General features: G+C 38.5%; 1 protein-coding gene across 2 annotated transcripts; it reads right to left on the reverse strand.

Moving 5' to 3' along the window:
• Window positions 1-340: 340 nt before the first annotated feature.
• On the reverse strand, window positions 341-76801 carry tnfrsf11a (tumor necrosis factor receptor superfamily, member 11a, NFKB activator). Of its 2 annotated transcripts, XM_028803936.2 has the most exons (10): window positions 76426-76801; window positions 25409-25490; window positions 22204-22329; window positions 14172-14306; window positions 13331-13421; window positions 10978-11054; window positions 9684-9791; window positions 7147-7196; window positions 5391-6078; window positions 341-1258 (listed from the first exon to the last, which is right to left on the reverse strand). In XM_028803936.2, the coding sequence occupies exons 1-10, from the start codon at window positions 76504-76506 to the stop codon at window positions 948-950; spliced, it is 1749 nt and encodes a 582-aa protein (XP_028659769.1). In that variant the 5' UTR covers window positions 76507-76801; the 3' UTR covers window positions 341-947. The 2 variants fall into 2 exon arrangements, with proteins under 2 accessions (XP_028659769.1, XP_051784992.1); XM_051929032.1 differs by lacking the exon at window positions 25409-25490.
• Window positions 76802-144179: the final 67378 nt, after the last annotated feature.

Consider the following 144179-nt stretch of genomic DNA (forward strand, 5'->3'; position numbering starts at 1 on the left):
CTTAGAATCTCATCCTTCTTGTTTAAGCATTGCCATATACAGTTATACAAAATGTGGCAGCCTCAGTACTCAGCACACAGGATTTTGGGGTTCATTACATCATATTTTGGCATTTTTAAGGTTTGACTCTATTTTTTAACTACAGATTTTGTCTGAGAATTTGATTTTGATAAGTGTATATTCTTTATCTCAATTCTTTATTTTACTCTTTTCTTGCGCACAACTACAGCATGGAACTCCTAGATAACTTTTTGTTTATCTTAAACCTCTACTCCTGTAACAAATCTTATGATGCCATAAAAGCATCACGTTGTGTCTCTAAGTAATTTGAAAAATCCAATTAATTAATAGAACACATTTTATTTTAAATTCACATAACATTTTTTAAATCCCAAGTTCAGTAACTTAATAGGCAAGGAAGTGTCTGGATAACTTAAAAGATGCTGCCATATCTGAAAGTTCGATTAATTATATAAATTTACAAAAAGTACATTAGCATACCCATACTTTAAGTTACTGTACTTCCCATCAGAGATGAACGTTTAGCTTTTAATTTGGTTACATTGTCCTTCAAGACCATACAAAAATAACTCATCATGGAGCATTCCACTTATGACTATTATTCCACATTGGCATTTCCAGTTTGATACTACAAAAATAAGAGACAATTGCAGAGTCAGATAATTCTGTCAACTTAAATGCTCAGCATCTAATTGACTTCTTTAGTCCTTCCAATTTGTTGCAATGATGTTCACCAAGCCTCACAAAAAGAGGCTGGATTCGTCTAACTATTGGTTACATCAGTGCTTTTCTAAATAAATATTATTGTAGATATCCATTTTTACAATAAGCTTCCTCTCTTCTTGTTGACACAGATGAATGATTTTGCTCAAGAAGCTGAAAGCAAAGCCTTCTCAGTCACATCTGTTCCAGACAGAGGACAGTATTTACACACAACTCTGTAGCATCCACTCCTTGCTTTCTTCCTGAATAGGGAGCCTATCATTTCTATGCAAGCTTTCCTCCTGTAAAGGATAGGAAATATTTTCTTCTGACATGTGATTGTATGCTTGTTTAGCTTCTCCTTGAAAGCTACTGTCAGTACTTTCTTCTTGTACAGGAGAACCAACATCCTCTTCTGTCCTTTCACTGCCATTCTGTGACATTTGACTGACATACACAAAAATCACTTCTCCACTAAAGTTCATCACCTTCCCATTTGAAATAAATGTGGTGTTATTGTTCCCCATCACATTACCTGTAAAAGAAAGAGAATTCTTTAAAAAAAGGTAACAGTAAATGGTGCTCATTCAGGTACAAAAATATTTAGAATCCAGTGAGGAATGACAGTATAATTTCACTTTTCACTTTCACTTTAAAAACCACTTGGTTTGGCCAACAGACTCTAGATGTGGATAGCTAGAGGTCTGGTTTTCCTACTTCACTGCAAATTATCTTACACAGATTTAAAACCATTAACTGACAGTAGCACACAGTGGACTTCCTTTAATAAGAAAGTATTTCATTTAAGGAGAAAAACTGTTTCCCCTTGTTGTAATTGCAAAATGGAAACTAATGTTGCAATGGAAGAGCAGATATGGTGAAGATGGTTGAAAAGGTGAGAGAGAGTACTCATAATGCTTCATAAGTTCATTTTAATTCTGTTAATTTATTCTAATATAATACAGTGTTTTGGTTCATATCGCCTGGACCATGATTTTGAATCCAGGCCCAACCACTGTCTGTTTGAGAGTTCTAGCCCAACTCAAAGATGATGATATCAGGATGATTAGTAGCAACAAAATAATTCAGTTTGAGTTTCTCTGTGTTGGCGAGTCTGTCCTGTGATGGAGTGACATGGACATCAGTTGATGGGTCCTGTGCTTTTCAAGCCGTATTGAGATCAGCTATGATTTACTGAGAACTTGCCATCAGCAGAGAGTGGTCTTGTTAAATGAGAGGGCTGGAGTTACACATATAAAATAACATTTTGTTTGATCAAATTAAGGTCTTAAGGGCTCGAGTCTATCCCAACAGCAGTAGGTACAAGGCTGAAAACAGCTCCGGACAGGTGATAAACAGATTAAAAAAATTGTCTTCACTGCTGTGAGAGATGGAATTTCAGTAACACTAGTTAAATTGACAGAGGGTTGGTTTAACTGGAGAAATTAAACTAAAGGAAGATAAGACAAATTGCCGTTTCTGGAGGGCCCATGGCATAGACTGGTGGTTTTCAAGTCAAGTCCTAAAGAGTTTTTACTACAACCAATTTCAAAATTATAATTCATTATTCTTATTTTTAATGAATGTCATTCTTTAGGGAATTGTTCTTTTTAGGTGCATTCACATAGAATATAGCAAGCACCAACTTGTCGTTGTCTGTCTATCTCTCTGCATAAACCAACTTGGCTCCCATGGCATACTTATTGTTCAAAGAAATCTATCAGAAAAGTTCAAGTTTCATTAAGATATCTCAAATATCATATGCTGTACAAGTTTTTCAAATTCGCCAATGAGATACCCAAGCAGAGATAATAAAAAAAATGTGATGATTGTGAAATTGGTTAGAATAAAAACCTGCAGCTATAAATTTAAACACTACTGGTGTAGATAGTCAAAGTCTGAGTTACTTATTAAGCGCAGCAGTTTGTGTACTTAATGGTTTTGGGCACAGTTGGCTGCTTTATTATTTTTTTTACAATTTCTTACTTTGAACAGTCAGCTCTAGAGGCTACCAGTCCCTATGTGGATGCCATTTTTTTTGTTTTGACTAGCAATTATGTGTTATAAAGGTGATCCCTGTTTAGATTGATCTCCTGTTGCTGCAATAATTTAAAACAGTCTTCTTAAAGATGGTTGTATTTATGTAAATCAAATACTGTGTAACAATTTTTTTTTACATTTTTCCTTGTGGGTGGCGATAAAAGAAAATGTACAAAGTGGAATAAATTTCATTCAAAATTTCTAATCCATGCACCACCTGTATTATAATGTATTCTGTTCTAAATGGCAACAAATTGCTTACTTAACATTTTAAACAAGGCGATGAATGTGTGTTACCTTTGAAAATGAAAAATATGACTTTAAATAGAAAAAAACCCACTCAACAAACACAAGTAACTTGAAAGTCAAAACATTTGTTAGTTTGGAAGAGTGTGGGCAGCAGTCTGGTAAATATGGCTGAGAGGTGGAAATGCTTCAGAGATGACACAAGCAAAGAATGCAGTTTCAAACAGTCCCTAAATTCCCCTTGAAGGCTGTCTACAGGACACACAAGGAGAAAAACTGCAGAAACGAGGAGAGCAAGCCAGCTCTTTGCATCTGTTCAATAATAAATAAGTAGCTATGTCTCCATCTCCAGACTCGCACACAGTGCTGTACATAAGGTGTTGCTAACAGTAAATCAGTTCACATCAGCTCAGAAGTTCTTAGTTTGCTGTCTGATCCAGCAACATCCAACCAGTCTCTGAGACTGAAAAACGGAAATTAAGGTCAATTCCCTAATCTTCACAACAGACGGAACAACCCTACTTGAGGAATTGCTCCCAGCACTCCAGATTGGACATAGCACAGTCCAGGAGGACAGGTCCTTTCAAGGTGCTAAATACCCTCTCATTATAGGATATATTGAGTAAAAACATTTATGAAGGGTTTTATCTAATGGTTTACCAAGTGCCTCTTTGTGGTTATAATATATATCTTTTATCTCATAGTAATTCTCATGAAATAAGCACATATCGTTCACACAGTTTTTATAAAAGGCATAGTTTTGTTTGATTGATAGATTGCATATAGCCTCTGCTAGATAACACATAAATGAAGTGAAGAAAAGTCACGAAGTAGAAAAATTTGGGGAAGGAAAGGGATGCTAATAGAGAGTATGGAAGTATGAAAATCAGACACCCCAGTCCAAAAACTAAACATTGAAGGATGTACATGTACATAGTGTATTGGGAGAGCAAAAGTAACAATTTGGTCAAGTGACAATGATTAGGATTCCTTGAAACCAATGGGATATTTTTAAGATAAAATTCTATTACATTAAAGGAGTGGAGGAAAAATCTCTGAGCCACACTGACTTACTTGATAGTAGGTGATATGATGCCTTACAAAGCATTGCATATAGATAGATAGATAGATAGATAGATAGATAGATAGATAGATAGATAGATAGATAGATAGATAGATAGATAGATAGATAGATAGATAGATAGATAGATAGATAGATAGATAGATAGATAGATAGATAGATAGATAGATAGATAGATAGATAGATAGATAGATAGATAAGAATGACTAACTAAGAAAGTAAACTTAAAGAAAATTTTTGACTTAGCTATCTATGATAATAGCATACATAGTTCCAATGCGGCATTTTAAAGCTCATATTTCCATTGAAATAAAGAGGTTCCAGTAACATTTCTTTATACACGTCTGCTGATGTTGCTTCCATTAGATCCCAAGCATATAATCTAATTTATTCATTTTCCAAGTGTCAGTCCACCTTATCCTGAAACATAAGCTCAGATTTCAAATCATCAGTTAAGATGGTGGAAACTGAAAAGACATGAGGAACACGAGGGTCCAGAGGCTTTATGTATTGGGGCCTTTTGGCTTTTCCGGCCGTGTCTTCTGTCTGCCTATTTATTTTCTTGCACTTTGAGCATTTCTTGGATTACACCTTGAAATATGAAAACACAGCACCACAGCAAGGACAATGTAAATGATAACACTTGGTGTAGAAACAGGGATAAGGAGTTTGTCAGGTAAGCTGATTTATGTATTTTATTAACTAACATGACATAAGGTGTTATAATGCATTCTTGTTTATCATGGAATAGAGAGTGGCAAGATAGAAATACAAGTAAGAATTTCACTATACCCTATGTGACTAATACTACTACTCTGCTACTACAGCATGAATGTCTTTGAGAAGAAAGCATCTTGGACACAGAATATGGTTAAACTCAATATAAAAAGTGATACGAGTTTAAATTGAATTCAGTGTACCTAGAGCTGCAAGGCAACAGTGCTAACTAATCACCGTCATCTATACACCCGCCAATTACTATACAATAAAAAGTATGCTGCGAAGTGTTTGTCATCACTTTTAACATGAATCAAGTAACAAAACACTTAAAATATATGACTTGATCTCCGGTTGGAAGAAACAAGAAGGGGGGGGAGAGGGGGTGGGGGGGGGGGGGGCTTTACCACCACAACTAATGGAATCTCGCAGGCCCTGCCAAAAACTAAAATAAGCATTACCACAATGGATTATGCACACCTTGTATATACAGTATTTGTTTTTAGTATATGTAACTGAGTAGGTCCACACTACAGGGAAATAAAATCTGTAGCTGTACTGAAAATGTTATTTGTCCACTCACCAGATACTGATGAAGAATCTCCTGCAGCTTGGGTGCTGTCTTCGTTTTCCTTGTCCTGTTTACTATTTTCTTCTAAATTAACTCCTGTACAAAAGGAATCAAATGAATCATTTGTAGTGTCCATGCTGCAGCTGCAATTCAGATTGTGTCTTATATCAGAGGCTGCATTGCCTATCCGAGTCTGAAAGGTAGCATGGTCTTTAGCAGGCAGCGTGGAGTCCATGGCACATGACTGGCAGGAGTCAGTGGCCTGGCCAGAGCTGCATTTATCTCCACAGTTCACGCTGCTACTTATATTTCCACAGCAAACGCTGCAATAGCAAACCTCTTGTAAGGATCGGAATTCATTGTTAGCATTGTCTGTCCCACAGGAGCAATTCTGATGTGTATACAGCTGATTGAGCTCATTTTCTCCAAGTTCTAATGGCCCTTTTAAAGAAGACACACAGCTGCAGTCTCCAACTTCTTCTGGCTCAGATGTCCTACTGTTGGGTTCCCTTTCATTCTCAGTCACATTAGACTGGCCGGACACAGGAGGTTGGCTGACATTTCTGTGCTGTGGTGATCCATTTAAGCAATTGTTAACAATAACTGTTTCATTCTTCTCACAGGTTTGAACCAAAAGTGGAGTTTCCTGGCTGGAATCTAAAGAGTGGCTAACAAAAACTTCTTCAATAGATGTCGGGACCTTAAAACGTATAAAAAGAGTCAAGTCAAAAACATTTCTGAGTTCAGTAGTATAGTCAATCAATATTTTACTCCATAAACTTTGAAACTGGACATGCTTACTTCATGAGAACACATAAAAGGATGCATTATGGCTTTATCTAGAAACTGTTTTAAATTGAGTTAAGTTGAAAAGCTAATATTTCACTATAGTCTGCAAAGAATAATTCTTCAAATAAATGTGATACCAGAGCTTACTAGAATTCTAAACACTAATGTCAAAGAAATGTAAGACAGAAGAATGCCCAAGGGTGCCAAACTAAGTACAATAAATAATTGGTTGAAAAATATATACTGCATTGTTCAAAAATCACCTCTACAGGATCACTTATAAACAAAACTTAAACACCACAAAGATCACAATTATACATTATACAATTATCTGTCCTCTCTTTTTTCCTCCCTGTGCTAAAGATATTGTGACGTCCCGCCGAATAAACACACTCAGGAGCCGCTTGTCCAGGGAAGTCTTCCAAATGCCGACTGGCTTTTTATTCAAGATGCCGCGACATAAGCGGTGCCCTACCGCCGACTGTTGTCTGGGTCACGGGGACACCTCCAAAATAACAAAGATAATTCACCTTCGTCCTATCTACCTCTTTAACTGTTTGCTCCTTTCACCACTTGATGCTGTCTTACTTTTTCTCTCCAGCCACAACTACCACTTCCAGCCACCAACGCCCTTTTCTTCACGCACCGTTAATTAACCCGGATCCCTGTCACTCAACTCTCTCCCTCTAGGGAGATGCCCCAAGCCCTTACAAAAAGTGTTCCCCCAAGACTTTACCCCAACACTGCTTCCACTCCCTACAGTCCATGCAATGGCAAGACACGTCACAATATTGAATATTTTCAAACAATAGTCTAAAAGGCTGTTTTGAGATCCTGATGTTTTTTAACTACCTTCTACCTAGATAAAGGGGAAAATGAGTAGGTGAGCAGCAAACTGAATTAGCTTTGCAGCATTTACCTGAAACAAGCATGCATTTTCAAAATGAACAATAGTATAAATGAATACGTTCTTACTTACTGGAGTTTCTGTAGTGTTCTGCACACTTGAAACATACAATCGAAGGTCTTCTAAAAAAAGAATAAAGCAAGAGGGAATTTGTCACCTTTCATGACCACATATACTTTTAAGAATGGTTCTTGTCTAAGATCAGTATAACCTAAAATAGACATGACCAGAAAAATAGAGTTAAAACATGAGTGGATTGAAGGATGGGTGGGCTTTGAGGCAAAGGCTCCAAAAATGCCATTTCAGCTTTCATTTCTTTCACAATACTTTTAACATTACATTTATGTCATGCCATACAGACACAAAAATGGATTCCATTCAAGCCTTTTAATTTCTCGATTTCCCAGAAAACAACAATTTTCAATGTTATAGAATGTTATAGCAGCAAAATTTTAATCAAGTGTGCTGATGCTTAACCTGCAAGAACTATTTCGGCCCTGGGAAATTGTAAGGTGTGATTACGCAGTTGGCAAGGTGGGTTTTAGCATTGAATTGCCTTTTGTGGGAAGCCAATTGAATACTTAAGCTGTTTAATATCTATTTGTTCAAGGAAGATTTAAGAATGAGTATATATCAATACCTACTCATTCATCTGATACTGTTGTAATAAGTGAAACAGCATTTTGCAACACAATGACATCTCAGAACTGTTAGCTTTATATTGCCTTCTTGATAATGATTAAACCGCAGGTGACATATTCTATTTTAATGCATCGTGATTCATCTTCATAATGACATTGTCCAGCTGAATATTTCTGTGCTGTTAAAGACTTAACAGTACTCCACGATTACTTAACTTGTTTTTTTGGTCTTTACTTCTAATTATCCACTCTGTACCTTTATTTATTGGTTTATTAAAAGGCATGATTTTAGGTTAAAGTTCACCTTTTTACTGAAGTGTTGAGCAGATCTGTCAAATTTGTGACTTAGAGGATCATAAGGACTTTCTTTGTTGAGTACTATACATTATCACAGTATTCTGAATAACGGAGTAAGTTTCATTTTAATATCTTTACTGCAAAAAAATGCATCTATTACTCATTTACTTGTATGTAACAAGACCTCAACCAAAACTTCTGTTGGTCTTCATAACACTTATAAAACATCAGTAGTTCGGTTATTCACCACTGTGAAGTGTGGCATATTGACATGACAGTAAAATGAGTTGTTAATATAAAGGATTTACACGTAATGCTAAATATGTAATATCAAGAGAAATGTGTCTCAGTTAAGCCACCTCAGACCACTCCAAAGTGAAGTTTTGTTCATTGGCCACATTGCACAGACAAACGAACACTTCACTGATGCTTTGGAGTTTGCATGTTCTCCTTGTGTCAGCGTGGGTTTCCTCACGGTGCTCCGGTTTCCTCCCACAGTTCAAAAACATGCAGGATAGGTGGATTGGCAGTAATACTAAATTGGCCCTACCTAGTGTGTGGCTGTGGTTGTGTGTGTGTGTTCGCCCTGTGATGGACTGCCACCATGTCCAGGATTCATTCCTCCCATATTCCCTATGTTAGCAGGAATAGGCTCCAGCACTCCACATGACCCTGTTCAGGAGGTAGCAGGCTAGAAAATGACTGACTGATGCCTTGTAAATGTTGTGAACACCCAAAGAAGCCTTTGTTAAAGTCTTGTTACATATTAGTAAATGAGTATCTGATGCATTTTTTTGCAGTACCTAAACTACCTTTAATTTAATTCAGAAATTTAATTTAATTCATTATTACTATATAACTTGTTTGCTATTGTTAAATTGTGCTTTAACAAAAAAAAAAAAAAAACACATTATATCCCCTCAGGGGCTCCGTACGAGTGTGCAGACAGATACCTGTAAACATAAAGCATGTACCTGAACCCTTTGAGTCAGATAACCCTCCCACAACCCAAATATTAACCATAGTGTAACGGGGCATGCGATAGGCATTTCGTGACTAACATTGTGGGCATTACCTGACGTACGTCACAGATATTTCAGGCTGCAGTTCGACCCACCTGCAACCATCCCACACTCCTTTAATAAATAAAAGTCTGCTTTTTATATCACCACACTACAAGAGACAGAAGTGACGTCAAACTGAAGCGCAGTAGCTTTGGTAAAGGTGCAATTAGGTAGCCCCAAAGCGCACTTTTGTAATTTTTTTATGTAACTTTATCTCGTACGTGCGTAAAAGTATCTTGTACGAATGTGAAAACATTTCGTACATATGTAAAAGCATCATGTACATACGTGGGTATCCCGTACATATGCATGAGATATTTTAACGTACATACGAGATAAGGGCTATCCCGTACTAATGCAAAGTGAAATGTGGTTACCCTTTCCGGTATAAACATATTTTTAAATTGTACTTTATCACATATAGAATTGTGTAACCACTTCTTTCTTTCTTTCTTTCTTTCTTTCTTTCTTTCTTTCTTTCTTTCTTTCTTTCTTTCTTTCTTTCTTTCTTTCAGCACAAAGTTTTCAGTTCTGGGTTACTACGAATATGGAATATGTCTTCTTTCTTGTTTTATTTACAAGGTCAACTTCAGTGTGATTGACTTACCATAAAGTTTTTTGAACCTTTCTTTGTAGCATACCAGCAATACAATAAGGAGCACCGCAATCAACAAAGTCAATGTGCTTAACACAGAACCCCATAATATCCAGTTCCCTAAATGAGAAAAAACATTATTAATACAGTAAAAGCACTGGCAAGAGAAATTTAGTAAAAGGAAATTTATTACATTTAAATTACAGAGATTAATCCTTTGATTTCCACTGCCAGGCACATAAGTAACTGTGCTTAACATTTTTAATATGAATTCTGCAGTCCCAACAACACTTTAATTCATAACTCTACATGGGAATCCCATAGAGACTGGTCACAAACTGAATGCTTTTGTATTCTTTTGTTTTACTAACAGCGCACACATTGACTGAAATAAGACTTCATTAAAATAATGAGTCTAAATTACTCCAGTGTGAGTGAATAAGGGTGTGAATGTGTGCCCTGCAACGGACTGGCACTGCATCCAGGGAAGGATTTTGCCCTACACTCAGAGTGTCACAAATAGTCTCAAGGTCCAGACAGTCCTAACATGGATAAAATGCATTGGATAATGCAAAGGTGGATTAATGGATGGATAGACAAGTGTAGACCGTGAACAGTTTACTCTGATATTATGATATGTTTCCTTTACAGGGTGACTGTTCAAGGAAATTGCTTCACTACATGCCTGCCAAATCTGCCATTTACATACTACTTTCCAGAAAGTCCTGCATGTAAATTCTGTGGTTATTGGCTCACTGCAGGATTCAACGTTATTAAAAGAGAAGAGAAAACAACATTCAGAAAATGTTTTTGTTCACAATGGATCTGTTAGTTCTATTTAGGACAGCTTTGCATATATAAAAATGTTCAGTGCACATTAAAAGATCAACTCTAAATACCGAACTACTATATAATTTGTTGCACACCACATTTTTCAATTGCAATATTAATAAAAAATTTAATTAATGAGTATACAATTTAATGATTTTAATCATGATTTTCTCAAGGCAATAGTCTTATTTGCAGAGACGTACAATACTGTGTAATAAAATAAGTACAGTTAGTATATAGCTGCGGTAGGCTGGCGCCCTGCCCAGGTTTTGTTTCCTGCTTTGTGCCCTGTGTTGGCTGGGATTGGCTCCAGCAGACCCCAGTGACCCTGTAGTTAGGATATAGCGGGTTGGATAATGGATTGATGGACAGTTAGTATATAGTGAACAAGGAATACAATTTTTTGTTTTTTTTTTCCAGTTAATTTTCTAGCATGCACTACACTGTGTAATATAATATTAAAAATGTACTGTACTGGATTCGTCATGATCACACGCCACATCATTGGTTGCATTTCCAGGCTGCTTTGTAACCATTCCAAGTTTCTTGCAGCTAAAAATTTAAACAAAAGAGAGGGAGAGAGATTAACCACTTTTTGGCTGTTTACTTCACTAGGGGCAGACTGTAACTCTTTAGACTAGCATTTACCACAAAGGAATCTGGTTGTTCAGAATAGATTGTTTCCATGGGAAGTGGCTTAGCAATTAGTCACCATTCCACATGGTAGCTACAATTATGTAAATTCTGAAATCACTTACTGACCAATGAGAGCTAAGCACACAAGTGTATAGCAACTGCACTATTTCTGAGGCAAATATGAAAACAATGTCATAGTTCCCTTAAGTTTTTTTTTTTTTTTACACAAGTACTTTAATTTGGGATGTCACCCACATTTTTCCAATCTAGCTTGGAATCAACTCACTTTACTAAGATAGGTTGTCCAATATGATGGTGGATGTACAATTTAATTTAAAAATAAAAACACAAAAAAGGTAATTTGACACATATAGCTAAAACAGCACAAGTAAAAAAAAGGTTTACCTTAAAATACAGCCTGACAATTGCTTTTAGATAACTCTGCACCTTCCTTACCATTTTTTTTTATATTTGTTGTTTTTATAAGTGTATACTGAACTTATTCTGCCTGTTTCACAATATGTACAGCCTACACTTGTAGTGGTAGTACAAAAGACACGAAACTCCATAACTGTGGGAGGAGCACACTTGGCAGAGATGAAATTTCCATTACTTGTGCTGTTGAGCACTTTTTACTGCTGTTGTCTGCTCCCTATTTTCAAACTAGGCATAGAACTTATTAGAGCTTTAACACTACATGTCTTTTCCATCAATGTGACTCCTTGTCAGTGCAACTATCCTATACATTTTATTTATACAATTAACGAACTAAAAATGTTTCAAATAAAGGAAAATTGGTAAAGTACACTATGCAATAACACTCATACATTAATAATTACAGTAAAGACAATAATCACAAACATTATGCTCCTCATATTTATTACCATTTATTAAGGAATCATTTAAGAGCAACCTCTCCCAGGCCAAGCATGTGACTTCCAGCTGCATGGAGTGAACAGACACGTGTGATTAAGCAAATTCTCATGTACTTCCATCCATTTCTCCTCATTAAGCTCAATAACCCAAAAACATTCTCCTATCAAGCATACAAAGTAACAGTATGTGTCAGACTCTTTTCAAAAGTTTTAGCTTCAAGCTCCACACCCAGTTACGGTACGTTATCTAACCAAACCAGGCCTCCTCAAGTTCAGTCCTGGAGGGCCGTAGTGGTTGCAGGTTTTTGGTTCCATCACAATTTTTTAATGTAAAGCCAATCCTTGCTGCTAACAGAAATTGTTATTTAATTCTGTGGTTTTCATTTAGACACATCAGATCATTATTATGTTTGAAGATGGACAATATAATTTTGGAGCAGATTCCTAATTATTTTCAAATGTTTTATTTAAACAAATGCTTTTTGATTAAAACACACACACTTGTAAATAGTTTTAGTAGATGGTGAACTGTTGATCTTTTCATTAGTAAACAGGCAGCTGGTTATTAAAATAAGAAGCAATTAAAAGAAGAGTATGTGGCTGTTTAAGTACTAAAATTAAGGGTTCAGAATCTTAACAAGTGAGCCAACCAAAATGAAGCCCAAAAATTCAATAGCAAAATTGGAATTGGAATTGGAGCAAAAACCTATGGCCACTGCAACCCTCCAGGAATGAAAAACAGCTGTAAAATCGTGGCCTTTTTGTGTTAGTGGTAAAAACTAAGACACTTTACACAAGTATTTTCACTTGATTTATTTAAGTCATCATTAGGAATTTATTACAGCTACGAAGTGCTCTACAAATATTGTCAGGGTTGTGGGGTTTAAAGCTGGGTAGTGTAGAAATAAAGCATCATGTGGATTAGGATAAAACTAGTAAAATGCAACATAAGGATGTCTTAATTAGAAGCACTAATTTGCTTCTAATTGAGAAGTTGTGTTGGAAGTAGGAAGTGCTTCCAGCAGGGTTGTGGGGCAGTGAGAAAAAAAGCATCAGGAGGACTGATTTCCTGGAGGACTCCATTTGAGTAATAGTGAGTTAGGCTGTGTCTCCACATACGTAATAGCACCTCACAAAATGCTTTATTTTGTAAGCGATTCATCTTTCAATACCATCTATCAGAATACAAAATTATTTATTCAAATAAAGCTTTTAAAAGATATTTTAAATTTAAATTCTTCATGTTCTGTTTCAGAGCATCTTTGCTAAAATGACTAACGAAGTAAAATGTCCAGTGTATTTCCAGAGGATACTTACTCAGTCCAAGGCATACAAGGGTCTGTTGCTGAAGAAACGTTGGAAAAAAAGCCTTGTGGACACTTTTTACAAAGGGAGGTTGAATTTTGCACTGGAAAAAAATAACAAAGGAGAACACATGATGGCCAGGCTTGGAAAAATGTCCGAAACAATGAGCAATTGGATCATGCATAAAGTATGGGTTAAAATTAATTTATTTTATGCCTCTCAAACTAAATATATTTTATTAACACACGTTTTTCTGTTATGGGTCTATTTTTGGGTATGTGCATTCAAAGGGGTACCCAGCCAAGGATAGGGTTGCATAAGTTATAGTTCAATTTTACATTCTTTTATTAATTTCTAAACATTCTTTATCCAGTTTGGTGTTTTTTTTCTGGGCTATCCTAGGAGCACCACATCATTTGAACTGAGGTCACACTCAGACATGCACCCAGAGTCTCTCATTCCATGAAAATTTAGTGTAGTTAAGTAACCTGAAACGCATGCATTTAGAATGAAAGACAAAGCAACATAAATTTGAGAAAAACATACAAACTCCACAAAGACAGCAGCCATCCCAGGATTTGATTCTGGCCTCTCAGAGCTGTGAGGCAGCAGCATTAACCACTGAGTGCACCTTATCATGAGCACCCCGATTATGCATTTCATCATATTTTTGAATCATTTCATATGTGACTGATTTTAATTTTCAGTATAAAGTGATTCTGTATGATGAGTAAGCTGTGTCTTTATCTTTAGGGTAAGGTAAACATTAATTAGTGGTAAACAAAAATGAAATTCATACACAGTACTTTTTGCCTACAAGTAAAACATGTTGCATCCAAGGCTTTACATTTACCTCCATATCCAGGGGGGCACACTTTCACCTTCTCACAGAACTCGCAGTAGACACGTAAACACTGAAAGCCAGGCATGCACACGCATTTCAAGGCTGCTGTATTTGTTTCTGGCTCCGATGCCTGATATCCTTTCTCTGAAACATTGGAAAAAAAAAAGATGAGTCTTTGTACTTTTAAAAACAGAACACTTTTAGGCAGATCTTTTTCTTAAGTTTCATTGGTTTCTGTGTAGCTGGAGGTTATCCTTACCATTCCAGCTGGGGCCATTAGCTGGAGATTTGTGTTACCTGATAATCCTTTTATGTTAAGTTGTCCTCCTATCATATGGGGCAGGCATGACCAGCACCTGGGGAGCCCCTTGGATTTCAATGTGCACCTACCTATTGTTAACGCTTTTTTCTATCAGCCGACGCCTTTGGGTAACGTATGGTAGAAAAACTTCAAGACTCACAAGAATTTTGGTAGAAAACCCACTTTAAATAAAAGTTAAAGTGTCACACTGATTCACTTTTGCGATTCTGTAACAGCAAAGCATCATCAAAATAAGCCTACACATAGTCTCAGTACAAAGATGGCGGCATACTTTAGTTAAAGTTATAATTCTAGTAACAATTACACCCCTGGTTTCTTGTTGAATTTATACTATGTCATGTTTGTGATAATGTCATGGCCTTTATGACAGTGGTCCTCCGTTTTTGACCTGGTGGGACACAGAAAATGTATATTTTTGTTCCAAAAATTTCTTAATTACAACCCAATTATTGCTTCTAATTAAGACATTTTTATGCTATGTTTTATCAATTTTATCCCAACCCACATAATTTTCTGTTTCCACACTACCCAACTTTAAACCACACAGCCTTGACAGTATTCGTGTAAAACATCTTATTTTTTACCACTAATAGAAAAAGGCAACCAAATTACCATTGTATTTATCTGCCCTCGTGTTCTTTCCTGGAGGACCGTAACTCAATTTCTTAATTAGAATCTAGTTACTGCTGCTGAAGCAATTAACTCAAGCTCAAATATTCCCATTTTACTTACCTGTTAAAATTTTGAACGCTTAATTGTTTCTTTAGTCTTAAACAACTGCTCTCCCTGCTTTTAATTACTTCTTGTTTTCTTAACCAGCCGACAATTAACAATGAGATGCAAAAGGCAAAAGGAACCTGCAGGTCACCACATAACTTGGTCCCATTTACACTTTAATAGAATGTCTGCAAAGAAATAGAGGAGTAATACAGTGAAGGACTAAGAATTATTACTCTGCTTTGGGCCACACATCACTTGAATGATATGCTTGAAAGAAAAAAAATCTACAATATAAGAATGAGCAGATGAAAGCTATACACCTAAATAACAAATTCTGTTATCAGTTAGGATTGGCTTCTAATTAAGAGAATAGGTTGAAACAAAAACCTGCTGCCATTGTGGCCCGACAGGTATGCATTTGAGGATGGGTTTCTTTACAGGGACTGATTTAAAGAACAGAGGATAATATGAGGGATGTATAGTTCCAGAGTCCCAGAAGCCAAAGATTAAGACTCAAAAGCCTAAAAGTTCCACACTCTGTTCTTCCCCTTCCTTTCTGCAGATCTTAAAGAACCTTGGGTTTCAAACAGATGCTCTCAGAACGTATAATAATACCAACAGCTGAATATTAACAGAACAGTTTTAATGGGAACAGATTCTTTACCCCAGTGAAGCTAATCAATCATTTCTATCTAATTTCTCTAAAATAACTCCAAGTCCCCAAAGTCCAACTACAGTATCTATGTATCTAGTTGGTAACTTAGAACACTAGAACGCTCTAGATGAGAACAGGCCATTCAGCCCAACAAAGCTCGCCAGTCCTAGCCACTTATTCCATATATTTATATAATGCTCTGTGTGAAGAACAACTTTCAAACATTTGTGTGAAATCTACCCTTCACAAGTTTGCATCTGTGTCCCTGTGATACTGTAATGTAGGGCTTAGTTCTCAAACCAGCCACAATATGTGTAGAGTTGGCATGTTCCTTCCATGTCATGTTTATACTGCTCTGGGAATTCAGGTCTTAGCTCATATCTCAGTGAGCCTGTCTGAGTGCACAGTGTGTTCTTTTATTATACCTCCAACATAAATTGTTTTGCTTTTCTGGAAATAAAAGGGGTTATCTGGCTGGTACACCAATTCTTTCCAAATTATATTTGTCTGTAACCAACTCAATAGAGAAAATCAGGATGGAAATTTAAAGTATGTGAATCAGACAGACTGTGGTTGTAACAAATGAACTGAAATGTACTTTGAATTTGATTTTGCATAACATAAATAAAATAAGGGTGGTATAGTGGATAGATAGAACTGTATTTGTCCCCAGAGGGAAATGTGGCTTTTAACAGAAGCTCATTAAATAAAAACATAAATAGATAGCTAAACAGATACTATTTATCACACACAAACTCCCATTATGGTCTGAATACACACCAGAATGACTAAAAAGAAAGAAAACCTCTGACTTGGCTGTTTCAGTCACAGTGAGGCTTTATACCTCATGGATTTGAATCCTAGAAATTGTCTGGGTGGTGTTTGCATGTTCTCTCAGTGCCTGTTTTGGGATTTTGTCCCAGTACTCTTTTTTCCTTGCACACATAATAGTTTAATCACTGGTTGCAAATCTGGCCTCTGTGTAGCTGACTGTGCCCTGTGATGGACTTGTGCAGTCCTGCAGTTTCCTGCTTTGTGCCCAGTGCTGCCAGGATAAGCACTGGACCCCTGCTATTCTGAACTAAACATTTTGAAAATGTTATGTTATGAAGAAAATAATGTAAATCAAAATGTTAGCACAGCTAGTAAGCTTTTCTCCATTAGTTCACAGACATCAATTTTGTGCTCAGTGTTGTCAGAGTAGACAGGCAAAGACAAAGTTAAATAACAGGAGACATCCACATGCATTAGCTGGGTAACCAGAAATCAGCTAGTCTAGAATGATGTTTTAAATCAAGAAACACACCCAAGCAAGTAAGCAAGTGAGTCATAGAAATAAACAGAAGAAAATGCAGTAGCTATTCACTCAATAACAACTTCTGCACCCATAACATCACTAGTGCTCTCTCGCATGTTTCACTGCACACCTCTTTCATGACAGGCCACTATGACCAGTTCTTTAATATATCTCATGAAATGTCAAAGCCAACATACACCCTTTTTCTTAAAGATGGTATACAAATGCAACACCTTTATGAAATGGCTAATGTCAATTTTAAAATTATAAAGAGACAACCACAGGAACACAAGAAAGCTAATCAGTAAAGAAGTTCATGTGTTTACAGGAATTAGTCACTGGCTGAACGCTCAGACAAAATGAAACCCAGATGCTACAGGGAACACCTTCTTGATCTGTTGCATTATTCTATACCAAAGTAATGCACACTCAAACTAGATGCCGCTGAAATGCTGATTTGGGCATAGAGCCTTACTGTAGTGGAAAACCACTTTAGTGGCTGGAAGCTTACCAAAGCCACAATAGGCTTCCTTCACATTGTAAAAGAAAGGCAGAAGCTGACTGGGGGTGAAGGGGGAGAGATAATTAAAAAAAAAAACAAGAAACTGTAAAAAAATTATGAGTTGCATGATGGCAAATGCTTTGCAAAGACTGGTTGGCATGGGGACATGGTGATGAGTGACTCTCCCTATCAACCCAAGACTCTCAGGACAGTCACTTTCAGCATGGAGCTGCACGTTCACCCTGTGTCCTCACTGGTATTGCAATAAATTTCCAAATCTCAAAGATGAACGTGTTAGATTGATTGCCAGCTCTAACCTATGGTTGTGTGAGAGAGTGTGCTCAGCAATGGATGGGTGTTCCATCAGGATTACATTGTTGGAATAAACTCCTTTTCCCTGTGACCCTATAATGAGATACACAAGTTAACTGTTTTAATAATAATACAGGCCTGCCTGTTTTATTTACCTTTACTATCCAGCTTGCAAATTGTTCAGTAGCTGTATCTCTTCATGTTAAATAAATGTCTAACAAGCCCCTCTCTGTGTAGAGTTTCCATGTTCTCACTAAGCTCACTTACGCTTCATAAGATAAGTTATGAGATATGTTTGGTCTATGTGTCATAAGAGTATGCTTCGAGTGCCTGAAGTGGACTGCTATCACCTACATTGTTGGTTTCTTTTAGTGATTACTAGTCTGGTTTCTCATGATCCTACAGTACAGAAATAGGGTACTAAACTGGGTGGATTTATGAATGGATTAATGGTTTGCCACCCAAAGAATTATCTGACTTAGTTGTTAAATTCATTTTGCATCATTCAATGTGAGCCATATTTTCAAAATAAATTACATTTTGATATGTGTCACTTTATTGTAGTATGCTGCTTGCTGCACAAACTACACAAAACTCTTTTTGTTATCATTTTTAGCAGAATGTATTATATTAAATAACATTCAGCTGCACTGACAATACATTCACTTTTTGAGAGACAATTGTAATTGTTTCATGAGCTGAGTGAATGTAAAACGCCAAAAGTGACTCTACTCCATTGAGCCCTTGAGCAAGGCCCTTAACCTGCAATTGCTCCGTCCTGGGTATGACGTTAATCTGCATCCAGCCCTGCAAGTAGGCCCTCCAACCTGCAGGGGAAAACCTGGGGGTTGGTGGCAGAGTTGGCATTCCAAGCCACCATAAGAAAAAAGCCTCACACTGTTCCATTTCATCTGAACTAGTGTGGTGCTGAGGTGTCACCCGTTGCATGGCTACACTCGGGTCCTAATCTGGATGGGTTGTATCAGCACATGCTCCTAACCACTCTCTCTCTCTCTGAGTGAATGTGCCAGTCTGCACAAGAAAAGGAGCCTGGAAGCAGGATGCCAGTGGGCAAACAATCCAGCTATTGGTGGGGAGTGAGGGACCTGAGAGCAGAGGTGATTGAGCAGGCAGCATGGATGGTCCCTTGGACATTTAAGGACACTACTGCAAAAGGATTATAGTGCCAAAACAATGAGAGAATAGTTCTGTTAACTAGCCAGACTGGACTGAAGTTACTAAATGAGACTGACCATATCAGCTTGGAGAGTGTTTCAGAATGGGGAAGACCTTTGAGAAACATAGAGGAAGTTCCATTATAGCCCCCAGATTACTAGAGGGCAGCAGAAATGCATTGGAAGAGAGCGGTGGAGCTATGGTTTATTTAGTGAATGTAGGACTATTATTTGAGTTTTTCAGCCTTAGATGTTGATATTCCCTTATTCTGTAAATATAATGAACAAAGAAATTTAGTGTGGTGTGTGAAGGGTGAACATTGAGGTGCCATACGCTGTTTTTACATAGATAGTTAGATAGTCATAGTGTAAAACAGTAAAAGCAAAGTAAAACTATGACATAACTGCACAATCCAGAAGTGTGCACAAAACACACCCAGTGTGTGTAGAGTTCCTATGCCAATGTGCATTATAACTGGCTAGGATAAAGATGAGCACTATGGGAGGGACCATTATACAGTCTGACTGCTGTGACCAAAAAAAAAAAGCTGCCCCTGTAGCACTTCTTAGCTCCCAGCTCATTATTTCATTAAGTGCTTAAGGAACTCCTCAAAACATATCGTGAACAGGTGGGGGGCAGCATTATTCATAATGACCTCTAATTTTGCCATCATCTCTTTCCTGACAATCACATAGATGAATGTAGAATCAGTCATGACCATTCCAGGTGGTTTGTAGTGTGGTGGGTGCGGCACCACGCTATCTTTGCATGCTCTGAACCTTAAACTTCATTACCTTCCTGATTGGTTTATTCAGGTGTAGAGGAATATGCTAGCCACTATGGACTGGTACAAGGTCCCCAGCAGTCTGTTGGACATATTAAAGGCCTTCTCAGATATAGGTGCCAGCTATGGGTCTATTTTTGTACAGCGGTTTGGTGTTGTCTGTCCAGTCTATAGTTCAGATGTCACCTCAGTTATTTATAGGTTTGTACTGCCACCAACTCCCCATTGTGGTTACTCATCTCAGTTGCTACCTTGCATTTCAGAAGCCCCCCGGTAGCTTCTTTGTCTTGGTATTGATTGGTTGTTGCAATTGTACCCCATGACAAAGTCTTCCATTACCTTTAAATACTCCTACTCATTTCCTTTATCAATGTAACCTAATGTGGAGCTACACAATTGCACTTAAAACAGGTTACATGGAGGAAGGGGAGCTCTTGCTGACCTCCTTCTCTGACACACACTCTTGGGTCCTCAAAGGATGTCACCTGTCATTTAGATTGTCAGTGATCCAGGACATTTACTTCATTTGCAGTAAGATTTTTAGTGTTAAAGGCACTAGACAAATCAAAGAACTTTATCATGACCATGTCCAAGTGGGAGTAGGCCCTGCGGAGCATGCAGATCAGGTCATCATACTACTGTAAGTCTGACAGAATATGGGGGCAAGGGTGGGAAATGAGGTGGTCTGTAAACAGAGGCCTCAGTTGTTTCAGAATCAGCCTTCCATGGTGCTGCTGAGTAGCAACATGTTGTGTGCTGGTTCGAAATGCCACTAAAAGCACTTCACGTCTCACAATTAACTTGAATTTGGCAGGTGACGTGAAAACTAATAGTCTAAAGTTTTCCAGAATTCTGGAGTGCCCATTTTCAGATAGCTGAGTTAATGATATAAAAAAAGAAATGTAAATGACTTCTCTGGCCGTACAGTCTGCTCCTATTCTTTTTTTTTCTTCAAAGTCTAGTTCCTTTCTCTTTGTAGTGAAGTACTCAAATGACTTTTGGGAAGACTAAGGCTTCTTGTAACACTTTAACTGAGCACACCACATGTTGAATGATTAATTTGCTCCTATTAATACACGTGGTATACAGTCACAAGCCGTCTCTCCTGACAGCTAAATAGGTCAACTGATTAATTTGTTAAAGAATTAGGAAAAAGCAGAAGTGCTACATATAGTGACTCCTACTTTAAATGCTTCATATTTTCAGTTTTTCCAATTAGTGTTCACAATCACTGTTTTTTTTTTTGAAAAGTGATCAAATAAAGCCAGCAGGTTATTGTTGAAGATATCTTTTTGTGGATTTAGCACTTTACTGAAAACCTTTGTAGAGCACAGTAAAATTGTTGTAAGACTGATAGTATAAAATCCACCTTCACTGGGTACACTCACAAAGACATTGATATGATTTATTAGTAGGTGCCCAGCAAGTGCCAAATGAGTTGGAAGATATATAATATTTTGTGTATTTTGGTTAACAACACCTTAGAGGAAAGGCTTTTGAAAATTTGAGAATAAAACCAAAAAAATGCATATCTTATTTCCAAAGAAAAGGGTTCAAATTATGGTGTTGTTGTTGCATTGAGCACAAAGTATCATCTAGTTCAATATCAACAATCAGTCATTGTAATCCAACTAAAATTCTTACCTCTCATTTTTAGCCAGCAATTTTCAAGTTCAGTCCTGGTGATCCCATGGCCACAAGTTTTTAATTCCAAATAGTTGTTTAGTTATCTGGCTTGCCAATATTTTCTAAGAAATCTTTTATATTCACCAATTTCTGCAGAGTTTAAAGGCAGGCAATTCCTTCAGTCTCACATTTACTTCTCTGCCTTTAATAAATGCTTCTTACAAATGAGCAGAGAAGTGAATGTGGCATTGAAGTAACTACTTAACTTTAGTATTCAGTATTTCCAACATTTGGATACAATTATTGGAGCAAACAAAAAAGGGCAATTTTAAAGGAAAATGGCAAAGGAAATGTAAACAGAATAGCAAAGACTGCTCACTAATTAATGCGACTAATAAAAAGTAAGAATGATTAACTAATTATGAATAAAAACTCAAAGCCAGTGTGGGCAACAGGACTGAAATAAGGAAGCAATATTTTATACCATACATGTCACGTCCTTAATACTCTTACACGGTGAGCAATCTCTATATGAATGTCATCTGCTTTCCTTTGATGAGTACAATTAATGAATAGTGAAGCAATTGACATTAATGTTCATTTTCCTGGCACTGACTGCTTTACATTGCAGGTATTTAGACACCAACCTTTATCACAGAATATCTGTGGTATGCAGGCTCCTTCTGTGTTCCAGTCATCCTGGTACTCATGTAATCCACATGGTAGGCACTTTGTTTCAGAGGTTTCTGTGCACCAGCTTGTCATATACTCTCCTGCAGTGACAAATAACAGTAATTTTAAAGGTGAACAGTATCCACCATCTCCACAAATTAATAGTTCAGCAGCAATAAAATGCTAAACCTAAAATGAGTTTGTTTAAATAAATGACTTCCAAATTGTTAACTTGCTATGTTCATGTTTATGTTATCTGCTAATATTTAGAACAGAAAGAGGAAAGTTTCTTCAAAAAATTAACTTCAGATTCAACTAGACTTAAATTTCATTTTTTCAGTCTGTTCTGATTTTGGTAGAGGAGACTCAGATATTCCTAAAAACCTGCTTTGTACATGGTTGTGCACAAAGTACTCAGTAATTCCCATGATCTTAAAATTTATCTGTGCCTTAATACCTTGATTAAATTTTGTTGGACTAATTTTTTCTAAATTTATTTTTTTACCACTGGTAACCTGTTTGGGTGTTTTGCCTTTAGAATAGCAGCAGAAGAAAGAGCAATACATAAGTTTGCGTGTGAATCAGACAGACATTGTTTACAACAGAAAAGAGCCCTTTCACAATCTTGGGTCAGTCAAATTCCCCTGTCTTGTGCAGCCTGTCGCCATCCTATTTACCCAGAAAAACTGAAAAAATCAATAACTAAAGCATGTTCTAATGAACACCCCTTCCTTTTCTAAACGTAGAGATTGTAAATGGGTCCATGGTTGGGTGCTAGATGGCAAGAATAAATAGGCATTACAGAAAAAAGCATAAGTGCATGAGGTTCTGTTTATAAAGGAAAAAAAATAGGTTCTGCCACTGACATTTGTCATTGTGTTAAGGCAAGACAGATGACACAGCTAAGGTGACAACCCTTATTAAGGAGGAAAGTGTCTATTATTTCTAGGGAGATGGAGATAGAAAAAGAGCAAGGGGGTCTTTTATAGTACGTTAAGAGTTGGAACAAATGGTTATGTACTCTGTCTTGTAAGTCATAATGTACATATTATATGGGTAGCACATGGTCCTTTAAGTGGGAGCTGGGACATTGAGCTGCAGGAACATCTTTGAGCCTTGGAAAGAACTCAGCTGGTAGAATGCATTAGAAGACAGGACCTGGATAGTAACAGATGGAGGCAGAAGGGTTGTTTTCCATGTATTTATTTGTATTGTTTTATTTACTGTGTTAATCCATCCCTCTGAATTTGTATCTTTTTTGGGGGTATTTTGACATCTTTTGAATTAATTTGGGTTTGGTGTCAACTCTGGAACATCACTTTCAGAAGGTGAATAAAAATTCAAAGGCATTGTGAAGTTTAAAGGACATGAATACATATACTGTGTAATTGAGTGCATAGTACTGATCATATATGTTGAGAATGCATAAACTATGTGATTTTTTTCTGGGCACTCTCATTTCGAATATTAACAATTGGTGACTCCAAATTGGCACAAAAAGTGTTTATGGAGTATGAATGAGCATGGCAATAGACTGGACTTGGCTCCTGGCTTGCCCTCACTGGATAAGATGTGAAATAAAGAGTTTACAAAGAAATCAGATGAATGGATAAGTGTTTATCAGTAATAAAGAGTTGCAAATCTTGAGGTTGAGGAGCTTAAAAAGTTATCATGCTTGAAAGAGGAACATTATTGTTCAAAAGAAAAAGTCCAGATTAACGCAAGACAAGAAAGAAGTGGAAGTCCAACTGCATTTGTGTCGGTTAGGTACATAGGTTTTTCTTTTTTCTTTCTGTTTCTCTAGCCTTTTGTTAGCACTGTGACACATATATCGGCTTTCCTTTCTATGGTGCTTTTCTATAAAAGGAAAGCTGTCTTTCATACAGTATCTGTGTGACATCTATGGCAAGTGCTGCTGAATCCTGACTTATTCATCTTTTGTGTGGAGTTGGCATATTCCCCACATGCCTCTGAGTTACTTGCACATCCCAAAGGTGAATGAGCTTGGTTGATTACAGTCTCTAAACTGGACCAGTGTGAGTGATGGTGGGTGTATGATTCAGTTAACCTTGCCATAATCTGTCATCTCTTCCAATTCATCGTCTTCAGTGTTACACCCAGTATAGATGCTACAAATATACTCACAAGATCCCTGTGACTCTATAATCAAATAAGCAAGTTCCATTGAAGACATGGGCCTAAAAGTAGTCCTGAGGCTACTGAAAGATACTACATAATTTTAAATACATAAGAATGTCTCACACTGCTCTCCTTAGATTAGGCTAATTAGTATGTTGTCATATAGAAAAGATTAAAGCAAATCAGATTCTGTTCCTCTCTTTGGCATTTTTTATCCAATCTTAAGGTGCCTAGGAGAAAACAACTCCCATTAGAAAAAGATGGCTTTGAAATCAGCAGTCTGCTCTGCTATTATAAAGTGGAGACTGGCAAGACAGATAAGAATTTAGAAATGTGACGGAGATTAGGAAAAGTAAGAGGAAAAATGGACCCAGCCTATGAATATGTCTCCTTGGACAACATGGATGGAAGAGATTATTCACTCATAGGGCTTGTTATTGAAACCCACTAAGCAAGATGGACATGTTGGAATTTTTCTGCAAATTATCCAAATATGGTCAGTTCAAAAGAATATTAGTTTTTCCTGCAGCCATCAATCCTGCATAGCCATTTACAGTAGCAAACAATGTGAATTAGTACAATTTCTAGATTTCCATAACAGATATTTTTAGATAATTATACAACGATAAATAAGCCATAGAGTATTTGTATTAACAGTACACAGTATTCACAAATTGCAGACAATGGTTTGAATTTAGGTTTCAAATATTGTAAACGTGTTGTAGCTATGTGGAGTTAGTCACATGGTTTGTAATGCACATGGAGACTCATATGGTCTTGGTCTATGATCCATATACAAATATGGAGGTAAGCTTCTTAGAACTTAAGAAGGTTGAACACTTTAACACAATATGGTTAAAATGAAACACTCAAAAGTCTTTTGCATTTGTGTGCCATGCATGTTATTAACACAGAAATAGGTTAAAAATGGGCTTCACATAGCATCCTTTGCCACCATGCTAAAACATAAGGAATATACCAAAATTTTTTAAAGAATGCTGATATTGCAAATACTATAAAAAGAAGGAAAAGCAACATTACCTTTTTTGCATTTGCTACAGCATTTTCCATATTTTTCATACTGTGTGTGATCACATTTCTGGGTTTGTTGTAAAGGGATTGCCTGCATAGTAAAACAAAAATAGTATTGGTGTCACTTGCGATTGTGTTAATTTTTCAGAGATTATAGCAACATGTTTACAGCAAAGAAATGCCATATTTACAGCAGTGATGTACTTTCCTGTCTATGCACCCTGCATCTGTATTATGTATATTGGACATTGGGGTGTATTTGCATTATCTGATGAGTAAGAATCACCAACATAAACAGTATTATGAACTTATTCACTCTCAATTCATTATATTCATGACATTCTGGGAGCACAAAACATATCTCTCTTATCCATGTACATATGCTGTTCTATCAAAAATCACATTTGCTTTAAAACTCATTGTACATTTTTGTATATAAAATAATGAGCAATTAGCATGCCTTGTAAGTTTCAGCTTTTGCAGCAATAATTTTCTTAGTTCTTTTAAACAGAAATAAATTTAACATAAATAAATCATTATTTATAAGGAAAAGTCAAGACTTTGACACTTTAGAGATCTCATTTAATAATAATGACCCCTAATCTGATATTGTGGTAACTGCACATACTCTTAAAGTGGTAACATTTAATATCCTATTGTAAAAGCTTTCACTGATTGTTGTGTTATGATGTTAATGTGTTTAAGTAATTAATATTGAGCAGCAAAGTTTGCTTTCACCACTGCCATGATAGTCACCGATTTCCAGATATCCTCAATTGAACAAGTGGAAGGCTGGATGTCTACTGAGTGGGACATGTGTGTGGGAGAACTGCATTGCTGTATTGCTGCAGTCTTTGCACAGCATGTATTGTGTATAGTAGGAGACTTCATTACTTCTTGGTCAAGCCACAATCTTATACAGAGATAAATGAAAGAGTTGTGTTTGGCGTATACTATACACAAACTACAGCATGCAAGTAACATTTACTTTAGACATTTCAACTACTGCACATGATGTACACAAGGCTTAAGGAAGTATCATATTAACAATAACAGGAAAAATGATTATATATAACCATTAGTAAACAATAACAAAAAGTCATCCACTGACTATTTAAGATCCTGAGATATCATTTGCAATGTATACTTAGCAGTCAGGAGTGATTTCAGCTCATTGTTTCTGGTTTTTAACTTAATGTAAGTCATTCTTGTATTTTAAATTCTCACACTTCTTCCATCTTTTTAAAAAGCCCACAGATCACCACTAATTATTTGTGGTAGGCATCTTCAGTGTATATGTAAAATTCTATAATTTTTACAAAAAAAAATGTGACCAATCAACTAAACCAATTGAGCAAGAGAGGACCAAGAGGCAGCTGAACGTTTCAAACATGATACTGGTAGTGAGATTTTCATGACATAGTGTAACTTTTCCATTTGTACATCACTTCTCCCTCTTACTGTATGTGAGGCAATTTCAGATTTCTATCTTTAGGATGACCAGTAATTTATATGAATAGCAGTTCAGGATAAAATCTCACATTCTCTTTTAGCAATGCAGACAATCTGATGACTCAGTGGTGCAAGGAAAACATGCTCACCCTTAAAGTCAGCAAAACCAAGGAAAAAGTCATAGATTAAAGGAAGAAGAAGGCAGACCTCACTACCATCTTCACCAGAGGTGATGTTGTTGAAAGAGTGAGTATCTTTACATTTTTTGGAGTGACAAACTCAGGTGGGCAGAACACATTTCAACTCTTGTCAAAAAGGCTCATTGGCCCCTTTACCTCTTCAGACATCTGAAGACACCTTGTATTTTTCAATCTGTTCTTAATAACTTCTATAGGTGCACAGTAGAGTCCATCCTCACTGGCTGCATCACATCCTGGTATTTCACCTGCTCTGCTCATAAATGTAAAGCACTACAGATGGTGGTGAAAGTGACACAGCATATTACCAGCACTGTGTTGCCTTCCATTCAGTTCATACACAATATTTGTTGCCATAGAAAGGCACCCACTTTAATTAAACTCCTCAAGAATCCCGCACAGATGTTTTTCTCACTCATCTCTTGTTGCGAACACGACATGGCCAGGGCCATTGGCACTCACAGCAGTAGATTCAGTGACTGTTTCTACCTACAAGTTGTAATCATTAGAAAACTGAAATAATATGTGTGTATATCTCTATTATATAAAAAAATCTTGGGTCGAGATGTGACCTTCTCGGAGACACTTTAATGTCCCGCGAGACAAGGCAGTGAGACAAAAGGACAGCTGCTGTACAGGCTTTTAAATGTTCGAAGCACTGTGCAGCATGCAGATCACGCAGCACGGTGGCAGCAGCAGCAAGACAGCAGCAGATCGTGCACAGAAAAGGTAAAAAAAAAACTGTATTTGTTTCCCATTGTATCTCCGTCTAAGAGAGGGCATTTCCTTAGCATGCGTTCAGCTCCCCTCTTCACAATGCGAGAAGCAGAGGGGAGGGGGGATGAGGGGTCGGGGATGGAATTGAGCGACGCAGAGGGCAAACCCCCTAGTTTATTAAATATATAAATAAATTAAAAAGTAAATATTAATATATTTATTAATATATATTAAAATATACATATATATATATATATATATATATATCTATATGTATGTTACTTGCTATGTATACGTTTCATTTATTTTTTATTGTATTGTTGTCACCAGTTCTGAGGAGACATTGTATGTAAGAATTTCATTGTACTATGTACATTTGACAATACACTTGACTTGACAGTCATTGAAAATGTCAAATGTGCCCATGCATGTGCATGTTTGGTTGTAGGGATCTCTACTGCACCATACGAACAAAAGAAATCTGACAAATGAGAGGAGGGCATTCAGTGCATTAAGCTTGTTTGTTTAGCAGGCAACACTTTAGTTCAAATACTGCAGAAATTCATTAATTACTTATAAAATGGTATGTAACTAAGTTTCTTTTTGGTCTTAATAATGCTTACAAAGCATCAGTGGTTATTCATCTTTATGCAGTGTTGCATATTAAGAGCTTGTTGTATTCTGGAAGAATTACTTTTAAATACGAAGGATTCACAAATCTTATAATAAAGTATGCAATATCAAGAGAAATATGTCTCACTTAAGCCATCTCTGGCCATTCCAAAATCAAAGTTATTTTAGTAGACCACATTGCACAAAAATGAATAACCACTTTATTGATACTGTGTGTTAAGTGCTGGTATCCAGAAGGTTGCCGGCTCGAATCCCCGTCACTGCCAAAAAAGAGATCCTACTCTGTTGGGCCCTTGAGCAAAACCCTTAACCTGTAATTGCTCCAGGGGTGCTGTACAATGGCTGACCCTGTGCTCTGACCCCAAGGGGTATGCGAAAACTAACAAATTCCTAATACAAGAAATTGTATAAGGCGAAATAAAGAACAAAAAAAAAAACCTTTACTACTTAACAGTATATAAGTAATAAGTAGGGCGGCACGGTGGCGCAGTGGGTAGCGCTGCTGCCTCGCAGTTGGGAGATCTGGGGACCTGGGTTCGCTTCCCGGGTCCTCCCTGCGTGGAGTTTGCATGTTCTCCCCGTGTCTGCGTGGGTTTCCTCCGGGTACTCCGGTTTCCTCCCACATTCCAAAGACATGCTGGTTAGGTGGATTGGCGATTCTAAATTGGCCCTAGTGTGTGCTTGGTGTGTGGGTGTGTTTGTGTGTGTCCTGCGGTGGGTTGGCACCCTGCCCAGGATTGGTTCCTGCCTTGTGCCCTGTGTTGGCTGGGATTGGCTCCAGCAGACCCCCGTGACCCTGTGTTTGGATTCAGCGGGTTGGACAATGGATGGATGGATGGAAGTAATAAGTACATTTTTCAGATACCTTAACTAAAGTGTTTCCTTCAGATAATAATAATTCATTACATTTATATAGCGCTTTTCTCAGTACTCAAAGCGCTATCCACACAGGGAGGAACCAGGAAGCGAACCCACAATCTTCCACAGTCTCCTTACTGCAAAGCAGCAGCACTACCACTGCACCACCTAGCTAAGGTGTCCCAACATCTCATCCAGATTCTTCCTAAAGGTTGCCAAGGTATCTTCCTCAACTATATGACTCAATGGTCCGTTCCAGATTTCTACAACTCTATGCATATCCCAATTCCCACCACTGTTTGTGGTGTGTGTGAATACTAAGCACTTGGTAGTGAGGTTTGTATTTTCAGTGCCATAGAATAGAAAGGGAAAACCATTTGAGGAAATGTAATCTGAAAACTGATCAGAACAATTTTTAGTACTGTATTTGGCAGGGTAGCATAAATAGAGGGTTGGTATAAAAAAGTGGAAAAATGTTAAAACCGCTAAGAAAGTAAAGGATGGTCTATTTCTGTGTCTAATTAAAAACAATACAAAACCAATATTGGCTCTGTACTTTATGGACTGGGCCCTAAAAATATGCCCTGGCACACCAAGCTAACTTCTTACCATAAATTATTACTCTGACAGAAATGACAAGTCCAGCGATGACAGTCTAATCACATAAGCATATTTGTGACTCATTTTTTCCCATCCATACAAACAAATGATCATCTCAGTTTCAATGCCCAGTACAATTTAAACCATCTGATGGAAAGCTTTGCACAAATTCTTTGCCTTTCTTTGGCTGAAGAGGAGATGGGAAGTCATTTCCAAACCTTCCGGGAACTTCATTTTTACTTCATAATTGCTAAACACCCTCCTCACTGCTGTTATTCTTATTTTTTTTTCATAATGTAGTTTTTATAAAAACCCTGGACTCCTAATCTCTGTTAAGTATTCACTTGTCATGCTTTCTGTGCTCTTTTAGGAGTCTTGTTTAATTATTAGTATTGAATGTTACTTCCTGTTTCTTCTTGGAAATAGGATTTTGTAATAGCACTCCACAACTATGCTAAATCATTGATCAGCCAACTGATATGATGCAGCAATGGAGATAGGCATGTAGAGAATAACATATGTGAGAGACCAGAAGCAATGAAATTAAAAAAGAAGTCTACAGTACAGTACTCAAAATTGTATACTCATAAAAATATTAAAGTGCATAAAGATTCACACCATCCAGGCAGCAAGGAGATTTATTATAAAGTAAAATGGGCTGTTTGAAGACACAGCCTCATATAGAACTCTATATGCAATACATCTTTACGATTCTGTTAGCCAGATTGGTATGCATAGGGTGAGCGTCATTTCCCATGAAGGCCATTAATTTTTTAATTGTCTTTCTCTAAGCTGCTGGCTATATCGTATTCATACTAACTCCCAGAATTGAGTCTGACTTCTTTATTCGTCTACTGAGTTTGCTGAACTCACTTGTGCTAAAGCTGTTTCTTCGGTAGACTTCCACAAAGTTACACCAACTGAAGCAAACAAGTAGAACATTTGTAACAGGGATCCACTCCAGCATGGTGCCTATTTACTCATCAGGAACTTGTAGGTCTTCATGCAGAGTGGCCTTGGAACTCATAAAGTCCACCAATATCTCCTTTGTCTTGTCAATGTTGAGCTTAAGCTAGTTTTATTTGCACCACCCAACAAAGATCTCCACCAAGGTTGTGTCCTCATCCCCCTGCCTTCACCTGACACACCTCATTATTGTTGTATCATCAGAGAATTTCTGCAGGGGAATACATAAATGAATGAATGAATAGATCCATAAATAAAACAGAACATTTATGGATGGGTGCATATCTATTTCCCAAGAAAGAGGTGTCAGCCTAATACTATTCAAAATAATGATTTACATGCTTTTAACTTTAGCTTGTATTCTGATTTTAACATTGCCATTATGTGTACTGTTAAACTTTGTTTAAAGGAAGTTTGTACACTCTCTGGTGCCTCCTGAATTTGTATTCACTCAACACCAAAATTTTAGTAGTCAGGCCTTTGAACAATTCAGACTCTAAAATCTTCCTTTTCCATTCCTTCTTCTGCTCTTGCTTAAAATCCTTTGCATAGTTTCTCACTTACTCTGACCCCCTGGTTGCAAACCAGTGTCTATGCTTTATTTATATATATTTTATATTATATTGTTATTATATATTATATTATATATTATTATATATACTTATATATTATATACTTATATATACTATATATTCTGTGAATTTCCCCTTGGGATTAATAAAGTATCTATCTATCTATCTATCTATCTATCTATCTATCTATCTATCTATCTATCTATCTATCTATCTATCTATCTATCTATCTATCTATCTATCTATCTATCTATCTATCTATCTATCTATATGCAATGCTTTGTAAGGCATCATATCACCTACTATCAAGTAAGTCAGTGTGGCTCAGAGATTTTTCCTCCACTCCTTTAATGTAATGGAATTTTGTCTTAAAAATATCCCATTGGTTTCAAGGAATCCTAATCATTGTCACTTGACCAAATTGTTACTTTTGCTCCCCCAATACACTATGTACATGTACATCCTTCAATGTTTAGTTTTTGGACTGGGGTGTCTGATTTTCATACTTCCATACTCTCTATTAGCATCCCTTTCCTTCCCCAAATTTTTCTACTTCGTGACTTTTCTTCACTTCATTTATGTGTTATCTAGCAGAGGCTATATGCAATAGGGGCAATTTCTGAAAAAACTGCTCATGCTTGATATCTCCTGACTTTTTCTATTTCTGTCTAGAAATCTTCCTTTTTTAATCTGTTTCTTTTAGAGTTTTCAGTGGCAAGGATCAAAAGGGCATCTAGCCCTTTCATTGATTAATGGATGCACATGGCACAGGTGGTTTGAGCACAGATGCACCCAAGTCCTGGCCACAATCCTAATTTTTAGCTTTTCTTCTCCATAATTGGCGGAGTGGTGGCTCTGAGGCTAGGGATTTGCACTGGTAATCGGAAGGTTGCCGGTTCGAATCATGTAAACGCCAAAAGTGACTCTACTCCATTGGGCCCTTGAGCAAGGCCCTTAACCTGCAATTGCTCCGTCCTGGGTATGATGTTAATCTGCATCCAGCCCTGTAAATAGGCCCTCCAACCTGCAGGGAAAAACCTGGGTGTTGGTGGCAGAATTGGCACTCCAGGCACTATAAAAAACCTCACACTGGTTCCATTCCATCTGAACGTGTGGTGCTGAGGTGTCACCCGCAGGGATCCTCAGTTGGTTGTCATGTGGTGGGTGCAGCAATGCGCTGTATCAGCGTGCACTCCTTACCTCTCTCTCTTCTCCATGATGGGGTCAATGCTGTGCTATTCCATCACTTGTTGGTCCCTTCTTCTTTGGTTGTCACTGTTAATTGTATTTTAGCAGGTTTGGGCTACTTGGGTTAAATTTAAGTAGATACTGATCAGGATAATGCTTAATTAATAAATTCAGTAGCTATGTTAGCCCAGCAGATGTTTAAGAGGATTGTAAATAGTGAATGAATTTGATTTTATAGAACTCTTTATTTTTACCAGAAGCAGCATTTTGGAGCATTAGCTGTCCTCTTTGTATAGTTTAGCAAGACAGTACTACCCATGACAATATACTGTTAATTTTCTTCTGAATCTCTTTATTATGCAGTCCAAAATCTTTCTGTATGCTGAATTAGCCTGCGTGTGCTAATGTATCCTGAGAAGGACTGACATCCCACTGAATCCATAACACCTGAAGCTCCCCTTTGCCCTGCAATAGGAAAAGCAGGCTGACATTATTAAGCCAGGCATTGAACAACAAAAGTTAAAGGGCACAGGATCTCTTCAACATTCTACATAAAGAGCTTATAAGCATTATTCAGCATCCACACACCATGTCTGTCAGATGATGATCAATAGATCAAGGATAATATTTTTTTTTCAAATAAACAATTTGCTAAGCAGATAAGCCACAGCTCCCAACATTCCAGCAGTGGAAACAGCAAGTTCAGAGAAAGTAAGAATTAATGAACAGAATAACCTATGCCACACATTCTAGAGGAGAGTGTTTACTCAATGTAAGATTTATAACCACCAGTAATGACGTGCATTAACATCTGCTATGGATAATGTGATAATAATGTGACTTCATCTAAAGTGGAGAAGAACCACAACTCATAAGGGTAACATCCTGTATGTTGATTCAAGCAACAAAGTGCAGTCACAACATGTAATTTTATTTTATTTATGTGTTCACTCATTCATTCTTTGGGAATGCAGCTGTCCATGTGAAACCTTGTGTTGTTATGCTGTTTTGCACAAGGTAGGCTTCTGCCAAAATAATATCCAAAAGCAGATTTTAAAGTTCAATGAGAAAGTCTGTATTATGGCATCCTTTGCAGAAAAACTATAGGCAGCAGAAGAGCTGAATGCACTTATGCCAGGCGCAGGCTTTTGAAGATATGTAATGAGGCCAGAGAATTCACCATCAAAAGCCTTAGGACACAGTCTATGGGAATTCTCCTTTTGTATGATATTCAGTTTTGTGTCTCCAGTTGGAGGGCTGAAGAAAGCCAGGGGTCAAGGGTTTGCAATGCCTTGGGCACAAATGGCACATGCAATCTGTTATTTAATAGTTTTGAATAAATGTAGCTGTGCTAAAAGAGTAACTGGCAAATCATGCTCTGTTTTAAAGCCTTTCCTCTGAGATTATGGTTATATGTCTAAAAATAATTGTGAACTTTTGTGCAACCAATGAAGTTATTCATTTTTTCTTCTGAGTTACATTATGTATAGCCACTGTGCTTTCTTTTATGTGTAACTGGTTGCATCAGAATATCAGTGCAGTTAAATTATATGATCCACAATGTCATGCTTATTTGTTTACGTGGCAGCTCTGATGGGAAATAATAACCCAAAAAGAGAGAAGCATAGTGTATTTTTAAAAATGAATAGAAAACCAGAGACAGATTATGACTGACCATCACGGAAATCCTTAACTGGCTTGAAAGAGTATTACTTTAAGTTATATTTTTAGATGGGGTTACAGCGCCAAGTCATAGTCTGCAAAGACAGGCAATCTGAGGTTAAGAGAAGAAACCGTGCATATTGAAAACATTTAGGTGTTTATAGCTGTACATTTATTATAATTTGTGTGTAGGTTTGGCTTTTCTTTTGCTCAAAATGCTCACAAGATCAGAATACAGTACAACAGCGAATTTATGTTTTTACAGCGAGAGCAGAGGCAGGTTAAAAGAATTGCTCATGGTCATAACATAACATAGAGCCAGAAATTTAACTTGGACCTTTGTGATTTAAAGCCTAGCGCCTTGGCCTTTACATCTACCCTGCAAAATGAAATGTTAACATGACAAGTGTATGAATAATACAGGAAAATGATCACATTAGAAACTTCTTAATGGAAGAAAAAGCCTATAATTTATTGAAGCTGAATTCAATCTAGCAATCACATTCAGTGAATGTGTAGCATTTCCCCAAATGTTTAGTCCTGTTCTTCTACTAGCCATCACCATGTAATAAAGACAACTAAGGTTGCTGGAACAATTTTGAAGGTAATATAACATGAAATTCTCAACTGAGCTTAATCCAATTAAGGATCATGAAGGCTGCCAGTCCATCAAATGGGCCACTCACATTCACAGATACACTGGCCAATTTGGAATCAGCAGCCTAATGTGCACGTCTTTGCGGATACATACCCAGAGAAACATACCAAAAAGATATGGGAAGAATACATGGACTCCACAGAGACAACAGCCAGGACTGAGATGTAAGCCTAGGAAGCTTGATCCATGGACTGGCAGCACTATTCTACAAGGTTTAAATATTATATATTTAGTTGACAATATGTGTGTATGGTATTTGAAAATTGTAAAGGGCAGATGTGTCTGAAAAATAATTGCACTTATTTATTTAGGATATAGCGGGTTGGACAATGACTGACTGACTTATTTACTTAAATGTAGTATTTCTCTATAGTAGCAAAGCCCTGGTGCAGTTTCTGCGTTATATTTTGGGCTGATGGACAGTCTCCTCATGCCCCTAAGCTGAAATATGCAACTTCAGCAAAATAATGAAGGGCTGGATGAACTAAGTGTTCCTTGTACCTGTATATCCTGTAAAAGGTAGTTTTTATTTAAATCTCTCTATTATAAAAAAAAACTTGGGATGAGATTTTTTGGTGACGAGATGTGATCTTTTGAAGAGAGACAGATTTGAAGAGAGACAGAGAGACACTTCAGAGAGACACTTTCACATCCCGTGACACCATCAAGTCACATCATGTCATCCTTTGGAAGCAAGTCCCGTGAGACAATGACCTTTGCAAGTCACGCCCTACTTACAAACACTTTCAAAATTTGAAAGTATCAAAAAAATGATAGTAAAGATCGCATTAGCGCTAACAAATGGAAATTATTACTCGGTGAAATAATGAAACAGCAAAAGATTGAATATGTGGACACAGGTGATATGTCAGAAGTATGTAGATATTGTAAGGCTTTAAAGTTTAAGTCAGAGACTTGTAGATTGTCTAATTCATGTTGACATCAGGGAAAAGTAGTGCTGCTTCACAATGAAAAGGCATATCTGCAAGAAATAAAAGATTTGTTGTTTGGTGAAAGTGAAATCCACAAACACTACAGGCAAAATATACGAGTCAAGAATAATCTTTTCGCGTTCGCATCATTCAAATCACAAAATGTAGATTTACACAATAATGGACTATATGCTATGAGAATCTGTGGTCCCACAACAATTAAAGCTATGACTTAACTTCGAAGAAACCACAATTCAGTCAGGTGTATATTTATGATCACGGAGAAGCGATGCAATATAGAATCGAAAGAGTTAATCGATCCGGCATGATAGAAATTATACAGCCAATAATGGATACAAATCCATACATCCAAAAGTATTGCACTTTACATGAAATTTATCTGCAAAACACGGACAAAGAAATGTTGTTGGATTTCTCTATGAATCGGAAAGATCACAGTCGCATTTATAATAAACTAACATGTGACAAATTGTCAGCGATAATAATTTCCAAACACGGAGATATCAAAGACAGACTAGATATTCATGTATATCCAAAAGCAAAGCCACGATTCGTCATTTCTGTCAAATAAATCACCACATTCCGAAACTTTACTCTTTCCATGCTTTTCCCAGATGGTGAAACAGGATGGTCATAAAATATGAAACAAACGCATTCAGAAAAACGAATATCACCCACACAATATTTCGGGACAAAATTAGGGATACATTCCCATGTATTTAACCCACTTCAGTCATCTCAACGTCTATCGCAACATTACATTATTAATGTACATCTAAAAGTTGAAGCTAAATATATCTTCTTTATTAAATCGAATCAAGCGAAACCTAGAATGGCGCATATGCAGGGTTTCATTGATCACGTTCAAAATTCAAATATCAATAGTTCAGTGATGGGCTATGCAATGGGAAAAGATTTGTTGTATTGAAAATTGGTAGAACAATTCTAACATGTAAAATTTTAACAGGCGACAAGAAAGGTGATGCAATACATATTCCGCGAATAACATTAGACACAAAAGGAGATTTTGATATGACATTTGTATTAAAACGTTTACAGCTTCCCATGAGAATAGCTTTTGCAATGACAAATAACAAATCACAAGGACAAACATTCGAAAAAGTCGGTTTATTTATAAGTCAAGTCAAGTCATGTTGGGGAGCATGCACTAGTACAGTGCATTGCTGCACCCACTACATGGCGAAACAACTTGGGATCCCGGTTTGCAACCCCACAGGCAGACACGCGGTCCAGTCCCGCACTCCGGAAATAACCCTCTATTGCCGCAGCCAGGTGTTACGTGGGCGACTCCTTGGCCTGCTCCAGCCACTCGGTTCCCCAACAATGAGGATCTTACGAGCTGGATCACACTCGGGGAAACGCGCCACATGGCCTTAGTGCCGCAACTGACACTCCCTCACAATGCAGGTAATGTGCCTCATTCGGGACTCCATGAGCAACAGCTCATTCGACACAAAGTCAAACCAACGGTACCCAAGGATTTTCTGGAGAGACACAGTACCAAAGGAGTCCAGTCTTCATCTCAGGTCACTGGATAGCATCCATGTCTCGCAACCATATAGCAAGACAGGAAGCACCAGGACTCTAAAGACTTGGACCTTCGTCCTTTTGCATAGATATTGGGAGCGCCACACACCCCATTCCAGTGACCTCATGACCCCCCATGCTCTCCCAATCCGTCTACTGACTTCACAGGAAGAGTCACCAGAGACATGAATGTCACTGGCAAGGTAAGTACACTGCTGATGGCTGTGGCCAAGAGGTCATTAAAGGCCTGGATCTTGGTTTTTATCCAGGACACTCGCAAGCCCAGACACTCAGACTCTTCACTCAGTCTCTCGAACGCCCCAATCAGAGCCTCCATTGACTCCGCGAAGATCACGGCATTGTCAGCAAAGTCAAGATCTGTGAATGTTTCTTCACCAACAGATGCCCCACAACCGCTGGACCCCACGACCTTGCCCAACACCCAGTCCATACAAGCATTGAACAGAGTAGGAACAAGAACAAACCCCTGACGAACCCCAGAATCAACTGAGAAAAACGCAGAGGTCCTGCCACCACTCTACACAGCACTCACAGTACCAGTGTACAGGCCAGCCATGATATCCAGAAACCTCGAGGATATCTCGCGAACCCTCAGGATGTTCCACAGGGCAGCTCGATCAACTGAGTCGAACGCTTTGCGAAAATCGACAAAGGCTGCAAAGAAACTCTGCCGATATTCGCGTTTGCGCTCCATGAGAACCCTCAGTGCCAGGATGAAGTCGATGGTAGACTTCTTAGGCATAAAACCAGACTGTTTCGGTCGCTGGTAAGTGAGCAAGTGATCACGGATCCTATTGAGGACGACCCTAGCAAGGACCTAACCCAGCACCGAGAGCACTGTTATCCTCCTGTAGTTGCTGCAATACAGGCGATCACCCTTCCCTTTCCAGATAGGGATGACAAGTCTCGTTTTCCAGTCAGTTGGGATGATGCCAGTCTCCCAAATGGAAGCAAAGATTGCTTGCAATGCCAAGAGGACAGCCTTACCACCAGCCTGGAGAAGTTCACCCCGGATACCACAGATCCCTGCAGCCTTTCCACCCCTCAGCTGGTTCACCACCTGTGCAATCTAGGTGAGATTGGGTGGTTCACAGCTAATTGAAGGATCAGCCTCAAGAACCGTGGACCCAGAGATATCCAACGTCCTAGCCAGAGGACCAGCTTTGAACAACTGCTCAAAGTAGCCATCCCAGCTGGTCACAACTGCAGTGTCATCCGTAAAGACCGTTCCATCAGCTGCCCTGACTGCGACTCTCTGAGGAACAGATTCAGATGTGCGTAATGCTTCGATTCCTCTGTAAGCAGGACGTGGGTCACTATGTAATGACCGACCCCTTACCCAGCCGGCAGCTACACTACCAAGACCTGTGGCCTGGATGAATTACTGAGGCTAACCTACATATACCAAGCCGTACCTCTAACAAATAATATTTTCCCCTCAATCGACGGTTTAAATATAAGCACACAAAGGCAGGTATGTCAAATAAGTGAATAAATATATTAAATGGAACACAATAACAAAACACATTCCTCACGTAGAAAAAATATATATATGTATATCCCTCCACCAAAGTAGCAATGTGAAAACACCATATATACCATAACAAACCCTCCCTTGCCCCTGTAACATATAACAAACACAAAACACAAATAACAACAATGGATGAATACAGAAATGACAATGACAATGATCGTGAAATTGAGTCCAGGTATATTACTGTCCTGAATATGACTGATCAACAAAGAATGGATGTGTTTGAATCTCCCGGAAAATGGAACAATCTCACCGTGTTTCCTTGGCGTGTGGTCTCTGGTAATGATTGCAGCTGAAGTGAATCCGGCTAAATGAAAAACAAACTGGATACAAAGCACGATGAGAAAAATAGTAGGAAATGGTGGTTCGTTGTCATTAAATGAAATCTCTGTCTTTCTCCTTCCTCCTCTCTCTTCTTTCCTTCCTGATCGTTTAAATAGTAAAGAGCCGGATGTAACTGATTGTTAACCGGTGCTTTCCATCCTGGGGCTGTGGTCTCTCTTCCTCATCCGTCCCCTCTGTATTTATGGGGACAACATTCATTGATGCACACATTATGAACAGCAAACAGGACGATGGAAACAAGACGCACTCAGCACATACATTGAAAACACTATTACTATGTAGCCCCGCTACACCTAGACCACAGATGGTGTGTCACTTGCTCAGAGATTCCTCTAACAAATGCCTCTTTATCTGCCCTCAGAGCCCTCACAGCCGTCCTTCTCAGTTCCCAGTACAGACCAGAGTTGCCATTGAGCCGTGCACTGCGACTCCTCTCGATGATATCCAGAGATGAAACACCTCCTTCTGGGAACACAGGTAACACCAACACAACCCTCAGCAACCTTCAGCGTCTTGTCACGGAAGGTCTCCCAAATCACATTAGGATTGGCAGTCGTACCCAAATCTGAAAGTTCCTCACACAAACTGCGTGCAAACTCACTAGAAACATCCTGGTATTGGAATCTGGCCAAGTCCAGGCTCATTTTCCTAGTAGGTGGTAACCTACTGGACCTAAGCTGGATCCTAAGAGTAGCAACAACAAGTCTGTGGTCAGAGTTCACAACCTGGGCACTTCTGTAGACCCTGCAGTTTTGCAAGAGCCTCCAGCGTCTGCCCACAAGGATATGATCGATCTCCTTCACTACACCACCAGTATTGGAGTACCAAGTCCAACGATGCGGTTCAGGGCGCTGGAACCAGGATCCAGCGATTCGCAGCCCATGAACTTTTGCAAAGTCAAGGAACATGGAGCCACATTCACCATGGTCACCAGACCCATGGGGTCCGAGACAATCCTCATAGCCAGTCCTGTCAGTGCCATCATGAAGGGGATGGGGGAAAGCCCTCGGGAGCCCCATCCACAGAAGAGATGAAACCGTTGCAGAGCCAACAGGGTCGAGTCTGTTGGGGATCGGAACTGGTGTGGTGCTGAGGCGTCGCCTGCTGCACGGTAGCACTCGGGTTCCAATTTGAGGCGGCCCATACGGGAGGGCGCATGGAACGTCTTGTCTCTCCGGCAAGATGATCATCTTCCTCTGCTGTCGGAGGAGCTGCGTAAACTCCACATTTCAGTGGCAGCACTCTCTGAGGTGCGCAAACCAGGGACTGGCCAGGTTTCTGTAGGTGGATACACCTTTGATTGGACTGGTCAGTCTGATGGCTGTCATACTCGGGGAGTAGCTGTTGCTGTAGTGGATTGGCTTCTTCCGATGGTGACCGATGTCACTCCTTTCAACGAGCGTATTATGAGACTCAGATTGCGGCACTCTTTGGGTGCCTTGTCTGTTGTGCTCACGAGGTGACATTCCTCTTTATTTATAAGAGAGAAAGAAAATGATATTCACTCACGGGCAGTTATATGTTGTGTTATCACGATGCAGGAATCAAAATTCAATGTGATCTTGAAGAAAAGTTAATTCCAAATATTGCTTTTACTAAAGTTTTAAAGTAAAAGTGAACATAATGCATATGTAACAATTCCAATGAAAAAAACAATGTCTTTAAATTATATTTCCGGTTAAACAATCCCAGGGGTTGGTAAGCGAAGTGAGCAGGGGGCAGAGCCCCCTAGTATTAAGAAAAAATGCACAACTTTTCATACATTTGTATAAAACTGTGTAGTAAAGTGGATTGAAACTCAGTATCTGATATTATAACATGCACCTTATTTGATATCAGAGGTTTTGAGCTTCTTCCATTGAGTACTTTTTATGACAAGCACACTACTTTGAATTACACGTGATTGCAATTGTAACTGTATTATCTTTCCTTTACTCTTTGAATAACTAGATATTTTTGCTTCAAAAATAACAGAAAAATATTTGCTATATCATACACAGAAATTTTAAAGATATTAAAAATGTACAAAACAAACTACAAAGTTGCTTTTTTGTCAAAAATGTAACCTTTAAATACCTAGTACTGAAAATAGTTCAGTATAAGACATTGACTTTTAATGCACTATTGCATTCAGTTTCTTAATTTGTGAAGTAATGATAGATTGACTTCTTGTGTAAGTATTAGGCATTAGCTGGCACTAAAAGTAACCAAGAAGTTATGCCAGGGTTGTTTCCTGCCTCGCATCCAATGCTGGTAGGATGAACACCAGCTTCCCATGACCCTGAACTGAATAATAGAATATCTAAGGATGGAACATTTTATGAATTTCATTCCTAGGTGAGTTTATTATCTCTCAGATATACGAAATGCTACAAGTGTGTATGAATGAATTGTTTAATTGACCATGGGGGATGTCAAATTGATGAAAAAACAAACAAGTAAAGATAGATCAATGTAATGAAGGTAATAAACAGATTAGTGCATACTGAAGACAATAAGAATACGTGATTTGAAATTTGTTAAATCAAGTCTATTTCAGTTTAGAGGTTTATATAGGAAGAATATCAGCATTCACACAATACCCACTGTGCAGCATTGTGTGTGGCATAGTGTCTCATATTCCCTTAAACTATTATGAGTACAACAGCAACATCAGCAACATACTAACCATAAACACAATGGTATTTCCCCAGCACATTCTTACAGTATGCCATTCTGAATATTATTGAAAGCAGTCACTGCAAGCTGAAAACACATAGGTTTCTCTTAATCAATTTCTTTGTTAATTGCATCCTTGTCTCTGGCAAGTCAGATATGATATTTAAAGGGTTAAGAAACAACAATGCGACGATACTTAAGTGCAACCCACCAAAGGAGACAAGAAGTATATTATAAGTGAGTGTGAGTGTAGCGTACTACAGGCATGTTGATTCTTACTCTTCACATACTCATTCCAATGCCCAGGATGATGGTGAATGTGGCATTGTCAGATAGAAACTCAAGAGATGTATCCTCTCTTGTGGCAGATCATCAGGATGAAACATCAATTTAGGCTGATTTAACAAAACTTGTTAGTTTAGATTGAATAAAAATCAAAAATGTTATTCTTGATAGGATTAAATATGGCTAATAAAGACTCCTTACATTTGCAGCATAACAATGAAAATTACAGTAGAGATTTGTTGAAAAAATAGAATGGCATTAGAAATTAATTATATTGGATTTACGATAGGAAGAACAAAATTTGCTCAGTGAACATGACATACATTCGCTTGACTTGAACTACGTGCAGTGGTGCCAGTGTTTCAATTTGTGAATTTCATATTTTAAACATTGGACATAATGCTTAACATATTGGAATTTTATGCAAATACATGCTTCAATACAATGAAAATGGGAAACTGTTTATTTTTGCGAACACTGTACAGCAAGTCAACAATAGAGCTGAGGGGATTCTAAAAGCTACAAGACAGCAGAGGCATTGTGCCGATTGAACCAAACGTGTCATATCACCAGTTTATATCATGCAGATTGTAGAAACATTGTGGCAAAAAGACATGTTTCTTATTACAGAAACCTGAACTGTGCAAATCCAGATTATTTAATCACCCTTCAGAGCTGTCATAAGTGGCAAAAACATCTAATATATCCAAAAAATGTTGTGCTTCTAAGCATTAAATAATCTGCTTAAAATTACTGGTTTATGGGAATTACTACAAAAATATTTAGCAGCACACATGTATTAGAAAATAATAAACACTATCAATAATTCAACGATCAGTGAAAGCTTTCATTAAAGCTAATAAAAGGCCAGATTCTCTGCTTTCTCACACACCTAACCCCCTATATGCTATAACATATTGGTAAACTGTCATTGAAGGGATGCTATAACTATAGTACGAAATAAATACAGGAGGGCATGGTGGTGCAGTGGCGTCTAACATTGCTGATGGGTTCAGACCTGGACCTGGTCACTGTCTATGTGTAAACTGCATGCTTTTCCCCATGCCTTGTCCACAAATTCAGGTTTTTGTTATATGGCAATTCGAAATTGATCCATTATAAGTAAGTGGGACATGTGAATGATGAACTAGGTGTATATCTAGGGCTCAATTGCTACTTTGCATCAACTTCATCCAAGAAAGACTCTGGCTCACCATGACCACAATGGGTTCGTTAAATGTGGATGGACTTCTGAGATAATTCTCTTAATAAAAGGTATTACATAAAGACAAAGCTAAACATCTTAACAATGCTAATGAATATCATGGATTTCAACATATCTCAGTGATGATACCCGTATGTACATTTATTAGATCACACTTCTGTGAACTCTTGATAGAATCTTCTTTGTGCAACTATATTTATCCTGATTCTTTAGGGCTCAGAACAATTTGATGACTATAAAAACATCACTACCAAATGTTTCAAAGATTTCAAAAGTGGTAGTTGGATTTGTGGGAAAGAAAACATCTAACGGCAACAAGACAAAATGTAAGTAAAGAAGAGCTCTAAATTAGGGATCACATCTGTTTTGAAATCACGAAATTTGCCATCTTCTTTGATTTTAATGTTTTTAATGTAATCACACATGAGAAAGAGAGCTAGGCCAACATAGTGAAACTTTAATAGTAAAAAAGATAAGTAAGTAAATAAATAGAATAAAAAGGGGAAGAGAATCCGCTTCTTCCATTTAAATGCTTATTCTAAAATGTTATAATAATAATAATAATAATAATACATTTTATTTATATATTGCCTTTCCCATGCTCAAGATTAGATCCTGTCAGGTTTAGAAAAAGTTTTGCACAGATCCTCTAATTTTAAAATATTTCTAAAATATTCTTTTTTGGTCTACTTCATGTATGTACACAAGTAATTTGGTTGATATATTTTCATTCTTTTGAAAGTAAATAAATAATAAAATTTATATTAACAATTTATACATTTGATGATTGGAATTGTTTCTTCCGAGAAGCTACACCACTCTAATTCAGCCAGAGATGATGTGGGTCTTTTCATAGTGAATAAAACACTTGAAAAAGATAGGTGGTTGAGAGAATGGATGGACATGTATGTTTGACTACATAATTTAAGTACACGATGGAGACATTTTTTTACACTGTTAAAAATACTCAGACATACATATGGTACTGAAAAAAATCCCATGTGCATTGGCCACTGGTTTTGATGTTCTAGAATTTGACCAACCTTGACAGTTCATCCAGATGACAACATGTACAATAAAAATGAAAACACAGCAAAAGCCCCGCACACACCGCTTACAGTAAATGCAGGAAATGGTTGCATTATTCAGTTTTCATTTGTAATCTGCTACAAAATAAACCACAGATTTGCAGCAGGTAAATGCAAAATTTCCTGCTTTTTGCTGACTGAGAGAAAACAAAACTTGCTTAGTAATAAATGGTCAATGGTGCAGGTCTGCATTTGTCCAATATGGCATTGTCATTGATGTGTAAATTAAAACCCTACAATTAAAGCTGCTTTTATTAAAAGAATCACAGTAGAATGAAGAGACATTGCAATGAATGCTTTCATGGTTACAGAAGAACTACTTAACCTTCAAGAACAGCCATGGGCCCCCACGGGTTCTTTTTACATTGATGATTTTTTCTTTTTTGCTATCTAAAGTTTATGATATGATTAATTTTTTAGTGCTCCCTAGGTTTCCACTATTCAAACATTTCATTTTAGGGTTTTGATTTACAGTAAGAAAGTAATTCCTACATAATTCTTTTGACGTCACATTGGTAATAAGAAAACTTATCAGTAATGAACCACAAAGTCAACCACAAAATCAAACAAAGGATTTTATTTTTAGCTCAACATAAAACATAGTCGCAAACTGACAAAAAACACACAAAAACAGAAGTTTCCAGTACTTTCAGACTTTTTTGCCATCTTATTTTGTTACAGTCTGGAACCTTTTATATATCATTGAACCTGCTTAATACAATCCTGGGTTAGTAGTCTATCCCAGCATAGAAAGGCGTAAGACAGGAAGCAGCTCTGGACAGGGATGCAGTCCATAGTAGGGCATACATCCTCACTGTCTAGGGGCTGATCAGCTTTTAATCATTTGGCACGCTAGTTATTTTGATCCCAGCCCTCTCCTCTCTTGAGCTACAGACATTAAAATGCTGTCTCTGTCACTTTGGTGGTCTTGTGGATGGTTCTCCTCCTCCCACCTCGTACTATACTCAGAAAACTGAGGGCATTGAATAGGGAGTAGGCTACAAAGTCCTGGATGCCAGCCTCCACAGGCAGGCACCTGGTTCTCCATTCTGCTTACTAACATTGCCTGATCAGTCCCACGTATTTGGTGAGCTTCTTCTCAGAAGTCTCTCAAAAAGTTGACAGTGTGGACTAATGCCTCTTTTCCATCCTCTGCAGACTCCAAGAAGAGAAATCCTAATAATGCTACTTCTGGTCCCACCTCCAGAGACCTCCCAGCTACTCCCAGTCCTGACTTCTTCCTCCTTATCCACTATGAAGTCATCCCCTTCCTCTTGTTTATTTAGTAAAGTTATGACTCAGTCCTTGGAGATTACTCAATAGTTGTTGGATCCCCAAACCATCTTTCTGTTTCTCCTGTGTTCTTTTTACAGTGCATTAGCAACTGTCAATCCCTTGCTGAGGTCAAGGTGCCTACAGATGTTTTCCCTGTGGTTTTTAATTCCTCATCATCGTCTAATTGTTCCACATGAAGCCTAAAAACCATGAGGACTGATTTAGATTATTTATGTTAGGTAGAATGCCTGGGTGGTCTCATGGCCTTGGAACCCCTGCATATTTTGTTTTTCTTTTTGTTTGTTTTCTCTGTCCTCCCTGGCCATCGGATCTTACTTTATTCTTTGTTAATTAGTATTGCCTAATTTTTATATTTTTTCTTGTTTTCTTTCTTCATCTTGTAAAGCACTTTGAGCTCCACCATTTGTATAAAAACGTGCTATACAAATAAATGTTGTTGTTGTTGTTGTTGTTGCCTAATCTAGCAAAAGCCATCAACCTACCTTGAAGGGCAGGAATGCTTGGCTGCAGTAATTCCTGCACAGATAGTTTTGACAACAGCCTTCAAGACTTTGTCATACCGCCATCTGTAATGTCCCTCACCATGCGTTGTGGAGCAGCTGCTCAGTACTTGGTGCACAGTGGGCAGATAGAGACTCTGCTTTAACCAGGCCCGTCTTAAGCGCATCATAGGTCCCTAGACAAAGTAATTCGCTGGGACCCATGTTTTGATAGCAAAACAGAAACATACATATGTATCAAAACTTCATGGGCCCTTATAGTCCTTGGGTACACGGTCAGTGTCCATTGTGCCCATACATTAAGACGGCTCTGGGCCTTTACCCCATATGTGCAGGTTCAGTGATGTGTTTGGAACACTATACACTGCCTGAACAAGAAGTTTATGCAGTGTGGCTCAGATTTCCATGACTCCACTCAATTCACCTTCCTCTTGACTGCTGTGGCAGGAGGCTGGGGTCCAGACCCAGCCGGGACAACTGGAAGGACCGGATGGAGATCTATATGTACCCCAGGCCGCGAGGGGGCAACCACCCTGGATAGCAGGGGGACCACGGGGAAGTAGCAGGGAGGCTCAAACCCGTGGGGGCCGTGGCTATCACCAGGGGGCGCCCCAAGCCTCATAAAGCCCGGGAGATCTACAGTTCCGCCACAACTGGGAAGGTGGAGGAAGGACCTTCTAGTAAGTCCAGGAAGTGCTGCCGGACGAGCATCAGCAAGCACCTGGAGCACGTCTGGGTGACTATAAAGGGAGCCGCCTTCCTACAGTCGAGGAGCTAGAGTCAGGAGCTGGAGCAGGACGAAGCTCCAGGGACAGGTGGAAGAAAGGCGGCCCACAGACATTGAGAGAGAAGCCCATGGATAAGGGTGTTTGGTGCGGGAGCACCGTGTGCTGTGTGGACTTTATTCTAAATAAACCCGTGTGTTTTATAAAGTGCTGGTGTCTGTCTGATGGTGTTCAGGCGACCTCTCACACTGCATTCTCCATTCTAGTCCACATTCCTTGGTGTCTCATTGTGACTGGCCATGCAAGATCTTCCTCCTTAACTGCTGCTCTCATGTTCTGCTAAACTAGTTTCTGCTCCTCCCTGACTCCAGGGATTCTACTTTTTTCTTCTCTTTACTAAACTGAATGTCTTTGCTTCCTTCTGTAGAGTACCTACACTATTTTCAGTAACTTAGCACTTTGGCATTTCAGATTTACTTCACTGTTTACACCTCTTTCATCATTATGCTTACATTAGCTCTGTAAAGGGATTTTAATTTGCAAATTTACAATATGGGCTGGTGACAAAGAAAAGCACCGTGAAGCATGTGGAAGAGATTACATGAAACACAGAACCATGCTACAAGCATTTTTAACTTCTGCTTACGTTATTGTGTAGTTTAACTTACAGTGTAATGAAATAATGGACAACAGAGAGGAAAGATGTTGAGCATTTCTGCCTCAAGGATCCAAGATCTTGTGTTTGACGTGTGTACCCAGTTGTTGCTTGTGTGAAGTTTGCATGTTCTCCCCATGTCTGCATGGGTTTTTCTGAGAGTAGCACAGTGTACCTCACATAGCCCCATATACATGCAGGTTAGGTTTATTGGCAACTCTCAGCTGTCCCAGGTTGAGTGTTGCATGAAATGAACCTACAGTGAACTGCCACCACGTCCATGATACAGTATATTCCTTCCTTGGGCACAATTCTACTGAAATAGACTCCAATCCTCTTCTTTCCTTTTTTAGAGCAGAAACTGCTGATGACTTCTGGATTGAGACTTGAAGATGGGGTGGAAGGTTGGAGAGTAATACTAGAACAATGGAATCAAGGGGGAGTGCATGATAAGAGATTTTAGTATGGTATTTTGTTCTGCATTCAACAGGGAGAACAAAAGAACATAAGAAATTTGACAAACGAGAGGAGACCATTCAGTCCATCAAGCTTGTTTGTTTAACTTATAGCTCATTAAGACACTTGTTAAAGGTTGTCAAGGTTTCTGCTTCTTGATTCCCACAACTGTTTGCATAAAAAAGTGCTTTTTCCAAAGTCTGGGCTTATCTAGGCAGAATGACCTGTTTTACTTACACTTTTGTGGGTGACTTTGTGGGTTGTGGATATATGCTTGTAAGGTAAGGGGAAAACTAATTTGGGATTTTCTTAACCAAGCAGCCATATATTTAAGGATTTGGAGAGAAAGTTTAATTTATATGGAAGATTCTAGGGAAGGTGTTCAAAGCTTTAATACCTCATATGGATTTTTTTCTCCAGTATTTCTCCATCTAGATTTTTTTTTGTAATATGCTCATTATTTTCCTAGATATTTGTAGTTCTGGAGGATTTTTTTCCACAGATAATAACAGTGCAACCTAGAGTTAATCATTGCTGATGCGAAATTAATGAATTACATTTATAGAATGTTTTTCTCACTACTTAAAGCGCTTCAACCATCACCAGTGTGTAGCACCTACTTGGATGATGTGACAGCTGCCATTATTGCACCAGTATGCTCACCACACACTAGCTGTTAGAGGGTGAAGGGGTGAGAGATAGTTAGACAGTTAAAGACAGGGGATGATTAGGGGAATAGAATGAATGGGGCCGTGATGGGCAATTTAGCTAGGACTTCGGAATTAACACTAACTCTTTTTGAAAGATGTACAGGAATCTTTAATGACCACAGAGAGTCAGGACCTCGGTTTTATGTCTCATCTGAAGGACAGCATCATATTTACAGCATAATGTCCCTGTTTCTGCACTGGGGCATTGAGATTGACTTTCAGACTACAGGATAAATGCTACCTACTGGCCTCACCAACACCTCTTCTATCAGCAACCCAAGCTTTTTCCTAGATGGTCTGCCATCCGAGTACTGGCTGGGCCTGAACATGCTTAGCTTAAGGTGGATGACCTGTTTTGAAGAGCATGTGGTATGGCTGCTGAATAACAAAACTTTAGTTCTAAAAATAATTTTATTTTTATAAAAACTTAATGTGTGTCCTATCAGTAGTAACCCCTAAGGCCTTGAACTACAAATCTGTAATCAGACCCTGTGAGCCTACATTCACACTTGGGGGGTTCTCTGTAGTGTTTCAGCAACTGCACAATGCAAGGGAATACTTAGCACACCAGTAAAATTACTTATATTCTGTGCCACCTTTCAAATCACTACGGTGCTTCCTAAAAAGCGACATGATGCATGTTTTATGCATTTCTGCACACAGAAGGAGCCTATTCAAATTAATGTCAGATGCACAAAAGCACAAATTCAGAATTTCTACATCTTTTTTATTGGCTTGAAACTATACAGAGAGATACACACCCCTTAGCAATTCCTTGTCTTCACCTTTTACTGTTTCTAGCAGATCATTCTGAGCACAGGCAGTATTGAGGAAAGTCCATTGCCTATGAGCTGATGGACTAGAGTTCTCTCCCAAGTCTCTATCTTTGAATGAACACCCTTTCATAAATTAAGAATGAAAAATGTATTGATGTAGTCAAATTTAAGTGCATATTCTCTGCTAATGTATGTGTCAAATAAATTCTTCAAGATTGCAATCGCCATGATAGACATCATAATTGACAAAGCACAGATCACCTACAACACAACACAACACACCTCACACAGCTCAACAAAAACATTTGCACATTCCAAAAATGACAGGGAGAAGCAGGCTGAATAGCGAATGTAAATACATAAATCTATGCATGTCCACTCCACCAGAATACAATAAACACATATAAATTAGTGTTCAGAAAACACGTTTCTATGTACCAATAGATGTAAATCTAGCCTTAGCATAATTTTCTGGTGAATCTTCTTTGCTTTTGCAGAAGTTAAACTTAAAATTGGCCTATCATTAATTTTCTTTAATATACAGTACTTTCCTGTACAATTTTAGCAGCTATTATTATTCTGTCCTTTGGCCATCACCCTCGACCACTTTGTTCATTCTAATTAGCTTTCCTTTACTTTGTGTATCCTTTAACCTTGTTTTAACCACGTCCATTTCTCATTTACCAGTTACCATATTTTCTCAGTTTAGATTCTCATTTCTTAATATTGTTACAACTCTTGCTACTTTTTTATTCGATAATGACATTGCTGGTGTCAGCAAGTCCACTGCTAGATTTGACATCCAAATTCCCACGGTGGCTCCTGTTCAAGGTATTGGTGATATTTCTGTTACATTTACATTCCTTGGCTTTTGTTCTAAGTAAATACTGTAGTCATGGTGGTTCCCCTCCTTTTACTCTGTAACTGTGAAAACCTTATGTTTAGTGTAGTGACTACTTCCTTTTTGTATCATGTTTTTGACTCATCTAGAGTTTATTTGCCACTCCATTGACTATGTTATTTTCCATCTTACATACGTTACAAATGTTACTCTTAGCATCTATCAAGTACAGTGTCATTTACACTTCTTGCTACAGCATCTGTAATCAAAGAAAGTCTGTTCTGTACCAGACAATAAAAAAATAAAAACTGAAAATAAATATTGGCTTTGTATGTCATTGTAATTTACTCTATAAACATATCTGTCTTTCATAACTCACTGTACACAGATATTAATACATAAAACTAAAGTTGAAAAAAATGAGAAATCTCATGAGAACCGGTAAGCCTAAACCTTGCCATGAGACAGACAGTCCCATCCTTTGTCATCAAATAATGGGATTCTGCTGTGAGATGGTTCAGTTGTATCAGTCTACACCCACTTGTTTCTGTTAATATAATTAGAAAGTGTTTTAAGCTTTCTGAAAGTGTGAATAATGCTGAAGTTACAGTATAGCATCATGTTCTGCATCAGCAAAGCTTGCTAAGAATGAGTAAATGCTATAATGCTATGGGGTTAACCACATAGAATCTGCTGCGGTTGTTGAAAAAACACTTAAATAGGCCAACCTATGTAGGTGTGCAGGACCTTTAATAAACCCAAGCCTTGCATAAGTGACCTATATATAATATCCATTCCTCTTCTGACCTCATGAGTGATGAGTTATTTTACAAGTTTACCTCAAAACTGTAGTATTATCTCATAAGGCTTTATGCAACATCACTCAATGCCATGCATTTATTATCTACAGTCACTAAAATCACAATGCTTTATGACTTCTAAGTCATGAGTCTAGGGTGCTAATGTAAGTATTTACTAACGGTTGTCTTTAACAGTTGAAGCGGTAGAGTGTGTACTATGGTGGTGCAGTGTATTGCTGTGCATAAAACTGTTTTAAAGTCCTCTGCCTGCTCAATTCTACAGACACTTTTGCCCACTGCACTATTTTCTAGTGAATTTGGTCCAATCCCCCAAAATAAACAAATAATAAACTTAATTTATAATCTGTTACAGAAGATTTTTCTTTTGATGAAATGAAATCCAAAATGTTTTGCAGCTGTGTCAACAAAGTATTGAGCTAACTGTGCAAAGCATTTTACCAGCTACAGAATCCCAGGGACAACTCAACATATTCTACCATTTTTTCTTGCTTAATGCTAACAGAGGTCACATCTCACTTTCTTCTGAAATACAATTTAGTTAAATAAACATGCTGAAACAAGCCAGGAGAATCATTGTACCTTAATCTTTGCCACATTTGTCACAGCCCTGGTCTATTTGAATCTAAAACCATGTGCACATGTCTGATTCCTCCATCTTTTTACTGAGCTATACAGGCAGGGCTTTCAATGCCATTTGTCAGCTTATGTTTTACTATAGACTTACAGTGTCTATCACACAGAAATGACATCATGAAAATAATGACATTACAACTTGATTTTACTCTGTAAAGAAAGCAGAATGTGTTCAGTGTAATTGTTTTTTTTATATTTGTAGTACTAGGGTGTTGTACCGTGCTAGCCATTATAAATGTAGTGAACATCTTGCCTGAAGAAGGGGCCTGAGTAGCTTCGAAAGCTTGCATATTGTAATCTTTTTAGTTAGCCAATAAAAGTTGTCATTTTGCTTGACTTTTCACTACTTGTGATAGAAGTAAAACATAATAACCAAGAGCTTAAGCTACTTTTGCACTAATGTGTGGGTCAAGTTTATAGATGAATTTTTAATTCACCAATGTGAATTCATTTTTTTATATATTCAAATACATTTATTGCAGTTTTTTTAAATATTGCGAAATTTCTCATCCTGCATTTGTCTGGTGATCTTAACTCTGACTGCCAAATTCTGCCTTCACTCAAGTGAAAAGCACCTGTGCCTAGTGATGCACTCATTTGTAAATTTCTGGCCAGTAATGCCAGGTGATTATTTGACAAACCATGCCCAATACCGATGTTAATATTGATTGTTTGGTGGTTCTGCTGACATTGAATAAGTACATTTGTGAAAGTGTAATTAAATGACATTCGCAAAATATGAAAAATCAAAGTGCATTTATTTTCTGATATGAAAATATATGTGTATGTATATATATATATAGATAGATAGATAGATAGATAGATAGATAGATAGATAGATAGATAGATAGATAGATAGATAGATAGATAGATAGATAGATAGATAGATAGATAGATAGATACTTTATTAATCCCAAGGGGAAATTCACAAATTGATTCCAACTCACGGCAAACAAATAGAAAAAAACAGTCTCTGAGTTCTATCATTTTATAACTTAACTGCTCTCATTTTAATTCTCTGGTCCGTCACTTTTTCTTCAGTGTAGGCAATACTAACATTAGCTTAATAAACTAAATATGAACTCTCTGGGTTATGTATATTACAATGAACTGCTTTCAGCTGCACATTTCCAATAGCCTTTTTATTTACAGTTAATAACAAAAAATCTGCCATAACCGGTTGTCAAGTGTGATGAATTCCATTACGTACCAAGTAATACTTTAAGCTCTTGCACTGTCTGAACTGATTTTTTTTCGGCTATGAAATGCTTGCGCTATTGATGGAGTTCCGCTATGCTTGGTCAGCACTGGAACTTCAGCATTCTTGACTGAAGCACATTTACTTTCAGAAACTCCTCATGTTCCTTTGTATGCCTTGCCTTGGGCTGAATATTCAGATTTGTTGTATTGTAGTTTTTTCTAGTATTCACTCCTTGTGAAATTTTCATGGAGCAGATCTTGCAAATAGTAATTCTTGTGTTATTTGTACAAACGCTAAAGTGAACCCACACCACAGACATTTTCTACCTGCTAAGTTTTGTTGCTGAAGCATGATGGGAAATGTTTTTGCAACAGGAATAATCGGCTGTAAAAATTGGCTTATTTTAGCATTTTCTTGTTTTTTTGATTGATACCTATAATGGGTCGATACAGTTGGTGCATCTCTACCTGTACCTGCAACTTTTATCTTGTTATGATGGTTCACCTCTAGTGCAGTGGTCAGCACGACTGCTTTGTAGCGCCAGGGACCAGAGTTTGAGCTGAATTTTGCAAATTACCCATCATTTTCCCAGGGTACACCATTTCTACTCAAAGATATGGACAATATTATAGGTTTATTGCTGGGTTTGTTTTTTTTTCCTGCATTCCAAAACCGTCTGTGTTATATTGATTGTCAACATTAAACTGACAAATAATGAATGAATGAGAGTGTGTGTTTTCCCTAGAATAAGCTGACACCCTGTCCAGGACTGGAGCCCAACAAGCACCAAGATATCATGGGAAATAATTAGATGATTAAAGACTACTATATGATTATCTTAAATTTCTAAAAAGCTTTATAGCTAATATCTTGGACATATAAACAATTCTGATGTTACATTTAGGATTAAAGCAAATTTCACACTGGACAAAATGTCGCTATCCACATGACACTCTTAACTCATATATAGAGCTTTTTCAAAGATCTACAGGCATACATTTCATTACTATGAAAAACTTATTACCAACACAGGACATGTAATAATGCCTTTTGCCCAATGTTACTTTAATTTGTAGGCCAAAAAAACCTTTAAGTGGGGTTCATTGTTATAGTAATTTGTGAGACCCAGACCACCATACCTCTGCCCCAAACAAGGTGGTTTTTATGTTCATCCCTATTCTGCTTAGGGTTTGGGGCAGGCAGCTGCCTCAGGTAGAGGTTAATGTCATTAGCCCGTCCATTTTCATGTTCATTCAACACCAACGTTCAACGAGTAGTAAATATAAGGCAGATGCTTCTTTTTAAATAATGTAAAACTAAAAACAAGCTGATTTAGTACTACTAAAAATCAAATTGTAATTCACAATGCAATTTGTAATACACAAGAAATTAAAATCTTGCTCACAGTTGTTCATTGTAAGTATAAAGCAGATTGTGTACTTTTTCTCTGCTTCTCTCTGCTTTTCTCTTACTGGAAGTGTTTAAGAAAAGGCAGGATAACCTTTGGACTCACTCTGCTAATACTCTGGCCTTTGATTTGAAAAGAATTTCTTTGGGTTGGGTACTTTTGTTTAATTTACCTTTTTACACAATAATGATAAACTCTAGCAGAACAAATGAAAGTGGAAAGTTGGCACACACCTTGACCATCCCTTACAAAAAGGATATATACTGTATTGCAATATACCAGAAAATATGTGGATATCTCTTTTAACTTTCTTTAGAATGTAAAATATATGTAGTTCAAATGTATATTTTTAAGATTATATCTGAAATATCCTAAAATATACATATCCTAAAGTACAGTATATTATAACAAACATATTTTCAAATGCATGATGTGTTTCCCAGAGATATGTTTCTGATAGATCATTCATTGCTCATCTTTTAACACATGCTTTCCAATGAATTCAATTTATAATATAAGCTGTTCAAGTAGGTAGATGTGTTAGCATATATAAGAGGCAATGTATTCCATGCTGAATCATTTTACTGATGTTTTCAAGAAAAATTGTAAAAAAAATGACAATGCCAGAAATATGTTAAATGCATACCTCTTCAATATTAGTTTCTGGAGATGAATAAATCTACTGTCAGGCAAACAATTTTAACAATAAATGAGTCTGGAATTTAAAAGCGCCTGTTCATAAATTTGTGGAGAGCCGTAGATTCTCAGATATTATAATCATCAAAATACAAAGCAACAAGCTACAATCAAAATGAAAATCAAGAGTTAATAAGTCCTAAAGATACAATTTTACTACAATTGCCTACTTTTAATTACCATTTCCAAGCCAAGTGTTGTGCTGTGGAAAGATCATTGCAGGTTACAACCTTATTACTTACTTCTCTGAGGTTTCTTCCAGGTTTCCAATGTGTGCTGTGGCACATAGCTTTGGCCTAGGATGGATCTTGATATAAGAAACACCTTATAACACCAAATGGGTGATATTTTCAATTCTAAGTTAATAATTTTTTAGAATATACATCAGTATACAAAAATATCAAATATATATATTAAAAGTTGCGAAATATCTCTATACCATAAAATATATTTTATAATATAACTAAGTTGTATATTTAAAAATATACAGTAGATCCCTGCGAAGTCACGGATCAGGGTTTGCGAACTCAGTCATTCTCGCATTTTTCCTTAGAACCTAACTATTAATTGTTAGCAGAAAGTGCAAATATCCACCGCAATTTTTTATGGCTTTTTTTGTGGCAATACTGTGCTGTAGAGAGAACAGGAAGCAACCACTGAGGGAAACGCGGTTTGAGATGGTGAAAGTAGCCAATCCGAGAGCATTATTCATTTCTCCTTGCTGCTGATTGACTGCTGCCCTGTGACGTGTCTCCAGCTGAGTGTCCTCGTGTTTTCCATTTTGTTATTGTATTCATTTTGTTATTCTTAAACGCACAAGATGTTGCTGAAACGGCCTGCACCTTCTAAGACTTCTGGCACTGAGCCTAAGCGCCAGAAGAAGTTTAAAACACTCCAGGAGAAGGTTGAACTACTTGATTTGCTCCGGGAACTAAAAAGTTATGCTGCAGTAGCGTGCCACTATGGCATTAATGAAAGCACCGCACGCTACATAAAGAAGAATGAAGCAGTGATCTGGAGTACTGTTTCTGTAAGTTTCTGTGATAGTGCTAAAAAGGTAACGACCGTAAGGAATAAAAATATCGTCAAAATGGAATCTGCCTTGGCATTGTGGATCACCGGCTGCAAGAAGAAGAACATCCCCTTGGACGATAACATCATCTGTGAGAAAGCACGGAAATTGTACCAACAGTTCGCAACAGGAGACAATGTAGCAACTTCCCACCACAATGTTCCTGAAACCTATAAAGAAAAGCCAGCACGAAACCCCACCAGAAGAAGACCTGTCCAAAGATACGATTCCTTCTGATGCACCTGAAGAAGAGGCGCCACCTGAGGAGTTTTAAATCCTCTGCATCGTACTGCACAGCTACTTCATCATCATCATCAATATCATTCATCATTGGTGAGTACCCATACATTTTACTGTATTTTAATTAAATGAAATTATTATGTATTTACTCTACTTATAACAAAGAAAATGACAGCGCATACCAAAGAAAAGCACTTGCATGAATTACAGTATGTATTTTGGGGGTGTACTATACTGTAATATATCTTGTAAAATGTGTCTTACAGTATTACTAGAATTTTGAATATATATTGAGAAATACGGTTTTGTATTTTTAAATTTCTTTATTCAAATGTAAGCATTTAGCATATACATTGAAAATTTAAAAACACAGACCCGCATAAAGCTATTAAAAACTGTGGTGCAGCGGGTCTGCAGCTCAAAAAGAGAGGCCATTTTTAATAAATAATCAATTGGCCAGCTCTTTCTTGCTTGCGCAGCTGCGGGGAGATGGTGGAGTAATTGGGGTGAGATGCACCTGCACATGAAGGTGCGGTCTTTCTGAATGGATTCATCGGCTTCCTGCAATGCGTGATTGAGACGCTGCACCCACAGAGCCTTATAAGAACAAGCTGGCACAAGAGAAGAGAGGGAAAAAGAACAAATGATAGTAGAGGTTAAAGGATGGAGAGAAAGGCAGGAGCAGGAGTGAGCTGGTGCTAGAGAGAAGCAGGCAGATGGGAATGGTGCCCCAGGAAGTAGCGTGTGGCCAGCACTCAGGAGGGGGCACTGGGATCACTCCTGTTGAGCAACCAAGGAGCAGGAGTGATCATTATGCTTAAAGTGCCCTCTCACTGGGTTGAGACAGCGATCAGTAGCGGTGGGAGGATGGCACACTTTTGCCAGGTGAAGCCTAGGTGTGGGAGCAGGGTCTGGTGGCTCCCCATGGGACACTGAGGTACAAGGCAGCGGAGACACGGGCCAGATTTGAAAGATGTCTGCGTCTGTTGGTAAACGTCTCTCTGTGCTGTGAGGTCAGAGTAGGATAAGCCAACAGAGGCATTGGTTTTTAAAGGGAAGCACCGGGGACTGAGAATTTTTAAGAAGACTCCTGCATTGTTTTAACCTTGTTTTTATTGGATTATTTATTTGATCATTTTTTTAACCTCCATTAACACTAGGACATTTTTGTGGATTATGTACTATCTTTTTGAGCAATGCACTTTTTGAACACTCTTTGTTTTAGCACTTGCGCTTTTCACCATACCCTTGCTGGGTATGTTTTGTTTTCATCTGCCATGCTCATCTCAGTTACAGGTTCAAGATGCTCCCATTATAGGAGAGGAAGCAAGGAGCCGACCCACACTGTCACAATAATTTCTTGTTAAAAATCACAAATGAAAATTGTTGCAGGGGTTAAGGAAATCCTTTTGTTGTACCTAGTAAACCATTTAAGGTACAAAATGGTGGTACTGCAAAACATTTCATTTCCTGGAGGTGGTACACCAAAAAAAGGGGCTGAGTTTCACAGCCTAGAGCTATCAGGTGATACTTGAGCACATATTCATTAAAAGTCAGCTATAGTTAAGAATGTGTTTGGAAAATTAGGTCTTCTGTTTTTGAAAATCATGTTGTGGAACTACTGTAATCAGAAACAAAGATCCAGGATCATGTTCAGCTTTAAAGTTAGCATTGGGTTTATATTAGTGAGGGGCCCTGATCAGGTGATACAACATTCTGGGAGAGTCTTGGCCTAAAAAGTTTGTGAACTCCTCAAATAGTGGCATTCATGGATGCCAGAGTGAAGTTGTTGAAATAAAGATGGTTCCCATCTAGTATCTCTAACCTTCATTCATTTATATTTCTTTTATTTTGTATTTTATCTTTACTTGTAAATCATACTTGGCTAGGCTGTGGTATTGTAAATTACAATAATCTCTCCATTAAAATATTTGTTGAGAAAACAGATACCCAGAATTGTGGCCACTAGGGCCTATCTGTATAGGTCTTTGTGATGATCAGGCACTGTGATTGCTATCAGCTTTCTTGCTTGGCTGTTTTTCTGCTTTATTCCTGATGCAGCTGTATTAGACTTTGGAACCTGTGACCTTGGACTATGTTAAGTAGGTTTGATAATGAAATTACAAATGAATAGATATGGAAGGAGTGGTGCACTGCAACATCAAATGGACATTCTTGACAAACATGTTTGCTCAAGAAGGAAAGTAAAGCAAACTGTATTCATTAAGACTGCCATTAAGTTTTATCTGTGAGAACAGCATAGCTAGAAGGAGAGGCCTCAAACACTCCTCTGGGATAGCTGTTTCATAATAGAGCCCAGTGTGGATTTTAGAACAAAACTGCATTTTTATTGGCCATCGGCCAGACATAACTTTTCCGTAAGACTCTGACTATTCATTCTATTGTGACTTGCATGGATTACAGACCTACTGTATTTAGCATCTAAGATGCTAAAAAGACTTTTGTTTGCTCATTATTACATCTTATCTTTTATGTGGTATTTTATGAGGGTGTAGTTTTGAGTAAATTATGAATTTCTGTACTCAAAAACAATATCTGCTTATGTCCTCCCCTTCACTTATTAAATGCTGCAGCATTTTCTTTGTTTCTATCTGAAATGAACGGCCAAGAGTAAAATTCTATTGTAATTGTACTTGTTATATGCATAGGTCAGATAAAACTGAAATTGAAACCAAATCACACACCAAAAATTAGCATTTAACTTCTTTTCTATTTTGTTTCTCCATCCATCTAAATGTGCTTCTGTTTTATCCAAGTTTTTTAGGTGGTTGTGGTGTTACAGAACCTGAGTCCATGACTTCAAGAATCAGCTCTATTTGGGATAAAAGTCTGCTTCAGGGAAATACTTGCATGCACATCCACAGTCAGACTAAATCAATTTACAGTCGCCAATTACCTAACATGCATGACTTTGATATGTGGGAGGAAAACCAGTGCTTCTGGAAAACAAAAACCTACGCAGACATTGGGGAAATGTGCATGAAGAAAAGGTTCAAATTCAGGACTCTGGAGCGTTGAGGAAGAAGTGTCATTATGTTGCCCTGCTTTCAATATGTGACCTTTATTGACCTTCTTTCTCTGTCTTTTTTAGTCACTGTCCTGAATATATGTTTACTGGCTACATTGGTTGCTATGCAATGCATTGGTTTTTCATCCAGAGATTTAATGTCATTGCTGATACTTTGTTAAATATTTTCTTTCATATAAAAACAAAATCAAGTGTCTAAATGATCACTATATATTGAATAGCATATTTTTATGGAAAGCCCAACAAAGATAGGCAAAAGTCTTTTTTTTAAAAAGGAACGTGACTACAATGAATTCAATTGGTTAAAGCTGCCATATTTTACACAAAAAACATTTCTGTAAATAATTTATAATAGTAATTATAACTGATATATAACCCACTCATCTATTTTTACTTATTTCAGTCATAGAGCCATTAAATGAGATGCATTTGTAAATGTAACAGAAAGCAGTTTACTGTAAATGTGATGAAATCCTAATTAATAAATTCTGTGTTCAGTGTCTCCTAGTGTCATATTGTGTATTTCACTCAGATCAACTGATTTTTTCTAGTTTATTTAGCAACTTATCCTTTACAAAAAGACAAAGACGTTTAATTGCTTTATTGATGCTGTGCATATTGCATTATTGTGTGTTAAACTGAGTACTCATAGTGTAAGGCAGGGTTTCTTAGTCTATGAGCAGTGACCCAAATGGGTCGTGGGTTGTCACCGCTGGGTTGCAGGTTACTGTTGTATTTAATGATAATGGCTCATGAATGGTTTGCAAAGTGGGTCGTAATGGGTCAATTAAGCAATTGACATTGCTCTAACGATCGTCCTCGATTACTAAACATCCATGATTCACCAAGGGGGAAACTCTGACAATCATCTGGGCATTCAACAAGGACTAGGTCTCAAAATCATTAATAAGGACAAGATTGGGTCATAACAAAAATAAGTTTAAGAATCCCTGGTGTAAGGTATTCATAGTGCTTCACATTATTTACTTGTCCAATATAATTATTTGTCATATTTATTTTTATTGATATGTGATTTTGTAAATTAGTGAATAATTCAGTCTTTGGCAGTCTGTGATAGGCCAGAATCACCACAAAGAGAGTGAGTAGTAAGAAAATAAATAATAACTTTTTGATGAGATGACTCGGAGCTCTCATCGGTGCAGCCATCTTACGGCGCAGCCAGACAGTTGACGGCGCAGCCAGACAATGTACTGTGAGCATGCCCTGCGATATTCTGGATCCTTAACCATCCTAGTTCCTGTTTGCGCCTAATACCGCCTGCTTTGGCTCCCTACAACCGTGAACCGAAAAAACAGGTTTAGGAAATGGCTGGATGAACCTTTTATATTTTTTTCAGTAAGCAGTTGTACAAATTTGTGAACAGATCCATCTTTGAGTGTGCATGGCCAATAAATAAATATTGCTTTATTTAAGCCAGCACAGCACACATTAATGTGCAAGCAATGATCTGGAGTATCATTCAGTGCTGGTTGCCAAAACAAACTCTTCTTCATCAAGATCCTAAACTGATTTTTTTAAATTTAATATAATTTATATTATTTGAAGATAACAACATTCCATACAATCATGTCAAACTTAACAAGCCATAATTCAACCCCTGTCCGCAAGAAAGTGAGGAAAGACTATAACATGAACAAATCTTTAAAAAATTACAAGAAAATTGGCTGATTTAAATAAGTTTTGAAAATTGATGGATAGTGTCTTTACACTTTTTATCAAAACATTGGTGTGTATATTAGTAAACAATTTATATTTTGCAATACATTAACTTTACTGTATAGAAGCTTATAGGGTGTCTGCGGGAGTGAGCTTTGTAATGGAGTCTCATCTTATGTTGACTCATGCAATGTTGGTTCCATCCTCCGTCCCCAAGAAATAAATTCAGGAAATGGCTGGATTAGATAGATAGATAGATAGATAGATAGATAGATAGATAGATAGATAGATAGATAGATAGATAGATAGATAGATAGATAGATAGATAGATAGATAGATAGATAGATAGATAGATAGATAGATAGATAGATAGATAGATAGATAGATAGATACTTTATTAATCCCAAGGGGAAATTCACATTGGTGAATTAAAAATTAATCTATAAACTTGACCCACACATTAGTGCAAAAGTAGCTTAAGCTCTTGGTTATTATGTTTTACTTCTATCACAAGTAGTGAAAAGTCAAGCAAAATGACACCTTTTGCTTTCGAGGCAACTCAGGCCCCTTCTTCAGGCAAGATGTAATGATTAGGGGCCCGAGTTGCCTTGAAAGCTTGCATATTGTAATCTTTTTAGTTAGCCAATAAAAGGTGTCATTTTGCTTGACTTTTTACTACATTCATAATGGCTAACATGGTACAACACCCTAGTACTTCTATCACAAGAATTAATAGCATGGCCATAGGAAACCTGTAGGTACAACATGTGACTGATGAGAAAGTAATGTATTGGTAATATTGTATTTCTCAGTGGCATACAGAATTGCCTTTCAATGCAGGCAGCCACATGCAATTAGAAAGAAAAATTGTGAGCTGAAGCAATGGGCCAGCTGGGCACCATCCAAGAAGTAGCTGCAAAGCAGAATAACTGCCAAACCACATCCAGACATTCCAGCTTAGTTATAGGCTGAGTACAGCAGCAAGCTGCATTGTCATAGAGCACATTAAACTGAAATCATGGAGGTCTACCTGAAAAATGCTACTGCTACAGGTACACTATGTTTCGATTTGCAAGATATGATTACTTTACTTATAGACTGCATAAAACTCATTTCTTGGCAAAACCATTCCAAAGCATGTCACATCTACAGTATAGTATCTTATTTATAATATCACTGACATGGCCAGCATGACACTGGAGTAGCGGACTCATCTTTTACTGCAGAGAGTCAAACCTTCTTCCAAACAAGAGCAAACATCCTCCTTTCTTTGTAAATAAGTGGGGGACAAATGTACAAATCCAATTTATTTATATCCAGGCACTGCTAACTCCCCCCATAATCCACAAAGTATAGATGTTTTGAAAGTTTTATTACGTGAATAACTTCTAGTTTGTGTAATTAAATCACATACTTATTTTGATCCAAATCCAATCTGAATTACAACACGTGGGTATGCTGTAAATGACATGATGAAAATTAAATGGCAAACAAAAGCATATCCAGACAAAAACTTAGTTTAGCAGAACTTTACCTATAGTGTAATGCCAACACTGGGCAGTATACACCTAAGTAAAACACTGACAACCTCTACTTATTTGACCATTACACAATAGAACAAAGAGTGAAAAAAGACTACTTAAAACCCAAGGTTGAAGGCACATCTCCTAACCCTGGATCTTGAGTGACTGTTTACCCTTAAAGGATGCCAAAACTAAAAGACACTTCATGTCAGGACTTTGAGTGCCAGGTTCAATTCCAAATTGTAACTTAAGTTTGCCTTTTTTCCCAGTTTCTAGTATGTCTGTGTTCCTCCTCTAATCCAAGAGGACTTGGAGCATATGACATTATTTATGTTGACTTTCAAATTTGATAATGTTTCTAAGCATCTGATAAGGTGCAATATAAAAGGTTGGGCATAAAATTAAAAGAAATGGGAGATCAGGGTGTTGTTTGTAGATGAATGCAAAATTGTTTCAGACACAGGAAGCAGAGGGTGAGGTGAGTAACAGCATTGGGTGGTGTTTTACAGAGGTCAGTGCTAGGGCTGTTGCCATTTTTAATATGCATAAATAATTTGGATAGGAATATAAGTAACCAGCTGGATAAATTTGCAAATGATACCAAGACAGGTAAGTTTGCAGATTTGTGACAGATGAAATTGAATGTAAGTAAATGTAAAGTATTACATGTAGGAAGTAAAAATGTTAGGTTTGTTATTAGAAGTTATTAAGAAGGCTAGCATATTGTTAGGTTATATAGCATGGTGTGTAGAGTACAAGTCCAAGGAGGTTATGCTCAAGCTTTATAACACATTGGTGAGGTCTTATCTGGAGTACTGTGTACAATTTTGGTCACCAGGCTACAAAAAGGACATAGAAGTGCTATAAAAAGTCCAGAGAAGAGTGAGTAAGCTGATTCTGGGGCTAAGGGGGATGAGTTATGATGACAGATTAAAAGAGCTGAGCCTTCTCAATTTAAGCAAAACAAGATAAAGAGGAAAAGAGGAGACATGATTGAAGTGTTTAAAATTATGAAGGGAATTATGCTCAAGCATTATAATGTCCTCTTAAGGCCTCATCTGGAGTACTCTGTACAGTTTTGGTTTCCAAATTACAAAAAGGATGTAGTAGTGCTAGAAAGGTCCATAGAATAGTGACTAGGCTGATTCCAGGGCTACAGTGGATGAAGTATGAGGAAAGGTTAAAAGAGCTGAGCCTTTTCAGTTTATCAAAAGAGGATTAAGAGGAGACATGACTGAAGTGTTTCAAATTATGAAGGGAATTAGTACAGTGGATTGAGACTATTATTTTAAAATGAGTTCATCGAGAACATGGGGACACAGTTGGAAAATGTGTTAAGGGAACTATAGACACATGGAATTAGCTAACAAGTAGCGTGGTAGACAATAAGACTTTATGGACTTTCAAAACTAGTCTTGATGTTATTTTAGAAGAATTAAATGGATTGGGCTTTGTTGGGCTGAATGGACTGTTCTCATCTAGATTGTTGTAATATTTCAATACAATCTGTGAAATGAAGCAGAGTCTCTAATTTGTTCCTGAAAATTTGCCTGTGCCCTGCAATGGACTTGTGTGATTCCTGCCCAAGTGTTACTTTACTACTGGCATAGACTCTGTGTGTCTGGCGGGAAACACTGGAGCAGCTGAAAGATGCAGAGATGCTGAGCAACACAAAGCTGAGTCACAGGCTAAGTGGCTACATCAGATACTGCCCACACTCTTAAAAATAATGGTTCTTTAATGGCATTTTATTGCTCTTTACTGAGTTGTGTGGTTCCTTGTAGAACTATGGCTTGACCAAGCACCATTTCATTCTGGGAAGGGTTTGTTGCATATGAAGCAGGTTATTTGTGCTTTAACAAACTTTGTAATATGTAGGAAAAAAAAATGAAATCTTTAATGTATGGTAGGCTACCTAGCGGGACATGAACAGATTAAGAAAAACTGCAATAGCCTGTGTTACTGTACATATGCAGTGAGAGTTCTTTTAAATGAGCCATTTTTATTTTACAGATCTGTTACCATCTATTCCTAGTTATTTATTGTGTGGAGTGTGGAAAGCATACCCCCGGACACAGACAGACAGACACCAGAATGTCCAAAACACACTTCTTTATTTCCTTTTCGCACCACAATGCCTTCCTTCACCAACTCTTTCTTCTTTCTCTTTCTTTTCTTCTTTCTCTTTCTCACCACCTCTCCCCTCCTCACAAGCTTTGTCTCCTTCCTCCCAACTCTGGCTCAGCTTCTGGAGGGAGGCAGTCCCTTATATACTGACTCGGATGAGCTCCAGGTGCTCCCCTTGATGAAACTTCCTGATGTGGCGGAAGTGTCAAGACAGTCCCCGGAAGCACTTCGGGTGCCCCTGGGAATTCTTCCGGCAGCACTTCCTGGTGTGGCGGAAGTGCTGCCATCCAGGACTTCACGACTGTCTGGGCGCCCCCTGGTGGTGACCACGTCCTCCGGTAGGAATGAGTGTCCCAGCTCCAGTCCAGTGGCCCATAAGCAGACCCGGGCGGCTGCCCCCTCGTGGCCCAGGGGAAGCATTGTCCATCACGGGGACCATCCAGGCGTCCCGGCTGGGTAGGGTCCCCATCCATCTGGGACAGGAGCCTATTACAGACGAAAATAAATAAAGCTTCTTTCTAGAACCTTCACGTGGATGAGTCTTTTGGGAACTAAAAATGGTTCCCCTATGGCATCGCTCTGAAGAACCACTTCGATACTTTTATTTTTAAGAGCATATTGGAGATTTCCTTTTAGGTAGAATTGGTGACTTGAGCTGCCAGTCTTGCGAATACTTGTCTTATCTCTTCCATCTCAGGGTGGAGGACGAGAGAGTGGGAACATCAACACTGAGTTCATTGTCTTAGCTGCTTTCACCTTGTTGGTGAAAACAGCTAAGAAAATGAAATGAATGGGGTCACATCTGGGGTTGATTTGTGCCCTTATACTGCCAATAGGCACTGACCCCCACAAATTTGAAGTAGTAAAAGGATACAGAAGAAATGAAGAAGAATGAGCATTCTGGCAATACTAATTACATAAAAAATATGTAATATAAATTTCAAACTGTCTAAAGCACTTAAGTAATTAAGAAGAAGATACTGTACCTTTACAGATAAGATTGAAAACAGAATAGATAAGTAAAAGATGATGGAGACTTGTTGACTGACAAGTGTTTTTTCATATATATAAAGATCTAAAGTTTAAAACCATTAAAGAAACTGGCAGAAAAACGAACTAAGCACACAGTGCCATTACATTCACAATGTGAAAAGTTAAATATCACAAAGGAAAATTTAAGTTATGATGAATCTACAGACTAAGTGGAAAGAGCATAGAGCTATAAAGAGGATTTATGGCTTCTGTTTATCTGCTTCTGGTTAGGCACATTACTTCTGACCTTATTTTATTTTACAACTACTGCTCACTACATTGTTTTGCTTTCTTTTTGGACTACATTGTGCTTACCATATTTTAGTGGATTAGTGGTTTCTAATCCTATTGCTGGCTTAGTTTGGGGCCTTTTGCAGTCACGTTCACATCACCTGCTTCAAATCATCTCATGTTGAAGGTTTTGTAACAGCAAGCAAAAAACTTAAGAGAAAAAAGACAATAGGCGAGTAGTATCAAGCAATCTAATATCCATTGGGTAGCATTAATTTCTGTTAACAGTGTTTCAAGATTCTTATATAAAGAGTATAAGGAAATCCTCACTTTACTATGCAGAGCAATTCAACACACAGCTGGAATCCAATATGCATCCACTCACTAATTTTCTCACCGAGCCATTCAACAGAAGTTGGTAGGACGCCATAGCCTACATCAGCAGCAGCAGCAGTGGGCACAAGGCAGGAAATAACCTCGGACATGACATGTCAGTCTGTTGCATTCAGTATTACAAGGGCCATTTAACACACCTATGTGTGTATCTGTTACGTCAAAGGAAAAATGGAGCTCCAAGAGAAGAAACAGGAAGACTGAGCAAACTGCATACAGACAGTTCATCTGCTACCTGTTCACTATGGAGCTGTATGGCAGCAGCAATAACAACTGCCTCTCGGAGTGTTCACTAAATCTCAGACACACTGGAATAATAAGGAATACCTAAACAAATTCAGAAAATAATTGTGTGACCCTCTAACTTTGACACTCTGAAGGTAAAATGAGAAATAGATTTGTCCCCAAGAGGGAATTAGAACTTTACAGAAACTAGAGAGAGAGAAAGAGAAATATATAAATATTACTAGGGGGTTACCCCCTGCTTGCTTCGCTTGCCAACCTCCCTTGCCTGCACTATGCACCAGCCACTTCGCATCTCTGCAGCTCGCATTGTGAAGAGGGGGTCTGAACGCACCCCAAGAAGATGCTTTCACTCCTCCAAAACCCCCTCTTAAATGATGACACAATGGCAAGCAAATACAGTTTTTTTTTTTTTACCTCCTCTTTGCTCGATCATCTGCTGGCTTGCTGCTGCTGCCATGCTGTGTGATCTGCATCTCGTGCAGCGCTTCGAACATTTAAAAGCTTGTATAGCAGCTGTCCTACTCTTTGTCTTTTATTTCTGGCTACGGCCGTGGTTAAATCTCTTGGCACAAATTCTTGTCTCACAAGACGTGAGTTCTTAATATTTTTTAGTTTATAATTTAAAAACAGAATAAGAATCTGAAAATCTAACAACTTCACATTAAAGTTCGATAAACTCTGAAAAGAATGATAACAAACATATATATATAGGTTTTAAAATAAGCCCGATTTAAAGCGTGACAAAAAAAGTCACATAAAAAGTCACATAAAATCATTGCACAAAATCGTTGCACTTTTAGGCTTAGGATTTTATGGATGTTAGCTGACTTGCTGACCAACCACAAGCGTTACCTGGTAGGTAACCAGCCATACAATCAGATTGTGACACAGACTACGAATGCAATGAATGTAATTACCCCGATCTACATGCTGTCAAATGAATGAACCACACACTGTGGCGCAACGTTAGAGGCTTCGCCTCTGGCGCTGATGTCTGAGGTTCAATTCCCCGAGAGGGGGGTGCAGTGAGTGTGTACGCCTGATGAGCCCAGAATTAGGGAGAAACATGTGTCGCGTACTCTTTGCATTATTTGACAGTAAACTATTTCAACCATTCTATGATCTGCTTTTCGCAACTGAAATGAGGGCACCGTGGCGGATGTTAGCTGACTTGCTGACCAACCACAGGCGTTACCTGGTAGGTAACCACCCATACAATCAGATTGTGACACAGACTACGAATGCAATGTATATATATATATATATATATATATATAAAGAGAGTGAAAGAGAGAGAGAGTAGATATAAATAATAAAACAAATATCAACCCCTAAATGCACATAAGAATGTCTAGCTTGGATACTGGAGAACTCCCTTAATTAATTAATTCTTTACATTTATATAGCGCTTTTCTCACTACTGTACTCAAAACACTACCGCAATCAATAACAGGGCTGTAGGTGGCAGTAAGATGAGCAGACTTGTCCTGGTGTTCATTTGAATGTGTTAATATTTGAATAGAGCAGGTCTGCCTTTAATTACTTTCTTTGGTTTCCCTCTCTCATTAATTCCCTTAAGTTTTTTTTACCCTCTTCAGGTGTTTATGTCTTAATCAAGGGAACTACATCACATCTCTGACACACTTACAAAATCTTGTCTTTTTACCACAGTCTGGACTAGCACTACATAAGCAGATTCATGTCTAAATGCCACCTCTTTGTTTAATTTGAAAATGGTTTCTGTGAGCCCAGATTTAGCCAAGGTGTTGACAGAAATGACCCCGATAACCTATGTAATTTTAGATTAAACTCAAAGTTACCTTTTAATGCAAAAAAAAAAAAACACGTGCATGTCAGAATATTTCTGTTCAATCATTCTTGACTTCTCGTAACCTGACAGAATTGTTTAAGTCCAGCTGAATGGCACAAGGCAATTGCAAAGCTGCTCTAATCAGAAAAATTAATGAGTTGCTATATGGCCACACATTCCCAGGCTTGTTACAGTCTTACATCCAACAGACTTCAGTGCACCATTTAGCACAGGATCTAACACCTAGACTAGAAGAGAGAACTTCCTAGGTTCTTTGAGTTCAAGGCTTACCTCAACAATGGATAAGTGTGTCTTCTGTCCAGCATAGTGCTAGTCAGACAAGGAGCCCCCTGTGACTCTGTCTTTGATCGTTTCATGTTTTGTTTTGGATTAGTATTCAACTTTTATGTCAATTATATATATTTCAGTATTTAAAGTGGTTGCGTTGTTAAAGAATAAAGGTAATTATTTCACTATTATTAGCCTAACATAGCATAACATTACATTTTTGGACCTGCTTTTTCCAATTCAGGGATGCAGGAGATTTTCCCAATGAAGTTGGGCACAGGTCAGTAAACAGCCCTGGACAGGGTGGCAGTCATTCGCTGAGCCAGCTTACAGACACACACTCTCACACTCACACTGGGCCAATTTGAAGTCACTGATCCACCTAATCAACATGTCTTTGATTTTGTGGGAATAAAACCTATTATAGTAATGAAAGGAACATTAGTTTTAAAACGTTGACAGAGTTGGCAATAAATATTATTCTTTTGTGTCATGTCAAAATACCCTGGGGAACAATTTTCTTCTTTTTTCCTTTATAGAAATACTCCAACAAGTAGATGAAAAAGGCTACAGTGAATTAACTTTTCAGTTTAAGGTTAAGGTTTGTTTATATGTATAATTATCTAAACTGTACCTTTTGCTCATTTGTTTAAAGACCTGTGTCTAGAGAGACACGGCGAGTTACTTGATGGCACCTCTGATAGCAGTTCAGCCCCCAGGGTCGACCAGTCGTGGCTTCAGACCAAAATTGTAAGGGAAAGGAAGGAGTAGCAACAGAATACCTGGCAGCACGGCTGGTGCGTTCAATAAAATGAGTGTGAAACCAGCAACACTTAGTGACAGAAAAAGAGCACTGCTGCTGACGAGCATACTGATCACAGTACCTGTCATAATGCAGCCTGAGGTAAGGTTCAGTTTTGCTGCCTGTTCTCCCCAAACCCCCATAATATTCTTATTATTATAGTAATATTTAAAGCAATAAAACACAAATTGGTAATGAAAACAATAAAATGTATAATATGAAATCGAATGCAAATAGAAACTCTCCCCGTCACTCTTCCTGCAAGCTTTTATTAGCAGTTTCAAACTGTCTGACAAGCTGAACGATGTATTCCCTTTCTAACTAATCACTCGTGGTGTTTACTTAAGAGACCTTGGGACTGATTCCAGGATTTAATAACATTTTACAGAATACCATAATTAGTATTGATACTGCCACGCCTCTGGGTCTGGCATTGAGGAGCCCAAACCCTGGGGGTCGTTACAATAAAATGCGGTATGCATGGCCAAAAAAGAAAAGGTTACAACATAGATAATTATACAAAAACAACAACCACAACAACAACAACAACAACAATAATAATAATAATAATAATAATAATAATAGGGCGGCACGGTGGCGCAGTGGGTAGCACTGCTGCCTCGCAGTTGGGAGATCTGGGGACCTGGGTTCGATTCCCGGGTCCTCCCTGCGTGGAGTTTGCATGTTCTCCCCGTGTCTGCGTGGGTTTCCTCCGGGCGCTCCGGTTTCCTCCCACAGTCCAAAAACATGCAGGTTAGGTGGATTGGCGATTCTAAATTGGCCCTAGTGTGTGCTTGGTGTGTGGGTGTGTTTGTGTGTGTCCTGTGGTGGGTTGGCACCCTGCCCAGGATTGTTTCCTGCCTTGTGCCCTGTGTTGGCTGGGATTGGCTCCAGCAGACCCCCGTGACCCTGTGTTCGGATTCAGCGGGTTGGAAAATGGATGGATGGATGGATAATAATAATAATAATAGTAATGTTCATACTGACCCGGGTTCGCTTCCCGGGTCCTCCCTGCGTGGAGTTTGCATGTTCTCCCCGTGTCTGAGTGGGTTTCCTCCTTGCGCTCCGGTTTCCTCCCACAGTCCAAAGACATGCAGGTTAGGTGGATTGGCGATTCTAAATTGTCCCTAGTGTGTGCTTGGTGTGTGGGTGTGTTTGTGTGTGTCCTGCGGTGGGTTGGCACCCTGCCCGAGATTGGTTTCTGCCTTGTGCCCTGTGTTGGCTGGGATTGGCTCCAGCAGACCCCGTGAACCCGTGTTCAGATTCAGCGGGTTGGAAAATGGTTGGATGGATGTTAATACTGGCATAGCTTAGAAGACACAGATGTGGCAAAGTAAAATGAATTGATCAGCACGTCATCAGGACTGCACCATTAAATTCTGAATTTACTGCTAAAGATGTAATTCTAAGTATAAGTATCTGTTGAATGGGCTTACATTAAAACTTGGACTAAAAATCCTTAAATTTTGTTCGCTGCTGTTCACCATCTTCAGTGACCTGATAATTATACTAATCGCAGTCTTTATAGTTGCATTTTTACCATCGTAACTTTTCTCTAGCATCACTCCACTATTTCTCAAAAATTTTAAAGATGGTGTGTAAATAAGGCAATAGGATATAAATGTAATATTTAAAATTCATGTTTAACTTTTTGTTTTATTAATCAGTAATGTTAAAAAGAAATTACATGACAATGCTGCCCTTACCAACGTGCTACCTGGAGCCGTCGCCTCCTCGCGCCACTGCACGCACCGACCAGTGTGGGTGGGGGGGCATTGACATGTTATTTATGGGTCTGGATTATCCCGGAGCCGCACCTGAATAAGTCATTTTTAAGGTCTTTGTGGATTTTCTCTGGACATAATATATTAAATATGTAAGACTAGCTTCTTTAAAATCTGCTGCTACAAAATGTCTAGGCATACACTTTTAGATTGAGGCCTCAGATTTTTTTTTTTTTTTTAATGTGTTTTGAAAGGATATCAAATTATTAACATTGTGGTGTGGTCAGACTCATTATAAGACCAAGTAATCAATCAGACAAAGCTGTTTCTGAGATTTTACTTTATTTACATACAGATGCAATTTTCACAGTCACTAAGGACTAACTGACAAACAACATTCTTCTGGACCTATAATTATTCATGTTAGTTTGATCATTTTTCAAGTATTTCTGCAGAATGTATTTTATAATAAAGTTCACCATTTTTTATTAATACATGTAAGTAAAATAAAAACTCCTAGAATCAAACTCCAATTAACAAGGGTTTCAAAGGCCTAATCAGAAGATACAACTCAAACCCTCAAATCTTTTCACTAAATAGTCTTTGGCTCAAAATTATTGAAATTATTCTTCAGCGTGCCCATTTAGAGCTGCTTTGCCAGAACAGGTTTTCAAAGTTCACAGCTGCAAAAACATGGAGGAGCCTGGAATAATACGGCCATTTAAGAATTTGCATAACAGCAAAAAACTTTTACTATCTGTCATCATCCAGCCTGTAACATGAAACTACACCTTTAGAGATCAACGAACTTTGCACAGTCGTTGGCTCTACTTCAGGCTGAAACCAATCAAATTTTTACATGAAGCAGACTACAGGCCTCAGTAAACACTAGAGTATTACTCTAAACAAGAATACAGTTTTCCAAACATGTAATTACTTTTTTTTATCATGTTTATTTTCATGGCACAAGTGAGAATGTGTTAGTTATGTATTTTGACTCCATAAAATGCAATTTGATCCAGCCCTTACAGTAAAACATACTGTATGTAGCAAATACATCTGTCTAAAATTAATTCAGAATTAATATATACAATTTCTGCTTGTCAGTTTAAAAATAGAGAAAAGTACATAAATTATAGTTGCAGCCAAATTAAAGGGCTCTCCTGGGCCTTATTTGAAAAGCTTAGTGGGCCGTTTAGAGGAGGTATTGTGGTTTGGTAAAATATTCATCTCTACAGATTCAAATAACAATTGACAGTTTTCTCTCTTTATATGCAGTATTATAAAATGTAACATTTAGTTTAATATTTTACATCAGTGTACTCTTACTTTTGGGTTCATATATCATAATTCTTTATAGGTATCATAGTCTGTTTCCATCCATCCATCCATTTTCCAACCCGCTGAATCCGAACACAGGGGTCTGCTTGAGCCAATCCCAGCCAACACAGTGCACAAGGCAGGAACCAATCCTAGGCAGGGTGCCAACCCACCGCAGGACACACACAAACACCAAGGACAATTTAGAATCGCCAATCCACCTAACCTGCATGTCTTTGGACTGTGGGAGGAAACCGGAGCTCCCAGAGGAAACCCACAGAGACACGGGGAGAACATGCAAACTCCACACAGGGAGGACCCGGGAAGCGAACCCAGGTCTCCAGGTCTCCCAACTGCAAGGCAGCAGCGCTACCCACTGCGCCACCGTGCCGCCCATAGTCTGTTTATATATATATTCTGATTATTGCTGTCTCTACTGTCTAAAAGTTGCAAACTTGTTTTTCTTACTTTCAGATGCTCCCTTTAATATTTTTACCATTACTGATAAAACAAATGAAATTAAGAATACTATTGGTCTGGCTGTACCTAGCAAATTAAACTTGGAAGAAAATGCAAAGAATGATAAATCAGCCTCTAGAACCTGGACGGGATGTCAGAGCCGAAATAAGGCAGCACGTCAGTTTCCGCTCACAAGTTTGACACTCAAAGTTTCCATGTCAGGTTACTCTTTTAGTGTTAGAAGAAAAAATCCTATATTATTAAATCAGTCAGCTCCATTACAGTTAACAAACGACTGCAGAAAATGCCTTCTTCTATTCAGTTCTTCATAATCTATCATTATTTGCCACAAGCCGATCAGTAAATCTTACTTGATAGTACTATATATATACTGACCAGCATAGATCATAAATTACACGCCATGGACTATCCATCTACCCATCCAAGTTTTATCTGCCTTATTCCAGTGAAATGGAGACCATCATAGCAGCATGAAGCACATAGCAAGGACCAACCCGTGAATGGCACATTCATGCACATACCCCCACTTGACCAGGCCTGACCAGTTTAGAGTCACCAATCAGCTCAACATACATGTGAGGGATGATGCCTGTAGTAACTGGAGAAAGATCTGCACAGATGTGCTTTCAATTATTTACTCATTTAAAGTGAGGTGTAGTCCCTACCTAGTAGTACAGTAATATGCATGACATGATGACAGTTCAACAATGGTTCAAAAGTGCAGATTAATTTACGAGACATGCTTTTGCCAAAGTAGTTCACAAAAATCTAAATTCGTGAAGGATTTTAATGCTTGACAAAATTATGAAATGTTAGGAGTCATTTGAGAATAACTATACAAAGTAGAGAGAAGCAGTTACTCTAGGACTAAGCTTACCATTAAAAACACAATACATGACATTAACACATTAAGCATACACTCCCTTCTAATAATTTTATATACTGAATAATTTTAAATTTTAACATTAACTATCTTCTGTGACACATCAGAAGGACAAATGTTTATGGCAGTCTTGACTATGCTATGTAACAAAACACTTACTCTATTTTTATCATTTGTAAATACATAAAAGTCTATTTGCTACACTTTTGTAATGCTCCACCACAACATATTGGTCAGTGTAAGTTAGTTCTTGTAGCACACATTTGGAATGAAATACACTGCTAAATGGCTTTTTAATATTGGAATGTATAATGTTTTTTGATTTCAATGTTTTAGACCATAAATACAAACCTGACTTGGCAATTAATTAAAAGTTGCAAGATAGTTTAGATCATTCTGGATTTTGTTGGAAAAGTTACTTTCATTTGAAGCCTGCTATACACCAATTAAGTGCTGCCAGCCGGATTTTCAAGACTCACGCAGACTGTTGATTTATCAAGCAACTGACAGCTAAAGTCACAATAATTTATCAGCTGTCTCCAGGTTCACAGTACACCCTCACTCCCACGCCTACTGTGAGAAAGGCAGCAGCTCAAAAACAAATTGAGAAGGTGCCACACTGAAACTGTCACTTTAGACTTGTCATTCATCAAACTTAAGGAGTGTCAGGAATTTCACTTATGCAAAAATAAAGAAAGACATTTTGACTTCAGTGGCTATTTCTAAATTAGGGATTGTACTCATATATGAAACATTAATATATGACTAATGCTGTATAATTTGAGGTGGTTACAATAAAGAAATTCTGGAAATTAACATTTGTAATTAAAATATGATTGGGTTGCTATGTATTTTCTAACTCAATTAATCAAGTCCATGGTTGTGGCGAACACTAAAGGCCTGAAGCAACTTTGGATGACATCTCGATGCTTTTAACAATTTTTACTATTTTCAATCATTTATCAACCCATTTAATCCAATTCGGAGTTGCAGGAGGCTAAAACCTGTCCAAGCAGCACTGGGGGCAAGACAGTACAAAACCTTAGATGGTGGTGTTAGTCTGCCACACTTGTGCACACTACACTACCATAGGGCCAAGTTAGGATCACCGAGTCACCTAACATGCATACCTTTGCTAACAAGAAGATATGGCGAGAATATGAAAACTCCTCAGACACTATGACTGAGGTTGGAATGCCAACCAATGACCTAACCGATGCACCACCAGACATACACACACACACATATATATATATACATTCCCAAACCTGCTTCATCCATTACCGATTAAAAGGAGTCCAGAGCATATGCTGGAAGCATTCAGTGCCAGGTGGGAAGCAGCTCTGGTCGGTGCACCAGTCCAGAGCAGGACACGCACGTGCATTTCAACACTGGGGCCAATTTCCAGTCACTAATTTACCTAATATGCCTATCATTTGGCATGAGGAGGAAAACCAGATAACCCAGTGAAAACTTAACTAAGCACTGCACCACCCTGCCTTCCCTTATTTATGTGCCATTATTATCGTTATTATTACTATATAATAAATAATAATAATGCCTGCTAAGACAATTCATTAGGCCCACACTGAAAAGTGGCATTTCTACCAGTGTAAGTTGTTTTCACGATTCCCTCGGTTAGTCATGAAGGAGTTGAATTACGGGAAATTTTGGCCACAGTTAGAAAGCAAACCAGAAAAAGCTTTCTGGTTGTCAGCATAATTTTTTTTCATCAACAAAAGACTTGGATTCCTATCAAGAGGATACAAATGAAAAAATAACAGATGGGTTTCCATCCTCAGAAACCACTGTGCACATCCACTGGACAGCAAAGAAAAACAACCAAAAATAAGATTTTTTTTTTTTTTTATTTTCTTCGTGGTAAGAAGATTCCCTGGGCACATTCAGATAATGAGATGGTGTTTACACGTTTGGAGGCTGCTTCTTTTAACACATAGATTACTGAACACAGAGTGTTGTGTGCAGTTATGTGCCCTGATTGTTAAATTGATCTGCATGGTAACACAATGAATACACAAGCAATTAAACTAGAGAAGATTGTTTCATTTTCTATCACCTTGCTAGTGCTTTTTGCTTTTCAACCCTTTTGTTGTTTTGCTGATAGCTGCATTACAACTAGAAACTTCTTTTCCCTGTTTGTGTTGTCTTTCTTAAATTCATATTGCTACAGCAACATGTAAAGCCTGACAAGTTTTATAATTTGGTAATAATTAAAGTAAGGACACAGTACCTGAGTGTAAAAGGCTTGCCAGAGGAGCACAAGCATAATCCACCCCTGAAAAATCCACTCTGCTGTAAAATTCAGCCTCATTTTCTTTTTTGAAATGAAGTTCCTCCAGTAATGTGAATGCCAAATGAGCTCTTACAAACTCCACTTTTGCTACAAGACGTGTCACTGGAGGTTTCTTTTTTTGTCAAAGAGTAGTGATGAAAAGACAGCAAGAGCCTTAGTGTGCGTCTTCAGAGGCTGTGACAGAAACAGGCCAGCACATCTGTAATAAATTTCCTTCTGTTTGAGCTTCTTTCGTCTGTGTCTTTGCTCTATAAACGCAGCTCAATCTTGTTGTGCTTTAAAACAGGATCTACTTTTGAGGAACTTATCTTGTTGAAAAAAATGAAAAGCTCCACCCTCTAAAGTCTAAGCACCATTAAGGAAAAAAAAAACAGCTTGCTGGCCTATTGCTCTATGTTGCAATCTTTCTTGGCCACATTACAGAACACTAGGTTCTCGTAATGTCAGCTTTCAATGCTGTAGGCTTCATGTGCTGGGCTTTCCAAGGAGTTTACTTTACCTAGTGCTACTCTGACAGAGCTGGAATTTCCATTTACTCTTTTACTCCTTGTTTTGTAATCCTCACTATGTACTGCTGGGTTTGTGTGGGTTGCCCTTTGATGTGTTTGTCAATTTCTAGTTACAGTATACAATGTGACTCAAGGGAGTATTGTCAATATCCCCTTTAAAATATATTAAGAACAGAATTATGAATGAAAATATGTAGAACGCTGCATTAAGTACTTTGAGTGTAGGAAATGTGCTATATTTTATTTTTTATTATTTTTGCTTTTGTGAATTTTTATCATTCATTATGTCACCATTAGTGTTGATCAGTGAAATTTGCATTTTTCACAGCAAATTTGCAGGGTTTGCACTATGACCATGTTTGTCAAATTTTTCCCTGAAAATTCGCCATGTAGCTGACTTAGATTATTTTTATCCAGCATCCCATGATGCTTTGTGATGACAGTATGATGTCACAGAGCTGACATAGCCATGTTGGATGGGGATGTGACTGCCCAATCTACGCTACCTATCTGATTTACACTGCACATGTGCAGAACTTTCATACGGGCATAATGCAAGTGTACTCCACCTCACACTTTACAATGTGGCCCATTTTGCTTCATGCATGTATGAATAATTTATGGCATATACACACATGTGTGATGTTGCCAGCTGATTAATACTCCATCTGGATTTGCACACGGCATGTGTTAAAAAAATAGTATTTTCATTTCTTTAGGTAACCACTGCTAATATTTATGTCTCTCTACTATAAAAAAAAATCTTGGAAGGAGACGAGATGTGATTTTCTCGGAGAGACACTTATACATCCCGCAAGAAAGAGATTTAACAACATCCGGTGCCAGAAATAAAAGACAAAGAGTAGGTGACAAAGTAGAATGTCGTAAAGAATTCAAAAATGTTTGACACGGTACACATGCAGAGAAGGTTAGCAATCATGGAAGTACAAAAATTCAAAAGTCTCAAAAAAAGGATAGGAAAGATCACATTAGCGCAAACAAATGGAAATTATTACTCGGTGAAATAACAGAACAGCAAAAAGAGATCAAATATATTGTTCGGATTTAAACTTTAAATTGGAGACTTGTAGATCATCTAATTCGTGTTGCCAGGGAGAATTAAAAGATTCCAAAAACGTTGGCACGGTATGAATTCCCGTGAGACATAGACTTTTAACATGAGATTCTTTCAAGTCACGCAATACTTACAACTATTTTCAAACAAGACCACGGTCATCTAACCTCAGTCATGTGAATGCTTTTGTCAGACACACTTCCTGCACTCTCAGCTCTTACAAATTTTATAAGGGCAATAATTTTAAACATTCTAGATGACACGTCAATGACAAAGTGAAGAAGAAAGAGCATGGACAAACATTTGAAAAAGTAATTTTATTTATTAGAGAGAAAGAGACGATATTCACTCACAGGCAGTTATACATTGTGTTGCCACGATGTAAGTCAAAACACAGAATCAAAATTCAATGCAATCTTGAAGAAAAGTTAATTCCAAATATTGTTTTTACTAAAGTTTTAAAGTAAAAGTGAAAATAATGCATATGTAACAATTCCCATGAAAATAACAATCTCTTTAAATTGTACATCTGGTAAACCAAACCCGGCGGTGGGCAAGCGAAGCAAGGAGGGGCAGAGCCCCCTAGTGTTAACAAATTACCTTTTATTGGATAACTAAAAAGATTACAATATGTAAGCTTTCCAGGCAGCTCAGGCACCTTTTTCAGAGAAGATGTAATCATTACACTAATCATTGCATATTGTAATCTTTTTAGTTAGCCAATAAAAGTTGTCATTTTGCTTGACTTCTCATTGCATCCATAATGGCTAACACAGTGTAACACCCTACTACTACAGTAATACATATATGTATAGTTTTCTTTTAAGTTGTGTAATTGGAATTTATTATTGTTATCAGGCATTTTTTGTAGGCACCTATGTCATAATGAAAGCATCATGAAAAGGGACCTCATTGTGTTCTGTTTGGAGATCAACATGGATCATGGATGCCATGGATGTAAGATATTTGCGAAAATTAAGTTCCCCTGCATATTTTAAAGAATCTTCTTGCCATCACTTAATTTCGCACAAGGCATGCAAACAAGATATCGTGTCAGAGCAGAGCACAGTCATGGATTTAACTGGAGGTCCCTTACCATGAATTGTCTGGGATTCAGTTAAGCTGCTGGGAGAATGGAAAATGTTCCAACAACAGGTGGAGCTCATGTTTAATAGACCGCTAAAAGGCAAAGATGGAAGTGAGCAATGCAGCTATCAGTTTCTATGAACTGGGGAAAAAGGAAGAGACATTTCCAACGCATCGACTTTCGCTCAGGAGGAAGCTAAGGTACTGAAAAGTTATTATGATATATAAGATGAACACAATATTTGCAAGATACAAGTTTAATGAGAAGACGCAGGGGATAAAAGAGACTTGAATAATATGTGAAAGAGTTAAAATTGCTGGTAAAAGACTGTGCTTATGCTAAATAAGATGAAATGGGGACAGAACAGTGTTTGGCACAAACTCTACAAAAGTGCGAGATAAACTTTGAAGTGCTGGATCTGAGCTAACATTAAGCAAAGCCATGGACATTGCAAGATCGCACGAGACAAGCACAGGTGAGAACCTTTGATGCAGGCATTCTGAGTGGCTCCAATGAGCACTGCAAAAAAACACATTCCACAATGGAAAAAGCAGTGAAAAAGTATGAAGCGAGTGACGCAGACAAGCGTAATCAGAAGTGTGGCTACTTGGGAAACAAAATACACAGAAGTCAATGCCCAGATAAAGGAAGACAGTGTAAAAAAAATGTGGGAAACTAAATCACTTCGCTAAAGTTTGCAGGACTGGGAAAGGCAAACCCATGCATTCAGTGTGTGATGCATCAGATAAAGAAGCAGACAAGGTGTTGATTGATGCAGTAAGAAAAGAATACCTCTTCAAAACCAAACAAGCCTTTTCAGACATAGCAATGGGAAGGCAGGGTAAAAAAACTTAAATTTAAATTAGACACTGGTCCACAAGTTAATGTAATCCCTGCGAGTGAGTACTGTAGCCTACTGAGTGAGGGTAAACTACAGCCCACTGACAGGTTATGGTGGAGAGCAGTTTATAGTAAGAGGTACATGTATGTATTATAGAGACACAGACGGCTCCAGACCTAAAAGCATGTCTAGATTTAGATTTGATTAAGGTTACCAGCAGACGTACAGTCAATAAAAGAAGAGTTTGCTGATGTTTTCAAAAGCATTGGACTGTTCTCTGGGGAGTATTCACCTTGACCCTGCAGCAATTCCAGTAGTGTAGTTGCTGAGAAGGATTCCCCTTGTCCTGCGAAGTAAGCTAAAGGAAGAGCTGCTGAACATGGAGAACTTAAGAATCGTTGGCAAGGGGACAACCAAATACACAGATGAATGCATTGGCGGTCATTGAGAAACCGAGTACAGGCAAGCTCAGAGTTTATGTTGACCCTAGAGACTTAAACAAAGCTATGAAAAAGGGGCTCACTACGCTCTGCCATCAATAGAAGGCATCACACCACAGCCTGCTTGGGATGCTGAGCTATAAGCTCAAAGAAGAACAGTCTATGCTCATGGCATTTAAAACCCTGTTTTGGACACTACTGTTTTCTATACTTACCATTGGGCCTTATCTCAGCCCAGGATGAATTTCAGAGGAAAATAGACAAGATATACCAAGGTCTCAGTGGAGTGGTTGCTATTGTGGGTGGCATCCTCAGCTATGGTGTGACCCACGAGGAACATGCCCAGAAAAATCTCTGCCATCAAACAATTGGGCAGAACTGGAGACAGTGCTAGGCATGGCAAATTACCTAGCCAAGTTTGCACATCTGTCTGAAGTCAGTATGTCTATGCATCATCTCCTGAAGCAGTCAAGCAAGTTTTTCTGGGATAAGCAGCCTGATGCAGTATTTCAGAAAATGAAAGACATCATTATTAGAGATCCAGGACCAGTTCTTGCCTAGTTCAGTCCTGATAATTAACTCTGCTGATAGGTAGAAACATCAAAAGATGCATTTGGTGCCATACTGCTACACGAAGGTAGACCTGTCAGCTATGATTCCAAGTCACTGAGAATCAGTGAGATAACTTTTTCCCAGACTGAAAAAGAAATGTACGCAATTCTGTTTGAGCTTAAGAGTTCCACCAGTATTCGTATGGCCATCAAGTTTGTGTGGAATCAGAGCACAAGCCATTGGAGTTGATCTTAAGAAAACCATTAGTTGCAGCTCCACCAAGCCTGCAGTGAATGATTTTTTCAGCTGCAAAGATTTGACTTCCACGTTGTTCACCAACCAGGAAAAGACATTCCTGTCATCGACACACTCTCAAGACAGTCAGCTACCTCTTGTGACAGCCTAAGTGAAGGGATGGATGTACACATCCACACAGTTTTCAGCAGTTTGCTGGTGAGTGATGCCAGATAAAAAGAGATCCATGCTCAAACAGAGAAAGATGAATGGCTTAGTGTTCTGAGAACAGTCATTCACAAAGGACGGCCTGAGGAGAGGAGAAAATGCCCTCAGAGCATCTTGCAGGCCTGGAATCACCTAAACGAATTGTCTGAAATAAATGGAATTGCCTTTAAGGTAGAAAATTGGTCATTCCTACAAGTCTCAGAGAACAGATGAAGAGGAAGATCTATGCAAGTCACATGGGCATGGAAAAAGTCTAACAAGAACACGTGATATGTTCTGGCCTGAAATGCCAAAGCAAATAGAGGAAATTGTGCCAAAGTTTCAAATCTCAGCAATCACAGGCATATCCAGAGCACTAAGGAAAAGCTCAGTTTAAATAACTTAGTCAACATTGCAGACATTTAACCTGATGAACAATGAGACACTCAATTACAACCTACACATATAACACATCAGAATCACTTGAAACTTGCACACCTGAAAACACACCACATTTACCGGATACACACACCACCGAGTCATTGTCTAGCTCAAGATCGCATTTACCCTCATATTGTGCCAGGTCTGGACAAGAGGTCAAACCATGAATGGTCCTAGACCTGTGAACTGTAAAGGGTATAGGTGGATCGCTGTCCTATTAAAAAAAATTGCAAATGTTCTTGTGATTTTTGGAATGTGTTAGACATTACATAATGAGTATTTTGTCCATAGGATATACACTGTGATGTTGTTTTGCATTGCTACTGATTTCTTTTCATTGTTGTTCATATTGACAGGCAATGATTAGAGTATTGATATTTGTATGTTGCAGTATTTGGTTATACATGCTAAGGACATTACTGGACATGCTATGTTGATTTTGTTTTGTTATTATTTTTAAGGAAGTAGATGTAATATTTATGTGTCAACAAAATATGAATACAAACAGGATTTTATGAATATATATAGTTTTCTTTTAAGTTATATCATTAGAATTTATTATTTTTACCAGAGATTTTGTAGACACCTGTCATAATGAAAGCACTTTGAAAAGGGACCTTGGTGTATTCTGTTGGGAGATCAACATGGAGCACGGAGGCTGTGGATGTAGTAAGATCCATGTGTAAATAAAATTTCCCTGCATATTTAAAAAAATCGTCTCACCATCACTTCAATTTGCACAAGGCGTTCACACAAGACAACCATAATGAGAATTATGAAAATACTTTGTTGTTCCACATAGATCTACCGCACATTGTGTTGTCGTTGTTCGGTAGTGACATGGACAATCCCTATAAGTCTATACCACTGATTCGTTATAACACAGTCTCTGTGGGTGTTTGTTAGTCATAGTGATAGGAGCTTAGAAGAAGCAAAGAGAGACAGAAGACTCTGAGTATTGCAGACTTGGAGTATAATTTTTATCTCAGGAAGGCACAGTGGTGCAGTGGTTAGATTGCTGCCTCACATCTCAGGACACATTAATGCTCTCAATCACAGTCCTGGAGGGCCACAGTGGCTGCAGGTTTTTGTTCTAACCTGGTTGCTTAATTAGAAAGCAATTCTTGCCAATGATTTAATTTCATGGCTTGTTAGTGCTTTAACTCTGCTATGTCAGGTAATTCTTATATCCTGGATTTTCTTTCCCTCGCTATGGATATCATCCAAATGATTTGAAGGCTTACATGGATGAGTAATTCTCAGTCCTTCATTTTTTCCTCTTCAATTTCCTCCCAAGTATTTAATTTAACCCAATAGTGCATGATTACACACAGATGTAAATGGTAACAAGCTAAATGGAGAAATGCTGGTCTCTTTTGTCATTTGCATGTTATTGCTAATTAGGAGTAATTAAAAGCCAAGAATATGGCTGTTTAAGACTAAAATAAGCAATAAGGGTTCCAAATCTTAATGAGCGAGACAACTAAAGTAAAACAGAAGTGTTACTTGAGCAATAAGTGCTTCTTATTAAACAATTGGGTTGGAGCAAAAACCTGCATCCACTGCGGCCCTCCAGGACTGTGATTGAGGACCCCTGCTCTTAATAATTGGTCCAGCATAGGTGGCAGACAATTCTCTAGCCCTTAGGGGTATTTAAAAGACCATTGCACCATTATAATCTACTCACTTCTCCTTCCCCATTGATTTCAATGAATTTCACAGTTTGCCGAAATTCCCAAACATGTCTGTGTTTTCACACGGGTTTGCTCTTCACTAGTCAAATTTGCACAAATGCTGCTGTTTTGTACATTTTCTCACAAACATGGCCGTGCTGTGGTAGTCTATGATGTCTGCTGCATGTCACATTACTAGCCATCCTCGAGATCTGTAATAAAAGGTGGCAGTGCAGTCAGTTCAATAACCTGGCATTGGATCCTACCAAAAAACTTTCTGTTCGATAGATTTTGATAGAAGATGGGCTAAAATTTATTTTTGGACTTTAAGTTTTGAACTTTGTCACTTGAGCTTTTACTTAGTATTCTGGCCCCTGCCTGTTTAATGTCGTTTTTCGTTTGGGTTTATGCCTAAAGAAAGATTTTCATCTCCTAGTATAATAACTAATAAGCTATGGGCTCACCATTTTCAATATCATTAACACACATGCAACATACTCTATATATGTCATAATTAAGGGATTTTTACATGTAATATCTTACACACAACTTTAATTAAATCGAGTTTCAGAGATTTAAAAGTCAATACTGAAGGGAAGGCAAAATACAGTAAAAAAAAGAAATTGGTCAGGATAAGTTTCACAATCATGGTATATTTTACTTTGCCATATGAATTTGTGTTCTAAAGTGAAGCATATTTTACACATTTTATAAAATAACTAACCCGCTCTTGTGCTTTAAAATGGAGTTGAAGGGTAGCAGAGTCCCATTTTAAAGAAAAACCTTAAAACTTACTGAGTACATCCATTTTTCATACTAATGACATTATTAACTCTTGTATTGCATGTCCTGAGATTACGCACATACAGTATTGCAAAACAGTGTATCTATGTTGTGTTTAGAAGGTAAAAAAGCAAACCATTGTTGTGTGATTTAGCCATTTTAAAAGGCTGCGTGCATCACTTCACCACCTTACTCCATTTGTCTTCTTCCGTTGCAATGTTTCAGCCCCAGTGAGACAGTCTTCACTGTAGCCTACAAATAAGGGAATTAGGTACTTGACCCCAGGGATATGGATTCACCTCTGGACATTACCATCAAGGGCCATTATTGGTATTATTTGATATTAATGCCCATATGTGAGTTTCTGTCTCTATTCTGAAGACAATAATAACTGAAAATGTCACACTTATGGCTGCTTAAATTACTTTCACTATATTTCCTTATGGCACAAAGATTGCCTGCTTCTGCTAGACTGATAATATATTTCTGTGCTTCAGTGAGAGAGATTATTAAGCTGATGCGTGGCATACAATCAAGTAACAAGAAGTTGTTATAGGTAGCCATTCATCCCTCTTCCTAATCTGCAAGCATTGGATGCAAGTCTGGAAAAATCCTGGAATGGGGGGACAGTCCATCACAGGGGTAACACACACACAGGTCACTTTGGCAATGTCATTCCACCTAATCTACATGTGTTTGGAATCCAAAGGACATGAGGAGAACATGGAGACTCCACACAGACAAGAACTCCTTCACTGCCTACCACTGTGCCACCTTGTTCTCCAATAATATTATTAATTGCTCTCCTTAATATCTTCCATCCTTTAATTTGTTCATTTATATTTCTAGAGACACACTAATACTAATCACTTACTCCTTCAAATTTTAATTTCAGTGGGCAAAGAAAATTGCTAAAGAACCCAAATGTTTTAATGCATGAGATGAACACCAAAGATAGCAAGATCAATATAAAAGTAACAAAAAAGAAAAATTAATTGTGTATCACATACACTATCCAGGGCACTTTACAAGTTCAGTATAAGTTTTTTATGGGAGTCTTTGGATTTGTGACACGCTCAGGGTCACACAGTTGGGTGCAGATTCAATTGCAGACTTTAAAGTCCACTGTTTGTCTAGGGGATGTAAGAAAAGAGCAAAACCACTACCTGTCAGAACCAAACTAGGCCAGAAAACCAGATTCAGGGTCATGTGGCAGGTCCCACTCAGCTAATATTGTGAAGTACATTGTTTTGGCTTAACATCTTTACTTTGGTGTTTTGCAGTTGACTAAAATTGATCCTTAATTGTTTCTTTTACTCCTAAAAAGCTGCATTCACATTTTTCAGTTATTTCTTGTCTTCAAACTTCAGCTACCAATTAACAATGAGATAAAAATCACAATGGTACTGCAGGTCAAATCCTGTTATAGCAAATACTGAAGTAATGAAATTTTCAGAATAACGAATATTTTTTGTTGACCTGAACAAACGTTCATACAAAATCGTGTTTCATGGATTTCGTTTTAATAAAATTTAAATTTCAGTATAATTAACGTTTCATCTACCAAAAATGGCCACCAAAGATGATAATGCGATGTAAAAAATACTTAATGTCACGCTCTTTCTTGTTAGACCAAAATGTTCACATAATATCATGTTTAACAGATTCCATTTTAACGAAATTTAAATTTCAGTATAACGAATGTATTATAGACCAAAAATGGCCATCGAAGATAATAATGTGATGCAAACAATACAATGTGACACTCTTTCTTGTTAGACCAAAAGAAAGTGACAGTCTTTTGTAAAATCTCCGGTCTTGAGCAGTCTCAGCAAGGCTTAGCAAGCGTGTAGGAATGACATCATACACAGATGAATTCTGAGTCAGTGCTCCACCAAGCATCATCTGGATAGTTGTGTCATGTGCAGATTCTGTACTGTTCAAGTTTCATAGCACTTCTCAAAGTTTACTTTGCAATGAACAAAGTCAGTTTACAATGAAAAAAAAGTTACATCTAATGTTTCATTTTCAAATAAAATATTTTTTGCAGTTTAAGAAGCATTGTTTTTTTATACAGGGATTGTGAAGCTTGGGTCACAGAGTTACACAAGAGACAGGAAGGATAGCCCAGGTTTCCAATGAAAATATAGGTTCTTTATTAATGTGTACATAAGGGAGGTACAGTTTCAAGACTTCATTCAGAATGGGTACTGTTAGGATCTATAGCATGGACGATCGTCCTGCTTTAGCTCCTTTCATCAGATTAGAAGAACACCAGCGACTCAGAATCACTGCTGTGGCAGACCAGGAGAGTGCGATGAAGAGCATGATAAAGCCTGTTGTTAAATGTTCTAAACATTGTGTGACAAGTATATTACACAGTAAGCCTGACCCTGCAGAAAACAGCCAATTGTTTGCTCATGGTTCACTGTTTATCAGAAGCAGCAGAGCAGTTACAGAGCAGTCCTTGTGCTGCTGCTATTAAAGATGAAGAATTGCTGATGGCCCTGGTCACAATAGTATACGTATTTTCCCCATATTTGTTATAATGAAATTTCCATTTTAATGAAATATTTTTATGGTCCCCTGAATTTTGTTACAATGGGATTATACCTGTAATAGGTCATCTACAAATTTGATCCTGTTAAGCTAATTATGTAGAATCTGTTTAAATACAATATTTGGAAGGGAATTAGAAGACAAAAAGTTGATGATTCACAATTACAGATCATCATTGGTCTGTAAAATATTTAAATAATGTTCTTCTAAAAAGAAAGTTTACAATAGCAGTATAAGAGCACTAAAACAACACTGAGAACTCCTGCACTGTACAATTGATGGAGGTAGAAGGTCCAAGCAAAGTAGGCCTAGTTCTGTTTTGAGTGTATTGAAACTTAAAACATTTAGAATGCAACCTGAGAAACCAGGTGCCAAATTATAATTATCTATCAATATATTTTCTTTGCTGTATGTAAAACAAACAAATCAGCTGCTTCATATCATGTTTTTTCCTTCTAATTTTATTATGTTAGTAAAAAGCACTGTGTGCTGCTTAGGATTGCAATATTCCAAATTATAATAGCTTATTCTAACAGCATCGGGCACAACTTATGAATCAGTCATTATCTGGATTGTTTAAAGCCACCAGTTAGATTAGCATGCCCATCATAGGTATAAAACTGGAATACCTGGATGAAAAACCAGTGTACACATGTGCAGAATTAAAAAAAAAAAAAAAACTCCATACAGGCTGTGATTTGAACAAGTTTTCAGGCACTATAAAGCACCAGTGATCACCACCGACCAATTGGCCTTTAATACTTTAGTGATATGCAGGTGGATTAGCCAATAATCCCCTGCATAACTTGCTATCTGTTCAGAAGACTGCAGTTTGTGCAGATCATGGATGGTGTCTCTGTGGCTGTGACAATCTTGTCACTTATTATGATCAATCTGTACACCTCAAACTATAAGTATAAATATAACATTAGTGTGTCACTGGCAGAAATTCTCAGATGATTTTGCATTTATAATGTATATAGATATGGGTGGTGTGACAGCTTATAGGACTCTGATGGAGAACTGTATTTATACGTGGGAGGAGTATTTTAAAATTAACAAAACTATGGAACTGGTTCTTGAAATTTTGTCACCGCACCAAGAAGTCTTCATGCTCAGTCACTGTCCAGGGCAAGGATGCACCAGTAGTGTACTGCTACAAGCCCACATCAATGACAAGCTTAACTGGTTCACTAACATGGATGTTCAAAAGACAAAAGGGCAGAGTTTCTTAGGAGACTACATTTCTTCAACATCTTTGCCATTTTTGATATTTGTATAATATTTAATGTGGTCTTCTATTCTATGGTGTGATTTCTGTAAAGCATCACTTTGAGAGAGGCTCCCAGAATTAATAATAAAGAGGGTCTGGGGCACCAAAGGCAAACCCCGTATACTGAAATGTGCACAAAAGTCGCAAAAGGAAACACATGGTAAAGTGCTATTTCGCAGACTATCTCCATGTGAAAATCAAGTCTGCCCCAAAATGGCAGTATCATTGGCTATCAAGGTTTCTGGGAGGAAGAGGTGGGTATAGTTGGTTGGTACCCAGAAGTGACATCATCAAAGGCCCATCAAAGAAGAAGAGATACTGTTATAGCACACTTCCCCCTGGTGGCCCGAGTTAATATTGTCATCAACTAAGCCTGTAAGCATTGGCAGTGTGTAAGTGTGTTCACTCTGAAGTGGACAAGCACCCTGTCCATGGATTGTTCCTATCTGTCAAATTATGCTTGTTGCGAAGGCTTCAGCCCCCCACACCCCTTCTCAGTTTTAAGCAGGTATGTTTTGATCAACATATCACTCCAATGCTAGGACCAGGTGGCATGTATCACATTACATCAGCTTGTATCAAATTTTGTAATACTCTACCATGCTCAACCAGTCATTTCACTGAGTAACAGAAACTGAGTCGGCATACAGTCCTTGTGGCAGAAGGTAAAGAACAGTACTACTAACTCCTGTGTTAATTTGCTTACTTCATAATGTAAAGCAAACAACCAGAGGACCATAAAACAGAGAATAGGAAAACATGTTTCTAAGATACCAGCCTCTGAAATGCCATCCTCACACCTCACTCCAAAAACAAAGAGAAATTCATGTATGAGAAACATTGTAGCGCAATCAGGAACTGAGGTAAAGAGAACCAAAATCATGCTGATCACGGAATAAAAAAAAGAATTAACTCAACAATGGAGTAAGGCGTCATTGCCAAGAATATTTTAAACTGAGAAACAATTAAGCCTAAAATGGCCTTGGGTAATGGTAAGGAATTGCAGTCACCAGGCAACTAGTAACAGAAGATACAACAAGAGGTGCGGTGAAGGGCAAAATATGAAAAGCTTTATAAAGTCTGTACTGTTTAGAGTTAGGATTGCAGTTAATAAAATTGTCAGCTGCTTCCTATTCCATGATGAGACTGAGCTAATTAAAACCACACTGAAGGCATTTCTGTTGAACAGAAATGATAGATAGATAGATAGATAGATAGATAGATAGATAGATAGATAGATAGATAGATAGATAGATAGATAGATAGATAGATAGATAGATAGATAGATAGATAGATAGATAGATAGATAGATAGATAGATAGATAGATAGATTTTTCAACAGTTGCTTTCTGGTTACTTGTGGAATTTGTATGCGACAGTCAATGTCAATTTATTTATAGAGCATGTATAAAACAACATCAGTAATGCTATAGCCAAAATGCTTTACATTAAAAACATACAATAAATAGAAATAAAATAAATAGAAATAAAGTACAATAAAATGAAATACAGCCAGCAGTATGTTAGAGAAAAGAAAGAAGACAACTAAGAGTAGGGCAACTATCAGAATCAGTGAAGGTCACTGAAAGCTAGAGAATAGAAATGGGTCTTCGATCCAGTTTTAAACAGCTCAATTGAGGGTGACTCCTTAATGCAATGAGGCAAAAAAAATTCCACAGACAAGGTGCACCAGCTGCAAAAGCCCTGCCCCCCTTAGTTTTACACTTAGTGCAAGGCACCATAAGAGACAACTGATATGTAGATCTAAGGTCTCTGGAAAGCTGGTTCAAAACACACAATTCAGATAAATAGGCAGGAGCATACCCATGTAATGATTTAAAAAATAGCAACAAAAATTTAAAGTCAGTTCTGAAACTAACATGCAGCAAGGGTAATGAAGCTAATTTTGGAGAAACAGAATCAAACTTTCCTGCCCCAATGAAAAAAACAGGCAGCAGCATTCTGAACCAATAGCAACCTGTGCATCAGGGATTTGCTAATCCCAGAATACAATGAGTTACAGTAATCAAGCCGAGAAAAAATAAAAGCATTAGCTTTCTCAAGATCCCTAGGAGATAAAAAAGGTTTGACCTTAGCTAAGAGACGAAGCTGGAGTTAATCTCTTTCTCAAAAGAGTGGTTACTGTAAAAAATTATGCCACGATTACGGACTTGAGGTTTACAAAAGTTAGTGAAAGAGCAGAGAAGTTTGAAATCAATTTGAGGTTTGGCAAGGGGTCCAGCAATCAGCACTTCCGTTTTATTTTGATTAAGATCAATAAAATTGTCAGCCATCCAAGATCTTAGTTCAAAAAGACAATTGTGTAGCTGACTATTTGCAGAGTTACAAGCAGGAATATAAACCTCTGTATCATCAGCATAACAGTGAAACGAAATATTAAATTTCCTGAAAATAGCTAATATAAGATGAAGAGAGAGAGAAAATAAAATAGGATCCCTGAGGGACACCACATTTAACAGGAGAAGTGGACGAGAAACAGGAATTGAAAGAAACTGAAAATGTCTACCAGTAAGATATGACCTGAACCAGTATGACTGAGCTGAGTGCCCCTCGGAGATGCAGACAATCCCAATGCTGACGTGGAAGGCATAGACGGCTTTTCTGTTAAACAATGCTGGCTCAATTTTTCATTACTGGGCTTGGATTGTCAATGCCTGAGAGATGTCTTAGACCCATACTCTCCTGTACAGGACACTGACCCTGACCCTTGGGCACTGGATACCGGATTTAATCACTCTTTCCCTGTGTGTAGGGGAGTAAATGCTGCTAACCTTCGCACCGCAGCATTTTTCTACATGTATCAAGGCTGCTCTCCTGAACGTGAGATCAGTGTCTAATAAAAATCTTATCCTGCAAGACTTTATTACCTCAAAGAAACTGGACTTCTCTTTCATCACTGAGACCTGCATTATTAATGGTGACTCTTTATGTTTTACTGAATTGGTACCACCAGGTTATTCATTTTTGAACTCTCCTCGTCTGTCTCGTCATGAAGTGAGGGCATTGCCACTGTTTTTAAAAGTAAATTCCTTTGTCAGAGCCTTACAAGGGGTCCATTTAGTAGCTTTCAACTGCAACGTTTCGAAGTGTGTAGCACTTCCTCTTTGCTGTGTGCTGTAGTTTATAGGCCTAATTAATGATATGTTCATTTCTGAATTCTCTGATCTCTTGGCTGATATTATGCTCTCTTTCAATAATCGGTGATTTTCATATGCACGGTTGTTATCAAACTAAACCTTTGGTTAAAGACTTTTTATCATTATTGGACACTTTTGATTTAATCCAGCATATTAATGCTCCTACTCATTCTCTTGGTCACACCCTTGATCTCGTTCTTACATGTGGTATTTCAGTTAATAATATTCATATATGTGATGTTCCTTTTACTGATCATTTCTCTCTAACTATGGATTTGAATATTACTGTTGATGTTACTACTACAAGTTGTGCCCCACGCTATTCTCTCTTTTTAAATTTCTCTATTATATCTGATTTTAAAACCATATTCTCCAGTCTTGATATACAGAGCATCCGGAAAGTATTCACAGCGCATCACTTTTTTCACATTTTGTTATTTTACAGCCTTATTCCAAAATGGATTAAATTCATTTTTTTCCTCAGAATTCTGCACACAACACCGCATAATGACAATGTTAAAAAAGTTTACTTGAGGTTTTTGCAAATTTATTAAAAATAAAAAAACTGAGAACTCACATGTACATAAGTATTCACAGCCTTTGCTCAATACTTTGTCGATGCACCTTTGGCAGCAATTACAGCCTCAAGTCTTTTTGAATATGATGCCACAAGCTTGGCACACCTATCCTTGGCCAGTTTTGCCCATTCCTCTTTGCAGCACCTCTCAAGCTCCATCAGGTTGGATGGGAAGCGTCGGTGCACAGCCATTTTAAGATCTCCCCAGAGATGTTCAATCGGATTCAAGTCTGGGCTCTGGCTGGGCCACTCAAGGACATTCACAGAGTTGTCCTGAAGCCACTCCTTTGATATCTTGGCTGTGTGCTTAGGGTCGTTGTCCTGCTGAAAGATGAACCGTCGCACCAGTCTAAGGTCAAGAGTGCTCTGGAGCAGGTTTTCATCCAGGATGTCTCTGTACATTGCTGCAGTCATCTTTCTCTTTATCCTGACTAGTCTCCCAGTCCTTGCTGCTGAAAAACATCCCCACAGCATGATGCTGCCACCACCATGCTTCACTGTAGGGATGGTGCCAGGTTTTCTCCAAACGTGACGCCTGGCATTCACACCAAAGAGCTCAATCTTTGTCTCATCAGACCAGAGAATTTTCTTTCTCATGGTCTGAGAGTCCTTCAGGTGCCTTTTGGCAAACTCCAGGCAGTCTGCCATGTGCCTTTTACTAAGGAGTGGCTTCCGTCTGGCCACTCTACTCTACAGGCCTGATTGGTGGATTGCTGCAGAGATGGTTGTCCTTCTGGAAGGTTCTCCTCTCTCCACAGAGGACCTCTGGAGCTCTGGCAGAGTGACCATCGGGTTCTTGGTCACCTCCCTGACTAAGGCCCTTCTCCCCCGATCGCTCAGTTTAGATGGCCGGCCAGCTCTAGGAAGAGTCCTGGTGGTTTCGAACTTCTTCCACTTACAGATGATGGAGGCCACTGTGCTCTTTGGGACCTTCAAAGCATCAGAAATTTTTCTGTAAACTTCCCCAGATTTGTGCCTCGAGACAATCCTGTCTCGGAGATCTACAGACAATTCCTTTGACTTCATGCTTGGTTTGTGCTCTGACATGAACTGTCAACTGTGGGACCTTATATAGACAGGTGTGTGCCTTTCCAAATCATGTCCAATCAACTGAATTTACCACAGGTGTACTCCAATTACGCTGCAGAAACATCTCAAGGATGATCAGGGGAAACAGGATGCACCTGAGCTCAATTTTGAGCTTCATGGCAAAGGCTGTGAATACTTATGTACATGTGCTTTCTCAATTTTTTTATTTTTAATAAATTTGCAAAAATCTCAAGTAAACTTTTTTCACGTTGTCATTATGGGGTGTTGTGTTTAGAATTCTGAGGGAAAAAATGAATTTAATCCATTTTGGAATAAGGCTGTAACATAACAAAATGTGGAAAAAGTGATGCGCTGTGAATACTTTCCGGTTGCACTGTACAAGGCCAGTGTGATTGTATTGATGATTCTGTCTTATCTTTAAATTCATCATGTAAAACGATCTTAGACTCAATTGCTCCCCTCAAGATACGCTGCAAAAAGGGAAGACCAGCTCCTTGGCTTAATGACACTACACAGCAGCTGCGCCATGCCTGTAGAATTGCTGAACAGCATTGGAAGGTTGATAGGTTGGCTGTATCTAAGCAGATTTTTAGGACTTCTCTGTTCAATTTCTGGGATGCAGGTGAGAAATCTAAACATGATTAGTTCGCTGATTTGGTATCCTCTCGATCTAATCAACATTGGGTCTTATTTAATGCAATTAATGCGGCTGTTTAGCTCCATTCAGAGATGGGATTAAATAGTACTCTTCTTTCATGTGAGCAGTTTCTTTCATTCTTTGTCAGAAAAATTGATACTTTCCATTTTGGCACCGTTCCTACTGGTTTCGTACTTGCTGTTGTTAATCATAGCATTGTCTTGAAATCTTTTGATGTTGTTTCACTTTCACAGCAAAAAGAGTTTAGGTTACATGGAGAACTTGTTCATCTTTTTAAAAAACTACAGTGGTGTGTTACAGTGATGCTTGCAGCATTTGTCTAAGTTGGCAGTGATCTAATGTTTTAGAACCTGTTAATCACTACTGATGGGTTATAGAAATAGGTTAGTCATTTACCAACCCGCTATATCTTAACACAGGGGTCTGTTGGAGCCAATCCCAGCCAACACAGGGTGCAAGGCAGGAACAAATCCCAGGCAGGGCGCCAGCCCACCACAGGGCGCACATACACATCCTCAGACCAAGCACACACTAGCGACAATTTAGGATTGCCAATACACCTAACCTGCATATCTTTGGACTCTGGGAAGAAACTGGAGCACCCGGAGCACCCATGGGGGAGACATGCAAGCTCCATGCAGGGAGGACGCGGGAAGCGAACCCAGGTCTCCTTACTGCAAGGCAGCAGCGCTACCACTGCACCACCGTGGTGCCCACAGAAATAGGTGTTAATCTGTATTTGGCTGAAGCAGTAATGTTCAAAGAAGCTGAATTCAACACTCTCAAAGCTAAGCACGATGATGACACAACACAAAGCCTGACTAAGAGGGCAAAAGCCTTTTGTCAGGCAAATAATGTGCATGATCTGTCATTAGGTCCAAGATACAAACATAAAAGAATGAATAAGTTTAAAGTTGAATCAACTTGTGGAGCTGTTTCTGATCTTGATCGTTCAGAACATCTCAAGAGGATTTTGTATTTTCCATGTTTGACTGGATGATAAATTAGTTCACTCAGAGGTTTTCAGATATAGAAGCTGGCCTTATGAAAGGTGTGCAAGCCTGCACCCATCTTCTGTATCATTCTTATCTCAAGGTTAAAGGTATGGTTTAAATGCAGTGACAAGACCAGCAAAGGAGCTGAGATGTGGGCAATAAAGGGAGTGCAGTAGAATAAGTTCTAGCAGAAATGAAAATGTTGAGATGGATGTGTGGACTTACAAAAAAAGGACAGAGCAAGAAACAAGACATCAGTGGTGCAACAAAAGTGGGAGACATATCTAAGAAAGTACAGGAAAGTATATTACTGTGGTATGGACATGCAATGTGGAGAAACAATTAATATATGGCCAAAAGAAAAGTACAGGGGAAGAGAAAGAAAGGGAAGCCAAAGAAGAGGTGGATGGATAAAGTAAAAGATGATCTGAAGGAAGTGGGTTTGACTGAGATGGACAGGTAGGACTGAACTATATCGAGAAGGCCGATCATACACACCAACCCCATGTAGATGTGGGAAAAGATGAGACAAGAAGAAGAAAAGGAAGGTGTGTCTTCAGACCATAAAGTGTATGTGTGTGTGTGTGTACATGTGTGTGTGTATATATTTATTTATCTGTTTATTTATTTAAAGATCTTCTATAAAATGGCAAATTTTCTCCTGGGGACAAATAAGCTTCCATCTAGTTAATTATTAATTAAATCAGTTTATGAGTTAGATGCTAATTTTTTCAGTAATTTAAAATATGTTAAATAAGAGTGTAAAACATCAGAAAGGAATGCCCCTAGACTTCCATAAAGGGGACTAAGACTGATACCTTGAAATCCTAGAAACATCCCTGTCATAATATAAAAAATGTGTCAAGTTAACCAAAACATCCATCCATTATCCAACCCGCTATATCCTAACTACAGGGTCACGGCAGTCTGCTGGAGCCAAACCCAGCTAACACAGGACACAAAGCAAGAAACAAACCCTGGGCAGGGTGCCAGCCCACCACAGGGCACACACTAGGGACAATTTAGGATCACCAATGCACCTAACCTGCATGTCTTTGGACTGTGGGAGGAAACTGGAGTACCCGGAGGAAACCCACACAGACATGGGGAGAACATGCAAACTTCATGCAGGGAGGACCTGGGAAGTGAAACCAGGTCTCCTTACTACGAGGCAACAGCACTACCACTGCACCACCGTGCCGCCCTTAACCAAAACAGTAAAGGCAATAAATTGTAGAAAACAATTAAACTATGATAAATTAATGAAATACAGTAGGAATCAAGATTAATATGTAAAGCACATGATCAAACATTATTTTATTTGATAAAATTTAATTTGAAAAATTATCAATAATGTGCTGAATTTTGTAGTTTATTTATTTTGCTACTTTACATTTAGTTGCTGTTCTACCAAGAAGATTTTAGGTGGCAGGCCACTAGGGCATTTAATAAAAGGACGAGGAGTAGAAACCTTTGTCTGGAACTTCTTTTTCTTTCTGCTACTCCCATTAGGAGCTGCCACAGTGGATCATCTTTTTCCATATCTTCCTGTCCTCTGCATCTTGCTCTGTTACACCCATCATCTGCGTGTCCTCTCTCACCACATCCATAAACTTTCTCTTCCTCTTTCCTCTTGCCTGTCAGCTCTATCCTTATCATCTTTTTCCGAATTTACCCAGCATCTGTCCACTGCATATGTCCAAACCAACGCAATCTCGCCTCTCTGACTTTGTCTCCAAACTGTCCAACCTGAGCTGACCCTCTAATGTACTCGTTTCTAATCCTATCCATCCTCATCACACCCAATGCAAATTTTAGCATCTTTAACCCTGCCACCACCAGCTCTGTCTTCTGTTTTTTGGTCAGTGCCAATGTCTCCAACCCATAAGATAGCTGATTTCACTACCATCCTGTACACCTTCCCTTGCACTCTTGTTGATATCTGTCTGTCATTCCACCCTGTCTGCACTCTCTTTTTCACCTCTCTTCCACAATCCCAGTTACTCTGTATGGTTTTTCCCAAATATTTAAACTCATCCACCATCACCAATTCTACTCCCTGCATCTTCACAATTTCACTGACCTCCCTCTCATTCACACACATGTATTCTGTCTTCTTCCTACTGACATTCATTCCTCTCCTCCCTAGAGCACACCTCCACCTCTCCAGGGTCTCCTCAACATGCTCCCTACTATCGCTACAGATCACAATGTCATCAGCAAACATCATAGTTCACAGGGACTCCTGTCTAATCTCGTCTGTCAACCTGTCCATCACCATTGCAAATAAGAAGGGGCTCAGAGCCGATCCCTAATGTAATCTCACCTCCACCTTGAATGCATCCGTCACTCCTACCGCAGACCTCACCACTGTCACACTTCCCTCTTACATATCCTGTACAAATCTTACATACTTCTCTGCCACTCCTGACTTCCTCATACAATACTACAACTCATGTCAAGGCACCCTGTCATATGCTTTCTCCAGGTCCACAAAGATGCAATGCAACTTAGTTTGGCCTTCTCTAAACTTTTTCATCAACACCCTCAGAACAAGCATTGCATCCTGGCATGAAACCATACTGCTGCTCACTAATCATCACCTCCCTTCTTAAACTAGCTTCCACTACTCTTTTCCATAACATCATACTGTGGCTCATCAGTTTTATTCCCCTGTAGTTACTACAGCTCTGCACATCCCTCTTGTTCTTAAAAATCGGTACCACTCCTCAGGCATCCTCTCACTTTCCAAGATTCCATTAAACAATCTGGTTAAAAACTCCACTGCCATCTCTCCTAAATGCCTCCAAGCCTCCACAGGTATGTCATCTGGACCAATGGCTCTCCATTCTTCATCCTCTTCAAAGCTGCCCTTACATCTTCCATGCTAATCCGTTGCACGTCCTGATTCACTATCACCACATCATCCAACTTTATCTCTCTATCTCTCATTCTCTTCATTCATCAGCCTTTCAAAGTACCCTTTCCATCTGCTCAACACACACTCCTTGCTTGTGAGTACGTTTCCATCCTTATCCTTTATCACCCTAAACTGCTGCACATCTTTCCCAGCTCTCTCCCTCTGTCTAGCCAATCGGTACAGGTCCTTTTCTCCCTCCTTAGTGTCCAACCTCTCATACAAATTTTTCTTTAGCCTTTGCCACCTCTCTCTTTATCTTATGCCTTATCTCCTTGTACTCTTGTCTACTTTCTGTATCTCTCTGACTATCCCACTTCTTCTTTGCCAACCTCTTCCTCTGTATACTCTCCTGTACTTCCCCATTCCACCACCAAGTTTTCTTTTCCTCCTTTATCAGTCCAGATGTCATGATAAGCACTCTTCTTGCTGTCACCCTTACTACATATGCTGTAGTTTCCCAGCTATCTGGTAACTCTTCACTACTACACAGTGCCTGTCTTACCTTCTTTCTAAACTCAACCTTGCAGTCTTTCTCTTTCAACTTCCACCATTTGATTTTTGACTCCGCCCTCACTCTCTTCCTCTTCTTGATCTCCAATGTCACCCTACAAACCACCATCCTATACTGCTTAACTACACTTTCCCCTGTCACCACTTTGCAGTCTTCAATCTCCTTCAGATTGACTCTTCTGCAAACGATGTAATCTACCTGTGTGCATCTTCCTCCACTCTTGTATGTAACCGTATGTTCCTCCCTCTTCTTAAAATACGTATTCACCACAGCCATTTCCATCCTTTTTGCAAAAATCCACTATCACCTGACCTTCCTCATTCCTCTCCTTGACACCATGCCTACCCATTACCTCCTCATCTCCTCTGTTTGCTTCACCAACATGTCCATTGAAATCCGTTTCAATCACCAATCTCTGTCCTTTGGGCACACTGTACATCACTTCATCCAACTCACTCCAGAAATCTTCTTTCTCATCCATCGCACGCCCATCTTCTGGGGTATATGCACTAACAACATTCATCATCACACCTTCAATTTCTAGCTTCATAATGATCACTCTGTCTGACACTCTTTTCATCTCCAAAACACTCTTGACAAGCTGTTCCTTCAGAATAACCACTACCCAATTTATCCTCCCATCCACACAATAATAGAACAATTTGAATCCACCTCTGATCCACCAGGTCTTACTCTCCTTCCAGTTATTCTCTTGCACGCACAATATACCATCCTTCCTTCTCTCAATCACATCAGCTAACTCTCACCCCATACCAGTCATGCTGTCAACATTCAAAGTTCCTACTCTCAGTTGTAGTCCCTTTACCTTTTTCCTCTCCCACTGCCTCTGGACATGTCTCCTCCTCTTCTTTTCCTTCTTCAGCCAACAGTAGCCCAATTTCCACCAGCACCCTGTTGGCTAACAGTACTGGTCGGCGACCGTTGATAACCCGAGCCTCGACCAATCAGGTATGAAAATCTGTATTGTTGTCCACATATTGATCTGGCACAATTTTACACCAGATACCTTTCCTGACCTAACCACCAGGGACCAGCACAAGAAACACACTGGTTTGTGTATCCCCTGTGTATGGAACTACCAGGGTCAAATCCATTAAATCAGTCCTAAACCAAAACACTAAATCCTAATGGTAACCCAGAAACCTTTAGTTGAAGTCAATAGGAAAAAATCATAAGCTTAAGTTTATGCTTAAGCATAAGCTTCACAAAGTCGCTCACCAAAGCCTTAAAAGAAATATCTACAATCTTAGACGATGTGTTCCAACATGTCGGCAGTTTTGCTGATGAAGTTGTATAATGTTCCTGACAAACCAACAGTTATGTTGAGGCAAAGTGATACCTGAAAATGGTGGCATCTACAAGAAAACAAAATGGCATTGCCGTACCAACATAGCACACCATTTCAGTGTTGAAGTCTGCAGTCAGTATATTTCAGCAAGAACATCAAAGAAATAGCAGACAGGTTACATAAAACTTTAGTTAAATTTACTAACCTCCAAACATAAACAATGTTATACAGTATTTGAGTAATGAGGATTCTAATTTTTATAAGTTGAGCTTTATGAGTTTGATAGACATTTGCATTGTTAATTATTCCTGAACCCAAAAATTGTAATTAAGGAAGTTGATTATCTCAAGCTATAAGAACTGCCATTGCACTACTTTCAAAATATGATGTTTAAATAAAACAACAAGTCTACATTCAAAATGTACACAGACAATGAAAGTAAAAATGCATATTCCATATTCCAAAACAAAAAATATCACAAGTCAAAGAAAAATGTATTATGTTATAAAAAAAAAATCAAGTCGTATATGCTAACAGCAATCAAATACATGGCAAAGCAGTATTTAGATTGCTTTATCATGGATTCAGCATTCTGGATTTAAATCCCTCAAGCTGTTGCTTTTGATGTGAGTTTATAAGTTCTCCATATCTTACTGGTTTTTTCTCTTACATCTGAAAGACATGCCTGTCAGGTTAACTGGCAATGCTGAAATGGTTCAGTGTGGGTGGACTGGCACGCTGCCCATGGCTGGTTTCAGCTTTACAACCAATATCTCTGGGGTAGACATGGCCTTTCACAATCCTAAAGTGGATGTGGGAATGTTATGTTCATAATCAAAAACAGATATGACAAACATGAGAGGTACAGTAGCTATGAAAAGTTTGTGTGTGATGCATTCAGAAAGTAAAAGGGTGGAAATTACACAACCCACTTGACTGGCAGTCTTACATTCTATTTTGAACTTGGGGTGATAACCTGCAACTTCCTGTTAGATGTATTGAATAGAGCAAGTCTAAAACCACAGTAAAGAAAGTATTTTACAGTGGGTAAAACAAATCTAAAGAGGAAACTTTTTTTTTACATTCTGAAATTTAAGACTTCTAAGAGAAAACCCAAAATAACACCACAAATGTATTTTTTTAAAGAAATATAGTAGATTCTCCTTGATGTTAGAAGACTAGGTGATTCTTTTCAAGACAAAAATGATTGATGCGTTTTTTTCTTTTAAAGATATTTGTGATTTTATTGTATTAGCAGTAAAGTGACAGTTCTGAAGCAAGTTGATCAACAAATAAATCATTACCCCCAATTTGACATAATTTAGTGCATGTAGATCATACTGTAGCCATCTTGGGAGTCACTCAGTGTCCAGACCATATCATCATGTTGATGTTATAAAAGTAAAGCTTTTAAGAGGGCTAATAGCTCACAGATTAGAAGGTTGTCATTAATCATAAAAACACATTACATTTTTAATATGAATGACTTGACTTTTTAACACTCTTCACATTTCAGTGCCAGTAATGCAGTATGAGCCTTGTGAAGGTCTAATGCCCTATGCAGGGATCATTGCTGCCTTATATCCAATGCTGGCACTTTAGGCTCTGAACTGACTTTAGTGGATAATGAATGAATGAACACATCATGAATAGTCTCACATATTACTTTCTGTATATAGAGAATTGTGAGGATTGAAATAAGGTCTGGTTCACAAACAGAACACTTTGTACTGTGTCAGATGTTTGAGTAATTTTGAACAAATTTATTTTGAAGAATAAATGTTCCAAGTTGATCACAATAAATAAATAAATGTTCCAAATTTCAACTAAACCAGTCCACTGGGGGCTGAATTGGTTCGTGTGGACAGGCAGACATGGCTATGACACAAGGTGTGTCTCACATTATATGCAAATCCACCTAAAAACAAGGCAGATGAATGTATTCCTTAAATATATATCCATATTTTAAGGCATTTCTAGGAGCTAATATGCCACCAAGGTTGTAAAGTATTAGGGACAGTCCCAATAGAGACTCCGTGAGAAAGAAAAAAAAAGCCACAGAGGCAGTGTGGTCAGACAGTAACCACTAGTGGGAGGTAAGCTTTGTCATTCTAGGGCATTTCCAAGTTGTGATTCCATCAGGAACATCCCAGACAAAAGATGACTGTTGTAAAGGAAGCCACCAACAGGATTTTCGAGTACATTCAGCTCCATTTACATCTAAAACAATATATACATGAACACGTAAATTTAAAATGATACTTTCATAGCTGTAAGGGCTAAAAAGGGCTTTCTTACAGGGAAACATTTTGTACACTCAACTTCAGAGAACTAACCCAACCTATGCCAACCTCACAAACGACCTAAGAGGTAACTGCAAGACTTGACCCACATGGAAGAGAGAAAGAAGGAAAGAAGGAAAAAGAAAGTAGAAGAGAAGAATACAGAGAAGCAGAGGTGAAAAGGGCTGCCTGCAATGACCAAACCATATCACTGAATTTGTTCTTTTTCATTGGGATCTCTTTGCATGAGTAGGATGATCAGGTGTTACAAAATTTTCATTTGCCATTGTATATTTATCCAGTAAACAGTATAAGTAGCCAGGTATGTATATCATTTCATAAATATACAAAGTTAAGGTGAAGATATATGGTTTTATTATAAAATGGGATTGACTTGGTTATGTGTGCTGCACATGCCAACAAAATATCAGTCTGTAAGAAAAAGAATGAAACATGCAGTGCAAACCCTCAGACATATACAGTATAGAATGTTCATTAAAGCTCCACGAGGCAGACAAATCACTCAAGGTACAAAATTAACATTGACTTGCATTCTGCATTACAACATTCTTTCACTGGTCAGACTGCAGTGAATGCTTAGAAAGTTAAGTGTTGGTGGTCTGCACGCTGTCTCTAACATCCAGAGGTGGTACAAGCTTTCGTGAACTGTATCATGTTCTATCTCTCAGATCCTTTCCCAAACATTTTCTCTAGTCTGCTTCCTGATGCTGGATCTTGGTGAAAAACAGGCCCACTAAGATTGCCAGCACAGGTTTATTTCTCCGATTGTATCCCTGCAGATTGGATTAGGGTTTGATAGATGATGGATGGAAGAGTGAGCATGTGCACTACAAAGACTGTAAGGAAAAAAGATATAAAGTACATCTCTGATGGCTATTTGACCTTTTTCACATTGGTACATAACAAATCACAAGCTTAGTAAATTCAGGGCAACTACATGTGCATGTGTACCAGGCAGGACTGTTTTTATATAAAAAAAAGTTTCATTAATTTTAGAAGGCTGACTTCGTCCAGTTTTACACTGGCATTAGTCTCTGAAACATACAGTATAGCCACTAATCTATAATATGATGTAAGTTGAGTTCTTGATTCATCCTTTCCATTGGATAGAATCTTTCCTTTTGTGATCTAAAATGGTTCTAAATGAATAACACTCTATAAAGAATAATATAAATCAAATTTGGATCTTCAGACTAGTCATAAACTATAACATCTTGGAAGCATGGCAGGATTGCACTTCCTATCATCCATGCTGTGATGAATAGACTGACTAACAGCATGAACAAAAATTAATTTGAGAAGGTTTTGATCAGGAAAGGAAACAGTTTTGATTTCTTTAGTGGCTAATTTGAAAAGGTAAACTTGGAGTCAGAAAACAGACTTATTATCCAAATAGTGAGAATACTATGAAAGCAAACCTGAGGGTAAACATTAAATTACTTTCGTAAATTAGAATTTCATTCAAGTGCCATGATAACATGAAAATATCCATCCATCCATCCATTTTCTAACCCGCTGAATCCGAACACAGGGTCACGGGGGTCTGCTGGAGCCAATCCCAGCCAACACAGGGCACAAGGCAGGGAACCAATCCCGGGCAGGGTGCCAACCCACCGCAGGACACACACAAACACACCCACACACCAAGCACACACTAGGGCCAATTTAGAATCGCCAATCCACCTAACCTGCATGTCTTTGGAATGTGGGAGGAAACCGGAGCGCCCGGAGGAAACACACGCAGACACGGGGAGAACAGGCAAACTCCACGCAGGGAGGACCCGGGAATCGAACCCAGGTCCCCAGATCTCTCAACTGCGAGGCAGCAGCGCTACCCACTGCGCCACCGTGCCGCCCAACATGAAAATATTCCAAATCAAAAAAAAATATTGGCAAGTGTAGTAAATTTGATTTTGTAGTTAAGATCCATGGGATCCCATGATGCCATTCTAAATAGCTGCAGCAATTAAATGTCACACCCAGCGCTGCCTATAATCACATGACCAACAACAAGCACTGTTGCTAACAGTAAAACAAAGTGGAACTCAACATGGTATTGCAGTGACATCACCAACAAAGCTTTAAAAATAACAACAGTAGTGGCTCTGAGGCTAGGGATCTGCACTAGCAATCAGAAGGTTGCTGGTTCGAATCCCGTTCAGATGTTGACAGTGGTTATGAATAGTATGTCCTTGTTTGAGTGATCACTTTTTCTCCTACCTCTACTAATTGAACTTTTTTAAGAATTCCCCTGTGCTCTGATTTTTCACACCTTGATGATTCTGGACCTCAATAGGTTTCAAAAACCTTTTTGTTCATTGACTGTGGTGTAGTGGTCAAGACTTTGGACTTCAGACCTTGAGCTTGTGGGTTCAAATCCCACTACTGACTCTGTGTGACCATGAGCAACTCAGTTCAGCTGCCTATGCTCTAATTGGAAAAATAAAAAGAATGTATAATTGTATCTCAAATGTTGTAAGCCTCCTTCAATAAAGGTATTAGTTAAATAAGATAATGTAAATGCCTCACAGACAACAAACATTCCTAAGTTCTGCTTATGAAAAGATAACATTGTCTCTGCACCTAGAATGGCTGACTTAAGAAAATCAGGACAAAATACCACACTGTCTTGCCAAAATTCCTTTACCTACTGCCAGAAATGATTCTAGGGACATGGGGACCTAGGCAAAAAAAACTCCATGGGGCCCTCCAACTCACCTTCCCTCAAGTCCCGACTTGGTAACATTTGTTACTATTATTTTAGCTAAAAGTCAAAATTAATAAAATCAGCAGGGAGAATCCTTTACTTTAATTTTGTGAAAACAGATTATATAAATAAAATGCCACAATAAATGTTTTTGTGTAGAAAATCAATAATAATAAAGTAAATTTAAAAAATGTAAACAAGTTAAAAAAGTAAATAAAATGCAAATTAATATAAGATGCACATTGTAAAAAATTAAAAACTGCATATAATTTAAATTATCAAAAAAAAACAATAAAAAATGGCTCTTAAAAATATTACTGTAAATTTCAGAATTGTTCTTTGCAGGCTGTAAAAGAGGGCAAAAACATATAAGGGTTTGGAGCAAAACAGTGACCCCATAAACAGTAAATTAAAAATAATGAAATGCTTTTCAGCAAAAGAGACATCGCTATAGATGCAAGTCTGAAAGTAGGTGGTCCAAAATGGTGACACTTCTTGTTAAATACAGGCAGGAAGGAAGAAACAAGTCCATGTGAATGGATACTGGAAGTGATGTTAGAGGTGGTCAGGTTGGCAATCGTCCAGTCTGCAGAGGGAGGAAGAGAATAGGAGTTAATAAACAGTACCTCCCTGTGGATTTGCGAGCCATCACAGCCTTTAAGCCACAATGGCTGCAGGTTTTTGTTATAACCTGGTTGCAATTAGAAAGAAATTATTGGCAATAATTTAATTTCATGGCTTTTTAGTGCTTTAAACGCTGTTATGTCAGGTAATTCTCATATCCTAGATTTTCTTCCCCTTTCTAAGGATATCATCCAAACAATTTGAAGGCTAAAATGGACGAGTAATTCTCAGTCTCAAGTATTTAGTTTGTAGCCGGGCTACATAGTAATAGTGTTTTTCAATGTTTGTACTGAGTGCATTTTGTTTCCATCTCCACGTTTGCTGATTATAATGTGTGCGTCAGTGAATGTCGTCCCCGTAAATACAGGGGGGACAGATGATGGAAAGAGACTGCAGCCCCAAGATGGAAAGCACCTGTTTACAATCAATCCATTACATCCGGCTCATTACTATATAAACAATCAGGAGGGAACAGACCTGGAAAAGAGGAGAAAGACGGAGATTACATTTTCACGACAATGAACCAACTTCACCTGCTGTTTTCCACATTGTGCTTTTGCCACCAGTTTGTTTTTTATTCCGCCGGACTTACTTCAAATCAATCATCACCAGAGACCCCGGGGTTGAACTACATTATCACCACACGCCGAGGATTCACTGTGAGGTTGTTCCATTTTTTCCGGGGAAATTCAAACACATCACTTATCTGTTGACCAGTCATCTGCATTCAGGACAGTTGTATACTTGGACTCAAGTTCATTATCATTGGCATTTTCCGTATTCATTCATTGTTATTCGTGTTTTGTGTTTGTTACATGTTACAGGGGACAAGGGAGGGTTTGTTATTGTATATGGTGTTATCACGTTGTTGCTTTGGTGGGAGAGTTATACATATCTATATCTATACTTATTTTCTACGTATGAAATTTGCATTTTTTGTTGTTTTCATTTAATATATTGATCCACCTATTTTTACATATCTGCGTTTTTGTGCTTATGTTTAAACCGTCGATTTTGGGGAAAATTTTATTTGTTAGAAATATGGCTTGGTATTTATAGATTAGCCTCAGTGATTTATCCAGGCCACAGGTCTTGGAAGTGTAGCTGCCAGCTGGTTAAGGGGTCGGCTGTTACAAATTAAACTCAATAGTGCATGATAAACAGATACAGTTATAAATGGGTACATGCTGGCTAAATGGAGAAAATGCTGGTCTCTTTTGCCATTTGCATCTTGTTGCTAATAAGGAGCAATTAAAATCCAAGAATACAGATATTTAAGACTAAAATCAAAATCTTAATGAGAGAGACAACTAAAGTGAAGCAGTAGTGTTACTTGAGCAATACAGTAATCCCTCGCTATATCATGCTTCGCCTTTTGCGGCTTCACTCTATGCGGATTTTATATGTAAGAATATTTAAATATATATCGCGGATTTTTTGCCGGTTCGCGGATTTCTGCGGACAATGGGTCTTTTAATTTCTGGTACATGCTTCCTCAGTTGGTTTGCCCAGTTGATTTCATACAAGGGATGCTATTGGCTGATGACTGAGAAGCTACCCACCAGAACTCGTATTACGTATTAAATAAAACTCCTCAAATATATTCTAAGCACGGGGGCTGTTCGCACCCCTAGAGGATATGGCCGCTCCTCAATAAACGCTGAAAGATTACCTTCACATTGCTCTCTTCCTTGCTGGGCTTGCATATGGCTGATTTGTCAAGCGATATGCTTCCTGCACTGTGCTTCGCATACTTAAAAGATCAAACAGTACGTATTGATTTTTGATTGTTTGCTTTCTGGCTCTGACATTCTCTGAGGGGGTGTGAGCAGGGGGCTGTTCGCCACACCTAGACGATACGAACGCTCGTCTAAAAATGCTTTCCACGTTGCTCCCTTCTGTGCAGCTGCTTCGTGAAGCGACTTGCTGCACGGTGCTTCGCATACTTAAAAGCTCGAAGGGCACGTATTGATTTTTGATTGTTTGTTTTTATCTCTCTCTCTCTCTTTCTCGGCTCCTGACGGAGGGGGTGTGAGCTGCTGCCTTCAACTGCTTTTTGCCGTGGTGCTTCGCATACTTAAAAGCCAAACAGCCCTATTGATTTGTTTGCTCTTCTCTCTGACATTCACTGCTCCTGACGTGCACTCCTTTGAAGAGGAAGATATGTTTGCATTCTTTTAATTGTGAGACGGAACTGTCATCTCTGTCTTGTCATGGAGCACAGTTGAAACTTTTGAAAAAGAGACAAATGTTTGTTTGCAGTGTTTGAATAAAGTTCCTGTCTCTCTACAACTTCCTGTGTTTCTGTGCAAATCTGTGACCCAAGCATGACAATATAAAAATAACCATATAAACATATGGTTTCTACTTCGCGGGATTTTCACCCTTCGCGGGGGGTTCTGGAACGCAACCCCCGCGATCGAGGAGGGATTACTGTAAGTGCTTCTTATTAAGCAATTGGGTTTGGAGCAAAAAATCTGCAGCCACTGCGGCCCACCAGGACCGTGATTAAGGACCCCTGCTTTAAGCTGTCCCCAATGCTCAAATGTGTGACATGGCTTTAGCTACAGCAAATGCAAACACTATGTCCTCCAGGCCTAAAGACCTTCAAACATTATGCTATATTGAAATTGATTTATGATATAACATTATATTACATTTACAATTTATTTATGAAAATGACACTAATTTCGTTTAATGTCAGTAACAAAGTAACTTTTGTCTCAAAAACTCTCATAATGGAGATTGGGGTCTGCCTTAGGGAGTTTCCAATTCTGTATCGTTCTAGTTTGTCAATGCTATGCTTTTGGTGGGGGAGAGATCCAAAGATTTGTCATTGCAATGACTACCTATGTAAAAGATTGTCACTACGCCTCTACCTATTTTAAAGTTGTAGGAATAGTGTCTGTTTCAGTTGCATAAACCGATATTTGGAATGCCTTTCATTCTGGAAGTTTAGATGTAAAAAATGTTTTCAATATGTACAAAGAGATTTAGCTTGCATACAAACACAGACATGTGAAAGTATAAACTTTTACTTGGAATGTGAGACTTTGTAGGAGCTTTAGAAAATATTTAACATCCAGATGGAAACTAGAAAACAAGATAAGAGCTGAAGGGCCACAAGCTGGAAAACACAGGGAAAAGGGAGGAGAGTATACCATATATGAAATTTTTATCTGTTTAGAGTCGTAGAGGATGAAAGTGCATCCCGGTTGCACACCAGCATGACCTCCTACCAAGATGGAGGGTGCCAGGGGATGAATAAGTAGAAGCTGGATGGCTGGAGCAGTTCTAATGACCCATAGGTCATGCTGTCGTCCAGCATGCCCTTCTCTTCTCCATTACACTCACATATTTACAGAATAAATTTTATAAATAATATTTGAATAACATAAATAGAGCTGCTGCATGCTCATTCATGCAGTGTCTGCGTACCACAGTGAGACCATGTGATATACCTCTTGTCACAGCATCATTGTAAAAAAGTGAGTGCAGTTTTTAGTTCAGACAGTGACAACACAGGTCAGTACTGTAGGTGAAGCAAGTTCCGGAGAACAAGCTGATCTAAAGCTGTTAATGGGGCAACTGGCTTATTAAGTATGCATGTGCAATAGTGAAGTCAGTGCAGCTACCCCTCATCAGCAGCTCTGGGGGTCGAATAGAGCAGTGTCTATACTATCATATATAAAAATGTTCTGAGTAAAGAGAGAACAGTGAGAAAAGAAATAGGAAAGGAAAGATATCAATCACAGAGAACCAGCGGAAGAGTGAGAGAGCGCTCTGAGGTGTGGCCCTGTCTGGTGAAAGTCTCCGGGGGCGCATGATGAGCCATTCTAGGGAGACAAAATGAACATGCTGGTACTCGCTATGGAGCAGGTGAGGTCTAGGGCTCGTGAGGACTCTTTGTGAGTACTGACAGAGGTGGCTGGTAAGGAGTCTAGTGGTAAATTGTTTCTGCTGAATGACTCGGTGAGAGCAGAGAAGAAGACAAGTTCAATAGAAGGTGGACTTGTATAATGGTGTATTATAGATTTTAACCTTGGGTATTTTGTGTTTTAACTATTTTTTGGATTTGCTCCATAGCACTGTTTTTAGGGATTTATTTATTGAAGGCTAATTGTTTATTGAAGATTTTTTAACTGCACAATGGCACTTTTGACTATTAAAAAAAACATGTAATTTTTTCACTTTTGAACTGAACCTTCTTGTTGCCTTCTCACTTGACCTTGTTTATCTCAGTTCTTGAACTACTTGATGTCCCAACAAAGGGTGGGGCCCATGGCCACAGGCACCAGGGATCACATACCAATATATGAGAGTTGTCCTTTTGTAAGTCATCAAGCCTTTGGACCTTTTCTCCAAACCAAATGAAATGGACACAGGAGGAGGGAGAAAACATGAGACTCCTGAGAACCCTGAAACTTGTTACCATTGTGAAAGAGATGATGATTTTGATGTGGTGCCTTCACAGCTGCTGTTTAAAGAAGTTACATCAACATTAAAAGTCAAGCTGTGTGCTGTAAGTCTATAATGTTGAGGTGTTTGCACATAATCTTCTGTTCTGAAGTTTTTTTTTAAGTTAGCATTAGGCCAAGGGGAGTATGCGCCGTTGCAAAAACACTGTAGTTTGCAACAGAAAAAGGGAGAAAATGCAAGTATTTGCAAGTATTTCTGGGATGCACTTTTTTCAATATTCTGCAGCAGAAGACACCCCTTATATCCCAATGTGACGATGCGGGTTCGACTCCATGCTCCCATCTACTGTTCGGAAGCCCTTGAACCCGTCACCGTCAGTAATGTTACCGAGTGAGCTAAGCAATGAGGCAACAACACAGCAAGGGAATGGCGAAAAAATGCAAAAGTGCTTTTATTAAAAACAATAGAACAAAAGTGTTCAAATAAATAAGGTGCAGTGATTCAAAAATCTTCTTTAAATAAATAATCCATAAAACACACGTGGAGGTTTAAAAATCAATAAATAGAACAAAATAATAATCTCTTAAAAGTCGATAAAGTTAAAACATTGGAAGCAATCTCTTCTAAACAGAAAGCCCGGTGTGTTCGTCTTACTAGTGACTCCCCTGCTTCTCCCTAATCAAGCTTTGCAGCAGGGAGAGCCACTCTACCTGCAGCTGACCTTGTTTCCACTTCAAAACAGGTCTGGAGGCCTCCCGATCCTGGTTTCGGTCGTGCACTCATCCCAGACCGGGACTTGGCTTCTCTCCAACGGCCAGGACTCCCACGCTGGAGATTATCTGCCCAAGTCTCCCCCGACTTCCGCTGTCTTCCACAGCGAGTCACCTCCCTTGCTAGTCACTCCCGCTCTTCTCAAAATGCTCAGCGGGAGCGACCACAATCAACTGCCCTAGGTGTTAGATAAACACCTCGTTAGGGCCCACAGTCCAGCGCACTCGAGCCTGCTCTCGCTCGTTCACTCGATCTCTTTCGCTCGCTCGCTCTCTCTCTCTCTTACACACACCGACTTTCTCCTCACTTCCTTCCAGCAACCTCTTTCTCTTTCCGTTCATTTTTCCCCTCTAGCCAACTCGCGCCTCTATATATCGAGAGGGCATAGCAGCTGCGGCAAATTAGCAGCCCCAGGAACAATCACGGATGTGGGCAGTCTCTCACCTGTGCACTTAGGTGAGAAACGCCCAAATCGCCCTGAGAACTGCTGCAGCCACAACCACCACGCCACCTCGCTAAGCCGCAAGCGCTGTGATTATTTATTTAAAACTGGCCTTTGCTGAGAGCTGTGGACCCGCCATACCACACCCAAGTATAACAATAAAAAAAGAAATGGTTTTCAGGCTTACATCTTCTGCTTTTCTGATGTCATTTGTGCACCTCAGCATTGATGAGAAACTGAAAAGAGCAGAGGGGCTTCATTAGGATGTTCTACATATAACTGCAGCAAGGCATTATAATGCACTGCTGCCCCATTGTCATGAATGATGGGATCTTTTGATCAACCTGTATACTGATGCACAATTTTGCTGATTTTATTTTTTTTTCTGGTTAATAATTTTTATCATTATTCTGGGGATGCCATTTTGCATTCTGTTTTTCACTGCCATTTTGGGATTTTTTTTCATGGCTGCTTGCTGTGGATCACAAGACACAGAGATCACATGACAAATTGTGTCATTGTTCCCTTCCTATATAAGATGGCAGCACATAGTGCTCTGCCTTTAGAGCTTTGGATTGTTATGAAACAAAGCATGCATAGTTCTTGTAAGAAGTAAACTTTTTGCTTAGGGAAATGTTTGTGCCAGTATTACTTTTTTGACTTTGCAATACTTTCTGTCTCCAATTCCAGCTCCTCATGCTTTCCTATTTACAACCTTCAGCCTAAATTTAGACTATAAATCTTGTCTGGTCCATAAAATCCTTTTATCCCCTGATCTTTTTACTATTTTTTTTATTTAGCACAAATGTACATGTGCTTAACAATAATTGAAATTATTGAAAATAATAATAATTGAAAATCATCTGCAGGTAGTGAGAAGTGCCCCCAGAAGGGTATTGCTGACTGTGCTCTCTTGGCATGTAAAGAACTTGGCCACACCAAACTATGAATGTTTTTGCTTGGTGTTCCCAACAATTCTCCAACAAAATCTTTATAGGATGATTACTATTATGACTTTGTAAATTAAGATAGTAAAATTTATTGATTGGACAGGTTTTACTACAGAAAGACGTACCTGATAATATACACCTAATAATTAACTTTATAAATCTGTCAGAGCTAAATAAATCTGGAGTAATAATAATAATGCAGAAAAAAAAACTTTTGATAATGTAAACTGCAAGTTTTTATTTTCAATACTACAGAAATTTGGCGTTGTAAATCATTTATTCACCAGATTAATACACTGGATAACCCACGTGGGGCTGCAGTCATCATAAATAAACAAATAAACTGAAGCTTGTGTGTGACCTGTAAGGGATGTACCAGCATCCCAAACACCCAGACACAACCTAACCACACAATCACAGGTTTAAACAAAGATATTTTTATTAAACAAAATACTTTTCACAGCGGTTATCACCTGGTAAATCACAGACACAATGCCTTCTTTTTCCACCTCCACTCAACTCCAAGCAAGCCTTGTCTACTTCAGACCCCACTGGGCCAGGCGGAGCGACTGCTTTTCAATCCAAAACATGGAGTACTTCTGGTGCAACAGGATTACTACTTAGAAACACTTCCAGGTCCGGCAGAACCTCTCTGTAACAGGGGAGCCCGATCAGCTTAGTAAATATATGGATGAGATATTATTATATTTAACTGATCCTTCAAATTCTGTAAAAGAAACTACAGGATATTGTATTGTATTTTCTAAAATAGCAAATTACTCAGGCAAATGTAGCAGAGTCCCTGGACTGAGACAGAACAACACATCAATAAAATATCAGAACTGTTTTATAAAACAGCTCATCTCAACAACCTTGACAGCATGGTGGAAAATCATTAAATTAGTTCATACAACATTAGCATCCTGTGAATGATCACTGGTATGGTATAGTATATCCCTGGCTTTCAGCTTAGTAGAAATATCACTTTTTTCAAATTTGGAAATAAAGGGGCATCACCCTTCTCTATCTGAAAGCTTGGTAAAAATATGATGTTGGTAATGAACTAAAATTGGCAATTAAAATTAACATCTACATATATAAAATCCCTATGTGCGTCCAGGTGTCCGTGTGTGGGTGTCTTCTGATGAAGTGCACATGCGCGGGGCACGGTGCGATGCGCGATATTACTGTCAGAGAAAGTTAGAGGCGTTTTACGGAAATACAAACCAGTATTACTGCGAGAGGAAATTAAAAGTACACAATACAGTGACGCATATTACAGCCACATACAAGCCAGTATTACTGTCAGAGGAGATTAAAGGTGTATTCCCGACGCACACGCCTGTATTACCGCCAGAGAAAATTAAAGGTATATTACAGACGTACAAGCCAGCGACGTACAAGACAGTATCCTTCAATAAGGGCGCGCACAGGCATCCTTCAATAAGAGCGCGCACAAAAAGGCGAGCCTCAAAAGGGCGACCTCAATTGGGCGCAGCGAATAAAGGCGCGCGTAAATAAAGATCTGCACCTTTGTTACTCTTCACATATTCCAGAGCCATTTGAACTAAATTATCTACAAATGCCTTTATTCGCTGCACTCAATTGAGGTCGCCCTTTTGAAGCTCACCTTTTTGTGCGTGCCCTTATTGAATAGAGCCGTACAAGACAATATTACTGTCACAGAAAATTAAAGACACACAATACACGGCGGCAGCCCACAAAGAACAGTCAGCTCAGCAAGTAAACATCAACAAAAGAAAGGCTGAAAGAAAAATACGACCAACAAAAAGAATGAGGTCAAAGTCCCTTGCCATTTAATATAGACTGTTCCTACTAATGTTTATGCACTACTGTTCTAGCGCCCGTTATTGTAACGGGCTAAATGACTTAGTACTACATAATAGTGATGTTGAGCTATCTTTACTAATAGAAGAAGTAATTAAAATAAAATTCTTAAAATTTTATAATTTTTGCTTCCTCGTAAACAAACATAGTATAGAAAAAGTGTAGGAATCGTGAAAAATTTCAACCTTGAGATTTTGATGAATCTTGACGTTTAGACCTTCATGAGTCCAAGAATACCATTTGTGAAATCATGTCTTCTTGTCTGTTTGTGTGTAAACACAATAACTCAAACGCTTTGACCTAAGGTCAATGAGATTTTGTACACCTGCTTTGTATCAAAAGTAAGGAATCCTATCAACTTTAAGGTTTGATTATTAATAGAGACAAATTATTGTGTATCGATATTATCAATTCGTTATGATGAGAAAGAAAGATATGACATTTGAGAAATATTGCGCAACTGGAAGTTGTTCTGATGACCTTTTCCTCTGTCTTAGTATACGAGAAAGTTGAGGGGAGCACACTCCCGATTTTTTTCAAATATTAAAGTATTTGATATTCTCTTCAAAACATGGAATTTAGGGAAGTCATTTGTAAAAATACACAGTACCGTAATACACAAAATGATAGTTGCTGTTATAGAAGAATGCATACATTGTGCAAAGGATACTCCAGAAATGTATTATACTAATGTCTGGCAATGGCAATATGTCTAGCTGTAGAAGTTGAGTCAGTTTTTCAGTCCTCCAGATCTATGCCTTCTTGGTGATAATTCAGTATTTAACTCATTTGCCCTCCAACTCTAGTTTTATTCTCTCATGTTTGGCTTTCACTGAGAGAACCATCTTATTAAAACGTAAATGCAAGAAAAACCTAAAATCTCAGAATGGATTAATCATCTTGCAGTGAATGGAAAAACGGTCTCTCAAAGATTAGGACACTTCAAAGGAGAATGAGCTGCTTTAATTAAGATTTTGAGGGTAAAATAATATTACTAATAATATTATTGTATGTTGATAAAAAAGAAAGATTATATTGTATTAATTACATATTTCTAAATGTGTTGTTTTCTGCATTTTGTATCATCTAAAACTGACTTGTGAAGATTTCTAACCATTTTTTTTTGTCTTCATAAAACTTTTTATCTCTGGCTCACTCATAATCCCTTGGTATGTTACAAGATAAGGATTATTTTGAGTGACAAGTAATGTCCGGGATATAATAACATGAGACGGGAATCGTAGTAATGGCTAGGCCCTGCCAAGCCCACAACAAATAAAAAAGAGGGAACACAGAACGGGGCAAGAAACAAAGGGAGATCAAAAAATCAAAATGAAACATAGCACTTGGTCTACTTAAATTGTAAACTAACTACCAATAAAGATCTATGAATTAAGGGATACCAAAACACAGAACTGCCGCCATATTTAGAGTGCAACTACTGCTTATATCACAAATGCTCTGATTAAGGCCATATTACACATCTGTCATGTTTCATAAACAGAAACACAGAATAAAACATGAAAGAAAAATTGACTTTGTGAAAACAAACAGAACTGGTTAGAAACCTCCACAAATCAGTTTTACAAATTTAAAAAAAAATTGGAAAGACATAAAACCCAGGTATAGAAAAATGTAATTACTACATACTATAATACAGAAAGAAAAGGACAAAAGAGCGATAACATGTAAAGGAATGCAAAGAGGAAGACTATTACTATCAATCAATATTTTGAATGATTTGACTACAAACTAAAATTATGGCAGACTTAATAAGCATAATGTGAAGTTTCATGAAAATGTTTTCATAAACCTTGCTTTTCTTTTCATGGTAATAGTGTGTTTGCTACTCATGTCTGTATCTCTTATTTTATGTCTGTGAAAAGAGATGTAATGAGAAGTACAAAGTCATTGTCAGTGGTAGGATAGAGGAGTGGACAGATAAGGGGAATGGAATGGATTTACTGGGGAATCTGAGGTAATTTGAAGATGATAAACAAGTGGAAGAAATGTATCAAAGGAGTTAATGTTGAATGAAATCATCTAAATATTAATGATGTCTTTCAGGTTGGAGAAAAGGAAGTGAGGGATTAAAAAAGGAACAATTTTAGTCCATCATCTCTACATTGACTAAAAAGCACCCATTAAGGCAAAAGCACGTCACATGGTCCCTTGTTGTCAGCCCTCCCATAAGAGAAAATGACTCAAAGGGCTATCTGGTAAAACATGAGTGGCTAATCACACCAAAGTAATTTTGTTGTTACAGAAGTACACACAATGCAATAGACATGATGAAAACAGTAAAGCAAAGATATTAAATAATTATGTAATCTAAAAGACATGCACAAATTAGAAGGTGAATAAAATGGCCAAATCATAAAAAATGCAATGTTCAAAAAACAAGTCAATACAATAAAATAATTACTATGCAGCATTGAGAACAAAGGCAGACAAGATTGATAGTAGTTCTACATAGTCTGTTCAGTATAATGCACAATGCTTTTGATAAAGCACCACATGACCTTTCTTGCTTTACCTTCTACTCTGTCTTATGACTGCTGTGCCATAACTGCTCAACATGGGAGGAGCCAGAGGCAGAAAGAAAGCAAAATGATGGACAAGGTTTGAAGCCCAGCCACTTCTTGACATAATCTAACATAAGGAGGATTGTTCTGTGTTTACTTGCTGGGATAAAGAACAATCTCACTGCACCACAACATGCTTCTTAATGCTGAAATTTAGCGAGAACTGTCCAAGTGCATTCAAAATCTGATCTAAACAAAGCTATTTAAACATTTAGTATGGACTCCATTGTACCTCCTCAGCATCCAAACCCTATGAGGATATTCAGGGTTTTTTTATGCCAGTCAATAACTTTGCCTACGAAATGCTTCCACTTCACATTGCTTTTCATTTATAAACATAGAAACTTCACTACCTACACCTCTTCAGAAGACTGATCACACTGACATATTGAATGAAGCACCAACTGGCTAGTGGTCAAACTATGGCTAACAATTCTAGAGTCCAACTGAAGGCACTATATATATATATATATATATATATATATATATATATATATATATATATATATATATATATATATATTATAATGACAAGAAGGCAAGTCCAATAAAATAACTTCATTGTTGAAAAGGCAGAAGCAGTCCCAAGGCTTTATTCAAAATACAAATTTTTCTTCAGCACACTGCACATGCAAAGTGTCACAGCAATTGTCCAGCTTTAACCCGCTTCTTCAGGTTAAAAGAACACAAAGTCTTCCTCGTCAAGCAGATTCAGCAGCTGGGAAGGAATGGCTGGGTCAGATGAAGTCTGAAGAGAGGACAGGAGAGAGAGCAAAACTGTAAGTAAAGGCTCAGCTTTAAGTATTCTAAGCACCATGAGACAAGCATATTATGTGGTAAGGGTGCCACTGAACCCGCACAGGGCTTAGAAGTGTGTTTCTTTTATTTTATTTGTATGTATTTATTTACTTATTTTTCTAACTATTAAAGTCTTTGTCTGTTGGCCTAGTTGTTTTTCTCATGGGTGGGGGTTGATTTGTTTTGATTTGAACTCAGTTTTGTAAAATTTGACTTGCTTGTATAGAATGTTATTTGCTTTTAATAAATTTAATAAAATGTTATAAAAAGTGTGTTTCATTCTCATTGAAATAGTGTTTAACAGAGTTTCTGTGTGCAGCTACTGGTGGCAAATGTGAGGCAAATGTGAGGAATGCGTAGCAGCTGCTGTCTTGGTATATGCATATACTGTACAGTGTGTGTGTGTGTGTATAATATAAATAATAAATAATTTCTAGCTAGAGATCCACAAAGGGAGATAATGAGTCAGGCTTAAAAAGAAGAACATCCAAATAATAAAAAAGACTTTATGACCAGCAGCTTCCGAACCCCACCTTATAACACCCCACCCACCCCTACCGTTCATTTGTTATATATATATTTTTTTTTACTAATATTTGGATTACTGTATAGCAAAGAATTTAAAGTAGTTGTCAGTGTGAAAAAAAAAACATTTTCCTCCCTAGACTCCATACACAAAGTTAAACACAGAATGTCATCAACAAGGTGACTTAAAATAAAAAAAAAGAAATAAACCATGGAAAAACAAGGAACAGCAGACATTATTGCTTCCATCTTTTGGTCTTAAATAAGATGCCACGTGACGTGTGGCAATATAATGACGCATACCAATAAGAAAGCATCCCTGGATACCATGAGCAATGCTAAACACAGAATAATGTCATCAGTAGTGTGACTTAAAAGAAAGACAGCATTAATCTTTAAAAGAAATGGAATATGAAAAGATAAAATAACTTGAACTCACTGAAAATTGTAAAGATTTTCTCCCATTATGTATCACATGCTTTTTCTTTATCACAGAAGAACACTACAAACACTACCACAACTTCTTTTATGGTTTAGTGTTTTTGTTTGAGATTTTAATCATTCTGTTGTCATTTTCCTTTCCAAAGTCTTCTTTGATAAGGAAGTATATGATCACATTTTTCCAAGCGATAGATCAGTCACTCTAAATTTATATACTGTCACGCATGTGCATCTGGGGATCTCCTTGCTGGCTCATTCGAGGTAGGTGGTAACCCACCGGGACAAGACGGAGGGTGTTGTCGCTAACTGTGTCATCTCCTTTTCTCACTGCAGCTCCGAGAAGCCACCCAGTGAGGGAAGTTAGCTCCGCCCCTTCCAGTCTTCCTTCTATAAAAAGCCCGGCTGCCTCCACTGGAGCTGTCTTTTGGGACTAATTCCAGACAAGTCAGAACTCTACAAGAGATTTCTTATTTGTTGTGACGGCTAAACTTGAGCCTTTATTTTCTTTTGTGTTTTGCCCTTCGGGGTTATGCTAGTTGTTGCCAGAAGGCACTTGTTTAAGTTTGAAGATGAAAAATAGAGAATTAAACATGATGACCCAGCTGGTGTCCCAGTTCTTTTTTGACATGTTCTTGGCCAGCTCACAATACTTTATGATTTTGCTTGCATGGTAGATATATTGGTCTATAAATGTAGATTTCAAATGGAGCGTTATATCTGGTCATTGTGGGTACAATCACCATTGCCATCCTTGATAATAGAAAATAGTATATTCTCCAAAAATTATAAAATATCCATCCATCCATCTATTTTCCAACCCGCTGAATCCGAACACAGGGTCACGGGGGTCTGCTGGATCCAATCCCAGCCAACACAGGGCACAAGGCAGGAACCAATCCCGGGCAGGGTGCCAACCCACCGCAGATTATAAAATATTCCTAATATAATCTAAAGAATAACATCCATCCATCCATCCATTTTCCAACCCGCTGAATCCGAACACAGGGTCACGGGGGTCTGCTGGATCCAATCCCAGCCAACACAGGGCACAAGGCAGGAACCAATCCCGGGCAGGGTGCCAACCCACCGCAGATTATAAAATATTCCTAATATAATCTAAAGAATAACATAAGACAATTTATTTACATCTCTTCTTATACAGAGCACTTCACTGAGTAGCTGAGTGCTTACAGAAATTTACAATTACCTTAACAGTAAAGTATTAAACTCTACAATAAATGTAATGAATTATTATTATTATTAATACTCACACACACTCAGTTTAAACTAAGCAAAATCATTCAAGTATAAAGTTCCATTACCTTTAGATATAACTAAAGGGCATTCCAAAAGGCAATAAAATTGACTGGTCTATGGACAAGCAAAGTGGCAGTTTTTATCACCTAAACTATATCTCACCCTCATTGTTTAGGTATCAGGGGCCCCAGCAAAATGATAAAAACGTAAAGTGCTGGAATCTTTCTCTTGTCCTTTCACTTTCATTAGTTCTGCTTATATACACACCAACAAAATGATGCAAGCCAAAACCACATCTCACTTAGCAGTCTCAGATCTGCGATCTAAGGAGAAAAGCGCAGGATGGCAACACGCACAAGAACAGATTTCAGTCATGGAGACCACATGACCTTTGATTGCATATGGACATGTGATATTTTAATCTCTACTACTATAACTCTTCAAATTATACAACCTGAACCACAAAATATTTTGGATTCATCTGACGTTTTGGATAGGTTGAAGGAAGACCTTCTAGAAAACATTCAGTCCTTCATGCACCAAGAACCTGCCACAACACATGTCTTTATCTGCAGAAGTTTACAGTGGAGTCTGATTTTCTTCAGTAAGACCAGGCCATATTGAAGGATATGCAGCCCGATATTAAGATGGCCCATGCTGCTGAACTGCTTCTACTTCTTTATTCTCAGTGTCTTAAGCTGTCTTACAATTCAGAGAGCTTCATATTTGATAACCCAAATCTGGCCATTGTCTGTATTCAGTTTAGCATACATTGGGCATGAAGGTTTATTCTTATAGGTATCCTATGTGCCTAGATTCTAAGGTTATTGAGGATGGAGAGCTACTGTTTTTCACTTATCATTAGTTTTTGTTGATTTAACCCAGCCACTGGGGAAGCACAAACCAGTGTGTTTCTTTGTTTCAGCCCCAAGCCCAGATAAATGGGAAGGTTTATGTTATGAAGGGCATCCGGTGTAAAATTTTGCCAGATCAATATGTGGACAATGATGCATATATCCATACCGGATCAGTCGAGTCCTGGGTAAATAACAGCCACCCCCCAGTACTATTAGCGACAGGGTGCTGGTGGAAATTGGACTACTGTTAGCCGAAGAAGGAGAAGAAGAGGAGGAATGTGTGTCTGGAAGGAGGAGAGGAGAAAGGTAAAGAGAGGGTAGGAACTTTGAATGTTGGCATTATGTCTCGTAGAGGGAGAGAGTTAGCTGATGTGATGGAGAGAAGGAAGATTGATACAATATATTGTGTGTGCAAGAGACTAAATGGAAGGGGAATAAGGCCAGGTGGATCAGAGGTGGGTTCAGATTATTCTGTCATGGTGTGGATGGAAGGAGAAATGGGGAAGGGGTTATCCTGAAGGAACAGAATGTCAGGAGTGTTTTGGAGGTGAAGAGAGTGTCAGACAGAGTGATGATTATGAAGCTGGACATTGAAGGTGTGATGATGAATGTTGTTAGTGCATATGCCCCACAAGTTGGGTGTGCGATGGATGAGAAAGAAGATTTCTGGAGTGAGTTGGATGTAGTGGTGGAGAGTGAACTCAGGGGAGAAACAGTGGTGATTGGAGTGGATTTCAATGGACATGTTGGTGAAGGGAGCAGAGAAGATGAGGAGGTGATGGGTATTATGGTGTCATGGAGAGGAATGGAAAAGGTCAATGGATAGTGGATTTTGTGAAATGGATGGGCATGGCTGTGGTGAATATGTATGTTAGAAAGAGTGAAGAACATAGGGTGAAATACAAGAGTAGAGAAAGATTCACACAGGTAGATTATATTCTATGCAGGAGGGTAAGTCTAAAGGAGATTGGAGACTGCAAAGTGGTGGCAGGGGAAAGAAAAGTTAGGCAGCATAGTATGGTGGTCTGTAGGATGACACTGGAGATCAAGAAGAGGTGGAGAGTGAGGGCAAAGCCAAGGATCAAATGGTGGAAGTTGAAAAAGGAAGAATGCAAGGTTGAGTTCAGGGAGGAGGTGAGACAGGCACAGGGTGGCAGTGAAAAGTTACCAGAAAGCTAGGCAACTACAGCAGAAGTAGTAAGGGTAACAGCAAGAAGGGTGCCGTGACATCTGAACAGAGGAAGGAGGAAAAGGAAACCTGGTGGTTGAATGGGGAAGAACAGGAGAGTATACAGTGGAAGAGGCTGAACAATGGAAGTGGCATAGTCAGAGAGATGCAGAAAGTAGACAGGACTACAAGGAGATAAGGTAAGGTGAAGAGAGAGGTGGTGAAAGCTAAAGAAAAGGCGTATGATGAGGTTGGACACTAAGGAGGGAGAAAAGGACCTGACTAGACAGAGGGACCAAGCTAGAAGGTTGGATGATGTGGAGATAGTGAATCAGGAAGTACAATAGATTAGCAAGGAGGAAGTAAGGACAGCTATGAAGAGGATGAAGAATGGAAAGGCCGTTGGTCCAGATAACATACCTGTGGAAGCATGGAGGTGATTAGGAGAGATGGCAGTAGAGTTTTAACCAGATTGTTTAGTGCAATTTTGGAAAGTGAGAGGATGCCTGAGTTTTGGAGAAGTTTACTGATACAAATTTTAAGAATAAGAGTGATGTACAGATCTGTACTAACTACAGAGAGATAAAACTGATCATCCACAGCATGAAGTTATGAGAAAGAATAGTGAAAGCTAGGTGAAGAAGGAAAGTGATGATTAGTGAGCAGCAGTATGGTTTCATACCAGGAAAGAGTGCCATAGATGCAATGTTTGCTCTGAGAGTGTTGATGGAGAAGTACAGAGAAGGCCAGGAGTTGCATTGAATCTTTGTAGACCTGGAGAAAGCATATGATGGGATGTCTTGCGAGGAGTTGTGGTATTGTATGAGGAAGTTGGGATTGGCAGAGAAGTATGTAAGAATTGTACAGGATATGTACGAGGGAAGTGTGACAGTGGTGAGGTCTGCTTTAGGAATGACGGATGCATTCAAGGTCTAAGTGGGATTACATCAGGGAACGACTCTAAGCCCTTTCTTATATGCAATGGTGATGAAAAGGTTGACAGACAAGATTAGACAGGAGTCCCTGTGGACTATGATGTTTGCTGATGACATTGTGATCTTTAGAAAGAGGAGGGAGCAGGTTAAAGAGACTTGGAGAGGTGGAGATATAAATCTAGAGAGGAGAGGAATGAAGGTCAGTAGAAACAAGACAGTGTACATGTTGTGTAAATGAGAGTGAGGTCAGATGAGTGGTGTGGATGCAGGGAGTAGAGTTGCCGAAGGTGCATGAGTTTAAATACTTGGGATCAACAGTACAGAGTAATGGCGAGTGTGGAAGAGAGGTGAAGAAGAGAGTGCAGGCAGGGTGGAGTGGGTGGAAAGTGTGTCAGGAATGTTTTATTAAAGATGGGTATCAGCAAGAGTGAAAGTGAAGGTCTAGAGAGATGCTGGCATTGACCAAAAAAACAGGAGACAGAGCTGGAGGTGGCAGAGTCAAAGATGTTAAGATCTGCATTGGGGTAATGAGAATGGACAGGATTAGAAATGAGTAAGTTAGAGGGTCAGCTCAGGTTGGACGGTTTGAAGACAAAGTCAGAGAGGCAAGATTGCATTGGTTTGGACATGTGCAGAGGTGAGATGCTGGATATATTGGGAAAAGGATGCTATGGATGGAGCTTCCAGGTAAGAGGAAAAGAGGATGGCCTAAGAGAAGGTATATGGACGTGGTAAGAGAAGAAATGCAGATGGCAGGTGTAACAGAGAAAGATGCAGAGGACAGGAGGACATGTGAAAAGATGATTCACTGTGTCAGCCCCTAACGGGATCAGCCAAAAGAAATGAGTTTTTGTTGATTTGCAAAATTGTTATTATTTTTTTATCAATGTTTTTGTTACTTTTGATTGTGGGATCCGCAATTTGGTGCATTTTTTAGTAGCTACAGCCAACATGGACCCCTCTGGGAGTCTTTTCTGCCCAATGCTTTTAGGCAATTAAACGCTTCCTCATGATGTACTGTACTTATTAAGTTCATTTTGAAATATATGCAAAATATGTATTTATTTATCGATTGATTGATTGTCTGCATTATTTGTCCCATGAACCTGTAAACTGATGGAACATTAGATGCTGGTACAGATATCATATTGTTTACATTTCTGAATGTTGAGTGAATTTTTACAGCTAATGTGTTGGCTTCACTTAAGACATTTGACTTTAGTGTGTTGGTTTGCAAACTTTTTGGCTGCTGATCCATGCTTGTTCCTGACTATGTTTGATCTCATGTCCTGTTCCTTAAGATTTTGATATCCATCACACGTGATTTAGATATTGTCTTGCCAAGTCTAGGTCAAGTAAATTACTGAACCTTAAGGTACACAACCATAAGGTTTCTGCTAATGAGTTTTCTGAAAATATTGGTGTGGTGTTTTAGCATGGACTGGCAAAAGGAACATTTCTGAACACACAGACTCCATCATGCTCTGGTTGGTGCTGTAGTAAAGTGAGGTCTGTGGCTGATCGGCACCTTTTTAAATAAATAATTGCCACATCGCGGCTTTAAGGAGGGGACATGGTAGTGTGGCAGGAGCGGTTCCCGGGCCCAATGTGAGCGGTCCCGCACTTAAGTGCTGTGAAATAAGGCGCTATATAGGTGCCCGACCTGGCACAGATTCACACTGAGGCATGTGCAAAAGCACAAAGACTTTTTATTTTTCTTCACCTGTGGGGCACGTCTTCCCCGTGAACCCCACAGGCAATACACAGTCCTAAAGCACTTCAAATAAAGCACAACTAATCACCACAAATACGCCCTTCTGGCACCACCACCACTCCTCCTCCTCCTCCTCCTCCTCCTCCTCCTCCTCCTCCTCCTCGGCAACCTCGTCCTCTTCCTCCCAATTCTGGCCCTGAGTAGTGGCTGCAGGCTCTTTTTGTAGCCCTCCTGGAAGTGCACCAGGTGGTAATTGGCCTAATTAGGCTGCACTTCCGGGTGTGGCTGCGGAGTGTTGGCCACGGAGCTCAACAGGTCTGAGTCCTGAAGTCCCACATCTGTGGCCCCGATGTAACCCAGTAGGGCTGCTACTAAGTGTTCCGAGGGACATAGAGTGCATCCCATGGCTGCTCCGCTGGATACAGTGTGGAAGGGGTGTCCCAGCTGGGCATGGGACCCGGCCGCCTGTCACAGTGCACAGGTGTGGAATTGCCCATGGGAAGTACGAGTGCAGAGGGGATGAGAAAGAAAAAATACAGAACAGAGGTTAGTGAAGGAAGAAGGCGAAAGAGCCAGTGTGGGAGTGAGTGAGCGAAAGGGAACAGGCTTGTTGGAGAGAAGGCAGACAACTGGGAGGAGAACCCCTGTAAGGAATGTGTGGGCTGACACTCTGGGGAAGTTGGAATGGGTTGCTCCCACTGAGCTGTTTTGAGGATCGGGAGTGCCCAGGAGTTTGGACGGCTCACTGCAGAAGGCAGCAGGGTCGAGGAGGTTTGTGGGGGGAGCCCCAACGTGAGCGCCCTGGCTTTTGAGGACCCGAGGTTTGGTCCAGTGATGGAGCCTATACATAGCCGTGAGCCGGAAGGCAACCAGACATACGGAAGTTCAGCTGCATCTGCAGATAGGGCAACTCCTCTGCTGCAAGGCCTGAGAGGGATTAGCAAAGGAGGCACCATTTAAATGAACAAAAAAGACACTGGGCTTTTTGACAGAACAGTTCCTGCCAATGAATTTGAACCTCGTTCTTAATGAATATTTATTGATTTTTAGCCTCCACCTTTTGTACATTTTACTGGATTATTTATTAATTTTGATCACTGCACTGTATGTGGTTCTCCCCTGATTGGATCCTGCTCCTTACAAGTCTCATTCCCTGATTGGTTACCCTTCACAGAAGAAACACATCTCGACCCATCGTGAGAGGCAATCCGGCATCACAACCACTCTCATACTGCATGTAGAACAATAGCCAATGAAGCTGAAATTTAGGTAAACTCAGAAAATCAGTCAGAGACTGCAAATCGGACTTAACATCATGCCAAAATCGCACAGCATATGCCCAGTTTAAGACATCTATGCTCCATACATGCCCATAGTAGCCAAACAAATATATCATATATGTTTTTGGCTAGGGCGGCACGGTGGCGCAGTGGGTAGCGCTGCTGCCTCGCAGTTGGGAGACCTGGGGACCTGGGTTCGATTCCCGGGTCCTCCCTGCGTGGAGTTTGCATGTTCTCCCCGTGTCTGCGTGGGTTTCCTCCGGGCGCTCCGGTTTCCTCCCACAATCCAAAGACATGCAGGTTAGGTGGATTGGCGATTCTAAATTGGCCCTAGTGTGTGCTTGGTGTGTGGGTGTGTTTGTGTGTGTCCTGCGGTGGGTTGGCACCCTGCCCGGGATTGGTTCCCTGCCTTGTGCCCTGTGTTGGCTGGGATTGGCTCCAGCAGACCCCCGTGACCCTGTTTGGATTCAGCGGGTTGGAAAATGGATGGATGGATGGATGTTTTTGGCTATCCCCGCGGTGGGCTGGCACCCTGCCTGGGGTTTGTTTCCTGCTTTGCGCCCTGTGTTGGCTGGGATTGGCTCCAGCAGACCCCCATGACCCTGTAGTTAGGATATAGTGGGTTGGATAATAGATGGATGGATGGATGGATGGATGGATGGATGTTTTTGGTTATTTTAGTATGGATGAAAATACTTTCAGAAGCAATGTCAAAATGCTAGTGTGGATGAAGATAATTTTCAGTTAGAAGCACTGTTTTTAAATGAGAGTGTAGTAGTGTGGCTGTGGCCTAGGTTTCTGGGGATGTGGTCTCTGCTCTAGATACTTTACCTCATTGCTTTCATACACAGCCTGTCCCAGTAACCTGGGTCCATATGTGTTACCATCAAACATTTTTCACACTTTGGAAGCAATCATTTGCTTAAGCCTACCATCTCCGCCACTTTATTATGTTAACAATTCCACTATCACCCTATAGTTTAAACAAGGTAAAAAGAAAACTGGTTCAAGTTTTTACCCTGTTTCTATGACAAACTCCAAAGCAAAACTGTTTGCTAAGCTCTTAGCACGCTGCTATCAACCTGTAAGGCCATGAATTGGATGGAGTTTAGTGAGAAGAAGATCCATTTGATCATGATGCTTTATTTGTCCTCTCCCTATGTTATTCTCTCTTGCCAATTTTTAAAGATGCCAGATTAGGCTACTCTGTCTCTTATACCCCCTTTTCAACCTTAATCTTGAGTTTCTACCCACTAATTTCTACAACTCGAACTTAATCATCCTTATCATCTTACAAAACTCTCGCTACAAAAACTTGCTCTATACCAGTGGCATCCTGCTCTTTCTTTGCCATGTCCCTTCCAAACTCCCTCATATTCTTAATTTATTAAGCTCCTTTGAGACTGTGTCTGGGTTACAAAATTCAGTTGGCCAAAGTCTGATTTCTCAGTATCCCCTGTAGTCAGTCCTGTTCTTCTGTGGCTGTTCTGCTTTTGAAGTCTTCTAAAATATGGTTGTTAAATTATATGTGTATTTACAAAAACACAAAGGTTTTCTCTCTTCCTGGTCCTACATCCAGACTAGTGATTATTAAAATCAACATCCTCCCTTACCCGTAGTTCAATTTTAGTCAGAATTATTTTTTCCTAATATTAATGGAATGGTAAAAAAAATGCCACCAAACATTTCATAATCCACTTTGATAGATGAGGTCAGATCTAGAACATTTAGAATTCACACTTAGATCTATTTGGTAGTGGTTTGTACCGCTCCTTGAGCCAGCATGATAATAATATGCAAAGAAAGGAAAAAAAAAAGAAATAATCCGGAGCACAAGCAACCAACACTACTTTCATACTACACCACCACAAATACAGAAACACACCAGTAAATGCAGAGTTAAGTTAAAAAATGGTTATTACACACACTTCACAAAAACCCTTATATACATATTATCACACTGCATTGCTTCCCACCCCACACAAATCACGGCACAAAACATTTAACCACATACGCCACTAATACATAAATATGAGAAAGAGAAAAAGAAATAAATAATATATTCGTAGTCCTTTAAATATTCTCTGTCAGGGATGACCATCTCAGTCAGTGGTGGGGAATGATGTACCAAACCATACCTCCTGTTCCAGGAAACTTACAGATCAACAGTTCCTTGTGCTGGCCTCTCCCGAACACCTTTACCAGAAAGGGAAATTAATTTATCCTGAATTGAACACGGGTTCACCTGATGTTTTCCATGCTATGTTAATCTCTTTCCCTCTTGCCTTTTCCTTTTATGGTGTCTGCTTCACTCTTGGCTCTGTGCTCCTTCTCTCCATTTTCCCGCCACCCATTTACATACCATTGGCTCCTCCCCGTACAGTTTGTTGGACCCTCCAAGCCAGGTGCTCCTCTCCCTATGTACCATTGGCTGGCTTTACAAATTAAGCCATTCCACCATTATCAGGAATGGGGAAAGGTGCAAACTCACAGTGATACACACACACATATTTCAGACGACCGTTACAGGTTGAAATTATCTGATGATCCTCTATTTTAATCCCCTACTAGAAGCTAAGCTGGCTTTTCTCAGACCACTTTCTCTTCTCCCTCTCATCTCAATTGCACTTAAATTGGGTTCATTGGTTTCTCATCCACTTACTATATGCTGTAAGGACGGCAAACATTTAGGCCCCTTCAGAAGCCTGCATTAAGGTTGTTCTTATGTTTCACAATGCAGCCTTACATATTGGGGCATCCTGTTTCTTTCTGTGTTGTCATGTAGTATTATATCACTGCACTCGTCTATATTTTTGATGGCTAAGAGCTCTGATTGTTTTAATCATGGAGGTTTGGGTTGTCGGTATCATCCTTCTCTTTTTTTCCTTCTATTTTCACTTCAGAGGGGTTTGTAAGTCATGTGCTCTTCCTCTTTCTTCTCCTTCTGTGCTTCATTTATTCAGTTTTTGTCAACTTTTGAGCCATTGCTAATTTGGGCAGTTTAAGAATGTGTCCTCCCTCACTGTTCTAAATTGGAATATGATTTTTAAGAAGATTATTTGGCATCTAAGAACCTCAGTTACTAACATTGCTAATTTAAATTTGTGTACTATTTGTATTTACTGTAACTCTCTGTAGATGGTTTTTTGAGGGGCTTTTCTGATAATCACCTGTTGATTTAAGTCCTTAGATACCTTCTTATATATGATCTGGGAATGCCCCACAATAAAATATACAAAATCTTGCCAGCATTTATTCAATAAATAAGGAATTTTTAGAGGATTAGCAACCAAACAAAATTTCCTTATCTAAAACCTAAAACAGAAAAGGGGTACTGATACTAACAAAATACGTAGGTAGGTGCAGTAGCTAAGTCTTTAAAACCACAGTATTATTGGTTCAGTCCCAGTCAATAATTCACTGTGTGACCCCAAAAATTCACTTTCATTGACTTGTGGTCCCATGGTATATAACAATATGCATCTTCATCTTATGTTGTATGCCAAACACACAATTATAATAAAATACCAAAACATTTCCATAAGTAAATTGTCATAAATAAATTGATATGGACAGATAATGAAGGTAGAAAACAATCAGACTTTGCATTCCATCAGGACAATTATCAATCCACATAAGCCTAGTCAAACATTTTAATTGTATGTAAAGCTGGTGAGAACTATTGTTGTATTTTGCTTAAAAGTGGGTGGGGACAATTAGACGGTTAACCGAGTGTCACATTTTTTTAAACCATTGGTCTGAATTTAGCACATTAGACAATGACATGATGTGGATGGAGAGCATATTATATGTGTTAAAGACAAACAAAACCTGTTGTAAAGGAAAAACCTCATTTTAAAATCAGATTATACATTGGCTTCATCACTGAACTAGTGATAAAAGTGAACAATACATTGTTGCTATTGTTTTCAGTTACAAAATGTCACATACATGCACATGAGAGGCAGCTTAAGGGGTCTGGTGATAATAATTACTTGCCGAACCAGGGATAGGTGCTGTGTTCTAATGGCTTCTCTCTTCCTCCCTCTGCAAGATGATAGATTGATGGCTGCTCTACTACTGACGTCACTTTCGCTGTCCACCCTCCTGGAGTTGCCCTTTCCTGCCTGGAGCCCATATGACCAGAAGTTTAGCTATTTTAATTTTTTTCTATTCTGAGCTGTTGTCGAAAAAGATGCATCTACAACTTGTTGCATGTTTTTTTGTGTTTATATCTTGTGTAATTATATAGGATCACCAGGGTAGTGCCCCAACTCTTTGATGTTGTTTTGTCTCCTCTTTACAGAAGATACTGTCAGATACAAGGTTGAAAGAATTGGCAGCTATTTTTATTAAAATATGAATTGAAAAATATGCACTCAAAGTAAACGGTGTGTCATACCCCATCAAAGAAGTTGAAAAGGATTGCTATTGAAAGGGCTGATAATGAGGAGCCACAGGAGATACAAAGTACTCAAAACACATGAATTAGTGAATATGCCTAACAACACAGACACCACTCCACTATAGTCAAAATGACAAAAAAGATATTATAGTAGACAGAAGCACTTCTCAAACCTGTGTCCAAGTACCTGCAGTGTCCTATGTTTGTCTGCTTCTTCTGTCACTGTGCTAATTACAATTTATAAATTATTAAATTTCAGTTTCTTTGTTCTACTGAGCTAATGAATTGATAACAGCTAACATCCCTTTCTATTTACTTGGTGTCAAGTCTTCTGTTCAGTTTCTATTCCTCTCTCCCTGTCTTTTCATATGTATTTTACATATTTGTCTAATACATGAGTAGAAGTGGGACAATGCATCCCCAAATATTTTAATAATTAATCCCCAAATAATTAGGAAGAAGCCATGTGGGTGTAAGCCTTTTCAGTTATAGATTTTGCTGCTATTCACTACAAATTTTTTAATGAGTTGCCTCCAGATTCGATGTTCTAATTCAAAAATGATGTCTTGTTCCCCCCCACCAGACTAACTAGTCAATAAGTGAATGAAAGAATGAATAAATGAAAAGGTCATATGTCCATCCATTTATTAATTTTTCATCCTTCATGTCCAGTTTATGACCTTGGTTTAATATTTTAGTCTCTTACACTAGCTTAAGGACGAAAATAAAATGCAAGGAGTATTCCAGTATTAATTAGGAACTTCAAGATTTAACATATTCTGTAATACTCATGTTTGCATGTTCTCCCCGTGTCTGCGTGGGTTTCCTCCGGGCGCTCCGGTTTCCTCCCACAGTCCAAAGACATGCAGGTTAGGTGGAATGGTGATTCTAAATTGGCCCTAGTGTGTGCTTGGTGTGTGGGTGTGTTTGTGTGTGTCCTGCGGTGGGTTGGCACCCTGCCCAGGATTGGTTCCTGCCTTGTGCCCTGTGTTGGCTGGGATTGGCTCCAGCAGACCCCCGTGACCCTGTGTTCGGATTCAGCGGGTTGGAAAATGGATGGATGGATGAAATACTCATATGCTATAATAAGCCCCAATGGCTTAATAGCACATTTTCAATTTAATTGCCTAAATGATCTTTAATCATTTCCTCTGTTCATTTGTACATGAAATGAAGAATCCCAAGCTTTGTCCAATTAGCTGAGTCTTTGCAACAGAATTTATCCAACATAACACCAAGAGTAACACCAAGTCATGTGCACATGTCTGACTCTCCCACCGTCAAGCACAAGCAATGTGATCTGTCGTACTACTGCAACAGCTTTTCCAACGTGGTAAGCTAAGTCTGAACTTTATATTCGTTTTTAGTAAAGTAACTTCTTATCGACTAAAGGGCCTATAGAAGACACAAAACAAGACCCGCACAGTGAATTTTGAAGTGCTGATTCATACTTCCTTTCTTTTTATTTATTCTCTGCTTGTATGGGTGTTTGTGTGTGCATTTACTGTATATATAAATATTTTTAGTTTATAATTTAAAAATGGAAAATGAATCTGAAAGTCTAACAACATCACATTAAAGTGCGATACATTCTGAAAAGAGTGATACCAAACATACAGTATATATGTAGGTTTTAAAATAAGCCCGATTTAAAGCGTGACAAAAAGCATGACATAAAAACGTCACATAAAATCACTGCACAAAATCGTTGCACTTTTAGGTTTTAGGATTTTATATACAGTGGAACCTCGGTTCATGACCATAATTCGTTCCAAACCTCTGGTCGTAAACCGATTTGGTCGTGAACCGAAGCAATTTCCCCCATAGGATTTCATGTAAATACAATTAATCCGTTCCAGACCGTACGAACTGTATGTAAATATATTTTTTTTAAAGATTTTTTAAGCACAAATATAATTAATTACACCATAGAATGCACAGTGTAATAGTAAACTAATGTAAAAACATTGAATAACACTGACACAAAAACCCAGGCTCCTTCTTCAGCTGCACACGCAGGCTCTCTCTCTCTCTGCAGCGCGTGAGCCCCCCTCCTCCCTCCTCCCTCTCTCAGCAGCACATGAGCTCTCTCTCTCTCTGTGACATTACAGCAGTTCGGCTGTAGCCTTACAATCCAATCGTTGTATAAACGCTTTTTTTTTTTTTTTTTTAAATGAGTTTTAAGCACAGGGGAAAAAAAAAGGAACATTTGAACAAATCCGAACTTTATTTAAAAGCCAACCAAGACAGTAACGTTTTAGGAGTTCAGGCTAATAGCATTACAACCCGATTGCATTAAACACGCTTTTTAAATGAGTTTTAAGCACATGGAAAAAAATAAACATTTGAAAAAAAGAGAAAAGTAACATTGTAACACTTTCTTCTCACCATTCTTCACTTGCTTAGAAGCCATGGTAAACTGCAAAAGCACACGAAATACTGTAGAGCACAAAGAGTTCACAGGTACAGCATGCACGTCTGACTGAGAACAATGAACAGGGAGAGGCTGAACACGTGCTTAAATACAGTAATCGTCGTGTACGAACTGGAAGGGAAATGAAATAGAGCACAAAGACTTCACAGCGAAAGCACGCACGCACGGAGAACAATGCAACACGTGCGGCGCACAAACCGAAAGGGAAACTGGCTTGTTCGTATACCAAGTGTGTGGTCGTGAACCGGGGCAAAAGTTTGGCAAACTTTTTGGTCGTAAACCGAGTTGTACATGTACCGAGACGTTCGTGAACCAAGGTTCCACTGTATATAGATTTATGTATTCTTTTATATGAACTAACATGTTCTGTACCAAACTCTTTGATATATATATAAGGTTTCCATGATGATTGATGATAATGTTTATAAAATTATAAAAAAGAGCATAATCACAAACAAAAGAAAATGAATGTTTCTAAACTACAATTCAGTGGAGATCCACAGTATTATATGTTTATATTTTAAGAGATGACTTAAATGAAACATTAAAAAGTAAAGACAACCACAATTTTTCAAACACATTTTCTGGGATAGCCCAAATTATTTATATACTAGCAAAATACCCGCGCTTCGCAGCGGAGAAGTAGTGTGTTAAAGAGGTTATGAAAAAGTAAAGGAAACATTTTAAAAATAACGTAACATGATTGTCAATGTAATTGTGTTGTCATTGTTATGAGTGTTGCTGTCATATATATATATACATATACACATATACACACACATATACACACATATACAGATATATTATATATACATATACACATATATTTTTTATATATAGATTTTTTATATATATATATATACATATACACATATACACACACATATACACACATATACAGATATATTATATATACATATACACATATATTTTTTATATATAGATTTTTTATATATATATATATATACATATATATATACATATATACACATATATTTTTTATATATAGATTTTTTATATATATATATATATATATATATATATATATATATATATATATATATATATATATATATATATATATATATATATATATATATATATACATACACATACATACATACATACACACACATAGATGCACTTACAATAACATAGAAATCAATATAAACAACATTAACATCATTATCATATGAGAATATGAAGTAATATATAAGAAGCACATTTCATATAAATATAAATTATTAAACAGTAAAATCTTCTTCCGTGGCTTTTCGTTGGTCTGTCCAGGATTTTAAATCAGCTGTAGCTTGCAAACCGTTTCACCTATTGACTTGAAATCTGGTACACATATAATACGTCACGTCTGCTATCCGCTTTATGGGTGATGATTGTATTACTCTTTTTATGTTTATTTTATTTTAGAATCAACTCCTATCTGCGCACACCAGGGCGGCCGTGGGCAGATGCGTATGGTGTATTCACTCCATGTTATCGTGCATTGCACTGTCACTGGTATTTTGATAAAAGAATTAGAACAATATATAAGAAGCGTATAAATTATTAAACAGTAAAACATTAACATTTAAGAAGTAAAGTTACATTGAGTACTACTGCAGTGCCTTCGGGTATACCTCATTTTTTGTTTGCCCATTACATGCTTAAATGTATACATGTTTTGGTGTACCTACCCGAGAACACGCGACATATAACCGAGCGTGGGAGAAGCATGGATTTTAAACACGCGTTGAGTTCATCTGCTGGTCTCCCTCGTGGAATAACTGGTAATGTTTGAGTAAAATGTACAGCGAGTAAAATGACATTACCTCCTTTTTTTTTTTTACGATCTCTGAGATCTTGCTTTTTTCGGTTCAAGGCTTCATAAGCTCTTTTATGTGCCATGGTGTACTTAATAAGTACTCATCTTTGAATGTTGCAAGACTTTCGCCTTGTATGTAGATCGGGGAAATTACATTCATTGCATTTCTAGTCTGAATCACAATCTGATTGTATGGGTGCTTATCTGGCACTGTAGGGTTGCCACCCGTCCTTTAAAATACGGAATCGTGCCGCGTTTGAGAATGAAATTGCGAGTCCCGTTTTAAATCAATACTGGACGGGATTTATCCCGTATTTTTTTTATCATTTTTTTTTAAAGCAGCGTGTCATGCAAATCATCCCACACGCATTTTATGAAGATGCCTCCTTTCCTACTTTTGATTGGGTAATACTTGATGTCATCGTTAGTTTGATTGGTCTTTTTAACTGTCCAGTGAGGAGTGCGTGTCTTTTAAGTAGAGTCTGGAAAGTGTTGGCACTGAGATGTGGCGTGAGCGCCATAGTTGAAGCCCCTAACGTTGCGGTCAGCAAGTCGGCTAACATCCGCCATGTGCCGTCTTTCAGTTGCGAGAAGCAGATCATAGAATGGTTGAAACTGTTGCCCCTAACGTTGCGCCACGGCGTGTGGTTCGTTTATACCTCGTGTCTTCTCATTAAACTTTTATCTCGCGAATATGTTATTGCAATCCGCAGCGGGAGCGTTTCTATAAACTTAATTTAAACTTACGTTTTACACCGTGCTTTGTTTCCCTTATGAACATGCTTGTATGCTTAACTCGCTCCGTTCTCAATTGTTTAATTAATTTTTTGCTCTTCGCTGTTTGCGGCTGTTCCTCCATTTCCCCCTACTTCGTTCTTTTATCTCGCGAATATGTTATTGCAATCCTTAACGGGAGCGTTTCAATAAACTGATTGAAAATAGTTTTGCATTTACCTTTTTAGTAAAAGGTGAGCTTTTAAGCCTGAGAAATCACCCCGTAAATGCACACGTTTAATTGGACATGTGTTAATATGTATGGTTACACAGTATTAAAAGACAGTGAACAACGTCAGTTACCTTTGTTCCCGCGTTTGATAAAAGGTGAGCTTTTAAGCCTGAGAAATCACCCCGTAAATGCACACGTTTAATTGCACATGTGTTAATATGTATGCTTACACAGTATTAAAAGACAGTCAAAAATTAACATCATTTACCTTCGTTCCCGCGTGTGACTCGTGCTGTAAATGTCTTCCTTGTTTTTAGTTCACGTGATTACGTAGGAGGCGTGATGACGCGATACGTGACTCCGCCTCCTCCATTACAGTGTATGGACAAAAAATATGTTCCAGTTATGACCATTACGCTTTGAATTTCGAAATGAAACCTGCCTAACTTTTGTAAGTAAGCTGTAAGGAATGAGCCTGCCAAATTTCAGCCTTCCACCTACACGGGAAGTTGGAGAATTAGTGATGAGTCAGTCAGTCAGTGAGTGAGTGAGTCAGTCAGTCAGTCAGTGAGGACTTTGCCTTTTATTATTATAGATAAAAAATGCAAAACATTATTAGTCTGCTTGATCAAGGACCAGTGACTTTGAGCATTTTCTTCATACGAAGAGCAAGACACGGTAAGGCAATGTGGGAATTCTGCTAGGCTTTAGTGGTACACCGGTCCTGTTAAGAAAGCAGGTTTAACAGGAAAGCAGGCATCCAGCTGAGCCTTCCCTCACTTGCATTCCAAACTAAGTGACTTAACTTCAGCTTGTACCAGGATCTGACTGGACTTCGTCTGGTAACAAAGGAGTGAATCAGAGTTGCACTGACAACTCATCAGAGGAACCTTTTGCAGATCTCTTGAGCCACAAGATGTGAAATGGACACAAGCAAGAACAAAGACCTATATTTCAAGGGATGAAGACAGATAGAATTCCTCACCTATTAGAAGATGATGATTTTGTAACTGGAAGTGACCTTAAATGGAATCAGAAGAAGGTTCAACCTTCCTTTTAAAAAACTACATGCACCTCATCTCTCAAAGTAAGTGAGAAGAAGCAAAGAATGGAAGAGAATGAGAAGAAGCAATGAAAAGCTTGGAAAACTGGGAATTGAACACACTTACTGAAATTATTTAAGGACTCCTAGAGAACTCTAGAACACTTCCCAGGGGTACTCTGTGCACATTCTCCAAAATTATTTTCTAAAATCTTGTCTCAAACTAACAAGCTGTGAGCCATGAAGAGCAGAAAAGGTGAAATTCTCTTCACTTTGTGGACTAGGAGCTGAGAGACTCTGTCTCTGACTCTAGAGTCTGTCAAGCCAAAGCTTTGTGGTAGTAGTCTTACAAAGCTGAGAAGCCATTACGTTAAGAATAGAACTTCAGCAGCTAAACTCTTGGGCCAGAATGAGTAATACCTTTTCCATGTGAAGTGGCAAAAGTCATCAGAAGGCAAGCTGAGGAAGTAGCAGCACAACACTGACAAGGATCATGCAGCAAAGAGAACAAGTGCACTCCAACGCATGAAGAATCTTACACTTGAATCCAGAGTAACAACAAAGTAACAATTTCCACACAACATGGTATCATAAAACTAATTATCTGTGCCAAGATAAAACAGAACTCTAAATAACAGTAAATAGCCAGCCAATATTCTATGTTTGTCTAGTCTGTCTGAATCCAGTCAACATATATATGCAGTTATCATACTTCTATAATCCTTGTGTTTATTAAGAAAATGTATGATTCTGTTTCTTTAAATGAGTATACTTCAGTTACCTTGATATACAGTGGTGTGAAAAACTATTTGCCCCCTTCCTGATTTCTTATTCTTTTGCATGTTTGTCACACAAAATGTTTCTGATCATCAAACACATTTAACCATTAGTCAAATATAACACAAGTAAACACAAAATGCAGTTTTTAAATGATGGTTTTTATTATTTAGGGAGAAAAATAAATCCAAACCTACATGGCCCTGTGTGAAAAAGTAATTGCCCCCCTTGTTAAAAAATAACCTAACTGTGGTGTATCACACCTGAGTTCAATTTCCGTAGCCACCCCCAGGCCTGATTACTGCCACACCTGTTTCAATCAAGAAATCACTTAAATAGGAGCTACCTGACACAGAGAAGTAGACCAAAAGCACCTCAAAAGCTAGACATCATGCCAAGATCCAAAGAAATTCAGGAACAAATGAGAACAGAAGTAATTGAGATCTATCAGTCTGGTAAAGGTTATAAAGCCATTTCTAAAGCTTTGGGACTCCAGCAAACCACAGTGAGAGCCATTATCCACAAATGGCAAAAACATGGAACAGTGGTGAACCTTCCCAGGAGTGGCCGGCTGACCAAAATTACCCCAAGAGCGCAGAGACGACTCATCCGAGAGGACACAAAAGACCCCAGGACAACGTCTAAAGAACTGCAGACCTCACTTGCCTCAATTAAGGTCAGTGTTCACGACTCCACCATAAGAAAGAGACTGGGCAAAAACGGCCTGCATGGCAGATTTCCAAGACGCAAACCACTGTTAAGCAAAAAGAACATTAGGGCTCGTCTCAATTTTGCTAAGAAACATCTCAATGATTGCCAAGACTTTTGGGAAAATACCTTGTGGACTGATGAGACAAAAGTTGAACTTTTTGGAAGGCAAATGTCCCGTTACATCTGGCATAAAAGGAACACAGCATTTCAGAAAAAGAACATCATACCAACAGTAAAATATGGTGGTGGTAGTGTGATGGTCTGGGGTTGTTTTGCTGCTTCAGGACCTGGAAGGCTTGCTGTGATAGATGGAACCATGAATTCTACTGTCTACCAAAAAATCCTGAAGGAGAATGTCCAGCCATCTGTTCGTCAACTCAAGCTAAAGCGATCTTGGGTGCTGCAACAGGACAATGACCCAAAACACACCAGCAAATCCACCTCTGAATGGCTGAAGAAAAACAAAATGAAGACTTTGGAGTGGCCTAGTCAAAGTCCTGACCTGAATCCAATTGAGATGCTATGGCATGACCTTAAAAAGGCGGTTCATGCTAGAAAACCCTCAAATAAAGCTGAATTACAACAATTTTGCAAAGATAAGTGGGCCAAAATTCCTCCAGAGCACTGTAAAAGACTCATTGCAAGTTATCGCAAACGCTTGATTGCAGTTATTGCTGCTAAGGGTGGCCCAACCAGTTATTAGGTTCAGGGGGCAATTACTTTTTCACACAGGGCCATGTAGGTTTGGATTTTTTTTTCTCCCTAAATAATAAAAACCACCATTTACAAACTGCATTTTGTGTTTACTTGTGTTATATTTGACTAATGGTTAAATGTGTTTGATGATCAGAAACATTTTGTGTGACAAACATGCAAAAGAATAAGAAATCAGGAAGGGGGCAAATAGTTTTTCACACCACTGTAAGTATAAAGGCCAGAGAAACCGCTGCTGTAACTTTATTGAAAATTCACTTGTCATTATATTTTTAAAATTTGGAATATTTGGTTGCAATTAGTCCAGACTTCCTCCCATTTTTGTTGCAGCAGGTTGTTCTGCAAGGCCAAACAATGTTTTTTTTACATTAGCCAAATAGGTAGAACATTGAGAATGTCATTTCGGAAAGGCAGCTCATCCTTTTTAATTGATTTGTCATACTCACACAGTACAGATTGTGTACACTGCCGGTGTGGGGGGGGGGGGTGGGGTGGGGTGGGGGGGTAATATCTCTGAGGACAGGAAGCCACTCAGTATGTGTTGAATACTTGTGCCTGTGACAGTTCTCATGGTGGTATTCATTTGTATGTAATTGTTCTTGGCATGTTCACTGTTGAGCCATATGGGGGCACAGTATTCTGCTGCTGCGTACACTAGGACCAAGGATGATGTTTCAAGGCAGTTGGAAGATGCAATAACCTGCAAAAAAACTTCTTCATCGTTATTTCTGGTTTTTAGTTTTGCCACTAATTTATCGTTGTAAGCCTTGTATGCCAGGGATCTATCAAGTGCGACCCTGAGGTACATAAGGATAAAATTGTGTTTCTGTATCTTTCTGTTAAATGTCACTTAAGATTGCCTACTGGCCAGGGGAAGTTTAATGTGAAAGCAGGGAACCTTTTGTAATCACTGACTTAAGGCACCAGTTTTTGCAGTAGTCATTGAAAGATGCCAAGTTGCTATGTTGATATGTGAACGTCATATCATTGGCATAGTTAAATGCATAATGCTGTTCAGGGCAAATTATGGATAGAAAGGTTAAACAATAATAGTGGAATAAATGAGCCCTGTGGAAGGCCATTGTTCAACATCCTTGTTGCGTTACAGTCATCATTCAAGTGTACATTTGTATCCAGCAGGGGGTGCTAGCTCCCTGGTTGGAATAAGTTCTTTTGTAATTGCGGCATGTTACATAACCCGAAACTATATAGATATATATATATAAAGACAATACCCCTCCCTTAGTGATACAGTGATAAGAAATCACATAGGAGAAATAGCTTTCTTTAATGATGGTTTGTTTACGTGGCATAACAGACGAGGAAGCCATGACAAGACCTTTGGGTAGTGGGAGCCTGATGTATAGAGTCTGCCATTTTCGTCACTACGTTGGAAGGATTTTCCGGATCAGATGACTGTATCTTCCGTTGGCTTCAAAGGTGTGCTGGGCAATGTTCCAAGGCTTTACACTCCTTCTCCATGTGCAGGCCCCCACTTAGGTGAATAATACAATTCCAAATAAGGCAAAGAGAGGATACAATTTCATGCTGAGTTTGACACACAGAAATAGTGCACGTTGCCCATTTCGCAGTTGTCCTTAACTTGTCTTGTCTTAAAATCTAGCCTAGCAGTTCTTATATGGTGAACTCCTGTGTGCTAAATCTGGCGTTGTGTTAGCTGTACATGTGAGAAGAAAAGAAAAGCAGATTTAAAATATTTGCACAGAGCACAGTGACATATCAAACCTATGTTCTGATTACAACATTGAAACAACAATCACTGAGCATGTTGTTGATGTGGTCGCAAATTTCAAAGCATGGGATTACTTTAGTGAGCTTATAGAGCAATCCTTTCTTCCAGAAAATGTTGGATACTGATGTAAGGTCAATGAAGCCACAGCTCTTCTTAGTCACTGTTGAAATTCATCTTCTATGAAGTTAGTAAGGGCAAGTACTTGGATGGTACAACCGCAAGCCTTACGGAATCCAGCCTGTTGGATGGGAATGACTATGTGAATACCTGAACTGATTCTGGTGTGCAGCAGTCTCTCAAGTACTTGGAAGCAAATGGAAATTGGGCGGAGGCATTCAGGTTTATTGTCTGGTTTTCCCAGTTTGAGTAGCGTGATGATCTCTGCTCTTCTGAATGGTAATGGAAATGTTGGCGTGCAGGCATGCCAACCAAATTCTAACATGTTAGCTGCACCTAGGAACTCTGGGTATATTTCATTCACTTCTGCTGCTTTCATTCACTCCTTACCACTCTTGGTTTCAGCAAGGGCTTCACTCACCTCCATTGTTGTGAAGGGGTAGGATCGAGATGACTTGACAGGTGTTGATAGTCATATATTTTTAAATTTTTTGTCGATCTTCCCTGTAAACTCTTTCCTTCCAGTTCTGGTTCAGATTTGATAACTCCACAAAGAGAATTGTGATGCAGTTTATGTGTATTTAGTAGAGATGCAGCATCCAGTTTTCTTAGCTGTTGTCCGTGTAAATGTATTCCTAAAACCCTCTTACCCTAGATTCAAAATAATTTTGCTGAGTAAATAATAACATACCATTTTCAAACTTGTGCATTCAAATAAAGGATCATGGGGCATTGGAGCCAAGGCAAGAAGCAGCACTTTAAAATGAACCAGCCTGCCTGAGGGTCCCCTCACACACACCCACTCTCATATGGGGCCAACTTAGAATTTACAGTTAACTTACCGTAGTAGATTACCCAGAGAAAAGCCCAGGTAGACATGAAGATGCTGTGTAAGCTCCATATACATTGGACAGCAACTGGGTATGTGACTCAAAACCAGGGCATTAGATCTGTGAAGTAGCATCTTTAACCATTGCGCCAATATACTGCCCTTGAATAAATAATTGCAAAGCAAATTAATATTATGTGTTCTTGTTGACTGATTACTAGATGGTGGTTAAGTACTGATATGTAAAGCCCTTGAACTGAAAGAGGGTGCACTCAGTTTTCCACAGGAATGTATGAGTTAATAGCTTATAGTATTTAAAAAAGAATACAAAATAAGTAAAAAGGTAATGAAAGCATGCATAAACAAAATAATCTAACACAGATAGGTCTTTACTGACCATGAATGTTACTGTAGGTCTGAAACAATAATATAACTTATCAGATGCAGGCATTTAATAAGGCAGTGTGTTAATAGTTTAATTGGGATATCTACGGTTTCCAGCAAACAAGTATGGGCCCCAGCTTCTGCTTCATCCTGCTCTGGATTAGGAGACAGATGGATGGATCTAGGGGTTCAGTTTTTGAGGACATCACTGGTCAAACAGGTCCTCTAGGATGTTCAATTTAGTGCATGATTAGCTGGGCTTGCAAAATGGTACTAAAGGTGACAATAAGACATTTTTATTTGTACAAATAATGTTTAATGGTAAATTATTTCTAGTCACAAAACGTCCAGTAGACAGAGTTAAGGTTCTTAACTAAAAACTCAAACAAACATCTTGTCTTTATACTGTATTATAGAATGTATTAAGTTACAAAAGCCTTACATTAAAGAATAGTTCTTTACTAGGCGAGGGTTCTGAGAGATCCTGTAGTAAAGCAAGGTGTTGGGGGACAAGAAGCTGAGGTGATAAATCCTTAGATGGAACTGATATACATACTCCCGGTGTTCAACAGACCCAGCCATAAAACCAAGTGGTTTAAAATCCTAACTGCAGGTAGTTGGACAGTTTGAATCAGAGGGTAGAAGGGTTAAGGCAGGTCTAACCTAATTCTTGAGAAGCTGGTGATATTGTGTATAGACGGTATGACAATAAAACCACTTGACTTAACTTGATAGGCTACCCAGCAAACACTGAAAATGTCTGTAGTTCATTTTAAAATAGACAGGGGGTATTTCAACTGATCCTGAAACAAATTCAGGTATGTGGGAAATGAGAAAATGCATTTCAAAATAAGTAATTTAAGCAACCTCTAAATATTCATTTTGACTTGTCTTAAAATAAATATAAATTATTTAAAGATATTCCTTGTAATGAAAAACACAGATTTTTTTGAAAGTATTTAAAATGAATTTCAAACATTGTAATAATTTCATGTATTAGAAAATCTGAGCAGCATTTAAGACATCTAAAATGTACATTATTTTGAATGCTCCATTTACAGAAGTTATGTTCTTTAACAAGTTTCAAATGCTCTGCATTTCATGAGCTGAGCTCTACAGAAACATTCCACATCAATGCCATTCTTGATGTGATTATGTGGCAGAAATCTCCACCCATGCCCTGGTTACAATGGGGCTAGCCACAGATATGTTGTCAGACCGCTCTGTCCTGCTTTATTGAGCCAAACCATACTTGGAAGGCCATTGAAAACTGGGCTGTTCGTTGTATGTGAGTACAGTAAGACTCAGCCTAATAATGGAAAAGATGTCTTCATGTGGGTAAAGAGATCAGAGCTATGCAGGATGTCTCTGGACAAGGCAGTATTTCAGCCAGATACAAAGAAGCAAGTCACTATTCATTAAAAATTGTCTTAAAGGTCTATGCTTTTAGTTAACAACTAAAATTATAGCTTTTGAGGCTTGTTAAAAGTTGAAGCTCACTTGTAAAAAAAGTCTGTGCATTTAGTTAGCAGTTAAATTGATAGCTTTTGTGATTTGTTAGCAGTTCAGCCTCACTTGTAAAATCTGGTTATGCAACATATGTCAACAAAAAGTGAACAAAGTGTTATAATCAATTCAAAACAGTTTAGGTTTAGTATTGATTAATAGCCAAGTGATGTCTAATGGTAATCTTTAACATAAAGAGGCTTCACTTTCCTAATATCCATCTGCAGCCAGTGCTACAAGGGGTTCAAGAATTATTACTGGGGTGTCGTACCATGTTACTGCATCTGTAAAGCCTGGAAACAAACTTACAGTTAACCTCACTGATGTAAATCTTCCTACTGGTACACAACACCGACATTCATGTTGCTGTCAAGCACCCAAAAGGCAACACACACTTCCAACAAATGTAAAATCAAGTGATTGATTCCCTGGAGTATGTGGAATTTCATTATTGTTTCCTTTTCCTTTCCTTTCTCTTGTTACCCTCAATATTTATCCTCTCTCAGAAAACTTGTATCCACTCTATACACTGCTTTATGGAAATCCTCATATACACAAATTCCTGCATTTTCTAGTAGGCAAAGCAACCTTATACAAAATCCAACCCAAAATGTGTATGGTGCACCATGTTTAGAAACATTACCTCCTGATCAAGAAATCCAAACCACAAGCATATTGTACATAACTTCATATTGTTCATAGACTCCCTGCAGGTACTTTGAAATATGTCTTTCTCCAAGTTTCTGTTGGTTTTGTTTTCTTAGAGCTTATGGCACTTTTTTCCATGTGTTCTGAGACTGTCCTTCTGCCATTTGATACTGGACCTTTCTTGCGTTTCCTTCCAGCAAAGAATTTTATCTTTAGGAATCAGTGCGGCTTAACATGGCATGATCTCTTACTAGGCTCCCAACTCCCGTTATCATATTTCTTGGAAATCCTCCCTTTATAATCTAATGCTTCTTAGATTCATGCCAAGAAAATTTATAAATCTATTGTGCTTCTGGAGAATAACATCACAAAGTGTTTTTTAGAGGTGGAGTGAATGTGCAGATGGATTTTACTGTACAATAATAAACTCGAGGTGAACACAATCTTCCCTTCCAAATTCCTTCCCCATCTTGAGAGGCTCAACCCTCAATGGCCTGTATTTCACTCTCTCACAGGGTGGGGGACCTTTTCTGTTTCTGTATTACACTTTTCATATTTACATTTACATTTATTTTCTTAGCAGATGCTTTAATCCAAAGAAACTTACAAAAGAGGTCAACATAATCGAATCTTGGGTACTGTAGGGAACATGCGTTACAGGACAGGTTATAAAATTGATCTTCACAAGTGACGAGTGCAGAACAAAATACAAGTTAGTTACAGTTTAGTTACAGTTACTAGGTTAAAAAATAACCTACATTAGACAGAATTTCACCAAACAAGATAGTCTTTACACATTTCTTAAACATGCCGAGTAGTCTGATCTCACTATTACGTTGTAATAGATATTCAGACAGCTAAACTCCTCCCTTTATCAATATAACGACTTGGAGACTGGCTTGACACGAGGTGTACAAATCTCCAGTTTATTAACAAAGAGCAGGTGTGAAACTACAAGTAAAGAAACATACTGTAATATTCAGCACGCAAATAACAAGCAGTTTGGTAACAGCTTTAAACTATAAGTAGTAGTACAGAACGGTAAAATTTTACATATATAAAATTACCAGCTATGCTACCATAGGCTTAAAGAGGTGGGATGAACTTCGCTGCATGTATTTGTGGCAGAT

This window comes from Erpetoichthys calabaricus, chromosome 6 (genome assembly GCF_900747795.2).
Source record: "Erpetoichthys calabaricus chromosome 6, fErpCal1.3, whole genome shotgun sequence".
NCBI classification, from domain to species: domain Eukaryota; kingdom Metazoa; phylum Chordata; class Cladistia; order Polypteriformes; family Polypteridae; genus Erpetoichthys; species Erpetoichthys calabaricus.

Coding starts and splice junctions, on each gene's coding strand:
- tnfrsf11a (XM_028803936.2), bottom strand. CDS start 76,506: ATGAGGCTGAATTTTACAGCAGAGTGGATTTTTCAGGGGTGGATTATG. Junction 11,055..13,330: donor CCTTGTATGCCTTGGACTGA/GTAAGTATCCTC, acceptor TTAAATTTTTAG/CTGCAAGAAACTTGGAATGG. Junction 6,079..7,146: donor AGAACACTACAGAAACTCCA/GTAAGTAAGAAC, acceptor ATACGTTTTAAG/GTCCCGACATCTATTGAAGA.